At 45.2% G+C, this 144,179-nt stretch overlaps 1 long non-coding RNA gene across 1 annotated transcript; it reads right to left on the reverse strand.

Annotated features, from left to right (window-relative positions):
- Window positions 1-2,986: 2,986 nt before the first annotated feature.
- LOC146860174 (uncharacterized) lies at window positions 2,987-74,624 on the reverse strand. Its single transcript, XR_014979108.1, has 5 exons — window positions 74,532-74,624; window positions 39,704-39,845; window positions 27,201-27,342; window positions 4,088-4,468; window positions 2,987-3,376 (listed from the first exon to the last, which is right to left on the reverse strand). It is a non-coding gene; the product is annotated as an uncharacterized LOC146860174 (long non-coding RNA).
- Between the last annotated feature and the right edge of the window lie 69,555 nt (window positions 74,625-144,179).

Raw genomic sequence — 144,179 nt, forward strand, 5'->3', positions numbered from 1 at the left:
CCCTTCCTGAAAAATAGGAAAGACTTAAGGGCGTTCTTAGGAATTCTTGGTTATTCCCGACCCTTTATCCCTAACTTCTCCCAGATAGCGGATCTCCAAAAGAAAGACGCCAAGACAGAGAAAGAGCTGAACCATCCAACCCCTATGGCGGGTACATGCCTTCCACCAATTGAAACAGGCCATTGCCACCAAACCCATGCTTCTCAGTCCAGACTACACTAAACCCTTTGTATTACAAACAGACGCCTCCGAACATGGGTTGGGGTCAGTGCTATCACAAAACGATTCACAAGGGCAAGAAAGGCCGGTCCTGTATATTAGCAGAAAATTGTTTCCCCAAGAAAAAAAGTATGCAGTAATAGAAAAAGAGGCACTAGCCATTAAATGGGCCAAAAAAATCACTCTGTTATTATCTAGAAGGTTGGGAAAGTATCCTATTTACTGATCATGTTCCATTGGAATGGATGGCAAAGAATTAGGGACAAAATGATAGGGTCCTAAGATGGTTCCAAGCCTTACAACCCTATCGCTTCATATCCCTACACCGAAAAGGAGACTCTTTTCTTGCAGGCAAGACAATTAGGGAAGGGGGATGTGAGAGGGTGGTCCGGTAGGAGGACAGAGACTCACCCTTTTCCGCTCCTGCCAGTCCGGACACAATCATGGGACGGGAAGGGTTAATTACAACACCTCCCTCCTCCCTACAGGAAGAAGCAGTGGATGACGGAGATCCCCACGAATGGGTGAGGAGGGATGAACCAATAGAGACGGGGCCACCGGCCTTAAGGGAGATGACGCCAGAAGAAGAGACGACGTGGAGACGGAACGAGGAAGAAGCCACATCGGGCAAGGAAATGAGGGATCAACGCGTGGAGGAAGGAGAGCTGGAAGATCGGGAAAGCGAGGAGGCAGCTGCAGGAGCGGACTACATTGGGGATGATGCGGCGAGCTGGTCCGAAGACTGGAGGACGCCCCCGGAGGATGCTGTAGAGCCGCCGCAACTCAGGAGAGTTGCGGCAGACGCGGTGAGTGCCACAGATAGGGGAGGGGGGGAAGGTGGTTAAAAGGGGGGGGTGGGGGCCCTTCAACATACCAACCCCTTTAAACCCGTATGGCCTCTCAGGTCTTTGGTGGTCCTTATCTTACTCTCCACGCCAGAATTTCCCTGATAGCTAAAATAAGGCTGATTTCACGTCCGCATGTCTGTAAAGACCATGTAGATAGCATCACGGTTCTTGTGAGAGGGAGAGTCCTTGCATCCCTCCTTTTTCTGTTTAAACGTTTTCATTTTCTTTAGTTCCTCACCTTTTTTCCTCCATTTACGTCCGGGCGGCTGATTTGCCTAGGGGAGAAAGATATCTCTTAATAGGGCTTGTATAAAGAGCCCATGTTGTCCTGGCTAGACTGAGAGAATAAGTCTAGGCCACGTTTTTGTATGTTTCGTGAGTTCCTTTAAACCCTTCACTTTTTGGGTGTGGTGACGGTTAACCACTGTAGATATAGTCCAGTCAACTGACCGCTCTTTTCTTCTTTTGGAGAGACTCCGGGGCGACGTCATTCAAGCTATGATATGTGAAGAACCCCAGTAAGAAAATGATAAGCCAGAAACCGTAACAGGAGAACGTCCATAGAACCATCCATATCATCTGTAATTGAAAGCCCATCACTACCACTTGGTCCATTCAATAAAATTCAAACATTCAACCACCAATCAGGCCTCCTAGCTTCTATTTCCGCCCTTCCCTCCGACATTGACTTTTTGACTGCTTTTGACAGTGTAGATAGATTGACCCTATGAAGAAAAATGGCAAATCTGGGGATACCTAAAGATCTTTTAAAAATAATAATTTCACTTCACACATCTACATGGGGGGAGAAAAGGTCCTTAACCAAACCTTTCGCCACGAAGATTGGGCTGAAACAGGGATGCTTATTAGCTCCCCTATTATTCTCTATTAGGCACATGCATCAAAAAGAGAGTTTGCGAGTCCTTATTTGCGAATTTTAAGGAATCGCAAATAAAGACTCGCAAAACACGATGCAACAAAAACATTGCGAGAATATTGCGAATCGCTAAAAATCGCTAAATAAATTGCGATTTCGGCATTTGCGAACTCGCTATTAGCGATTTCGCAATTAGCGAAATCGCTAATACCGAAGTCGCTTTTTGATGCATCCTGATGACATCACAACCAGGAAGTGAGCAGCACCAGCCTCATTTCCAGTGCACAGTGTCAGGGAGAGGAGGGAGCTGGCTCTGGGAGCAGAACAGGAGTGTGACAGAGACAGAAGAAAAACTTGTGATATCAAATGGAAGCCTCACAAACAGCAGAGGAGAGCCAAACAGGCAGGAAACGCAAAATTAAATTTGCAGAAAAAGAAATTGACACCCTCATTGAGGGAGTAGTCCACAGCCATGACAAGCTGTTTGGAAAGGCATCATTGAAAGTGGCAGAGCAGGAGAAAAGGAAAATCTGGCTCCGGATCCAAAACAGGGTCAATGCCATTGGGGTGACACACCGCACCATTGAAGAACTCAAAAAACGATGGTACGACTTGCGCAGTCGGGCTAAGGTGCGCATAGCTGACCGCCTGAAGGAGGCAAAGAAGACAGGAGGGGGAACACCAACAGACACTGGGAACACTCCCATGGAGGACTTGATTGAATCCACCATCCAGCCAGAAGCTGTTGTTGGTGTGACCCAGCTGGACACGTCCGGAGCAGCAAACACATCTGAAGGTAAGATGAATGTATGTTTTCTTAGTGTTACAAAATGTAAAGGTAGAACTCGACCACAGCACAGCCCAAGTGCAGACCCTGAACATCCAGTACACAATGCATTCAGTAGGTGAGGGGCATTATGGGAGATGTAGTCAGGTCAAGCAGTTAAAATGTCAAATCTCAGAGTAACAACCCAAAAAAGCTTAATAGAGTATAAAATCATTTACAAAGGCAGAAATTTATTACTGTACAATTAATATCACAGACATGAAATAATACAGTGTTGCACTGTTTCACCTCACAGATGCACAACGTGTAGAAGATGTGGATAGCGATTCCCCAGACATGCAGGACACCAGCGCAGGTGAACAGATGGACACACCTGTGGTGCAAATAAATCCCTCACGTCCAACAAAGTCACGCAGGGCTACTGTTCCATCCCTAGTCACCATGGAGTGTGAAGATGATGAGGCTGATGCAACACCAGGTGGCAGCCATGGCCAGACAACTTCCATCACACAAACACAACCACAGGTCCCCAGAACTAATCACAGAGCCCGGCGTAGGAGAGGAAGAGCACTCAGGACACAGCAGGAGGAGCAACCAAGTGATGTCTGGGGTGGTCTTGAGGGACAGATGCTCCGTATGCAGCGCCTGCAGACAAAAAACACACGATTAGTACAATTGCAAGTTGGCAAGATGGCTAGCAACATAGCAGTACTGTCAGAAAGTGTGCAGCAACTGAGCAAGGTGATGCATGAGGGAAATGTATCCCAGAAGAGACAGCATCGTCAACTAATGCTGCAATTGAAAATGTTTGCTAAATCAAACAATAGATTGGCCACGACAACTGCACTGCTGGCACGTAGGTCTGTGACCATGCAAACTGAAATGTGCCATTGGAGCGGCGATGTGGCTAAAGCACTGGACCAGGTCACCAATGCAGTTGATTTGCTAAATGCTTCCACAATTGCGGCCAACAATTCCACGCCCGAAGAGGGTAGTGAGGGTGGCTCAAGCCTAAGTAGTGTGGCAGTTCCAGTCCGCACTGCAGGAAGACGCAACACACGCAGCAGTACCCCCGCCGCTTCCAACATAACGGATGACAATGCTGGGTCTGACAGGCGTCTGGGTGTTCGTGGGAAAAAGCGCTAGACTGGCATGTACAAGTGCATTCCACTATGGTGACGTAACCATTTATTTGGATTTGACTTTTCACAGAGTGACAAGTGAATTGACATTTGCAAACCACTTATGTCCATTGCACTGGTCAGATTACAAGTGTGCTTGAACACTCATGGCAATTTTATTTAATTAAAGAATACTCTGATAGCAATAGTCAGTTTCTGTGTCATCATTACTCACCTCAGAAATAATTTTGTGTGATGTCAAATCTTCTCCTACGCCCTTCTGCTGCGCCTGCCCCTTGTGCTGCATGGTGTTGTGGCACTTGCTGGTTCCCATCCTCCGAATCGCTGTCAGACACCTCGATGTCCATTCCTCCCCTTGTCGCTATGTTGTGCAGCATGGCACATGCCGCTACTATCTTGCAGCATTGTTCAGGGTTGTACTTCAGTGCTCCACCGGTCTTATGTAGACATCTGAATCGGCTCTTCAACAGCCCAAATGTGCGCTCTATGATGTTCCTTGTCGAAATATGTGCTGCATTGTACCTCTGTTGATTGGCAGTTGTGGGATTGAGGTAAGGCGTCATTAGGTAATTACGCAAGGCGTATGCGCTGTCACCTACATGTAATGGAGCAAAGAGTCAGTGGCAGCTTCACATTGACATACGTACAATGACAGTGATAAACTATAACACATATTTACCAAGCAGATGTCCCTCTCCAAATTCTCCCCTGACAAGACGGGTGTGTATGCCACTTTGCCTGAAGATATAAGAGTCATGTGCACTCCCTGGAAATTGCGCAACAATGTCAGTGATAATGTTTTTGGCATTGCAAACAACCTGAATATTGAGGGAATGGTAAGATTTCCTATTTCTATATATATATTCCTGTGTTGCAGGGGGACATATTGCAACGTGCGTGCAATCAATACAACCCAAAACATGTGGGAAACGAGCTATCTGGTAGAACTCCTGTTTGGTTTTTGCAAGGTCAAGCGCGGTGGTAGGGAACTTGATATGAGACCCGATCACGGCCATCATGGCATCAAGGAATGCTTTCAATATTCTTGAAAGTGCGCTTTGTGACACACCTCCCGCAACAGCAATGACCCCCTGAAAACTGCCTGACGCCAGAAGGTGTAGGCAACATAGGACCTGCACATGCGTTGGGATGGCATTGGTCCTACGTGTCTGTCGTTGCATTATGGGGTCCAATTCATTGATTAGGTCATGGATCATTGCTGCATTGAGCCTATACTTGTCGTATATCTCATCCTCTTGCTGGCCTAGCAAAGTTATGCGGACTCTGAAGATGCGCTCATTCATTCGCCTCCGTCTCTGTGCGGCAGCCTGCAGCCTCATCCTCCTCGCCATCAGGTAAATCCCTGCCATTGTGAACAGTGCTGGCTCATTCTGGGTGTGTTTAAATGGGTTTCAGTTGGTTTTCACCTGTCTGTGATTTGCACTCATGATTACCACCTGGTTGTGATCCTTCTAATTTAGCGATCGCTAATTTGCGATTTTCATGGAAATCGCTATTTGCGATTTGTCATGCATACATTTTGCGATTCGTTGTTTGCGATTCGGTAATTGGGACACGCTAATACCGATTCGCTATTTGATTCGCAGAATGTTTTGCGATTCCTTATATTTGCGAAAAAATGGATTTTCGCAAATATACAGTTGATGCATTTCAACACTGACTTTTGCGATCGCAAACGGCCTATTTTTGCGATTCGCACCCTTTGCGATCGCAAAAAGGTTTGATGCATGTGCCTGTATATGTATTAGCGATTTTCCGGGGCGTCTCCCAAATCAAAAATTACCCTCCGAAATTAGCACAAGTTGACATACACTGTTTAATGTATGCCGATGATATTGTTATAATTGATCGTACCCCGATAGGCCTGCGATGAAACCTAAATGAACTAAATCAATACGCAACTGAAAATGTTCTGGTGCCAAATATCACTAAAACTAAAGCACTCCCTTTCAGTGGCAGAAGGAAACCTTTACCCTATATATGGTCATTAGGAGGTGAACCAATCAAGACAGTGAAAGAGTATATCAATTTGGGGCGTATTTTCACTTACAATTTACAAGATGCAGCCCACTTCCAACACTTAAGCCGGAAGGCAGAATCCCATGTTGGGGCTCTACAGAGACTGTATCACTCTACGGGAAATAGACATTTTATACCAATGCTGGAGGTTTACGGCATGAAAATTCCTCAGATTCTATCATATACCATGGAATACACACAAATTAAAACATGACAATCTATAAAAGTAAAGGAGGGAACCATACTTCGAAAATTGGTCAAAGTGTCGCAGTCGGTACCAGTCCAAGCTCTTCGTCTCGAGCTATCTATAACGGGAATTTTTGCTTGAGTAATTTCCAATATCATTAGGTGGGCGTACAACCTATTACATGCAGCGCCAGACACATTAAGGCATCTGTTAAAACTGGAGACCTTTAGAGTAGAAGCGTCTGGGTATACATTTAATAGGAATATGTTAAAAGCCTTTGAGGTTTCACAATGCACTGTTGCACTTTTACAGGAGTGGTCTCCAGCGCTCTTGAAAATGTTTTTAAAACATTTGGCCCCTAGAATTAGCTATGAAATGGATAAAGAGCATTGCATTCAAATGAAGCATTATAAAGCGTTTGCAGAAAACATAGAATTTAAGACCTATGCTCCCTATTTACGATTCCAACTCGAGCACGGGGTAAGGCGCTGTATTCTGCTCCTACGTTTGGGTATACTCTCATTAGCAACATTCTTAGCTAGCTGGGACGGCACAAATAACTCCAAAGGCATTTGTGAATTGTGCAAAGGTGGCCGACAAGATTAGTTTCATGTTTTATTAATCTGTCCTAATGCGAGTATAGTAGAGGCTCGTCGACGTTATATAACTCCAATTCAACTAAAGTATAATGCTATCTTGGCAAAAGATTTATTTATGTTGTGTAACTCTCCTGGCAATGAAACTGTATGTCATAACTATAAGTTTTTTTTTTTATTTATTTTTTTTATAAATTTTTATTAAACAATAAGTCAGTTACAAGCATGGGCCTACAACCACCAGGGCCGGCCGCTAGATTCAGAAAGGATCGTACATTAGTTAAGGCAGTAGGCGACTCCTGGGGCCCAGCCCCGTAAATGGCTCCGGATAGTTCGAAGGAGGCAGGAGACATAAATTTAACATAAATAACAACTAAAAAACAAAAGGCGAGGCATAAGGGCAAAAAAAAAAAAAAACGTGGGTCAGGCTACATCCGGGGGACTCTACTTCGGACCTTCAATTAGCTATCAAGAGGAAGGAGTACTGAAAGATCGGGGGGGGTAACGGGAGAGGAACATCTATATTCGATTATTACAACAAGTTGCAAGGAACTATCAAGGGTCAGGGGGACAAGGCAATATCGGTGTCCACAAGGGGGGGAGTACAGATACCCCCACGATACGCGTTCCATTGCCCCCAAATTCTACCCCATGCCCCGGGTTTACCACGGGCCACATACACAGTCTTCTCCCTGAACATACACCAGTCCATGTTCTCCTTCCATACTGACACGGTGGGAGGCCGCTGGGAGCCCCAAAGCTGCGCTATATCCCTCTTGGCAATCATGTTCCCCAGGGCCGCCCACCGAGTCTGAGCCGCGTTATAATCATTGGGCTCCCACACATTCAGGACACAGCGACGCACCTCCGGAAGCAGCGCAACTCCGGTGACTTGTCCCATGACCCCATGAACCCGACGCCAGTATTCCGCCACCTCGCGGCACTCCCAAAGGATATGGAGAAAGGTGGCACTGAGCCCACATCCCCGCTTACAAAGCCCATCTTCCGAGAATCCCATCGAGACCAAACGGGGACCCGTCACGTACACCCGGTGGAGAATCTTTAACTGGACCAGGCGGAGACGGGCTGGAATGGCTACTTCCTTAGGGGACGACAGTGCGGACTGCCAGTCCTCGTCGTCTAATTCCACCCCATCCCCCGTCCACGTCTCCCGAAGGTGCACCAATAGGTCAGCCCGATTATTAATAAGTTTTTTATAGATTAAAGAGATAGTACTGTCGGGGACATGACCATCGAGTATGCGGTCCTCGAGGGGCGAAGAGGCAGGGATCTTAGTCCCCTCCCCAAAGACGGAGAGCAGGGCGTGCCGAACCTGGGCATATCGGAAGAACTCCCTGTCCGTGAGTTCGTATTCGCTCTGGAGCGCCGCGAAGGTCTTAACCGCGCCCTTCCTCCATAGGTCCCCCACTCTACTAATACCAATCGTGTCCCAACGGTCAAACCCTTTCGTCGTCCAGAGGCTTCCCAGTCGGTCGGAGGCAAATAAAGGAGTAGCACATGTTAGTCGCTCACTCCAGCCCATGGCTACATTGGCCGCCTTCCAGATCCGCACCGCAATCTTAGTAGGGCCCGTCAGGGTCCGTCCAGCCGAGCGGGAGTAAAGCGCCCTGTTATAATTCCCGCCGGGGAGCAAGAATTTATCCATCTCATACGCCGGATTCAAGCCAGGCGCATACGTGGCATGGTTAATGGCCGATAACTGCGAGGCCCAATAATACCTGCGAATGTCGGGAAGCGCGATGCCCCCGTCGTACCAGGGGAGAGTAAGCTTGGCCAGGGCGATACGCGCCCGTCCGTCCCACACCAGTCTCCTCTGCAGGCTCTCCACCTCCCGAAAGTAGGCCACTGGAATGACATCGAAGGAGTTCTGAAGTGCATAGAGGAATCTGGGAAGGGACATCATTTTAAACAGTGCTGCCCGACCCAGCGGGGACAAGGGCAGCCTACACCACCGAGCCGTGTCTTCCCTCAAACGCCGAAGTGGAAGCAGGAGATTTTGCTCATAGCGAGCCACCGGGTCCAACGAGACGTATATCCCCAGGTATTTAAAGCCGGCCAGAGATACTTGGATCGGAAGCCGAGGCGGCAAGAGAGGAGGGCCACCGGAGATAGGATAGACACAGGATTTAGACCAGTTAATCGTGAGACCCGAATTTCTCCCATAGGAAGTCAGAACATCAAAGAGAACGTTAAGCGACTGCCGCGGCGAGGTAAGATACAGGAGAATATCGTCAGCATATAACGAGACCCGATCCTCGAAGCCCGGGGCCCACCGGATCCCCCTGATCGAGGGCTCCCAGCGGAGCCAAGCAGCGAGTGGCTCCAGGGCGAGAGCAAAGAGCAGAGGGGACAACGGGCACCCCTGCCTCGTACCCCGACTGAGCGCGAAGGGCCGAGAGACCCGCCCATTAACCACCACCTGAGCCATGGGTCCCGTGTAGAGAAGCTTCACCCAGCCAAGAAATCCCTCCCCAAAGCCGAATTTGGTCAAGACAGCCCAGAGGAACGGCCACTCGATGGTATCGAAGGCCATCGTGGCGTCTAAAGAAACCAGCACGGCCGGTTCGGAGAGGTACTCCGCCCTGGCGAGGGCGCCATGAAGACGCCGCAAGTTGAGGGCGGTGTTGCGATGCGGGATGAAGCCGCATTGATCAGGATGAATCAGATCGCAGATGACGCTCAACAAACGATTGGTGAGGACTTTAGCCAGGATTTTAGGCTCTGCGTTTAGCAGTGAGATAGGCCTGTAGGAGGCACAGCGGTCCCGCGGCTTACCTTCCTTGGGGATCACGACTATCGTGGCCAGTCGCTGGTCGACAGGAAGGGAACCAGCTTCAAGGGACTCCTGAAACATACGACGGAGGAAGGGCGCTAGTTTATCCGGGCGCAACTTATATAATTCGATAGGTAGACCGTTGGGACCCATAGCCTTGCCCGAGCGAAGGGATCGAATCGCAGTTGCTATCTCATCTACCGACAAGGGGGCGTCCAGCTGCTCACGGTCCTCGACGGACAGGCCGGGCAAAGCAATATCCCTCAGTAGAAGGCAAGAGTCTTCCTCATCCCTATCAGTCACCGGGGAGTACACGGCCCGGAGGTGGTCGGCGAAACATTCCACAATCTCACCAGGCTCAGTCACACACACTCCATCCGAGACACGCAGCTCCGGGACCACACGATTCACTCTCTCCTTCTTGTCCAGCCACGCAATCAACTTACCCGCCTTGTCCCCGGCATCATACAATCGACCCTGCTGCTCCCTATACATAGTTTTGGCAGCGTCAGTGACAAGAGACCTGTATTCAAACTATTTCAGGCTGAGGGCATGGAGCCCGTCCGGAGTGACACCCTCCTCCAAGGCCGACTCCAGCCCCGAGATGTCAGTCTCCAGCTTCACCACTGCCTCACTCTTGAGCTTCTTAGCCACCACTATCTGGGAGAGGGCGTGTCCGCGGATTACGGTTTTAAAGGCTTCCCACAGGGACATTGCAGACAACACCGACCCCTCGTTTTCAAGGAAGTATTGGTCCATAGCCTTTACCAGGCTATCGCGAGTCGTAGGGTCTCGCAGGTACCACGGGTTAATGGGAGCGATCCGCCCCGCAGACCGTGACTCGGTGTCAAAGAGCAGCCACAGCGGGGAATGATCGGAGATACCCCTCGCCAGGTGCCTGACCTCTCGAATTCGACCAGTCTGCGCCGCGGGCATAAGGAAATAGTCTAACCTAGAAAGACTCCCATGTGCCCCAGAGTGAAAGGTGTACTGACATTGGGTCGGATGCATTAATCGCCAACTATCCACCAGGCCGAAGGTCTCCAACAGACCACCTAGCCATGCCTGGGCAGCGGGGAGGGCCCTGGGTGGGTGACGATCCAGGTCACCCGAGACCACCGAATTAAAGTCCCCGCCCATAAGAAAAAGACTGTCCGGAAGTTCAAGCAGCATTCGACCCAAGTCCGCGAAGGTGGAGTTCTGGAGGCCCGGGGGGACGTAAACTGAGACCAGGGCAAGGGGATGCCCCTCCCACCTCCCAGTCAGACACACATAACGCCCTCTGTCATCTGAGACTACCCTGGTGATCTCCAACGGAAGTGAGGATCGCAGGAGAATGCCCACCCCCCTGGAGCCAGTTGTGAAACCAGAATGAGCCACGAGGCGGTATCCCCCCCTATTCATTGCATGGCAGACATTACCAACCAGATGCGTCTCCTGGATAAACACCACATCAGGAGTCAGGCGACGCAAATACTGCAGTACTACACCCCGTTTGATACGGTCCCCCAACCCATTGACGTTCCATGACATCAGCTTCAACCCGTCCCCCCCCATCCCCTCCAATAAATCAAAGGTCCCCCAGTAAGCAGCACAGTTCCCGATGGTGGACAAAAATCAATACCTCGCCCTGCAAACAAAAAACACACAACAAAACAACCCCTCCTTCCCCCCACCCCCCCAACATCCAACTCCCCCCACCCTGCACCCCTGCGGGCCAAAAAACCCCCCCAACTTGCAGTGTGCCTGTCGCCCAACTAACCCCATTCTACGAAAAGACCCCGGAGGAGGAAAGGGACCCGACCCCGCCCGCCCCCCACACAGGTCCTAGCAAGACACAATGAACCAAAGAAGTACAACCCAGCTGAACAGTGCAAAATGGCAAAATCAAGGACCAAAAGTCACTCCAAAGGGGACCCGTCACCGTTGGCACCTGCAGAGGGCCCGGGACGGCCACCTCTGTCTGGCAGCGAGTCCAGCCAGTCACTCACGGCCACAGGAGAGTCAAAAAAGGCAGTCCGATCCTCATGTTCCACTCGGAGTTTTGCAGGGTAGAGCATAGAGTACTTTAGGCCCAGTTCACGAAGACGACGTTTCACTCCCTGGAATCCCATCCGCTGTTTCTGTACAAGTTGGGTAAAGTCCGGATAAAAGTTAATGGATGAGTTCTCATGTCGAACCGGGCCATGGACACGTGAGGCCTGCAGAATCGAGTCCCGGTCTCTGTAGTAAAACAGCTTGGCCACGATAGGCCTCGGGGGGGCCCCCGGCCGTGGTCGACCGCCCGGAACTCGATGGGCCCGCTCCACGGCAAAGAACTTACTCAAGCCAGCAGGGGTCAACTGTTGGAGGATGAGCTCCTCGACCAGGAGGTCAACCGGGCGGTCGTCGGAGGACTCCGGTACGCCTATGACACGGATGTTGTTGCGTCGGGCCCGTCCCTCGAAGTCCTCCAGCCGCCGGGCCATCTGATCGTTGACCACCTTGATGTCACCAAGCGCGGCCTGCAGGCCCGACACATCCGCCCCAAGGGTGGAGGTCCGCGCATCGAGAGCCTGAACCCTCTCGTTTGTTTTGGAGAGATCCGCCCGTATTAAGGTGACATCAATTACCACCGTGTCGATTTTACGGGCCAGGGCCTCGTATTGCGTGGCGATGGTTTCCCTGATGCCATCAATGGCGCCCATGATATCCTGTAGGGAAAGTTCCGAAGAGACGGACGTGCCACCACCGGTGGCGTCCGGGGGGGGACCGGCCGCTCCAGGGGAGCCTCTGCCCTGAGTGTAGCGGTCCATGTTGTTGGTCTGGACCGATCCCCCACGGAGGGAGGCCTTAGTCTTACGCCCCTCGGGGCCCCCCTTGCCCCCCATGTGGTCACGGACACCGAGGGGGACCGCCGATCAAAGTAGCAGAGGCACCGGCACCGAAGACCAGCGCCTCACCCAAGACCACAATATGGCGGTGCGGGGGGACCCAAGGCGATAGGCACTCTAGTGGCAGGTGGAGACAAAGCCTTGTGCAGAGGCCAAGGATACACCCCGCCACCTCAAGCGCTCCACCGGCCAGCCCCCTGAGGTCCGAAAGTGAAACCGAAAGTGGTCTAGCGGCCCCTGGCACCGCGCTGCAGCCGCTGTTGTTCAATTGCGACACGGCTCCACGGTTCACCTTCGCCCCGGGCACCTCCGTCGGGTGGGTCCCAAAAGTTCTAACAACGATAACTCAGGATTCCCAGGTCCGATTCAATTTCTGAAAAGAGATACGTGCTCAGCCGGTCTTCATCTCCCAGATTCCATAAACCACATCAGGATATTATCAGGATAATTCCGAGGAGCAGCGAGGGTCCGGGGAGCCCTGTGCTCACGCGACCATCTTGGATGCGCGCTAGGCTCCTCCTCCAACTATAAGTTTTTTAAAGGTTTTTTGAAGCTGTTCTAAAGGTAAAAATCACAATCTTAAGATTGTATTCTACTTTATTGAATGATGTATAAGTAGGCGATAAAACATTATTACTTTTCAATTTTTATAGTGTGTTTTAAAAGTTTTACCATTTTCATTATTTTAAACTCAATAATAATAATTTTATATCTGTATTTGTTGATCTCAGTTGAGGTCTGAACCAAATAAATAAAATTACTGAATTACTCACCAACACAGCCATATGCACACTCACTCACCCATACAGCCGTTCACAGACACACTCTTGAACCCATACACCCAGTGAATCACCCACTCACACATCTATGCACAAAGTCACACACACCCCACCCACCCACACAAACACTCAGGCACCCATACAGATTCTCAGGCAACCAATCAATAACCCATATAGACACTCATGTCGCTACTAACCAACCCATTCAGCAGCTTACACAGCAACAGGCACACTGATACAGACATTTAAACCGTTTAGTCACTAACCCATGCATTCAATAAGACACATTTAATCACTCACTTATACAGTCACGCACTTACTAAATCCTCCATCCAGACACTTATACTCCCACTCATTCTTCAATACACCTTGGCATATATATAAAACATATTTAAAATTTATAGAAACACACATTCACTGGATGATGTCATCAGTGATTTTATTTGAGATGTCATCAATGATGTCATCAGTGATATCACTGACCATGTCATGAATGAGGTAATATGTGGCATCATCAGCAGTGCATTGCAGGGGCGTGAGTTATAGTTAGCTGAACTAACTATAACGGCCGAATATATATATATATATATATATAGAGAGAGAGAGAGACAGACAGAGAGAGAGAGAGAGAGAGAGAGAGAGAGAGAGAGAGAGAGAGACAACACTGTTACTTAGTTAAAGGGTACTAATTGTATCCACCTCAGGTGAGAGTCTGAAACGGCGTGTGATATTTTCAGGGGCAGCTCCTCCATTTGAGTGGAGGAGTGTCGCCCCACAAGCCCCAGAGCTGAAAAATAAAATGGTAATACATTTTATTTATTAACATTGTATTTTTCAGCAACCCGTCCTGAACTAAGTTCAGAACGGGGCAGGGCCAGTGTTGCTCAGTGGCAGTAGCAGGGAGCTGTGAGCTTTAAAATGCTCAAGTCTATTTTGCCGGCCGTCTTGGGACGGCCAGCCAGACATGTGCAAGTAAGGTAAGTTTAGTTTATGTTTTTTTTGTGCACACTCACCCCCACCCTACCATCCTCGGAACAAGCCAGCCGCTACTGGATATTTTAAAATGATTGATTTTTAAACATATATTTTGCACTTTGCAGCAGGTACTAAACTGTCTAATCATTTTAAGCTTATAAAAATGACCATATACTCAATATGTAGCCATCCAAAGATGCAAATTTTATTGGAAAATCGGAGTAGGACCAGTATTTCGTTATCAGATGACTGACAACTTTAACAGCCTCCGAGGTAATCTTTCTCTAACCCTTACATGGGCATCACTAGCATGACACCACCGCATTTTCACTATACAAAAGCCAAAACTATTTTAACGTCTACTTTTCGCACCGCTCACAAATTTATGCTGTGACTGCTGTCCCCGAAAATATTTATAAAGTAGGTTGTCAAATTGCGTTCACTTGTCGATTGTCAACATTGGACACACTCAGGCCCGGTAGCAGGTGCATATGGCAACAGGTCTTTTACTGCATTCCTGGATAGTAAATCTAGCCTGCGCAGTTCAACGCGTATTTGGCGGCGTGCTTTCTTAGCTATATTTGATGAGGAACGTTTTCCCTCAAGAGAGTGCTAACCGATTTGGACATGTAACTCAAAATGTTTTTCTAAGTGTGTCTGTGTTTTTAATCTGTTTTTAAACTGCAGTTACGGAAACTACTACGACGACTTTTGATAAGCAAACTGTTATTGTAAAATGGTTTAGTGCAAAGAGACGTATGAAACTGCCCTTATGTAAATTGCTTGTATTCTTTTGGATGAATTTCGTTATACAGAAAGCTGCAAAAATAAATATCAGTCTACAGTAACTGCAGATGGCCACTAGAGTGTGCTCTAGTATCAACCTTGGAAAGATGTGTGCAATTGAAAACTAAAGTGACCAGCAAATTTAACGGTTAACTTCAGGGGTTTCAGAAGAAATTTTGTAAATGAAATTGTGACCAGTGTCGGGGCCCAACCCCTGTGGATGGCTAACCCCTCTCTGGGCAATACTATTGGGTGAGCTCGCAGCATCGCGGTTCCACCAGGTGGATCAAAAAGCCACAGAAATTCATCAGTCACATTATTGCCAACATTTGAAAAATAAATTCCAGGGACACTCTGCAGCACAGCTAACAATTACTTACTTGACAATATACCACACCCACTGCCCCAAAGTAGCATAATTTAACTCTGTCTACTTATTATATTACAGATTATAGGGTCTACTCAATATAGAGAGAATTGCAGGGAATTGAGATGAGAATTTCAAAGTTAAGGCCAAAGTAGCTGAGTTGAAAAAATTCTCCCATTCAGCTGCTTGGAGAACCTTTCCGACATGTAGTCATGTATTGTCACTTGTATTATAAAATAAGCAATGTGCTATTAAAGTTCATACATACATGTATGTCAAAACTAATAGTAACACCTTCCCAACTAGACAAAACTATACATCTCAAACAGCACAGTGACCGACATTACTTACTCTCGCAGGACCAGCAGATGGCACCCAGAGCAACAATCTTTTCTGGTGCCCAATGACCTTGCTCTCCAAGGCTTCCCTCACAACCACTGGCCAACAGTACCCCTCCTCTCTCCATAGTCCCTCTGTCACAAACATTTAATTTGTTTTATAGCGCTGCTCATACCAGTACAGGCCATCAGATCACTTAACATCACAAACACATTACACAGATACAATAAATCATACGTGTGTAAATCAGTCTAGGAAATTTAGAATAGAACAATGAGGATTACAAGGTGTAGAAAGGGGTCACATGTCACAGATACTAGGAGGTAGAATATTTTAATACTTATACTTTGATAGCTTTATTTCGGTCGATGACCATAAAAGCACAGATAAAATATATACATACAGGATAAAACATAAATATTTATACATACAAGTAAAAAGTTATTAAACAGAGTTATCAAAGTTGAGATTTACATATTAATAGTTCAGTTGATGAAGGTGGACCTCCTTCGCCACATGCTGTGCAAGAAACGGGAAACAGTAAATACGATAGGGGGCGAAGTGTCATAACGCAATATCCTACATGCTTGTGCGCATTGTTTTAGGCCTAGATTTCTACATAATGGTACAAGCCATGATCTACGAATTTCTTTATAGGCAGGGCAGAAGAATAAGATATGAGCTAAATCTTCTTTGGTTGTGTTGCAAGCCGGACAAAGCCCCTCACTTCTTCCTGGCCATTTGCAAGTAAAGTCCCCGATTGGGAGGCAGCCGTGCCTTAACTGAGTATATAGTTTTTTGGCAAACGGGGGCTGAATTTGATCTAAGAATTCCTCCCTGCTGGGTGCCATCTTGACTTGCAAAAATTCTGTGGTCAACCTACCCATAGTCTGTGAGCGGTACAGCAGAGTTAGCCTGTGCTGCTTTAGTAGCACTAGCAACTCCTTCTTCTGTACCGCTAAGCAGCTCACCCATGGAGAGTCCCAGAGTTGAGGCAAACCTATCTGGTGTATTAATGCTTTAAGGTGAGATAGCCAGGGTATACTTTTGGCCTTCAGTTGGTCCCAAATAGCCAGGAATTCAGCTCTATAGTCATTGAGCTCGGGCACTGTCCATAACCTTCTCCAGTATAGGAGGGGTCGGTTTGACAGAAATTCAGAAATGGGTTCCAGGTCTAGATCTAACCTCAGGGGGACGAGAGGTGTGCTCTGGGGGAGCCCTAGCAAGCTTCTAACAAATGTGTGTTCAGCCTTTGATAGGGGTAATACACGGGTGTGGCCCCAGAGTTCTGCGCCGTATGTAGCGGTAGGTCTTACTTGAACCCTATACATTTCAAGGGCTGGAGACACTGGTTTAAATTGCGTTTTCCTGTGAAACTTGCTAATGCCACCAGCTACCTGTATCAGCTTTAGGGCAGATTTGGTCACCTGGGGGCCCCAACCGAAATCTTCGGTCAGGGTAACACCCAGGTAAACAAAGGTTCTGACCCTTTCGAGCGGAGTGCCATTCAAAGATGGGCAGGGGCGGGTGCGCTTAGGTGGGCCGAAAATCATGTACTTTGTCTTATCTAAGTTCATTTCAAGTCCACGCAGAGCGCAGAATGTTACAAATCCATCCAGGACCCTCTGGATGCCCGTTGATGTCCGCGATAATAATAAAGTATCGTCAGCGAACATCAAAGCAGGCACCCGTCCAGATGACAGGCGAGGGGCGTCATTATTCCTGACCGCGTCCAGGTCACCAACCAGGCCATTTATGTAGAGACTAAAAAGTGTGGGTGCCAAGGCACAGCCCTGGCGAACTCCTCTGGTGACGGGGAAAGGGTCGGATAAATCGCCATTCTTCCCACAGCGTACCTGGGCATAGTTCCCTTTATGGAACCGCTTTAGGAGCTCTAGTAAATATGGGGGGAGCTTTAGATCTTCCAATACCCTCCATAGCTTTTCCCTGGGCACGAGGTCGAAAGCGGCCCGTAGGTCAACAAATACCAGGTATAAGCTACAACCCTCCAGTATTACCGTCTTCCAATACAAAACCTGCAACCTAAAAAGTTGGTCCAGAGTCGAGATCCCGGCTCTGAACCCGGCCTGTAGGGTGGTTAGTATTTTGCTTTCATCTGCCCATTCTAGAATTCTGTCCAAAATGATCCGACCCATAAGTTTCTGTGAGGTGTCCAAGAGACTTATCGGTCTATAGTTTGAGGGCACCAAGGGGGAACCTTTTTTAAATATAGGGACAATTTCGGCCCCGGCCCATGTATCTGGGATGTTAGCTCCCTCGAGTACTGCATTGAACAGTGCCGCTAAATAGGGTGCCCAGATCCTAGGTTGGGAGTGGAAGAGGTCGCCAGGGACTTTGTCAAGGCCGGGTGCTTTATTATGAGGCTGCCTAGCGATGGCATGCTCTACTTCCTTGATTGATATTCTATCAATACTTTCTGAAGCTACCCTGACTCTGGCATCTACGGGGTCCAGGAATTCCACAGGTATCATGGGTCTTTGCGTACTGGGGTCACTCTGGCAATCCAGGTTTGTTAATGTGCCAGTGAAGCCTTCCAGATGAGGTGCCCTCTCACCAAGGGGGGAGCTGTATAGGGTCGCAAAATGGGCTTCCCACACTGCGGGCGCAATATTTGGGAGAAAAGATTCCGCACTATTTCCCCTGGTGTTATTCACTAGGGCCCAAAAAAGTTTGGCGTCCTTGAGGTTCAGGGCATTCTTCAATTTTCCCCATATATCCTCTTCCCAATCCAGCCGGCTCCTACGTAATTCCTCCTTATATGCCTTCCTAAGGGTTCTAATATCTGCCTTGTTTTTTGACTTAATTGCCATTAAAAGTTCCCTGCGTAATCTCCTGCAGTCCGTATTATACCAAGGATGGGTGTTTGGTATATGTTTCTTAGCACGGATTACAGGATGGAAAACATCCGCCAGTGCCACAACTAGTTGTTTATGGGTGCCCAGTATTTGCGCGTGCTCTTTGCCTTCGGCCATCTGAGCTATAAATGGCGTGGCCAGTACATACATTTTGGCAAGTTGTTGGGGTGACTGTGCCAATTGGGGCCATTTCACCCGCCTTCTGTTATTGGTTAGTACAAGGGGGTGAATTGCTAGAGCAGGATTAATCGCAGTATTTTTCAAGCCAAAAGACCCTGGCTTCAGAGTAAGGATCAGTGCATTGTGGTCACTGTCCTGTCTATTCTCGATTCTGAAATCCAGCAGCTTGTCCCAGTTTTTAGCCTCGATCATTACATAGTCAATGAAGGAGGCTTTGTTGGATCTGTTGAATGTTCCAGCTGCTGGGCGATCGGATTCCAATCTACCATTGCATGCCCGCAGAGACATTGCAAGGGAGAAGGATTTTATTTGTAGTGCCAAGGGTGTCCAGGCTCTTACTGGTGCAATATCAAGAGTAGGGATGTGCCACAGCTCATCAACTTCGTCCTGTTCACCCAACTCGGCTTCTCCCAGCGGTTTGAACTGGCAGTTAAAGTCCCCTCCAATCACTAGGGCAAAAGAGGGATCAAGCCCTAGAATAAATGAGGCCAGGTCGCTAATTACGGGTGATTCTTTTCCGCTTTTGGTAGGTCTTGAGTATACATTTATTATTGCCACTGGGGGATTACCTAAGGGTTTTAAAAGGACGCACTGGAAGTCCAGGGATTTTGTTGGTACTTGAGTGGCCTGGACTCCCAGGTGTGTGGCTATCCAGATTGATAGTCCACCAGAAGGCCGACCTTTTCCTGCAAATGATGCCAAGGTGTCGTAAGTGGCAAAGGTTGTACAGGCGCTGTTTTCAAGTGCCCAGGTCTCCTGCATAAGGCAGATGTCGAATTTGGCCATAAATCCTGCCCACTCCGGGGAAGGCAATTTATTTTTAATACCAGCTATATTCCATGAGACCAAATGAATACAGTGTTTGTTCGGATCCTCAGAACCCATATTATCCTCGGTATTGGCATTAAATGCCATTTCCTTAGGTCTTTGTTCAGGTGATAAGGTAGTTCTCAAGTCTTCCTGCAGTATTTTCTCCACCCTTGTCTCTACCCGGGTAGAGATCTCAGCAATGGGATGGAAGTTTAGTTTTACTTCTGGGATAAGTCAATCCACCTCCTCCAACACACTGAATCTATTCCAGTGCGACTGTATCGGGGGAGGAAAAGAACGGGTGAATCCGCATTCCCTATATAGCCCTCTATTTTCAAGGAGTGGCGGACGATAATGCCCTCTTCTTGTTGGTCTGACGCATTGCCAGGGTAGTTCCAAACTGGGGACGGAATAAAAGTGTGAGAGATGTACTGCAGATATTTGAGTATTTTGTATATAGGTCTTAGAGCTGCATATATAATGCACAGCACTGGTATCCCTAAAATTTAAGATTATCACATCTCCTGCTATGGTCTTGGGGTTCCTCCCTATCCATTCCACTCTTCTAGCAAGAAGGATTTCGCCTGAAATATTATTTGGTAAGGGCATATTGGCCGTTAGCCATTGGATACATTTGTTTTTAAGTTCATCATCCCTTTCTCTTTTTCCCTCAGTTAGGGGTGGCACTCCCACAAGTGCTACAACAAATGGCTGGGCTTCTGGGGGTAAGTTTATTGTTGGGAGCTGATAGGAACTCGTTCTCATTATAGTGTCATTTCCCATGGGTATGGTGGTTTTGGGCCCCTGGCTCATTTCCTTCATCCTCATCACAGTTTTATCTGCTGTACCTGTCAAAATTGTTGTCGGACGGGCACTAGTATCTTGGTGGTCGTTTATTGATGGAGCAGAGGTTAAGCTTAATGTGTCTGTGGTTAAATCTATATTACTACTCTGTGTTGGAATTTTCTTACTTCCGCTATTTAAATGGGAAGAGATTTTGGGTGGTTCAGCTTCCGCGGTAATGGGTCCCATATTTTTAGGGGGATTGGCTATCCTTGTTTTATCTCCCCCTTTAGCATTAATTGCAGAGATAAGTTTATCAATTTTTGACACTAATGGCTTTAATTGTGTTATTATTATCCTCTCTAGGGACGTTTGTAACTCCGTAACCATACTGGCAACCCAGCATGGTATCCCTGTGGTGGGGTCAAGGGAGCTATTAGAGGGGGTCACCAGATCATGGTTTGTATGATTGGGTTTACCTGGCCTAATGGTGTTACATTTTTCCTAGTTCTAGAGCAGGATTTTCGTGTGTCTAACTTGTTCCCAGTAACAGCGGGCGGGATTAAAGTATTGGGCCTAGTGTGGGGCTGCTTGTCGTTTTCTACAGGTAGCTGGCTACAAGGCAAGTCTACATATGAAGATGACATGCATAAGCTGGCTCCCAGCATCTCATTCGTGGTAGTAGAAATGTTCATTTCCTGTGTTGGAATACATAGAGATGGAGTGATGGAGAGCCTTCTCTCAGTGTTCTCGATAGCGGTGGCCACAACCCCAATAGTCTGCTGGAGCATTTTATCTATAGCAGTCAGGGTCGGTAAGGGCTGCGAGTCCGTGGTCTGCAATCTGGTATGTGACCGTGTGGCAGGAGATTTGGTGTTAGTCTTTTTCCCCCGTTTCATCATTTCACTCAGTGCTGTGAACTATTATTACAGCACCGGCAGGTGCCTGGTCTTATGGTAGCAGGTAGTAAGCTTAGTCAGACACAAATAGGGGGACTGATAATCACAGTGCGAAGCATACGTGCCAATGCAATATACTAGTTCACAAGGGTCACAGCCTATCACACTTCAGAGTAGAGGTTATAATCCAGCAGAGGAAAATAAATCATTAACAACGGTACTGACCAGGAGATATGGCCCGGCCCGGCCTCATCCAGCCCCGGACGGCCACAGACGGCCCGCCCTTTGCCCGGGCTTAGCCCGGCGCTGCCCGCGCGCGGACCCGCGGGGCAGGGGCTCACGTTGCTTTTAAGCGCCTCCGGGCGCGAGACTACAGGAGGCGGGTTCAAGTTCCGCTTCCCGTCCGCTGCAAAGGGTCCTGGGAAGGGTAGTCCCCCTCCGCACAGCGGCCGCGTTTGAGGATGGCGGCGGCGGGAGGGAGACGACGAAGATGGCGGTACTGCACCCCGGGAGTCTGTCAGGTGGAGAAGAGCGTGTTGGCCTCAGAAACAAGGTAGGATGTTGCCCGCTTTGTCAGGGGCTCACGTTGCTTTTAAGCGCCTCCGGGCGCGAGACTACAGGAGGCGGGTTCAAGTTCCGCTTCCCGTCCGCTGCAAAGGGTCCTGGGAAGGGTAGTCCCCCTCCGCACAGCGGCCGCGTTTGAGGATGGCGGCGGCGGGAGGGAGACGACGAAGATGGCGGTACTGCACCCCGGGAGTCTGTCAGGTGGAGAAGAGCGTGTTGGCCTCAGAAACAAGGTAGGATATTTTAATGGCGTTTAATATGGAGAAGTGCCACAATGGTTGGGGTTAGCTTTAATAATAAGAATGCATTTGTACCCAAACTAACTCCTTTTAGCAACATTTGGTTCTATTATATGCATGATACACAAAACCTTGTAGCAGGCACAATTAACCTACTGCACTACTAGTGAGTCAAAACTTGCACTGGACAAGACTCCGATCTCTCTCCAGCAAAAACATTAAACAACACGTTCTCTTTGACTTACCAACTGAGTCACTGACAGTGCTGGGGAAACACCTCCTCCTGCTCGGCCTAGCGCTGTAGCTCAGCCTCAGTCTGTGGAGACACTGCTGCGTTGCATCTAATCTGTAGCTGAGCTGTAGACTGAAGGGAGGGTGCAGAGGCCATGGCGTGGGGCCTGCTGTCTTCATACCCTGTGCCTTTAGACACTTGACACTGCCAAGCCCCCGGCGACCCCCCCAAGAGCAGGGCAAAGCAGAATGTGTCAAGGAGGTCTCAGAAGGCACTCCTTGACCTTTTATTTAGTTCCGGTAGCGGCAATTCCTGGTGGCCCGGGTTGGCCGCAGCAGGAAATTGATATGAATAATATGATCCTGCCTGTGCTGACTGGAGCCTTTTAGTCACTGTAACTTCACAAATGAGATGACTTCTGAACTTTGTTCATAGGCACTAACCCTGCACTCGCTGCTTGGCAGCAGTAACCCTCGTTGTGGTGGGCAGCAGGCCTTATGGCCGTACGCACATGCGTACTACTAATGCTGACCAAGAGTGCCAGGGGGAGGTACGCAGGTAGCCTGCATGGCGTAATGCAACCAAAAACTGTCCAGTCAGCGTAACCAGCAGCAGCCATTGAAGCCTCACTAAACATCCATTCGCTACTGTGCATCGCCTGCCTATCGTCACTGTAGCTTCACGAAAGACAGCGGATTCTACAATTAAAAGAGGTAATCAACTCAGCTTTTTTAATAAGGTGATTTGCGTACAATCCTTTTACTTGCGGTAATGCGATACCTCACAGTGGCTTAAAATGCATTACTAACGAGAGTTGTGTCACAGCAGTGTCATTTAACAATAGTAATACAACATACACCTAACAGCAGGTCTCCTTCATCCACAGTGTTCCCCTCACCATTCCCGACCTCACCATACCCATAGACAGTGGCTTATGTATACTTCATTCAAGGTTCCTTTCCTCATACCCCACACAGGAATCTCTTCTGCATAGCCATGGGAGGTCTCCCCTCTTTATAACACACTATGGGGTCTCTTAATCATAATATACACTGGGGCCTCTTCATATTCTACAGCAACACCCCCTGTCAAAAATTAACATATACACTGGGGCCTCTTCATATTCTACAGCAACATCCCCTGTCAAAAATTAACATATACACTGGGGCCTCTTCATATTCTACAGCAACACCCCCTGTCAAAAATTAACATAGGATTTCTTCTCAGTATCCCCACTCACGCACCCATAAAATCTCAACATGCAGAAGCCCCCACAATGCTCTCTTCTTCCACCTTACTCTACACAAGAGTGTCTTCTCGCTGCCATAGCCCCATTTGCCCAGTACCCACTTCAAGTTTCTCTTCCCCGTGCTCCTGACAGCAGGCCCATCACCAAGACACCCAGAAGGCCCTAGCTAGCCCCACTAAGGCAAAGCCTTTGTCTTCTTTTCCTTCCTTTTGGGGGCTCCCGAAGGTGAGAAAGGGCCACCCGCAACTCAGAGCCGATCATGAGGAAGTCTCCGCCCTCCTCCAGGTGAAACTTAAGGGGCTTCTGACCAAAAATCTTGCTTAGTGCCATGATCATCCTGGAGGACTCTGTTCTCTTTCAGGACTCATTCTTTACTCCCTGCTGGCCTCCCTACGCACCCACAGCGTATGCGCCGTGCAGAGGTCACGTGCCGAATAGCAACGGAAGGGGCGAATTGAAACCAAAACTATAGATCGATTACAGGAAGTTTCACACCTGGCAGGGCTGGAAGTGCAATTGCCAGGATTGTCCTGGGGTAGTGAATTACCCGGGACAGTCTCCAACTTGCCGGGACCGTCTCGGCAAAAACAGTCGGTTAGCAGCTATGCAGTTATAGTTAGCAGAGTTAACTATAAATTGCCATGCTTGGCTTATATAACCTCACATATTTAATCTCTCATGACATATTCAATGAGATAATTTTTGACATCACTGATGACATCTCAAATGACATCATTGATTACATCAGTGATGTAATATGTGAAGTCATAAACAATGCATGGCGGGGGCGCAAGTTGTAGTTAGCACTCCTAACTCTAACTGGTGAATTTCTTTTTTTTTTTTTAGTTCAAAATATTATGTTGGCATTGACATTCACCTAACTATAACGTTGCTTTAACCTTCGTTTTTTTCCGTGAATTTCCAAGTTTTTTTGTAACCAAAATCAGATCTTTTTATCACACCTTACTATAACGCTACTATAACCTATGTCTTTTTCAGTGAATTTCTAACATAAGGTTATAATTTATTACCATATGTAAAGCCAACTGACTCAGTGCATGGCATTTGGCTGTGCATGGTGAAGGGTCGGTTGCAAGACATGGCCTGCTATCAAAACCTGCAACCAACCACATGCTGTCAAGCAACTCCATGCCATGCACGGTCTTTGGCCTAACCACCCACAAGTAGTCGACCCCCTACCAGGGGAGGGGGTTGTGTAGCCCCCTCGCCAAGACACTATTTGCCCTGGGGAACCCAGGGCCCTTTGTTTTAAAAAAGGGGAGGGAGTCCATGCAGCCCCTTTTCTCAAGCCACTATTGACCCTCTGAACCCCATCCCCCAGGGTCAAAAAGTATAATATTGGGGAGGGGGATGCATGATCCTCCTCCCCGAGCCTTAGGAGGCCCGGTGATGCCATCCCTCAAGGCCAAATACATTAACAGGAGGGGAGAGGCGGTGCAGAGTTCCCCCAAACCCACATGGGTCTGGGGACCCTATCCCCTGAGACCTTTTTTAAATTATAGGGCCACCACTTCCCAAGCCTATTTTGGCCCTGAGGACCACATCTCCCGGTGCCAAATTCTATTTTTAATAAAAGGGGGGCCACATTCCCTGCTCTCTGAGCATTATTTGGTCCTGGGGACAGCATCATACTGGGCTGAATTCCATAATTAATCGAAGGGGGCATGCGGTTCCCCTCCCCAAACCTCTTGGGCTCCAGAGACCCCTTCCCCAGGCCCACAGGTGGATACCATGGTACCCACCTGAGGCACCCAAAAACCACAAGTTGAGGGCTTCAAGGGCCAAGGCAGCTGTGGCTCACTTGGTGCGATAGCCGGCATTGCTCTTGTCTGGTGGGAGCAGCTTTCTTTTCATGCTCACTCCAGGTGGAATCAATATCTGAGCAGGCAGGGAAACAGAAGTCTGCTCCCACCTAAAAATAGCATTATAAATCTCCCGCAGACTTGCCTTCCCAGCCCATGCTGTTGTTGGCAGGTAAGGCAGGTTTTCTCCAACCTGGCAGGAGTTTTTAAAATGCTCCCACCAGGCAGAAGCAAACATATACTTCCATGCACACCTTGATGCAGGTAGGGAAACTACCTTGTCCCAGGCATGAGCTCCAGAGGACAGATTACTTGAGTCAACCCTCGGGGATGGGGTCCTCGTAAAGGCACAGGTTTAGGTGGAAAGCAGCTCCAGTATAGAGCACTCTCAACACCAGCGACACTCTAGGTTTGCTCACCTTCAATGTCTGCTTTTCTATCAAATTCTTGCAGCGTAGGATTAGGACAGTGCCATCCACACCGAGATAGAAAGGGGCAAAGTCTTTTACCATTTCTACAGCAATGCGTCATTTTTGCGCCTACAGGTGCGTCAGAAATAATGAGGTGTCTGTAACTCCTTGCGACATGCTGTGTCATACTGTAAATATGACGCATCATTGGTGTCGCATGGAGAACCAAATGAAAAGTGAGAATTTTTCTTACTATTTAATTTCAATGATACAATGTTATTCGGCCAGCAAGTGTTGTTTTAATAGTTCACCACTCTGTGTTCCCACGCTTTTACTGCCTTTTATTTGATGATTGCAATCTGAATGTTGCTTCTGCATGTTACACCAAACCAACATACAATGTAGTCTATTTGAACATGTTGCTGTGTATCTCCGTTTAGATGGGGGACATTGTTTACAAGTATTGTCTCTTTTTTTATTTGCTTTGCTCAGTTTAAGTTTTGTTTGTATCTATGTTTTATACTCTTTTAAATATTTATCATATTACAGCCCTGAAGAAGTCCACACGCAGATGGACGAAACACGTTAGCTGGTTTTTGACATATATTTATATATATATATATATATCAACAACTTGTTTTCTCGCAGATACCCGAGCCTCTTTCAGCGGTGGGCCATGACGGGGTCGCGAACCCCTACTATCCACAACAATCGTTTGTTTCCTTAGTTCAAAAACAATGCCACAAGCCACAAATCCGTTTAACAGCATGTTTTTTATTCTTTGGTTTCGGCCAAGTCACTCGACGCGTTTCGGAGGAGACCTCCTTTTTCGCGAGTGCAACGTAAAATGAAAGTGTTTATACATTATCAGTGACACACCTCCTCTTAATAAACAGTGAAGACAGATACAATGGCATACATGAGTTACACGGAGCTAGAAAAAGACTTTTTAAATCATTCAAGTCATTTCCGGGATATTCGTGAACAGGTTGTGTTTATAAAATCAAATTGTCATATTGGTGATCATCAATACATTTTGTCGCAATTGCAGACTTAAAATAAATATAAAGAAACATATAATCGCCTAGTGCACATTTGTGATCCTAGACTCGTGTTCGCAATTTTATTGAACAATAAAGTTGAACCTGAATTTTATTGTCCAGACTCGCGCTTAGGTTTTCAACGCAAATGTAGCCCTAGTGGGTATTGCGACAAACTTTAGATGCAAAAATGAATTTATTAACTATGATCAGCATGAAATACAACCTTGTGTCCTGTTTAAATTCACATACAAGTGCTAATGCATTTTTAGAGACACTCTTGGCTTTTGTAGTTTCAAAGTGCTGCTTATTTCTCATAACGTCACATATGAACAAATATAAAATTTAAAAATGTGCAGCCCCAGTGGGCTTGTGAGTAACTTCAAGGCTGTCCATACTCTTGTAACTGGGTTCAGTGTTATGAACTTGTGTAGCCTTCTAAATAATATAGGTAGCACTCATAAAAATTGCCATATTGTCACTCACGTCCAACCCCAGTGGGTATCGCTCCACTTTCAGACTATGGTGCTTAGTGCTCTTAAATTCGTTCATTCCTTGATCCATTTTTGTGAAATAATAATCAAATCAGTCTTGCATTCAACTCTCCTTCTATACCTTGCCATGGGACCTGTAAAATAATTAAAATAATTCAAGGTGAAACACCCATTTGAACTGATCAGACACTATTTACATACACTACAACAGTTATTTACAAAAGGAGCAAGGTTTAAAAGCATTAGTGGATATCGATATTTTTACGGCATTGAAATTGTTCTTACTGCGGCGTCTAACGGAACACCATTAGCCCAGATGTCCTTCATCACAATGGTGTCCCTCAGGTTGCAGTGTATGGTATTTTATGATCATTCTTGATTACAGTCTTCTAAGTTCTTGTACTCTATCCCCCCCTCTTGTTCTAGTTGGGATGTTGTTGAGGACACAAAATGAGAGAAGGGTATTGTTACCATTGTGGTGAGAAGCAAAGTGCCTTGCGACCGGATACTGTTTATCGTGGTTCTTTATTGCCCTTAGGTGTTCCAAATTCCGTTTTTGGCCTTATGTATGGTGCTGCCAATGTAGTGTTTGTCACAGGGACACCTAAGGGCATACACAACAAATTCGGAGTTACATGAATAATGTTTGAGGATTTTGAACAATCTGCAGTGGGGAGACAATTTCACTTCTTTAGTATTCACACTGTATTTGCAGGCCTTGCACTTCCCGCAGGTGAAAAACCCTTGTATGCTACTTTTTCTTGTCGCGGATGGGATGACTACTCTACAGACCATATCTTTTAGGGACTTTACTTTTCGGTATGTTACTTGTGGATATTCTTCTAAACAATAAGTAAGGTCATTGTCGGTTTTCATGACCCCCCAGAATTTGCTCAGGGCCTCTCTGACCTCCCAGGACTGTCGGTTGTAGTTAGTTATAAACCGGACCGCTTCCCTATTTCCTGTTTTCTCTACTGTCTTTTCATCTTTAATCAGGTCAGTCCAGTAGTCCCTTTGATCCACTTCGGAAAGGATTTTTCAATGCTCTTAGAGGTATACCCTCTGTCTTTGAATCTTTCACACATCACCATGCTCTCAGTCTTGTAGTCCTAAACACAAACACATTACACAGATACAATAAATCATACGTGTGTAAATCAGTCTAGGAAATTTAGAATAGAACAATGAGGATTACAAGGTGTAGAAAGGGGTCACATGTCACAGATACTAGGAGGTAGAATATTTTAATACTTATACTTTGATAGCTTTATTTCGGTCGATGACCATAAAAGCACAGATAAAATATATACATACAGGATAAAACATAAATATTTATACATACAAGTAAAAAGTTATTAAACAGAGTTATCAAAGTTGAGATTTACATATTAATAGTTCAGTTGATGAAGGTGGACCTCCTTCGCCACATGCTGTGCAAGAAACGGGAAACAGTAAATACGATAGGGGGCGAAGTGTCATAACGCAATATCCTACATGCTTGTGCGCATTGTTTTAGGCCTAGATTTCTACATAATGGTACAAGCCATGATCTACGAATTTCTTTATAGGCAGGGCAGAAGAATAAGATATGAGCTAAATCTTCTTTGGTTGTGTTGCAAGCCGGACAAAGCCCCTCACTTCTTCCTGGCCATTTGCAAGTAAAGTCCCCGATTGGGAGGCAGCCGTGCCTTAACTGAGTATATAGTTTTTTGGCAAACGGGGGCTGAATTTGATCTAAGAATTCCTCCCTGCTGGGTGCCATCTTGACTTGCAAAAATTCTGTGGTCAACCTACCCATAGTCTGTGAGCGGTACAGCAGAGTTAGCCTGTGCTGCTTTAGTAGCACTAGCAACTCCTTCTTCTGTACCGCTAAGCAGCTCACCCATGGAGAGTCCCAGAGTTGAGGCAAACCTATCTGGTGTATTAATGCTTTAAGGTGAGATAGCCAGGGTATACTTTTGGCCTTCAGTTGGTCCCAAATAGCCAGGAATTCAGCTCTATAGTCATTGAGCTCGGGCACTGTCCATAACCTTCTCCAGTATAGGAGGGGTCGGTTTGACAGAAATTCAGAAATGGGTTCCAGGTCTAGATCTAACCTCAGGGGGACGAGAGGTGTGCTCTGGGGGAGCCCTAGCAAGCTTCTAACAAATGTGTGTTCAGCCTTTGATAGGGGTAATACACGGGTGTGGCCCCAGAGTTCTGCGCCGTATGTAGCGGTAGGTCTTACTTGAACCCTATACATTTCAAGGGCTGGAGACACTGGTTTAAATTGCGTTTTCCTGTGAAACTTGCTAATGCCACCAGCTACCTGTGTCAGCTTTAGGGCAGATTTGGTCACCTGGGGGCCCCAACCGAAATCTTCGGTCAGGGTAACACCCAGGTAAACAAAGGTTCTGACCCTTTCGAGCGGAGTGCCATTCAAAGATGGGCAGGGGCGGGTGCGCTTAGGTGGGCCGAAAATCATGTACTTTGTCTTATCTAAGTTCATTTCAAGTCCACGCAGAGCGCAGAATGTTACAAATCCATCCAGGACCCTCTGGATGCCCGTTGATGTCCGCGATAATAATAAAGTATCGTCAGCGAACATCAAAGCGGGCACCCGTCCAGATGACAGGCGAGGGGCGTCATTATTCCTGACCGCGTCCAGGTCACCAACCAGGCCATTTATGTAGAGACTAAAAAGTGTGGGTGCCAAGGCACAGCCCTGGCGAACTCCTCTGGTGACGGGGAAAGGGTCGGATAAATCGCCATTCTTCCCACAGCGTACCTGGGCATAGTTCCCTTTATGGAACCGCTTTAGGAGCTCTAGTAAATATGGGGGGAGCTTTAGATCTTCCAATACCCTCCATAGCTTTTCCCTGGGCACGAGGTCGAAAGCGGCCCGTAGGTCAACAAATACCAGGTATAAGCTACAACCCTCCAGTATTACCGTCTTCCAATACAAAACCTGCAACCTAAAAAGTTGGTCCAGAGTCGAGATCCCGGCTCTGAACCCGGCCTGTAGGGTGGTTAGTATTTTGCTTTCATCTGCCCATTCTAGAATTCTGTCCAAAATGATCCGACCCATAAGTTTCTGTGAGGTGTCCAAGAGACTTATCGGTCTATAGTTTGAGGGCACCAAGGGGGAACCTTTTTTAAATATAGGGACAATTTCGGCCCCGGCCCATGTATCTGGGATGTTAGCTCCCTCGAGTACTGCATTGAACAGTGCCGCTAAATAGGGTGCCCAGATCCTAGGTTGGGAGTGGAAGAGGTCGCCAGGGACTTTGTCAAGGCCGGGTGCTTTATTATGAGGCTGCCTAGCGATGGCATGCTCTACTTCCTTGATTGATATTCTATCAATACTTTCTGAAGCTACCCTGACTCTGGCATCTACGGGGTCCAGGAATTCCACAGGTATCATGGGTCTTTGCGTACTGGGGTCACTCTGGCAATCCAGGTTTGTTAATGTGCCAGTGAAGCCTTCCAGATGAGGTGCCCTCTCACCAAGGGGGGAGCTGTATAGGGTCGCAAAATGGGCTTCCCACACTGCGGGCGCAATATTTGGGAGAAAAGATTCCGCACTATTTCCCCTGGTGTTATTCACTAGGGCCCAAAAAAGTTTGGCGTCCTTGAGGTTCAGGCCATTCTTCAATTTTCCCCATATATCCTCTTCCCAATCCAGCCGGCTCCTACGTAATTCCTCCTTATATGCCTTCCTAAGGGTTCTAATATCTGCCTTGTTTTTTGACTTAATTGCCATTAAAAGTTCCCTGCGTAATCTCCTGCAGTCCGTATTATACCAAGGATGGGTGTTTGGTATATGTTTCTTAGCACGGATTACAGGATGGAAAACATCCGCCAGTGCCACAACTAGTTGTTTATGGGTGCCCAGTATTTGCGCGTGCTCTTTGCCTTCGGCCATCTGAGCTATAAATGGCGTGGCCAGTACATACATTTTGGCAAGTTGTTGGGGTGACTGTGCCAATTGGGGCCATTTCACCCGCCTTCTGTTATTGGTTAGTACAAGGGGGTGAATTGCTAGAGCAGGATTAATCGCAGTATTTTTCAAGCCAAAAGACCCTGGCTTCAGAGTAAGGATCAGTGCATTGTGGTCACTGTCCTGTCTATTCTCGATTCTGAAATCCAGCAGCTTGTCCCAGTTTTTAGCCTCGATCATTACATAGTCAATGAAGGAGGCTTTGTTGGATCTGTTGAATGTTCCAGCTGCTGGGCGATCGGATTCCAATCTACCATTGCATGCCCGCAGAGACATTGCAAGGGAGAAGGATTTTATTTGTAGTGCCAAGGGTGTCCAGGCTCTTACTGGTGCAATATCAAGAGTAGGGATGTGCCACAGCTCATCAACTTCGTCCTGTTCACCCAACTCGGCTTCTCCCAGCGGTTTGAACTGGCAGTTAAAGTCCCCTCCAATCACTAGGGCAAAAGAGGGATCAAGCCCTAGAATAAATGAGGCCAGGTCGCTAATTACGGGTGATTCTTTTCCGCTTTTGGTAGGTCTTGAGTATACATTTATTATTGCCACTGGGGGATTACCTAAGGGTTTTAAAAGGACGCACTGGAAGTCCAGGGATTTTGTTGGTACTTGAGTGGCCTGGACTCCCAGGTGTGTGGCTATCCAGATTGATAGTCCACCAGAAGGCCGACCTTTTCCTGCAAATGATGCCAAGGTGTCGTAAGTGGCAAAGGTTGTACAGGCGCTGTTTTCAAGTGCCCAGGTCTCCTGCATAAGGCAGATGTCGAATTTGGCCATAAATCCTGCCCACTCCGGGGAAGGCAATTTATTTTTAATACCAGCTATATTCCATGAGACCAAATGAATACAGTGTTTGTTCGGATCCTCAGAACCCATATTATCCTCGGTATTGGCATTAAATGCCATTTCCTTAGGTCTTTGTTCAGGTGATAAGGTAGTTCTCAAGTCTTCCTGCAGTATTTTCTCCACCCTTGTCTCTACCCGGGTAGAGATCTCAGCAATGGGATGGAAGTTTAGTTTTACTTCTGGGATAAGTCAATCCACCTCCTCCAACACACTGAATCTATTCCAGTGCGACTGTATCGGGGGAGGAAAAGAACGGGTGAATCCGCATTCCCTATATAGCCGTCTATTTTCAAGGAGTGGCGGACGATAATGCCCTCTTCTTGTTGGTCTGACGCATTGCCAGGGTAGTTCCAAACTGGGGACGGAATAAAAGTGTGAGAGATGTACTGCAGATATTTGAGTATTTTGTATATAGGTCTTAGAGCTGCATATATAATGCACAGCACTGGTATCCCTAAAATTTAAGATTATCACATCTCCTGCTATGGTCTTGGGGTTCCTCCCTATCCATTCCACTCTTCTAGCAAGAAGGATTTCGCCTGAAATATTATTTGGTAAGGGCATATTGGCCGTTAGCCATTGGATACATTTGTTTTTAAGTTCATCATCCCTTTCTCTTTTTCCCTCAGTTAGGGGTGGCACTCCCACAAGTGCTACAACAAATGGCTGGGCTTCTGGGGGTAAGTTTATTGTTGGGAGCTGATAGGAACTCGTTCTCATTATAGTGTCATTTCCCATGGGTATGGTGGTTTTGGGCCCCTGGCTCATTTCCTTCATCCTCATCACAGTTTTATCTGCTGTACCTGTCAAAATTGTTGTCGGACGGGCACTAGTATCTTGGTGGTCGTTTATTGATGGAGCAGAGGTTAAGCTTAATGTGTCTGTGGTTAAATCTATATTACTACTCTGTGTTGGAATTTTCTTACTTCCGCTATTTAAATGGGAAGAGATTTTGGGTGGTTCAGCTTCCGCGGTAATGGGTCCCATATTTTTAGGGGGATTGGCTATCCTTGTTTTATCTCCCCCTTTAGCATTAATTGCAGAGATAAGTTTATCAATTTTTGACACTAATGGCTTTAATTGTGTTATTATTATCCTCTCTAGGGACGTTTGTAACTCCGTAACCATACTGGCAACCCAGCATGGTATCCCTGTGGTGGGGTCAAGGGAGCTATTAGAGGGGGTCACCAGATCATGGTTTGTATGATTGGGTTTACCTGGCCTAATGGTGTTACATTTTTCCTAGTTCTAGAGCAGGATTTTCGTGTGTCTAACTTGTTCCCAGTAACAGCGGGCGGGATTAAAGTATTGGGCCTAGTGTGGGGCTGCTTGTCGTTTTCTACAGGTAGCTGGCTACAAGGCAAGTCTACATATGAAGATGACATGCATAAGCTGGCTCCCAGCATCTCATTCGTGGTAGTAGAAATGTTCATTTCCTGTGTTGGAATACATAGAGATGGAGTGATGGAGAGCCTTCTCTCAGTGTTCTCGATAGCGGTGGCCACAACCCCAATAGTCTGCTGGAGCATTTTATCTATAGCAGTCAGGGTCGGTAAGGGCTGCGAGTCCGTGGTCTGCAATCTGGTATGTGACCGTGTGGCAGGAGATTTGGTGTTAGTCTTTTTCCCCCGTTTCATCATTTCACTCAGTGCTGTGAACTATTATTACAGCACCGGCAGGTGCCTGGTCTTATGGTAGCAGGTAGTAAGCTTAGTCAGACACAAATAGGGGGACTGATAATCACAGTGCGAAGCATACGTGCCAATGCAATATACTAGTTCACAAGGGTCACAGCCTATCACACTTCAGAGTAGAGGTTATAATCCAGCAGAGGAAAATAAATCATTAACAACGGTACTGACCAGGAGATATGGCCCGGCCCGGCCTCATCCAGCCCCGGACGGCCACAGACGGCCCGCCCTTTGCCCGGGCTTAGCCCGGCGCTGCCCGCGCGCGGACCCGCGGGGCAGGGGCTCACGTTGCTTTTAAGCGCCTCCGGGCGCGAGACTACAGGAGGCGGGTTCAAGTTCCGCTTCCCGTCCGCTGCAAAGGGTCCTGGGAAGGGTAGTCCCCCTCCGCACAGCGGCCGCGTTTGAGGATGGCGGCGGCGGGAGGGAGACGACGAAGATGGCGGTACTGCACCCCGGGAGTCTGTCAGGTGGAGAAGAGCGTGTTGGCCTCAGAAACAAGGTAGGATGTTGCCCGCTTTGTCAGGGGCTCACGTTGCTTTTAAGCGCCTCCGGGCGCGAGACTACAGGAGGCGGGTTCAAGTTCCGCTTCCCGTCCGCTGCAAAGGGTCCTGGGAAGGGTAGTCCCCCTCCGCACAGCGGCCGCGTTTGAGGATGGCGGCGGCGGGAGGGAGACGACGAAGATGGCGGTACTGCACCCCGGGAGTCTGTCAGGTGGAGAAGAGCGTGTTGGCCTCAGAAACAAGGTAGGATATTTTAATGGCGTTTAATATGGAGAAGTGCCACAATGGTTGGGGTTAGCTTTAATAATAAGAATGCATTTGTACCCAAACTAACTCCTTTTAGCAACATTTGGTTCTATTATATGCATGATACACAAAACCTTGTAGCAGGCACAATTAACCTACTGCACTACTAGTGAGTCAAAACTTGCACTGGACAAGACTCCGATCTCTCTCCAGCAAAAACATTAAACAACACGTTCTCTTTGACTTACCAACTGAGTCACTGACAGTGCTGGGGAAACACCTCCTCCTGCTCGGCCTAGCGCTGTAGCTCAGCCTCAGTCTGTGGAGACACTGCTGCGTTGCATCTAATCTGTAGCTGAGCTGTAGACTGAAGGGAGGGTGCAGAGGCCATGGCGTGGGGCCTGCTGTCTTCATACCCTGTGCCTTTAGACACTTGACACTGCCAAGCCCCCGGCGACCCCCCCAAGAGCAGGGCAAAGCAGAATGTGTCAAGGAGGTCTCAGAAGGCACTCCTTGACCTTTTATTTAGTTCCGGTAGCGGCAATTCCTGGTGGCCCGGGTTGGCCGCAGCAGGAAATTGATATGAATAATATGATCCTGCCTGTGCTGACTGGAGCCTTTTAGTCACTGTAACTTCACAAATGAGATGACTTCTGAACTTTGTTCATAGGCACTAACCCTGCACTCGCTGCTTGGCAGCAGTAACCCTCGTTGTGGTGGGCAGCAGGCCTTATGGCCGTACGCACATGCGTACTACTAATGCTGACCAAGAGTGCCAGGGGGAGGTACGCAGGTAGCCTGCATGGCGTAATGCAACCAAAAACTGTCCAGTCAGCGTAACCAGCAGCAGCCATTGAAGCCTCACTAAACATCCATTCGCTACTGTGCATCGCCTGCCTATCGTCACTGTAGCTTCACGAAAGACAGCGGATTCTACAATTAAAAGAGGTAATCAACTCAGCTTTTTTAATAAGGTGATTTGCGTACAATCCTTTTACTTGCGGTAATGCGATACCTCACAGTGGCTTAAAATGCATTACTAACGAGAGTTGTGTCACAGCAGTGTCATTTAACAATAGTAATACAACATACACCTAACAGCAGGTCTCCTTCATCCACAGTGTTCCCCTCACCATTCCCGACCTCACCATACCCATAGACAGTGGCTTATGTATACTTCATTCAAGGTTCCTTTCCTCATACCCCACACAGGAATCTCTTCTGCATAGCCATGGGAGGTCCCCCCTCTTTATAACACACTATGGGGTCTCTTAATCATAATATACACTGGGGCCTCTTCATATTCTACAGCAACACCCCCTGTCAAAAATTAACATATACACTGGGGCCTCTTCATATTCTACAGCAACATCCCCTGTCAAAAATTAACATATACACTGGGGCCTCTTCATATTCTACAGCAACACCCCCTGTCAAAAATTAACATAGGATTTCTTCTCAGTATCCCCACTCACGCACCCATAAAATCTCAACATGCAGAAGCCCCCACAATGCTCTCTTCTTCCACCTTACTCTACACAAGAGTGTCTTCTCGCTGCCATAGCCCCATTTGCCCAGTACCCACTTCAAGTTTCTCTTCCCCGTGCTCCTGACAGCAGGCCCATCACCAAGACACCCAGAAGGCCCTAGCTAGCCCCACTAAGGCAAAGCCTTTGTCTTCTTTTCCTTCCTTTTGGGGGCTCCCGAAGGTGAGAAAGGGCCACCCGCAACTCAGAGCCGATCATGAGGAAGTCTCCGCCCTCCTCCAGGTGAAACTTAAGGGGCTTCTGACCAAAAATCTTGCTTAGTGCCATGATCATCCTGGAGGACTCTGTTCTCTTTCAGGACTCATTCTTTACTCCCTGCTGGCCTCCCTACGCACCCACAGCGTATGCGCCGTGCAGAGGTCACGTGCCGAATAGCAACGGAAGGGGCGAATTGAAACCAAAACTATAGATCGATTACAGGAAGTTTCACACCTGGCAGGGCTGGAAGTGCAATTGCCAGGATTGTCCTGGGGTAGTGAATTACCCGGGACAGTCTCCAACTTGCCGGGACCGTCTCGGCAAAAACAGTCGGTTAGCAGCTATGCAGTTATAGTTAGCAGAGTTAACTATAAATTGCCATGCTTGGCTTATATAACCTCACATATTTAATCTCTCATGACATATTCAATGAGATAATTTTTGACATCACTGATGACATCTCAAATGACATCATTGATTACATCAGTGATGTAATATGTGAAGTCATAAACAATGCATGGCGGGGGCGCAAGTTGTAGTTAGCACTCCTAACTCTAACTGGTGAATTTCTTTTTTTTTTTTTAGTTCAAAATATTATGTTGGCATTGACATTCACCTAACTATAACGTTGCTTTAACCTTCGTTTTTTTCCGTGAATTTCCAAGTTTTTTTGTAACCAAAATCAGATCTTTTTATCACACCTTACTATAACGCTACTATAACCTATGTCTTTTTCAGTGAATTTCTAACATAAGGTTATAATTTATTACCATATGTAAAGCCAACTGACTCAGTGCATGGCATTTGGCTGTGCATGGTGAAGGGTCGGTTGCAAGACATGGCCTGCTATCAAAACCTGCAACCAACCACATGCTGTCAAGCAACTCCATGCCATGCACGGTCTTTGGCCTAACCACCCACAAGTAGTCGACCCCCTACCAGGGGAGGGGGTTGTGTAGCCCCCTCGCCAAGACACTATTTGCCCTGGGGAACCCAGGGCCCTTTGTTTTAAAAAAGGGGAGGGAGTCCATGCAGCCCCTTTTCTCAAGCCACTATTGACCCTCTGAACCCCATCCCCCAGGGTCAAAAAGTATAATATTGGGGAGGGGGATGCATGATCCTCCTCCCTGAGCCTTAGGAGGCCCGGTGATGCCATCCCTCAAGGCCAAATACATTAACAGGAGGGGAGAGGCGGTGCAGAGTTCCCCCAAACCCACATGGGTCTGGGGACCCTATCCCCTGAGACCTTTTTTAAATTATAGGGCCACCACTTCCCAAGCCTATTTTGGCCCTGAGGACCACATCTCCCGGTGCCAAATTCTATTTTTAATAAAAGGGGGGCCACATTCCCTGCTCTCTGAGCATTATTTGGTCCTGGGGACAGCATCATACTGGGCTGAATTCCATAATTAATCGAAGGGGGCATGCGGTTCCCCTCCCCAAACCTCTTGGGCTCCAGAGACCCCTTCCCCAGGCCCACAGGTGGATACCATGGTACCCACCTGAGGCACCCAAAAACCACAAGTTGAGGGCTTCAAGGGCCAAGGCAGCTGTGGCTCACTTGGTGCGATAGCCGGCATTGCTCTTGTCTGGTGGGAGCAGCTTTCTTTTCATGCTCACTCCAGGTGGAATCAATATCTGAGCAGGCAGGGAAACAGAAGTCTGCTCCCACCTAAAAATAGCATTATAAATCTCCCGCAGACTTGCCTTCCCAGCCCATGCTGTTGTTGGCAGGTAAGGCAGGTTTTCTCCAGCCTGGCAGGAGTTTTTAAAATGCTCCCACCAGGCAGAAGCAAACATATACTTCCATGCACACCTTGATGCAGGTAGGGAAACTACCTTGTCCCAGGCATGAGCTCCAGAGGACAGATTACTTGAGTCAACCCTCGGGGATGGGGTCCTCGTAAAGGCACAGGTTTAGGTGGAAAGCAGCTCCAGTATAGAGCACTCTCAACACCAGCGACACTCTAGGTTTGCTCACCTTCAATGTCTGCTTTTCTATCAAATTCTTGCAGCGTAGGATTAGGACAGTGCCATCCACACCGAGATAGAAAGGGGCAAAGTCTTTTACCATTTCTACAGCAATGCGTCATTTTTGCGCCTACAGGTGCGTCAGAAATAATGAGGTGTCTGTAACTCCTTGCGACATGCTGTGTCATACTGTAAATATGACGCATCATTGGTGTCGCATGGAGAACCAAATGAAAAGTGAGAATTTTTCTTACTATTTAATTTCAATGATACAATGTTATTCGGCCAGCAAGTGTTGTTTTAATAGTTCACCACTCTGTGTTCCCACGCTTTTACTGCCTTTTATTTGATGATTGCAATCTGAATGTTGCTTCTGCATGTTACACCAAACCAACATACAATGTAGTCTATTTGAACATGTTGCTGTGTATCTCCGTTTAGATGGGGGACATTGTTTACAAGTATTGTCTCTTTTTTTATTTGCTTTGCTCAGTTTAAGTTTTGTTTGTATCTATGTTTTATACTCTTTTAAATATTTATCATATTACAGCCCTGAAGAAGTCCACACGCAGATGGACGAAACACGTTAGCTGGTTTTTGACATATATTTATATATATATATATATATCAACAACTTGTTTTCTCGCAGATACCCGAGCCTCTTTCAGCGGTGGGCCATGACGGGGTCGCGAACCCCTACTATCCACAACAATCGTTTGTTTCCTTAGTTCAAAAACAATGCCACAAGCCACAAATCCGTTTAACAGCATGTTTTTTATTCTTTGGTTTCGGCCAAGTCACTCGACGCGTTTCGGAGGAGACCTCCTTTTTCGCGAGTGCAACGTAAAATGAAAGTGTTTATACATTATCAGTGACACACCTCCTCTTAATAAACAGTGAAGACAGATACAATGGCATACATGAGTTACACGGAGCTAGAAAAAGACTTTTTAAATCATTCAAGTCATTTCCGGGATATTCGTGAACAGGTTGTGTTTATAAAATCAAATTGTCATATTGGTGATCATCAATACATTTTGTCGCAATTGCAGACTTAAAATAAATATAAAGAAACATATAATCGCCTAGTGCACATTTGTGATCCTAGACTCGTGTTCGCAATTTTATTGAAAAATAAAGTTGAACCTGAATTTTATTGTCCAGACTCGCGCTTAGGTTTTCAACGCAAATGTAGCCCTAGTGGGTATTGCGACAAACTTTAGATGCAAAAATGAATTTATTAACTATGATCAGCATGAAATACAACCTTGTGTCCTGTTTAAATTCACATACAAGTGCTAATGCATTTTTAGAGACACTCTTGTAGTTTCAAAGTGCTGCTTATTTCTCATAACGTCACATATGAACAAATATAAAATTTAAAAATGTGCAGCCCCAGTGGGCTTGTGAGTAACTTCAAGGCTGTCCATACTCTTGTAACTGGGTTCAGTGTTATGAACTTGTGTAGCCTTCTAAATAATATAGGTAGCACTCATAAAAATTGCCATATTGTCACTCACGTCCAACCCCAGTGGGTATCGCTCCACTTTCAGACTATGGTGCTTAGTGCTCTTAAATTCGTTCATTCCTTGATCCATTTTTGTGAAATAATAATCAAATCAGTCTTGCATTCAACTCTCCTTCTATACCTTGCCATGGGACCTGTAAAATAATTAAAATAATTCAAGGTGAAACACCCATTTGAACTGATCAGACACTATTTACATACACTACAACAGTTATTTACAAAAGGAGCAAGGTTTAAAAGCATTAGTGGATATCGATATTTTTACGGCATTGAAATTGTTCTTACTGCGGCGTCTAACGGAACACCATTAGCCCAGATGTCCTTCATCACAATGGTGTCCCTCAGGTTGCAGTGTATGGTATTTTATGATCATTCTTGATTACAGTCTTCTAAGTTCTTGTACTCTATCCCCCCCTCTTGTTCTAGTTGGGATGTTGTTGAGGACACAAAATGAGAGAAGGGTATTGTTACCATTGTGGTGAGAAGCAAAGTGCCTTGCGACCGGATACTGTTTATCGTGGTTCTTTATTGCCCTTAGGTGTTCCAAATTCCGTTTTTGGCCTTATGTATGGTGCTGCCAATGTAGTGTTTGTCACAGGGACACCTAAGGGCATACACAACAAATTCGGAGTTACATGAATAATGTTTGAGGATTTTGAACAATCTGCAGTGGGGAGACAATTTCACTTCTTTAGTATTCACACTGTATTTGCAGGCCTTGCACTTCCCGCAGGTGAAAAACCCTTGTATGCTACTTTTTCTTGTCGCGGATGGGATGACTACTCTACAGACCATATCTTTTAGGGACTTTACTTTTCGGTATGTTACTTGTGGATATTCTTCTAAACAATAAGTAAGGTCATTGTCGGTTTTCATGACCCCCCAGAATTTGCTCAGGGCCTCTCTGACCTCCCAGGACTGTCGGTTGTAGTTAGTTATAAACCGGACCGCTTCCCTATTTCCTGTTTTCTCTACTGTCTTTTCATCTTTAATCAGGTCAGTCCAGTAGTCCCTTTGATCCACTTCGGAAAGGATTTTTCAATGCTCTTAGAGGTATACCCTCTGTCTTTGAATCTTTCACACATCACCATGCTCTCAGTCTTGTAGTCCTCATGGGTGCTGCAATTGAGTTTGGCTCGCAAAAGCTCGCCCATGGGAATATTTTTAATGAGACTGTCAGGGTGACAGTTGTGTGCATGTAGCAGTCTGTTCCCTGCTGTCTCCTTTCTGAACAGATATGTTGTCAGTTTATTTTCTTTGATTTTGACTAAGAGATCCAGAAATTCAATTTTCTCATTATCTACATTGCTGGTGAACTGTAAGTTCAGGCTATTGTATTCAGTGTGCTGACGAATTCATTTGCTTCCTCTACACTCCCCTCCCACACACAGAAAATGTCATCTATGTAACGGGCCCAGGCTTTGACATGTGTTTTTTACTCATCCAGGTTTCTGACCACTTGCTCCTCCCACCAGCCCAGGTAAAGACCTGCGAAGCTGGGGGCGAAGCAAGTGCCCATCGCCATACCAAGGTTTTGACGATAGATAATTCCATCAAAGAGATTTATTTTTTGTGTAAGGCAGATGTAAATAATGTCTAGGATCATCTCTGTGTGGAATAGAAAGGACATTGACCTTATTCCCAAGAAGTGTCTGCATGCTTTATTCCCATGTCGTGTGGGATACTAGTGTACAGGCTGTTTACATCTAAACTCATAAGTAAACAACCTGGGTGCCATTCAATTTTGTCAATCAATCGTAAAAAGTCTCCTGAGTGTTTCATGTACGAGGGGAGTTTTTGGACTAAAGGCTGTAAATTGAAGTCCACGTATCTGGACGTATTTTCTAGGCAACTACCTCTAGATGACACAATGGGTCTTTCAGGGGAATTTGTCATGTCCTTGTGCAGTTTCGGGAGAAGGTACAGGGCTGGCAATTTTGGGTATCTGCTTTTTAGAAAATTAAATTCTTCTGGTTATAGTAGGCCCCTGTCTCTCCATTCTTCTAACTGGTTCTGTAATTTTTTATTCGCAGTTTCATAGTCATTCCTAGTGCTTTTCTCATACCTACTACTGTCATTCATTTGTGTTAGCCCCTCCCTGATATACATTTCTTTGGAGAGCACCACACTATTCCCTCCCTTATCTGATTTCTTTATTACAATATTCTCATCTTTTTGGAGGGTTTGTATGGCTGTCATCTAGGCTTTAGAAAAGTTGCTCCTGGCATGGCTTTTATATCTTGACAGTTTATTAAGTTCCTTAATGACTCCTTTCTCAAAGACATCTATCGCTTTGTTGGCGATTTGGGGTAAAAATATCGATTTGGGCCGGAATCCGCTGTTATGGTTCAGGTCCAATCTAATGTTGTCATTCATCAGGTTTAGAATGGGGTTTTCGTTAATAGATGGGTTGCCATCAAGGTCATGGAGCATGTGAAGAAAATAAATGTCATTAATTACCAGCTCACTAGGTGTATCGCAGTTGGTAGGCATCTGTTCTTTAACTTTAGTGGCAAACCATCTCTTTAACCTGAGTTTTCTGGTAAATTGGAACTAGTCAATGCAGCCTTGTGTATAGTCAAAGTCTGCCGTGGAACAGAAGGAAAGACCCAAAGATAGTACCTCTATTTCCGTGTCGGTGATCTTGCACTTGGAGAGGTTCACCACCGTCTTCTTGTCCATCATTTTGATTGTTTTTATGTCCCCTTGTCCTTGTTCCCACAGAGCTTGTGATTTCCTCTCTCATTGAGGCATTTGATCTTCCATCTCCTCTGCATCCTATTCCATGTCCTCTTTGTCCCCCATTGCCCGGTTTGTTTTGGGTCGCCATTCTGCCCTGGGACATTATGGAGAATTTCTGCAAGGTGGTTGCTTCCCACCATTTGTTCTGTTCTGTTTTTAATAATTTCCACAATTGATTCCACATTGCTTTCTTGGTGGTTGAGCTGTCAGTCTGGCCCGAGGTGCCACCTCTTTCTTCGTTAACTCCAGGTATTTGTTTATCGAACATCCTGCTCGCAGCCTCGCTCCTTTTCTCATTTCTAGACATGGCCATTGTATATTCGTAACCATAAACGTGCTGACTGCACGTGTACACGCTGACAGATTATCCCTAGAGGTTTGAATCCGATATGATCCTCCCTCCGGTGCCCGCTTGCCTCTGATATGTAAACTGAGTGTCTTATGTGGGGAAAGAGAACGCATATATATATATATATATATATATATATATATATATATATATATATATATATATATATATATATATGCAACAATAAAGAGAAGATTTCCAATTACTTCTGCAACTTTGTGGACATATTTGGAATTAGAATTGACATTGTAAAAGTGGTGCACCTCTGATTGCTTTGTATATATATATATATATATATATATATATATATATATATATATATATATATATATCTATCCAACAAACGCTGTTTCTTCTCAGAATATACAGCAACCACGGACAACATAAAGCTTTCAAGCAACAGTTTATTTTAAGCAGAGAACGGCAATTCGACGCGTTTCGGGACCAAGTCCCTTGTTCACGAGTACCGTGGCTTTGTTTACATTGTATTTAAATAAACATGTGACTTACAAAAAATAATAGAACGTGAAGACAGACTGTCATACAAGAAGTTACCTCACTTCTTTCAAACAACTATACTTTCATAATGTTCTCACAATGCTCATTTCACTTTTTTATGACAAGCACTGAATTCTAATCTCAGTTAGCAGTTTTTTGAAAGAACAATCAATGATCGTTGGCTTGTTCAAGCATACTGCACATAAACGCAAAGACAATAATAAAACATTTTTGTTCCCTTATCCATCAATAGATTAACAATACGTGTGAAAAAGGGTTTCTTACACCCGATAATTTAGGAGACAATGATATGTAACCCAAGTGGGTTCTAAAACCCGCTTAATAATTTAAACGGGCTAACGATGGAAATACCATCAAAAATTGTCCTTGCACAGTGCTTAATAACAAAATAGTCACCCATAGGAGAGTGTTTCCATCGTTAATACAACAGCTGATGAAACCATTATTATCAATCTAACCAATATAACACTCACCGAGGATGAGGAAAACATTTTGAAACTTGGCCTCTCCTATACCCCACAAACCAATATGAGTTACACTGATACAAGATTTGATGTATACAAAGCCGTACGCAAGTTGAAACTCCGGAAATTCCATTTAATGAGAAACAAAAATCTGGCAGTGGCAACAGCACCAGAGAGTCCAGATAATGTCATCGTTTCTGGAACATCTATACCCAGCGGGGTTGTTGATCTATGGTTGACTGAAGGTATGGATTCTCTAGCTGCCTTGCCCGCAAGTGTTGGTGGTACAAGTAACAATGAGACTATAAAACAAATATCCCCAACTACACCGTTTAAACCTGTCTCAACCTTCATCCCTATATTGTTACGAGATTCCATAGACATATTTAATGAGAATGTCACCTCTCAGATTAAAGAGTTACACAGAAAAACAGTCACAGGAAACCCAGGTTTGACATGAGGAGCAAACAATATGAGTCACTTATCCTCAAATTGAGTAAGGATATGAAAACCATTGTACGGGGCAGTGACAAAGGTGGAAACATTGTATCAATGACAAGGACAATGTATGACAAGGAGGCCTACTCCCAGCTAAACAATAGGGAGCACTATGAGCGAAGCAATGTGTTAATGGTGAAAACGATGCAAGCAGAATTCCATAAAAAATTAACAAGATGGAGGAACAAGGCAATGTTGACTGACGAGGAATATACATTTTTAAGGAATGATCATCCGAAAATTCCATTCATTTACTTTATTCCAAAAGTCCATAAAGACATGGTGAACCCCCCTGGCAGGCCTATCATCTCTGCCAGGGGTGGCTTGCTGGAAAAAACATCAGTCTATATAGACTACTTTTTGCAGGGAGCTGTAAAATCATTGGAGTCTTATGTCCAGGAGACTGGGGACTTCTTATTTAAACTACAAAGGGTTAAGTGGAAGGAAGGTTTTTGGATGTTAGCATTGGATGTATCATCGTTGTACACAAGCATATTACATGATGACGGCACGGCAGCAGTAGTGTACTATCTATCCAAACAGGAGGAACAGTTTAAGGATCACACTGCCATGCTATTGGAAATGCTTAAAATATGTCTGAATAACAATGTATTCATGTACAACAACTTGTTATACCGTCAGCTGCAGGGAGTCGCTATGGGGGCCAGTTTCTCCCCGAGCTACGCATGTTTGCACATGGGAGCTTGGGAGGAACTGGTCCTCAAAACTGAATACAGCGAAGTGATGAAATCGAACATTATTGCTTGGTATCGTTACATAGATGATCTGTTTATAGTGTGGCAGGGAGAGATTCGGCTGAAGAATTTGTCAGGGCCATAAACATCAACAGACTTAACCTCAAATTTACGGTCACCATGAGTCAAACGAGTGTCACCTTTTTAGACACGGAAGTGTATATTGCAAATGGTGCGATTGAAACTAGATTATTCAGAAAAGAAACGGCCGGCAATACTATCGTACATGCGGCCAGTGCCCATCCACACCATTTGATTGCCAGCATACCGTTTGGGAAGATGCTGCGCTTACGCAGAGTATGCAGCAATGAGGTAGAATTAGGAGAGGCCCAAGCATCTAGCAAGAATAGATTCCTACAGCGTGGGTATTCAGAAGCAGTGATTGACAAAGCTATAATCAAATTCCGATCAAGGATTAGACAGGATTTATTGAACAAATATGATCAAACCATCACCAGTAATCTGGTCTCTGATGGAATCCCTAAATCACGAAATGAGTTCAGAATCATGACGGGTTTCAACAAACAACATTGTGATTTATACCTTATCTTCAATCGCAATTGGCCTACTCTAAAGAGTGATCCCATCTTAGGCCCAACAATTCCACGCAGGGCAACCCTCACCTTTAGTCAAGCTCCCTCAATGAGGGACTGCCTCATTAACACGAATCCCGAAACCATAGAAAAGACCACTTGGTTGCAAACCAATGGTGGATTTTTCAGATGTAAAATATGCAAAGCTTGCACACATGGGGTTAACACCAAAAACTACAAGGATGGGTTCAGTGACAGAAAGCACAAAATAGAAAAGATGTTAACATGCAAAACAGAATATGCCATATATGTGCTTCAATGCCCTTGTGCACTTAGATATGTGGGCAGCACCAAGTTAGAGGTGCATAAACGCATCCTGCAACACCTAAGGGCAATTTCAAACCAGGATAACACCTACCCGGTGGCTCGCCATTTCAAGGAGGTACATCACAGCAATAACAATGAATTAATATTCTTTGTTATTGACGCTGTACCAGCGAGTACGCGTGGAGGTAACAGGGAAGCTATGCTTCGTAGATTAGAGACTAAATATATACTCCGCCTAGATTCTAAATCCCCGGGGGGGCTCAATGTCACAGAAGATCTGCACACTATCTTAGGTTAGGATTGCATACTTGCATGTGTAATGTAAGTTTGAGTTCAATATCGGATGAACACTGCAATTACCTGTACATATATGAATTTGGTTTCTTCAATGATTTTACAAATGGTTTTTATCATTTTGAGATCGATGTTTTAATCATCTTATGTATTATTTATTATTTTATAGTAAGTAATTAGCATTATTATCCAGGTTTATTGCTGTGGGTTCTTATATTTTATACACAAATCCATACATTAAGATGTTACTCAGGAAAGTTTGTAACAAACAGAATCTAGGCAGGGATGCACTTTAACATCATTTGCACTTTTTTCAATTGGACCCCTATTTTGATACCTCATTTTTGTACTCCATGAGCCATAAGTGATTATAAGGTAGTATACTTTTGAAACATGGAAATACCGACCACAGTTGTCAACAATCCATTGTGGGCTCACAATATCAGTTTTTGGGTATGACTGGGTTCAGTCTGCCCATTCCATGCATTTTTGAATTAAGAACTGCTGCTTACCTGTTTTTAAACTTTTGTTTTTAAACTTTTATTATCATATTTAGTGGTGTCACACTATTCACGCACATTGCACTTTATTACACTCCCATTTGTTTGCACAGTTGCAGGGACCTGCAGCAGAATAATGGTACTGTTTGAATGGTATGGAAGACACAGGGATTTATCCCGTTATGTTTAAATTGAGCAATCTGTGTCTTACAATGTGCTTAGATGTAAAACGTCAATACTGTACCCAATATAGATCGCAATGTATAGATAATTATCAATGCCTACAATATATGCAGTGGCTATGTTTGCACTTTTATAGATTCAGCCATATACATGTTTTAACATGAGGATTATCCTGATATTTATTTTAGGATATCAAATCAACACAAAGCCTGAATATTTAACATCTTATTCATGATTCAGTGCAAGCTTCACATAAGATTGCCGTGAACACTATGTATTAGTAGTGTTCGCAGAAACAATGTATCCACTAATAGGTGGGCATATTGGTTATTGTCTCTCTAATTTAATTTTAAACCATTTCGGTTTCATTGTATAACGATAACAGTGCATGTTAAGGCAATTTGATTAATTATGGTACAATGGTTTAAACACTATGACTTGCTACATACATCCAGTGAACACAAAGGCATTGTATATGAAAACGTTTAGTCAGGTACAGTCTTCTTACCATGTCTATGCCAATTCTCCGGTATCACGTGCAGAGTGTATTTCTCCTACATAAGGGTGTGTCTATAGTATTCACGTTGTCATGTGAACAAGGCTCAGGCTGAGCCGAAACGTTATGGCGACTAGCACGCAAGAAAGCTAATAAACATTTGCACTGGAATTGAGGTCCGTGTCTGTACTGTTTGGGGCAGGTGCCGGAAGTGGGCAGCCTCGACGGGGAAACGGAAGCTGTGGATATATATATATATATATATAGGCCGCATGTCTGGAGCCGAAACTCGTCACTTTTGGACATCTTTATGTTGGAATAAAGACACTTGATTCATCATCGCTTGTGGAGTCTGTGCCTTGGAATTTCCAGTTGTGGGCTCCTTCCTTTGCAGCATCTTGTGGTTGATTTATGCGGTCCCGCCTGGATCGCGGTAAAGAGCCCTGCTGTTTACAGACCTGCCTCAGCGTCAACCGGCACTGTGGCCTTAGGAACTGGAAGCTGCTTTTTGGGGGAGATATCTGCTGATGCAGAGAGGACTGATGCACCGCAACCCACAGGGGAACATTGTGCAATTTTGGTTTGGGGGACGGCAGGCTACCCACTGTGGAAAACGAAGACACTGCAAAGACCAGCATGCCACTTGCTGTGGCTACGCCCACTGAGGCGGGGTCTTCATGTACTTAAGTGCTTCTAAATCGCTGAGCCGTTTCACTGAACAACGAACATGCAGCCCATGATTAAGTGCAAGAAGCACGAAACGCGTCGGGAAACAGGACTATTCAGGCTGTGTCATCGCTTTTTCCTGCATGCAGCACCTCCATTAAAGATTAGTCAGCCATTGAAATTTCCAGTTGTGGGCTCCTACCTTTGCAGGCATCTTGTGGTTGAAGCCCTACGCGTTTCAGTGCTCCTGCACCTTGATCACGGGCTGGCAAAACAGGTTTACGGCGGATTCATGGGTAGATCAAGTCTCCATCTTTAAGTAGCAGTTACCTGCCCCCTGGTGGGTGGGCTCTAGTGCCAGTCACAAGGCATGCTGGAACTTGCAGTGTTCTCCCATGTAATTTTTTTCTCCGGTAGAACTCCACCGTATCCTCGTTCACTTAGTGCTTATTTAATACCCTCCAGTGGGTTTTGAAAGGAAAACCGGTTTCCAATATCGCTGAGAACTTGTCATTCTGCTCGTTGCTCAGGTCCTAATACCTTGCAGCAGCCCATCACCTCTCGACGGTGGTGCGATCTCCACGACCAAGGACTGGCCGTTATTTATGTCCTCCAACAGTTTATCCCTTTGCTTGGAGACGCACTCAATGAAACAAGCAGGACGCCATCACTTCTAACGGAGTCCTTTATTAAAGCACAAACCGGCATTTGCTTTCAATAATTCACGAAGCCCTACGCGTTTCAGTGCTCCTGCACCTTGATCACGGGCTGGCAAAACAGGTTTACGGCGGATTCATGGGTAGATCAAGTCTCCATCTTTAAGTAGCAGTTACCTGCCCCCTGGTGGGCGGGCTCTAGTGCCAGTCACAAGGCATGCTGGAACTTGCAGTGTTCTCCCATGTAATTTTTTTCTCCGGTAGAACTCCACCGTATCCTCGTTCACTTAGTGCTTATTTAATACCTTCCAGTGGGTTTTGAAAGGAAAACCGGTTTCCAATATCGCTGAGAACTTGTCATTCTGCTCGTTGCTCAGGTCCTAATACCTTGCAGCAGCCCATCACCTCTCGACGGCGGTGCGATCTCCACGACCAAGGACTGGCCGTTATTTATGTCCTCCAACAGTTTATCCCTTTGCTTGGAGACGCACTCAATGAAACAAGCAGGACGCCATCACTTCTAACGGAGTCCTTTATTAAAGCACAAACCGGCATTTGCTTTCAATAATTCACGAAGCCCTACGCGTTTCAGTGCTCCTGCACCTTGATCACGGGCTGGCAAAACAGGTTTACGGCGGGTTCATGGGTAGATCAAGTCTCCATCTTTAAGTAGCAGTTACCTGCCCCCTGGTGGGCGGGCTCTAGTGCCAGCACCGTACATACACGGGTGGGGGTACGACTCGAACGTACTCGGGTGTACATACACGGGGGGGTTCGACACGTACAGTTCGACACGTACTCGGGTGTACATACACGGGGGGGTTCGACACGTACTCGGGTGTACATGCACGGGGGGGTTCGACACGTACTCGGGTGTACATACACGGGGGGTTCGACACGTACTCGGGTGTACATACACGGGGGGGTTCGACGCGTACATGCGGGGGCTGGGAGGGGGTACGGCGCGTACATGCGGGGGCTGTGGGGGGTACGGCGCGTACATGCGGGGGCCTGGGGGGGGGTACGGCGCTTACCGGGCCACCTACTCTGGTCGTTTCGCGCCGTACTTCGCATTTCCGGCACTTTTTGGGTGCCGTAAAAATATTGCCGTCCGGACTGCTGTCGGTTCGAATCATACTTCCTGGGTCGTGAAACGCTGCCTGGAAGCGTCCCGACGTCACGTCGCAGCATTCCCGGATCACATTTGTATGCATATTTTCGTCGGTCGGTGTTTTTTACGATTCGTACGGAAATGGTGTTTCCGTGCGAATCGTAATTCCATGTTTGTAATGTTTTACAACCGAGTACGAGTCGGACGGAGAATACGCTCCGACCGACGGTTCGTACCCGGTTTTTACCGGATCGTAATCGGCACCTTAGTATCTAATTCCAATATATAGTGGGTATCCAGGCATCTCAATTTAGCTTCCCTGTGTCCCCCTCTTTTCTCTAAGGGAATAGCATCTAACACATAATACCGTAGATGCTTAAGATTGCTTTCATGGCACTCTTTAAAGTGTCTCGCCACAGGGTAGCTTGGGTCGTTGTTGCTAATAGCCCTTGTATGTTGTAGGATCCTTTTGTGTACTGCCAATTTGGTACTGCCAATATATTTTAAGTCACAGCTGCACTCTAGAACGTAGACCGTATATATACACACACATATATATATATATGTATATATATATACATATATATATATATATTCACTGAAAAAACCATAGGTTTCACACACGTTATAGTTACGAATTAGCATTTAAAAAACCTTGCAAATTCACTTAAAAAACCATAGGTTTCACCAATGAAATTCCCCCGTTATAGTTACTGAAGGCAACTATAACTCACGCGACCGCAATCCTCTGCTGATGACGTCAGATATTACATCACTGTATTTAGACACTTATTTACCCATGTCTTCTTCCATTAATCTTTAGCTATACATATATTACAAATATTTATTTTTCAGAAAGACACATATGTCATCAGTGATGTAATATCTGACGTCATCAGCAGAGGATTACGGTCGCGTGAGTTATAGTTGCCTGCAGTAACTATAACGGGGGAATTTCATTGGTTTTTTACGAGTGAAATGTCCAGCTAACTATAACATGTGTGAAACCTATGGTTTTTTAAGTGAATTTGCAAGGTTTTTTAAATGCTAATTCGTAACTATAACGTGTGTGAAACCTATGGTTTTTTCAGTGAATTTGTACGTTTTTTTAAATGCTAAGTTATGTTTTTATTATTTTTTTTTTTTACAGGTTTTACACCGTGCGCGCACCGTGCGCGCTCTGTGGGCTCTCGGAGAGCTTCGCGCACCGAGCGCCCACGGTTCGCAGTGCGCGCAGGGTGCACGCACCTCGCGATTTAAAAAAAAAGAAAAAATTGTTTTTTTCTCCCTTGGGGGTCCTTCTGTGACCCCCTGACCAAGGCTAGGGGGTCAGGAACTGTCCACTCTGCCCCCTTTTCACGTTCTCCACCTTTGTTTTTCACCCCCTCAGACTGCGAGAGACAAAATGGCGGCCGACACTTCCTGGTTTCGACCGATTCGAATGTTTACCGACATCTAACAACCAATCAGAATTGCGCTCGCGCACAGCAGGGTGCGCGCACAGTGCGCGCACGGTGCGCGCGTATAGATATTGATATGCTTTTAAATGCTATTTTCTCAGGAAATACTGAACAGATTTACACCAGACCTGCAAAAGGCACTTCCTTGACCTTATGGCTACCTCTCTGCCAAATTCCACGTAATTCTGTTCAGCCGTTCGGGCTGTAGCTGTGACTAAAGGTCCTATGGAAAAATGCATGGGGAAAATGCGTTTTGGGACCCCCCCTTTTTCTCAGCGCCCGCTTGACGAATCACCCCGAGACTTTCAGGGTAGGAGCTGAACGGAGCGCCCCATTAGTTTTGAAAATTTCGCGAGGATTCGTCAACCGGCGCCAAAGTTATTCAAAATAGAATTTTGAGATTTCCTATGGAAACTAGGTTGTAACTATAACTATCTACTGGCGACCGCCAGTAGATAATATATATATATATACATATATATATATATATATAAATATATATATATATGTATATATATATATATATTCACTGAAAAAACCATAGGTTTCACACATGTTATAGTTAGCTGTACATTTCACTCGTAAAAAACCAATGAAATTCCACGTTATAGTTAGTGCAGGCAACTATAACTCACGCGACCGCAATCCTCTGCTGATGATGTCAGATATTACATCACTGATGACATATGTGTCTTTATGAAAAATAAATATTTGTAATATATGTATAGCTAAAGATACAGTATTAGCATCAACAGAGGATTGCGGTCGCGTGAGTTATAGTTGCCTGCACTAACTATAACGTGGAATTTCATTGGTTTTTTACGAGTGAAATGTACAGCTAACTATAACATGTGTGAAACCTATGGTTTTTTCAGTGAATTTGCAAGGTTTTTTAAATGCTAAGTTATGTATTTATTTTTAATTTTTGCACGCGCTGAGGGTGCTCGGTGCGCTTCGCGCACCGAGCACCCACATTGCACATTTCGTACCGTGCACGCCTCGCCATTTTTTCCAAAATATCAATTGTTTTTTTCTCCCTTGGGGGTCCTTAGATTTATATATTAAATGTGATTTTTAATTTTTTTTTTTTTTTTTTTTTTACCGTACGTGTACGGTAAGCTTACCGTACGCGCACCCCGCGATTTTTTTTAAAAATTATTAAATTTATTTTTCATACTTTTTGGCCCTTCGTGAACCCCCTGACAAACGCTAGGGGGTCTGCAACTCTCTTCGTTGCCCCCTTTTCATGTTATCTACCTTTTTTTTTCAGTGCGACAGACAGAAAATGGCGGCTGATAATTCCTGGTTTCGACCGATTCGAATGTTTACTTTGATCTAACAACCAATCAGAAACGCGCTCGCGCACGGCACCGTACGCGTACGGTAAGCTTACCGTAAGCGCACGGTAAGCGCACGGAGCGCTGCCACAGATATATATATTGATTTAAATGCTATTTTCTCAGGAACTACTGAACAGATTTACACCAGACCTACAAAAGGCACTTCCTTGACCTTATGGCTACCTCTCTGCCAAATTACAAGTAATTCTGTTCAGCCGTTCGGGCTGTAGCTGTGTCTAAAGGTCCTATGGAAAAATGCATGGGGAAAACGCGTTTTGGGACCCCCCTTCTTTCTCAGCCCCCGCTTGACGAATCACCCCGAGACTTCCAGGGTAGGAGCGGAGCGTAGCGCCCCATTAGTTTTGAAAATTTCGCGAGGATTCGTCAACCGGTGCCAAAGTTATTCAAAATAGAATTTTCAGATTTCCTATGGAAACATGGTCCTAACTATAACTATCTACTGGCGACCGCCAGTAGATAATGTATATATATATATATATATATATATATATATATATATATCATAGCTCCATAGTTTTACACCTCCTCCATGCACTCACAGGCGGGTGCTCTCTCGTGGGCAGAGATCCGCTAGTATACACTCTTCCAACCTCGCATTTCTCCCAACGCAAAGAAGAGCACACACAGGGGCGAGTCCAAGAGTTTATTTTGGGGACTCACAGCAACCAGACGCGTTCCGGCTGTCACCTTTTTCGATCGTAATCAGGCGTGCCGGAAACGACCGGTATTTATGTCTTGAAATCTCATATCTCAACATAGATAAACATCGAGAAGGGTCAAACTCCACACGAGTAATGTCGCCATCTTAGAGTGTATAAAACGTCATTGCTTTTCATGAAATTCATTACTGTGCAACATTCCGCAAATGCGATAGTACATACAATATTCCTTTTTCATGTAATATCATGACATTCTCTTGAAAATTCATAGTACTGTTGTTAAATGGGCTAAAGTGCACTTCCAATTACAATTCGTTTACAACTCGCAATCATCAAAGGTTACTACCACAATTTTCTAATGTAGATCTTAACATCTAGCCCTGAATGGGCATCGAAACCTTAGTGCAAAGTTGCAATGATTTAGGTAAAATTCATACATATCCTTTTTCCCTTCTCAACTCGGAACTCCAAAAATTACCATAATTTCAAAATATATATACAGACAAGTTTAAAAAAGAATCCGTATAAACAGTTTTCTACTCATGATTTCTCATGTACGAACATTTTGCTAAATTCCTTCATCTTTCCCTTACGACCTACTATTCAGTCACCTAGATTCACTGCAAGTTCCTCATTACTATTAAGGCCATCCGGCGTTTTTGTTTGAAGGTCAATAATACACCTGGATTCCAGCCTTCTAAGGCTGGTAACCCTATCCCCTCCCCTTGGATGTATTGTAATGTGGTCTAGAGCAAAGAAAATCAATAGGTCCCTATTGCTGTTGTGTTTGGCCTTAAAATGTCGAGCCACCGGGTACGTCATATCACAATTCTTAATTGCCCGCATGTGCTCCAAGATACGCAGCTTGGTTTGATGTATAGTACTTCCTTTGTACTTGAGTCCACAGGGGCAACTAAGACAGTACACTGTATATGGTGTACTGCATGTGATGAATTTATTGATGGCTTACGGATCTTTACTCCCGGCATCAAATATGTTAAGACTCTTTTACTCCCTGTGCAGGCCTTACACCTACCACAGGGGAAGATCCCTCTTAAATCTTTTCCCAATTTATTGGGCACTACTTTCTTCATGCAGCTGTTAGTGAGAGAGTCTCTTAGTGCCCTGGCTTTTCTAAAAGTTAGTAGTGGCTGTGCCGGAATATCCATTCCTATAACTGGATCCAATTACAGCAAGCTTCAATTCTTGCGCAAGCTCGATCTCAGTTCTCCGGCTCCGTCTGAAAATGTAGTGATAATTCTAAATTTGGAATCATCAATTTTCTTCCTCGGTTTCCCCTCAAGTAGTTTGCCCATGGGGACCGAATTCACTTTCTGTAGTGTGACATAAAACTTGTTCCCCAAAACCTCGAGCTCTGAATCTCTCCAAACATTCATTGGCATGTTTCTGAAAATCAATTTCCCCAGTGTCATTCCTCTTTATCCGTAGCAGTTCCCCATAGGGGATACTGCTGATCCGTTTAGGGGGGTCACTGCTGGAGGCATGTTATATCGAATTGCCTGCCGTGGGCTTCCGATATAGTTTGGTGCAGATTTTGCAATCCACCACACACACTTCTAGGTCCAAGAAATTAACTGAAGAAGAATGGATGTCTGCACTGAATTTTAAATTAATGCTATTGTTATTAAGCACTTGCACATATTCTGAAGCTGTCTCGTTTGATCCCCTCCACACCAAGAAGAGATAATCTATATACCTGTACCAGGCAAAATCCGATCTGTCAAGACGCTGTTAGCATCTGCCCAGGCCACATGCTACTCCCACCAGCCCACAAATAAAATTGTGTAGCTGGGGGCGAAGCATGTGCCCATGGCTGTTCCTGATACTTGTCTACAATGTTGCTCCTGGTACAGAAAAATATGGTTCTTTAAACAAAACTCCAAGGGTTCTACTAGCAACTCATTATGTGCACTAAATTTTTAAGAAAGCATCTAACTGCCTGCAATCCATCATCTTGTGCTATACAGGTATATAAGCTAGATATATCCATCACAATCATAGTATCTCCTTCCTGCCACTGCACTTCCTCTATGTGTTGGAGAAAGTCTTTGGTGTCTTTAATATAAGATCTCAATATTATCACAAATTCAGACAGCAAATGATCTGTATACACAGATATATGTTCCAAAAGACTGCCTTGCGAGGAGACAATTGGTCTCCCCGGCGGTGTGATGGCGTTCTTGTGTACTTTAGGCAAATGATAAAAACCAGATTCAAACATCTTAAACATAGACACTCTTCTGTTTCTAACATACCCTTGTCATACCATTTTCTCAATAACACATGGCAATTTGTGATGCTCAAATTGTAGGTATTTTTACTCACTGTTTCATAGTATGTTACATCAGACAATTGAGGTAGAGCTTCCCCATTATAAGCATCATAAGTTTGAAGAACTACATTACCGCCCTTATCAGAGGGCTTGCAGACAATAGATGTATCCTTTCTAATATTGTCAATCGCTGGGTATTGTTCATGAGTAAAATTTTGTTTCTTTGTCTGTGTAGAGTCCTTTGTCCTCATAGTCATCAATTCCTTTGTCACAGCATCAGAGAATGTCTCAATAATGTCATTAGGCATTTGGGGCAGAAAGGTAGAACCTGGTTTAAAAGTCGTTGTTACACCTTGTTGTTCTATACCCAATACCCCTGTTAGTTCATTAGTTTCACATGAACTCATATTCTCATTGCCTAGATCTTCCATAACTTGTAATGCTGGTAAATCATGTCCAACTAAGATGTCGGTCACTGAAGAATACTCTCCCGTTCTCTTAACCTGCTGCATCATCAGTCGTAAATTGAAAAATTTGTGAAGCTTCAATTTTCTTGTGAAGCGAAATAAATCTATCCTTGTCTGTGTGTATTTAAGTTTCTTCCGTGGGCAAAAAGTGAAGCCCAATCTTAATACTTCCTCTTTAGAAGAGCCAGGGCACTAAGAGACTCTCTCACTAACAGCTACATGAAGAAAGTAGTGCCTGAAAAATTGGGAAAAGATTTAAGAGGGTTCTTCCCCTTCGGTAGGTGTAAGGCCTGCACAGGGAGTAAAAGAGTCTTAACATATTTGATACCGGGAGTAAAGAAACCGAAAACCATCAATAAATTCATCACATGCAGTACACCATATACAGTGTACTGTCTTAGTTGCCCCTGTGGACTCAAGTACATTGGAAGTGCTATACATCAAACCAAGATGCGTATTTTGGAGCACATGCAGGCAATTAAGAATTGTGACATGACGTATCAGGTGGCTCGACATTTTAAGGCCAAACACAACAGCAATAGGGACCTTTTGATTTTCTTTGCCTTAGACCACGTTCCGATACATTCAAGTGGAGGGGTTAGGGTTACCAGCCTTAGAAGGCTGGAATCCAGGTATATGATTGACCTTCAAACAAAAACGCCGGATGGCCTTAATAGTAATGAGCAACTTGCAGTGAATCTAGGTGACTGCATAGTAGGTCGTAAGGGAAACATGAAGGAATTCAGCAAAACGTTCGTACTTGAGAAATCATCAGTAGAAAACTGTATATTAGGATTCTTGTTTAAACTTGTCTGTATATATATTTTGAAATTATGGTAATTTTTGGAGTTCCGAGTTGAGAAGGAAAAAAGGATATGTATAAATTTTACCTAAATCATTGCAACTTTGCACTAAGGTTTCGATGCCCATTCAGGGCTAGATGTTAAGATCTACATAATAAAATTGCGGTAGTAACCTTTGATGATTGCGAGTTGTAAACGCATTGTAATTGGAAGTGCACTTTAGCCCATTTGTGGGCAGTATTTTAACAACAGTACTATGAATTTTCAAGAGAATGTCATGATATTACATGAAAAAGGAATATTGTATGTACTATCGCATTTGCGGAATGTTGCACAGTAATGAATTGCATGAAAAGCAATGACGTTTTATACACTCTAAGATGGCGACATTACTTGTGTGGAGTGTGTCCCTTCTCGATGTTTATCTATGTTGAGATACAAGATTTCAAGACATAAATACAGGCCGTTTCCGGCACGCCTGATTACCATCGAAAAAGGCGACATCCGAAACGCGTCTGGTTGCTGTGAGTCCGCAAAATAAACTCTTGGATTCGCCCCTGTGAATGCTCTTCTTTGCGTTGGGAGAAATGCGAGGTTGGAAGAGTGGATATTTATATATATCTATATATATATACTAACAAACAGCACCACTGAAATTCACCAGTTACCTCGCACCCCAACTAGCACAGCGTCATGAGTGATGTAATATGTGAGTTAATTTGCAGTACATGGTGAGAGTTAAAGTTACATTAGGACATGAGTCATAGTTTCTTGAGATAACTATAACTGGTGAATTTCAGTGGTTTTATTCTTTTTAAATTGTATGTTTTAACTGAATATTTCACCTAACTAAAAAGTCCCTTTAACCCCTTCCATGCCGAGAAAATAACCGTTACGTCCTCTGCACACCACACAGAAATCCATCTGCTGTAAACAGTAGAGGGATTTCCTTTTTTATTTCGTAGCCTCGGGAGCTGGGAAGAGCTCCTCCAACCTCCAGAGGCATTTGTTTTTTCAATGTAATGAGCCTATCGACTCATTTCACTTTCACTGCTTCAGTGTGAGGTATCATTGGAAAGGGGAGAATCTCCACTTTCAAATGGTACTTTTCCCTAGGGAATCCCTGCTTGGGGATCGCCACAGGAGGTCGATCCCCAAGCAGGGATCCACCACTGTACACCAGGGAGGGGAGAGCTGTCGCTTAGGCAAGGGCCCATAATGCACCACAAATACATTTGGGCATATTCAGTCTTTCGGCCCCCCCTCCCCTGGGTGGTAGATGAGGTCTATAGCCCACGATATGCCCTCCAGGGGAGCTGAACGCACACTACACACAGGGAGATTTTTGTTTTGAATATATAGGGGTGGGGCTGGCCAAAATGTGCATGCTAATGCTCCAACCCCACCAAACACTAAAGGGACAGTCATTCTGCGCCCCGGGGGCAGAAGGGGGCAATAGCCCCCATCTGCCCCTTGGAGGGGCAGAAAGCACACTAGGAACCAGGGATTACATTTTGTATGTACATTTAGTGGTGGGGGCTGCCCAGAATGTGCATGGCAATACCTCCTCCCCCAATAGAATCAGCCACAGTCTTACTGCCCCCCCGGGGGTCAGATGGGGCAATGTCCCCAATCTGTCCCCCCGGGGGGTAGAAAGATAACTAGGAACCAGGGATTTTTTTAAATGTAAATATTTAGGTGGGGCTGCCCTGAAGAGGCATTGTAATGCCCCCACCCATAAATTGGCACAGTCTTTCTTATTTATTTTAAAAGTTTTATATAGTGCTGGCTAGACCCAGGGGTATCAGAGTGCTTTACAGGAGTGTGAGGAGGTACAGTAATCGGAACATTTGGACAAAAACACTGCAATAAGAACCAATCTAACAAGGAAAGCAGATAAATACGAATGCTATTTACAAAAGTACTATATTAAGCTCATGGGGGTAGAGAGTCATTAGGCCAGGGTGGGTGGGTGGAAGTGAAAAAGAGAAGATAAAGGAGGGGAATAAGGAGAGTGGGAGTTATGGGAATAGGAGATCAGTGGGAGGCCGTGCGTGAGGCTAGATGTCATAATTAAAGACAGAGGCAGGGAGGGAGGTTAGGGGGAGGGGAAGGGGAAGGGGAAGGGGAAGGAGTAGCGTGATGGAGGGGAGTTAGGAGGGAGAATGGGGAGGGGAGAGAATTGGAGGGCAATAGAGGGGAGCCTGAGGTGGAAGCAGAATGGGATTCAATGTCAGAGGTAGGTATTATTGACCCCAATATTTGTTGAGGAGGTACAATTTGAGGTCTTTTTTGAAGTTGAAGTAGGAAGGGTTACAGTGTAGGTCTTTAGGCAGGGAGTTCCAGATGGAAGGAGCGTTTCCAGAGAAGGAACAAGTTTGTGTGCATTTCTTCTTTAACAGAGGGAAAATAAGAATGAGGGCGCTGGTGCTCCTCGTTGGTCGGGTGCAGCCCACTTTGTGGAGTTTGTCTGAGAGGTAACGTGGGGTGTTTCGGTGAAGGGCTTTGTGTGTGATACATGCTATCTTATAGATGGATCTGCCTTCGATGGGTAGCCATTTGAGGGTTTTAAGGGCGGGGTGATGTGGTCGAAACGTTTGTAGTCAGAGATAATTATAGCAACTAGGTTGAGCACAGATTTGAGTGGTGCAAGATGGACTTTAGGTGTTCTAGCGAGGATAGCGTTACCATAGTCAATCCTCGACAGGACCAGCGATTGGACAACAGTTTTGAAGTCATCAGCCGGGATGAAGGGTTTAATTTTCTTGAGATGACGGAGAGTGAAGAGTGCTCATTTGGCTGAGGTTTTTATGAGGGAGGTAAGGGCAAGGCTATTATCAATGGCGATGCCTAGAGATTTAACTGAATTGGAAGTGGTGCGAGAGCAGTTGAGAGCATTAAGGTCGGATATTCAGTCTTGTATGGGGAGTGGGTTGTTTTCAGGGGAGAAGAGAATGATTTTGTTTTTTTTAGGGCTGAGTTTGAGATGATTGTTGTGAAACCATGATTGGATCTTGTTCAGGGTGTCATTGAGATGTAAGACATCAGAGTGGGATTTAATCTTATAGTAAAGTTGAGTGTCGTCGGCATAGAGGTGGTAATTGGTTCCTGCTTGTTTGAGAATGAGAGTGAGGGGTTCCATGAAGAGGTTGAAGAGAGCAGGAGAGAGAATGGATCCCTGGGGGACACTGAGGGAGATTTTAGTGGGGTTGGAAAGGCAGTTCTCAATTTTGATTTGTTGGGTTCTGTGTTGGAGAAAGGAGGTGAACCAGTTGAGGACATGGCCATTGAGGCCAAAGCGGACTGTGGTTAACTGTATCGAAAGCAGCGGAAAGGTCAAGGAGAATGAGTAGGCAAGACTCGTCATTGTCGAGTGAGTGATGTATGTTGTCCACTATATTGAGCATGTCAGATTCTGTGCTGCATCCTTTTCTGAAGCCAGATTGCAGTAAGTCAAAGAGGTCGAAAGTTTTGATGTGATTATCCAGTTGGAGCAGGGCGCATTTGTCAAGGGCTCTGGAGAGAAGAGGGAGGTTAGAGATAGGTTGGAGGTTATTTGGTTCGTTGGGATCTGCGTTGGGGTTTTAGGGGATAGGTGTGATTTGACCCAGTTGGAGGGAAGCGGGAACACACCCCGTGGTCAGGCATGAGTTTATAATGGTGGTCCAGAGTTGGGCAATGATATGTTTTGGACAAGGTTAGAGGGCATAGGGTCTTTGGTGTGAGAGGATGGTTTAAGCTTAGAGATGATGTTATAGACTTCGTGTTCAGTGACAGGGTGAAAATTATGCCAGGAGGCATTATTTTTTTGTTGCTGGGGGAGATAAGGGTTGGATTCAGGTAGGAAGGTAACGGATGAGAAATGGGAAGGGACCTGGGGAGGATTTTATGGGGATGCACACCACCAGTCATGCGCCATCCAAGCATATCGCGAGCCAAGTGACAGTCCAAGCACACCACCAGCCAAGTGACAGTCCAAGTACACCACCAGACATGTGCCATCCATGTAGACCGCTAGCCAAGCAACAGTTCACGCACACTGCCATCCAAGGTAAGATTAAAGGGGCTTACGGTAGCACTGTGAGCTAGCTGGTCTCTAGGCCAACATATCCTGTGAGGGTGCCCGGAATCAGTCTAGGCACCTCACCCAAAGTTTCTGTTGTCCAACAAACGCACAGGTCCTACAGATTTGTGGGAACAGCACAATAAAATCTGCACATTTTTGAAAACTAGACACCTAAGGGTATCCAGGATAGGGTGACCTGTGTGGCGTTCACCAGGTTCTGTTACCCAGAATTCCTTGCAAACATCAACATTTGTCTAATAAAACACATTTTCCTCACATTTCTGTGATGGAAAGCTCTGGAATCTGAGGCGAGCCACAAACATTCTTCCACCCTGCATTCCTCCAAGTATCCTGATAACACTGGTACCTCACTTGTGTGGGTAGGCCTAGTGCCCGCGACAGGATACGGCCCAAAACGCAACGTGGACACACCACATTTTCACTGTGAAAACGGACCCTTTTTTTACAAAGTGCCTAGCTGTAGATTTTGAACCCTAACTCTGCCGGTACCTAGGGAAACCTAGCAAACCTATACATTTTTGAAAGATAGACACCCAAGGGAATTCAGGATGGGGTGACTTTACTGGCTCTCACCAGGTTCTGTTACCCAGATTCCAGTGCTTAAATTGTGCGGGTGCTTTCCGGTGCTAAGCACCGGCACTTAATTATCAGGGCCGGGTCTACAAGCATCTTACTGCACGTCATTCATTGATATATTAAATTTACTTCACTACTGGACTTGGCGCAGAGTGTGGTGTTCAACTCAAGTGAGTTGCGGGCGTGGCTGTGAGACTGAGCCTGCCCTGCCTGAGCCAAGAGGTTCAATCTGATATGTTGATGGCATCTGCGCGGCGCTCAGTGGGCATGGGCGGGAGACTGATTAGGGCTGGATTTTGGTTCTCTGGGAGTTGGGGCTGTGTGGCAGCAGCAGCGTGCGCAGATTACACTGCCATGCCCCAGCATACCTGCACCCCACCACTCGAGTCATCGTTCAACGGTTCAACTGAGTGCTGCCAGCCCGACCCGACGACAACGTTGAGGACTGGCAGGCAGCAGCCAGTACTAGCAACAGCACCAGGTGAGGCAGGCCAAATCAGTTAATTAAGCTAAAGGCAGTGCAGTGTGTCCCGGCCACCCGGCCCACTCCGAACGGTAAATTAAGTACTAATTAATAGCCATGGTGTGTGGGGAGGGGTAATAGTAGTCTGTATTTCAATGGTCTGATTACAAAAGTTCTCGATGTGTATTTGTATTTCAGGGCAGGCACGTTGTACAGACTGGCTTCCTTTTGAATTTGCTCTCTCCAGCTTGGCTAGGCTTTTGCTAACACACGGCTGGGTGGTTTCATATTTATGCTGGATCCTTCGGTAATTGTGCCTCACTGCTCGTTCCGCCATCTTGGAGCCAAGAGAGAAAACATCAGGTCACCACCAATTAAGGAGGCTTGAAATGTGCATCGCATTACCTGAGTAAATCTGTAGATTTTGGAGTCCAACGTCAGCATTTTTTAAATTAATTTTGGCGGTAGTTAGCGTGTACCCACCACATGTAACTGTTTTTAAAAAAAAACAATTAAACTATTTAATGGTGTTTGTAGTCTTATTAGGAGACAATGAAGGTCTGTCAGCACCAAGACATTTTTTTAAATGTTCTCTTTGCACCTATCTTTCTGGCAGTCTCACGCTTTGTATCTGTTGCAATTTCTGTGAGAGTTAAGATGAGACAATTATTTGTAATAATTTAGGCCTGTGCCTCTGAATTGAGGTTGTTTCCCTGAGAATGTCTTATTTATGTGCATGTTTGTATAGCATTCACTGTACAACGTAGTTCCTTCTAGGCGCCACAGCATCGACTTGTACGGCGAGTTTGTCATCTTTAAAATAACTGGTCCAGGGCTTGGGGTTGCAAGAGACCTCCACAGTTGTAATTATATCGGTGAGCGGGTTTTCAAATACTGCAGTTACATACATTTTCCGAGGGGGGAGACAGATTGCGAGAGTGGCAACATAACATGACAATAGAGGAATTAAATTGCATTATTTACAGTGAGTTACAGTACACAGAAAATGCTATGTTTAAAGTTAGTGCAGAGGTTGGCATGAGGCGTGGAGTGGTGCGGATGTCTGAGGGAAGGCTGTCCCAAAAGTGGTGTGCTATGATGTCAGATCTCTTGTCACTAATGTTCGTGTTTCTTGGTGTTACTAAGATTTTTTTTTCTGCAGTTTTATTTTGCGTGAACTCGACCCAAAGTTATTGGAGAGCTTTACATGAGCACCAGTTACATTGCACAAGGACACATTCATTTTTTTGTTTGTTTTTGGTAGGCACGGGGAGACTAAATTATTTATTTGTCCAGAATCACCGCATGTTAAGCCGATGCCGAGACTCCAACCTGGTTCCCCATCTCCAACGTCAGCACCTCTGACCGTTATGCTTCCTTGGAGCAGAGCGGGCCTGTGGAGGTCTTCATTGATTTACTTGCCAACTGACATATAAGTTGTAAACAATACTATAAGATTTACAGTATAGGGTTTTGACATCTTCTCATTAATGGTGGTTGGATATTTTCAAGATGGCAACTTATATTTAGAAATAAACATTAGTTGTTTATTGCTTGGTTTTATAAGTGAACATTTATTATCCATCAGCCACTTTCAGGTATCTCAGAGTTTTACCAGCATTACTGTGCCATGACGTCTTCAAATGGGAATCCTCGTCTGTGGCAGCTGACTCAGTGATGGGTATCTGACCTTAGTTTAACTTGAAAAGGCTTGTACTCAGTGCTTAATTTGGACCAGTGGTTTCCGATGCTCGGTACGGGCACCTAATTGCCATCACCGGAGTTTATGATAGTCTGCCACATGGCCAGAAAGGCTAATTTGGGTATGAGCACAACAGCTGCTTATTAGTTCAGTTTACATTTACATTGTTAGTTTAGTTTACATTTAATACCTGCTTCCCAAGCCATACTTATAGCTGTGGGGGCCTGGAATAGAATGAATTGTCACAGTTGTAAGAGTGTGATGATTAGTAGCTGTGTTTGTACTGTCACTGGCAATGTGTGGTGCACGTTGCAGTGGCGTCCGACGGGAGCCCCGGCACTTATTCTTTTACAAATTAAGCACTGCCAGAATCCCCTGCAAACCTCAAAATTTGTCCAAAAAACACATTTCCCCCACATTTCTGTGGTGGAAAGTTCTGGAATCTGTGTGGATCCACAAAATTCTACCCACCCCACATTCCCCAAAGCCTTCCGAGAACAATAGCACTTCACTTTTGTGGGTGGGTCAAGTACCCGCGAGAGGCAAGGGCCCAAAACCTATTGAAGCGACATTAAAATTACCTTTCACAAAACAACCTAGTTTTAAAAGGGGAATCCCATGAGTTTTTGGCCCCGGGCTCGGCTGCCATCTAGGGAAACCTACCAAACCCGCACATTTTTGAAAACTAGACACCCAGGATAGTCCAGCAAGGTGTGACTTGCGTGGGTCCCCCAAAACTTCCCTACCCAGAATCCCCTGCAAACCTCAACTCTAGCTGAAAAAAATCACTTTTTTCTCAAATTTCTGTGTGGGAAAGTTCTGGAATCTTCGTGGATCCACACATTTCCTACCACCCAGCATTCCCCCAGGTCTCCCAATAAAAATGGTATCTCACTGGCGTGGGTGGGTCAAGGGCACAACACCTTTTGAGGCGACATCAAAATAACCTATCACAAAACAACCTGGTTTTGCAAGGGGGGTCCCATGAGCTTTTGGCCCCGGGCTCGGCTGCCACCTAGGGAAAATTACCAAACCCACATATTTCTGAAAACTAGACACCCGGGGTAGTCCAGCAAGGTATAGCTTGCGTGGGTCTCCCAACATTTCCCTACCCAGAATCCCCTGCAAACCTTACATTTTGTTGAAAAAAATCAATTGTTTCTCACATTTTTGTGTGGGAAAGTTGTAGGATCACTGGGCTGACACAAATGTTCTACCACCCAGCGTTCCCCCAGGTCTCCTGATAAAAATGGTACCTCGCTTGTGTGGGTAGGCATAGTGGCTGCAACAGGAAATGGCCCAAATCGTACTGTGGGGACTTCAAAATTACCTATAACAAAACTACCTGGTTCTGGGGTTGGGGGGGCAGCTGGGGTTTTGGCCTCGGGCTCGCCACCATCTAGGGAAACCTACCAAACCCACATATTTCTGAAAACTAGACACCCTGGGGAGTCAAATGAGGTACGGCTTGCGTGAATCACCAACGTTTCCCTACCCAGAATCCAATGCAAACCTCAAATTTAGCTGAAAACCCCAACATCTTCCACATATTTTTGTGTGGAATCACTTTGGTGGCACAAATGTCCTACCCCACAGCTATCTCCTTCATGTCCCGCGTAAAATGATACCTCACTTGCGTGGGTGTCCAATGCAGAATTGGGTAAACACTTATTTTTAATAAAATGCAGCGCTTATAATTCTTGTTGCTATACTCTTGTTTCCTACGCTTTGGGCTCTTCCCAGTCACAGGCCCTTGCCCCACCCACACAAGTGAGGTATCATTTTACTCGGGAGACTGAGGGGAATGCTGTGACGTAGGACATTTGTGCCGGCACGGTGATTCCACCCAAAAATATGTTGGAAATGTGGCTTTTTCAGCTAAATTTGAGGTTTGCAGGGCATTCTGGAAAGGAAAACATTGGGGGATCCACACAAGCCATACCTCGCTGGACTCCCCCGGGTGTCTAGTTTTCAGAAATGTGTGGGTTTGGTAGTTTTCCAAGATGGCCACTGAGCCCGGGACCAAAAACCCAGGTGAACCCTCTTGCAAAACCACATTGTTTTGTGATAGGTAATTTTTGATGTATCCTCAATATTTTTTGGGCCCTTGCCTGTCGCGGGTACTTTACCCACCCATGCAAGTGAGGTATCAATTGTATCGGGAGACCTGGGGGAACGCTGGGTGGTAGGAAATTTGTGGATCCACGTGGATTCCAGAACTTTCCCACACAGAAGTTTCAGAAAAAAGTGATTTTTTTCAGCTAAATTTGAGGTTTGTAGGGCATTCTGGGTAGGAAAACGTTGGGGGATCCACGCAAGCCATACCTCGCTGGACTCCTCCGGGTGCCTAGTTTTAAGAAATGTGTGGGTTTGGTAGTTTTCCAAGATGGCCGCTGAGCCTGGGGCCAAAAACCCAGGTGACCACCCTTCCAAAACCAGGTTGGTTTGTGATAGGTCAATTTGATGTCTCCTCAATACATTTTGGGCCCTTGCCTGTCGCGGGTACTTGACCCACTCATGCGAGTGAGGTATCATTTTTTTTGGGAGACCTGGGGGAACGCTGGGTGGTAAGAACTTTGTGGATCCACGTAGATTCCAGAACTTTCCCACACAGACATGTAAGAAAAAAGTGATTTTTTCAGCTAAATTTGAGGTTTGCGGGGCATTCTGGGTCAGAAAACATTGGGGGACCCATGCAAGCCATACCTCGCTGGACTCCCCCTCGTGTCTAGTTTTCAGAAATGTGTGGGTTTGGTAGGATTCCCAAGAAGGCCATCAAGCCCGGGGCCAAAAACCCAGGTGACTCCCCTTGCAAAACCAGGTTGTTTTGTGATAGGTCATTTTGATGTCTTCTCAATACGTTTTGGGCCCTTGCCTGTCGTGGGTACTTGACCAAACCATGCAAGTGAGGTATTATTTTGATCGGGAGACCTGAGGGAACGTTGGGTGGTAGGAAATTTGTGGTTCCACATGGATTCCAGAACTTTCCCACACAGAAATTTGAGAAAAAAGTGATTTTTTCAACAAAATTTGAGGTTTGCAGGGCATTCTGGGTAGGAAACCGTTGTGGGAGCCATGTAAGCCATACCTTGCTGGACTCCTCCGGGTGTCTAGTTTTTAGAAATGTGTGGGTTTGCTAGTTTTCCAAGATGGCCGCCAAACCCGGGGCAATAACCCAGGTGACCCCCTTGCAAAACCAGGTTGTTTTGTGATAGATCATTTGGATGTCTCCTCAATACGTTTTGGGCCCTTGCCTGTCGCGGGTACTTGACCCACCCGCACGAGTGAGGTACCATTTTTATCGGGAGACCTGGGGGAACGCTTGGTGTTAGGAAATTTGTGGTTCCACGTAGATTCCAGAACTTACCCACACAGAAATATGAGAAAAAAGTGTTTTTTTCATCACAATTTGAGGTTTTCAGGGGATTCTGGGTAGGAAAGCATTGGGGGACCCACGCAAGCCATACCTCCCTGGACTTCCCTGGGTCTCTAGTTTTCATAAATGTGTGGGTTGGTAGGTTTCCCTAGATGGCCGCCAAGCCCGGGGCCAAAAACGCATGGGACCCCTCTCTCAAAATCAGGTTGTTTTGTGATAGGTCATTTTGAAGCTGCCTATATAGGTTTTGGGCCTTGCCTGTCGCGGGTACTTGACCCACCCACACAAGTGAGGTACTATTTTTCTCGGAAGACTTTGGGAAATGCGGGGTAGAATTTTGTGGATCCACACAGATTCCAGAACTTTCCACCACAGAAATGTGAGGAAAATGTTTTTTTTTACACATTTTGAGGTTTGCAAGAGATTCTGGGTAACAGAACCTGGTGAGAGCCAGACAAGTTACTCCATCCTGGATTCCCCTTGGTGTCTAGTTTTAAAAAATATATAGGTTTGCTAGGTTTCCCTAGGTGCCGGCAGAGCTAGGGTTCAAAATCTACAGCTAGCACTTTGCAAAAAAAGGGTCAGTTTTCACTGTGAAAATATGTTGTGTCCACGTTGCGTTTTGGGCCATTTCCTGTCGCGGGCACTAGACCTACCCACACATGTGAGGTACCATTTTTCTCCGAAGACTTTGGGAAATGCGGGGTGGGTGGAGTTTTATGGATCCACGCAGATTCCAGAACTTTCCACAACAGAAATGTGAGGAAAATGTGTTTTTTTTACAAAGTTTGAGGTTTGCAAGGGATCCTGTGTAACAGAACATGGTGAGAGCCAGACAAGTCACCGCATCCTGGATTTCCCTGGGTGTCCAGTTTAAAAAAATCTATAGGTTTGCTAGGTTTCCCTTGGTGCAGGCAGAGCTTGGGTTCAAAATCTACAGCTAGCACTTTGCAAAATAGTGTCAGTTTTCACTGTAAAATGTGGTGTGTCTACGTTGCGTTTTGGGCCGTTTCCTGTCGCGGGCACTAGGCCTACCCACACATGTGAGGTACCATTTTTCTTGGAAGACTTTGAGAAATGCGGATTGGGTGGAATTTTGTGGATCCACGCAGATTCCAGAACTTTTCACCACAGAAATGTGAGGAAAATTTGTTTTTCTGGGACAAATTTCGAGGTTTGCAGGGGATTCCGGGTAGCAGAACCTGGTGAGAGCCAGTCAAGTCACCCCATCCTGGATTCCCCTGGGTGTCTAGTTTATAAAAATGTACAGGTTTGCTAGGTTTCCCTATGTGCTCATTGCGCTAGGGCCCAAAATCCACAGGTAGGCACAGTGCTAAAAACAAGTCTGTGCCTAGTGGGCTTTCTGCCGCCCTGGGGGGAAATCGGGGGGGTGGGGGGGGGTGAGGGGGTGCCCTGATATGCCCCCTAGGGGGGCAGAAAGACTGTGGCTATTTCTTTGGGTGCTCCGTCATGAGGACCCAAAGGGCTAAAACAGTGTATATATGGAGACATATAAACAAGGCATTAATCAGGCTTACTCCTACGATACAAACATGACTCTGAGTTTACCTAGAGTGTGTGTAGGTGTAAAGCCAAGAATCCCCCCAAGGGATGATCCAACCCCATTACCTGGTGGGAGAGAATGTAGGAGCCAGTCTTGGTTATGAAGTTGACACCCCTCATAGAAGATCTCAGACCCCTGCGTGGTGAAGACTAAGCATGCAGGATTCCGTGGTGTCAGCTAAAGTGTCTCCTCTTCTAATCTTATGGGATGCTCTTTATTTATAATTGAAAGCAGCTTTGCGATGTGCGTATAAAGTAGCGATGTTATGGATATGTAGATAGCCCTGTTGTCCTGTGGATGAAGATAGAGACAACATTTGTACATAGTGCATGGAAGGGTTTTGTACATGATGTGCGAGTCACCGTGATAATGTTGTGTGAAGCTAGATGTGTAAACAAAGTAGTTTCAGGGAAACTAATCTAACATTGTTGTGCACTCAAATATGTGCAAAGGTCAAGGCAGAACTGTTAATGTGAAAAATAGGACAATGTAAGAAATGAGCAGCTTCTCTAAATGGGCCTAGCCCGGGCACATAACAGTTTGCTAGTTCTCCGTAGCAACCGGCTGAGCTATGGCCCAAAATCCACAGTGAGGCACAAAGGGTCAGTTTTCAGTGGAAAAAAGTTATATGTCCACATTACGTTTTGGGCAATTTCCTGTTGCGATCACTAGACGTACCCACACAAGTGTGGTACGAGTTTTTATCAGGAGACTTAGGGAAACACAGAATAGTAGAACAAGTGTTATCGCAATCTGTCTTACTATGCATTTCTACCTTCCAAATGTAAGACAGTGTCTAAAAAAGAAGTCATTTTGAAAACTATCCTTTAATTTACCTGCTAATATGGGTACCCACAAATTCAGAGATGCACAAATGACCACTGCTTCTAAACTCCATATTGTATTCTCATTTCAGAAATACATAGGTTTCCTTGATACCTATTTTTCACTCTTTATATTTTACTAATGAATTGCTGTATACCTGGTACACAATGAAAAGCTATTGCAAGGTTGTGGGTACCTCGGGTTCTTCGTAAACCTACAAGCCCCGTATATCCCTACAATCTACTATATTTCGAAGTTCTTACAGGTGAAAATGTAGGCAGAAATACAGGTAAGCTATACTTGCGCATAACCACTTGATTGATTGATTACCTACGTGGGTTGTTGATGGGTTCACTAACGAATTGATATGAACATCTACTGGTGGTTTTTGAATGGTCTCTTTTCAGGCAGTACACTGCCCAGACGTGGGTCCCATGCTCTCCATGCCACTGGAGTCAAGCTATCTTGGCTGAAGGGGGTGAAACCCCGAAAGCGGTTCTAGGATGCTTGGCAGGGAGGACCTGGCCTGGCAATTTGACTGGACTGCTCCCATTGGGTGCAGGGTGAAGACTGATTTGCATATGGCTGGGTCCAGACCGGAAAGGCATGGTGAGTAAAAAAACGATGGATTTAGGCCCAGATCTCTGTACTGGGGTGAATGTATGACATTGTTCTGCATTCTGTCAATCAATTCATTTTTTTGCGTTTATCACCCTGAGTGGGACCAGTATGCCCAGAAGTGGGTCCCATGCTCTCCCTGCAACTGGAGTCAAGCTATCTTGGCTGAAGAGGGGTGAAACCCGGAAACTAGTCCTAGGATGCTTGTTTCCAGTCCAGGGAGAACCTGTCCTGGCAGTTCGGGCTGTACTGTTCCCATTAGGCGCAGGGTCAAGACTGATTTGCATATGCCTGAGTCCAAATCGGAAAGGCATGGTGAGCAAAAAAACGATGGATTTAGGCCCAGGTCTCTGTACTGGGGTGAATGGATGACATTGTTCTACATTCTGTCCATCAAATCTTCTTTTTGCACTTTTTTTACAGCACAACTCTTTTGACTTTCTCGAATTCATACCTAGCATGGATGTCCCTCCTCTGTTGTAACTTCTACTCGGTTATTCTCTTTGGACTCTGACAGTCCAAGTTCACTTTTTCTTTTTCTCTAACGTTCCTGTCCTACCTTTTTAAATAAGAACAGAAATTTCTCTTATTAGTGGTTTCTAAATATGTTTATGTTGTATGAAATTACAGCACTGAAGAAGCCCTTGTGGTTGGCTGTTTCCATATATGTTCCCAAGGATTTTGAGATATAAAGACTTATAAGAGAAACCCACAATGCCTACTAAATGAACTGTCCTTTTTGTGCACTGTACTTTTGCTGATCCTTTGTATTACCTCTCCTCAGCCTTTTTCTTCTCTATTTATTTGTGGTCATGTGGCAGCTGGCCATTTGAGGTGGGCAATATGAGTGCAATTTACTCTTGTGACTAGCCTAGGTAGTGCAGATGTCATTCACCCTGCTGCCTTTTGCCTTTGTTGATACTAAAGCACCAACACACCTCTCCGGAGGCAGCTGCAGCACTATACAAATGATATTTCATTCATTTCATGTATTAAAGCGTTTCAGAGATCTACTGCTACTTTCCTGGCTTCTTGAGAGTGGGTCCTAAATATCGAGTAGGGAATATCTTTATAAATTAATATCATAGCCAAATATTTAGAACAAAAATATTGATAGGGAAGTAAGTCCAGGTTTTCTACACCTAACTCCACATACATGTATTTTGACAATATACATATCTTCAAAGATGTATGTAGATATATTGTCAAGAATAATCAATCTATACTTGCCTAGCTGCACTTACCTTTTCATTTATCTAGCCTTGCTATTTTGGCTATGATATTAAGTAATAACTGTTAGAAATTATATCTTTGGTCTGCAGAGGTGTGCACCCTGTCCGAGAAGGCCCAGGTAAGTCACAACACTTTCCTACATTATCCTGTGCTCACCCTCTAGTAGCTTAAGACAGAGTAGGAAGGCTTAAATTAAAAGGCAATGTGTAAAGTATTTGTGCAATAACTCATACAGTAACACAGTGAAAACACCACATTATATTGAATTTTGTAGAAATAAATGCAGTAAAGCACTTAGAAACAAGTACAGGTGAAAAGTCAAAGCGATGGAGCACAGGCCAGTTACAGGACCCGCACAGGACCTTTCCGGATCGCAAGACGCGAGATGCGTCGATCTTCTCTACAAAGTGAAGATTATGCACCAGTTCCAAAGACGGGTGCCGGAGTCAATAGATGTCGAGGGATGCACCCGTTTCTGGAATACAGTCAAAGGGATTCATTTGATGCATCGTTCTCTGGAAGCAAAGAGCTGGTGCTGAAGTGATGAGCCCATTATACCCCTCAACCAGGTGAATGCTAGACGCAGACAGGAGATGCAGCAACATCTTTGTTGCAAGTAACTGGGCCACTTCCAGTGAGTCAGGCACAGGATCAGGGGTGCAGACTTTTATTTCCATGAGTGTCAAGCAACAGGAGATAAGTCAACAAGCACTTGGAGATCACCTCGTAGAAGGCAAAGTCCAGCTCTCCTTCAGCAGAGAGCAGCATGCAGCAGGGCAGCATGCAGAAAAGCAGGCCTTCAATATCAGCAGTCGAGTTGAGTTTGAGCAGCACAGCAGTTTTTCTGAGAGAGTTCAGTTGTAGGTCCAGAAGTATCTGATTTGTGTGGGTCAGGGACCCAGTACTTATACCCAAAAGTTCCTTTGAAGTAGAGTTGACATCAAAGACTGGCCTCTGAAGTACACACTATCCCTTTCAGGCTAGTCCTGTTTGCCAGGCTAACCCTAGGGGTAAAGCAATACCAAAGGGGATGATGGACGGAGCGTTTGAGCAAATCAAACTCTCACCCCCAGTCAACTGATCTGGGTTTAATCCATAATCATTCTTTAGCTCACTCCACCACACCAGTTCAGACATGGACATATGCAAATCAGTCTGACCCTGTGCCTCATGGGTACAGTCCAGCCCGAATTGCCAAGTCATGTTTTCCCTGGACCGGAAACAAGCATCCTGGGACCGGTTTCGGGTTCATAACCCTCATCAGCCAGGCTAGCTTGAATCCAGTGGCAAAGTGAGCAAGGAACCCATGTCTGGGCATACCCTGCCAACTTAGGGCGAACAAAGCAATACCAAAGGGGATGATGGACGGAGCGTTTGAGCAAATCAAACACTCACCTCCAGTCAACTGATCTGGTTTTATTCCATCATCCTTCTTAAGCTCACTCCACCACCCCAGTTCAGACATTGACATATGCAAATCAGTCTGACCCTGTGCCTCATGGGAACAGTCCAGCCCTAACTGCCAAGTCATGTCTTCCCTGGACTGGAAACAAGCATCCTGGGACCGGTTCATAACCCTCATCAGCCAGGCTATCTTGAATCCAATGGCAAAGTGAGCAAGGGACCCACGTCTGGGCCTACCCTGCCAACTGGGTCCAAACTGGAATGGCATGATGAGCAAAAAAACGATGGATTTAGGCCCAGATCTCTGTACTGTAGAGGTGTGCACCCTGTCCGAGTAGCCCCGGATAAGTCACAACACATTCCTACATTATCCTGTGCTCACCCTCTAGTAGCTTAACACAGAGTAGGAAGGCTTAAATTAGAAGGCAATGTGTAAAGTATTTGTGCAATAACTCACACAGTAACACAGTGAAAACACCACAATATATTGAATTTTGTAGAAATAAATGCAGTAAAGCACTTAGAAACAAGTACCGGTGAAAAGTCAAAGCGATGGAGCACAGGCCAAGCTACAGTGGAGCCTGGAGAAAACACCCCTACTTCCAAACTCAATGATCATGCCTACCACACTGTAAATAGGTGCCTCCTAAGTTCCAGAAGAGATGCCTTTCCACTGTAATCAATAGTGTTAGGCAAATGGTCTTCCATCAGTACCCAACCAAAGACTCTGATGGCAAACCCCAGCAGAATGAAGTGACTCAAGGAGACAATATAGCTTCAAATCAAATTTAAAACTGTCAATATGGGTACTAAACAGCATTCAGATTCAGCAAATGTAGGAGAAGCTCGAAAAAAAGGAGATAATAGAACTTTGCGAGGAGCTGAAGAACGAAAATGTTTGGAGGCCTGGGTAGAGGTTTGCCATCGGATCGGATAGCAGAAATTACTGATTGTTTGTTAGCTGTTTAACACAGATGGACCTTTTTTCAATCAATAACACAGAAGAAAGCCAATTTACATAAGCTGACGTGACAGCCAAGACCAAGTGTTCTACAATCAATAACTTCCTAAGCTTTTGTTAAGGACTTTGATATTCAAATGTCTGCTTCAACTGATCCGAAAATGGTTGTGGCACCTTAGCCTACAATGATGTACATTGAAACAATCATAACAAAAAAGAATCTTGTAAATTTTACACCCCCAAGTTTTAGACACCAAAGCAATTGAGGACAGGACACTAACAAGATTTTGAAGTTAATACATTTATGCGTCGAAAACAATAGCACGCTCCATGGCAAACCAACATTATCACTTCTAAGGTGAACATACCTACATTTCAAGAACCCTGGAAGGACTTCACAAACAGTCCTATCCTGGCTAAAGGATAAAACAAGAACAGGCATGGTTTGGTGGTGTGGTATTAAAGCGAGTGCACATCCTGAAGTAGGCAGAAAATGACTGCATCATTATTGACTGTGAGACCAGGAATCTACCAGAAAAATTATAGCTAAACAAAAAGCTGGAGAATCAGAACTGAAGCTTGTTTTTGGTCTCTTGTCAGAGCCACAATGTACTTCCTGAAGTGGTATGCAGGAACTAAGCAAGAAGCACTATCCCTGCTAATTTCACTCCCTTCACAAGTTTGATCTTCACCCTCCAGATGGAGGTCCACATTTTTTTCTGCAACTCCCCTTTTCTTACGTCCTTTACTTTTTAGGTTTCATCTGCATAGCGCTTGTGCTGTGCTTGTAAAATCTATCTTATTCAATATAAATCTTAAAAGAGGCTTACTTCCTGCCCTCTTGCTTTTCATTGGTTTCTGTGCTTGCCACTTACTTTTCCTCTGTATCTATTGGCTGCACCATACTATTTCCTGGTGTTCCTCCCGCATGCTTCTCTTGTCAGTATCCCGATGCCAAAGTCCTGTTTTCATCCACCTTGTGGGACTTTTGTTTTGGCTTTTGCCTTCACAGCTCTTGCCCTGTGCTTGTTTCTTCTCTTCTCGCACAGCTCCTCCTTGAGCAAAGTGAGGGGCATGCACCGGCCTGTCCACCCCTGCTCTACTGGAGCACAATGCCCAGAATACCACCAGCCACCAGTGACAATTGCTCCCTGCGCCAAGTGGGGGTGGGGGGTGCACACGCCCATCCGCCCCTGCGCTTCTGGAGTACAATGTCTTCCAAAATACCACCAGCTGCTGCTGACAGCTGCTCCACGCAACACGCCTCATCTGTCACGGGCGGAAGCCATGCTGGGGTCAGGATTTGACAGGTGCGGCTGGTGAATGTGAAACGGATTCCTGTAGCCCAGTGGTCACTCTGCATTAACATGTACACCACAAAAGCTACGAAGAAGATGGACATTTTGTAGACAGGAAAAATAAATATTATTGCTGAATGTAAAGGTGCTGAAATAAAACAAATTATCTTTTCAGTATAAAAAAGTATGAAACCGAATTGCAGTCTCTATAGCAATGCGTCCACTTTTACAGTAAGTAAGCTGTAGTAAGTTGACACTGTTATGTAGAAGAAACAGCATTTACACAAATAGTAATATAAAGTGCTTCTTTTTATTATAAACTTTAAATAGTTTGATTTACCCCAATGTCTGAGAGAGCTCCGACATACATTGAAAGGGAAAAGTGATTTTTACACAGTGATATGGCATTGTCAGGTATTCAGGCTTTGCAGACAGCTAGGACAAGCAACAGGGAAAGCCACTGGAGGCCACTGGTAGTTGCAGGAGCAGAAGTCCAGCAACGCCACTGTGGGCTGGAATTGAGATGCAGATGGAGGCTAGCCCGGAGGATGGGGGAAGCGGAGCCAAAAAAACAGTGGCAACACAGCGGGAGACAGCCCATGTACACAGCAGCCCAGACTTTTAAACCAACACTTGACACTCTGCGGAGGATTGCTTAGAGCCGGAGGCACTGCCGAATCCCGACCAAGTGCTCTCTATGCACATATGGTGAGCAGCAAGACTCGGTGGAGCAAAAGACAAACAGCGGCAAGGGAAGCCAAAACTGCTAGGTTTCTGCAAGAGTGGGACATGTGGCCGCATTGGTGTGCTAGCTAAACAAATTGGTTTCCCACGGGCCGCAACTTAGAACCCTGTGGCTTGATGTGACACCTTGAACTTCAATAGGGACCATCTTTTACAGAAAGCAAACAACAAGGGTAGGGCCCAATGAGCCCATTGAAACATGCACCCAGCAAATAGCCAAGGGAAATTGCGCTGAACATTGTAAGTGGGCGCGTTGTGATACGACAGAGACCCAAACATTGGCAAGCACATCCAGAAGGCACACGCCCTGGAGGTCTAACAGAGGGCCTCTGGGATGATCACAATATGACCAGGATCTCCTCACCCGCTGGGTCAAGGACCCAGGATGGAGCCACCATTATGGACCAGTCGAAATGATACACCAGGCCATCAAAGCTACTCGCTCAGCCCTGGAACAAAAGATGTATGCCATTGCAATAGACGCTGGCCTTCTTCAAGCGGACAATAGGTAGCTTTCAGATAGAGTGGGAGAAAACAATCTACCCTGGCCAAAATGAGACTGACGGTCATGGCGCTACAGTCACAGATCCGAGATATGCGATGAGACAGACTTTACAAGACAGCGTGAAAGACGCAGAAGGGTGGTCTCGCTGTAACAATATGAGTGGCGGACCTTCCAGAGCGAACAGAAGGCCCATCTGTGAAGTTGTTTCTAGAGGACTGACTACTAAAAAAGGTGCTCTAACTTTCTCAATGTAAGGTCGTCACTATTGAATGAGGCCACAGAGTGCCATTGCGATGGCTCTCCTCCTGAGCCCCCCAACCCCGCGCCCAATGGTGGCTAGGTTTGCGAACTACCGAGACCACTCCTGCATCCTGCAGCAGGCCCGAGGGATTTTGAAGGCCTCACAATGCACATTTCTCTGGACTATACTACCCTGATATAGCAGAGGAGACATGGGTTCCTTGAAATCAAAAGGCACTGAAAACTATAGGAATATCATATGGAATGATCTTCGCAGGGAAACCTCGAATAACCACACAAAACAAATGATTTTTCTTCTCACCCCGGACCGAGTATGGACATGGTTAAAGAATGAGGGACACAACCTCACCCTCCTTATGAAGGCCAAAACCAGAATTAATGCAAGCAACAATCTAAACAACAGGGGAGGAAGTTGCCCTTGGGGGCTCCTACAAAGGAATGAGTGGCAGCAGAGCGAGCTGCGTTAGAATCAGACTTCCGCACCCAGAGGGAATCACTCGGAATACAGCGATGCAGAAACGGCCTGGGCCGTCTCAGAGATAACGTATCCGGAGGATTGGGCGATGCCCACGAAAGCTCCATGGTCACACCCAGATCAGCAGATAACCTAATTTAATGCCGCTGGCCCACTATGCCCCCAATGCTAAGGAGTAGCCCCTCTGACTATGACACTCAGGAGGACTCCATGGAGTGCTTCCTGGAATCGAGAGCTCCCTGACTGACGAATGGCTGTGCAATGATTCTTCTCAAACGAAAGGAGAGCCAGTACTACTGTATCAAAACACAGGATCACCCCCCTCAGAAACTTGCAAAGATGCAATTATATATGGAGCACAGTTAAGTTGTTGGGTTTGTTTATGGTTTATTTTAGATTGATTGGTTAACACAGGCTTTGCCTTGACCCGGGAATAGGGAAACTCCCAGGCTTGGATATTTTGATGACACACACATGTGCCCCATACACCATGTTTGCCCTGAAATGCCGACTGAGTCTCCCCGCCCATTACTCCAGCCAAGACTTTGAGACGAACACTTCTCTCTGATAAACAGTTAACATGCCTAATAGATGCAACTAAGGGTCGTATGTACAAGCCCCTATCCCCACTACAATGTCACTTTTACTGATGTTGTGGTGGCGATAGGGGCAGCGCCTTATGTACAAGGCAGCGCTAAGACCCTGCCTGCAGCTGGCATGAAGACTACAACCAGATGCATTGCAGGACCCCCCCCCCCGGCCCCCACTTTAAGACCACAATAGGAGAAGCGATTGAGCAGCATTTCAAAGAAAACAGCGGCTCAGCCTCCCATACAAATGTGGAGTAGGACGCCTTGAAGGTTGGGGAGAGGATATGGTCCGTCGGCTGCGCTGCCGCCTCTGGTGCTGGAAGCCAGGGTTCGAGCCTCGAGGTCGCGTCCGCATCCTGTGATTCTGGGCAAATCACTTAATCTCCCCGTGCCTGAATGTGTAATGTAAATACGGTGCTATGTAAAGCGCTCCAATACCTTCGGGTCGAGTTCGTGCTATATATAAATATGCAACAAACAAAAAACAACAACAAAAAACGTGGTCATCCTGGTGGTAAGTATTCAAACCTCAGATGGTGTTAAAACAATGCAACTGAAAGAGGCCTTAGACGTACATGGGCCCTTTCGAAAACAATAACTATCCATGGTGAAGATCCCAGCGGAAAACCGCACTTTCTAGACCATACAAATATCCAGGGCTTTAAGTGGGGTGAAAAAACTGGGGGGTCTCCCAAAGGGGCGTGGCCCATGTAATTAAGGCGTGGCCAATGTAATTAAGGGTATGGCTTAAAACACCTACAAATCTGTGCTTAGCACAGTGTGCCGCCCAACTTGTATTTGGCTATTTCTGTCATTGCATCCAGATATATGATACAACAAGTAACATCATGCCTACAACAAGTCAGGACTATCGGCTTTGTCAATGGTTGTTGCATAAGATAAATAAGCAGCGACTATGTCTTGTATATAATATTGGAAAAGCTTCCACTTTAAGCCCTAGTGGCACCACAACGATGTTGCTGCTCCGGAGTTTCAAAAAGAGAAGGGAAATCCAGAGAGAAAATGACTCTCTTTAAAGGATTTCCCTTCCTCTACAACGCTCCACTAACGTGACGTCATGCCGTAACTTCTCCACTAGTGAGAAGTGAACAGTGTGAGCACGCGCAAATCGACGTGCCTGCCGACACTGCAGTCCGGTAAAAAATGGACTGCCTGTGCCAGGGTACAAAACAGAGCCCGATAGAGACTCGTTTCGAGGCCCCCTTTAAAAAACTGCTGGTGCTCAGCACTGGTGAGACCCAGCCCACTTAAAGCCCAGAACATATCAATCACTAATGGAGTGACTTAGATGCCTGCGCTCTAAAGAGTAGTTGACGTGACAACACGGGGGGAGGGGAGGGAGGACACAGAGCAGGACTCCTCATCTGGCTAGTTCAGATGCCGATTGGAGCCATACGGACACACACAGACCAATTTGTCACGGTCCATATACACATCAATAGGGAGTTTGCATACTACTATGTCACTCTACACAGCCCTGGTGGCTCCCAAATCAAGCCCAATTGCGCAGTTTTTGACACTAATGCAGATCTCAAACCTCATACCCATCCAGATACAATCTCTGCATATAGGTTTGGAGATTCAAGATGTAACAATAGTAATAGATCAATCGGGCAAAGGAAAACACCGGGTGCAGATGGGCTACCAGCCAGGTTCTACACAGCCTTAATCTCATCTCCATGCCATATACAAAGGAGCACTGAGTAAGGGAGAGCTCCCTGAGTCCACTATGGAAGCTACCATAGTGGTCATGCCCAAGCCTTCTAGACGTCCTATCTTACAGACCGCTCTCACTCCTCCCCACGAAATACAAGCTACTGGTGAAGATCATTGCCAATCGGCTGCTCCCTTATCTGCTTGGGCTGATTAACCCTGAATAGTGTGAGTTTTTACCGGGTTGTAACAAAAATATTAACCTGCGACGACTGTTCCATGTGATGGAATACGTAGGTCATCAAGGCGGGTGCCTGCCTGATTGTGGCCTCCTTGGATATAGTAAAGGCATGTGACAACCTATTGGGGCCCTACCTATTTGAGGTGTTGCGCATCATGGGGATTGAGGGAAGGCTACTGAAATGGACACAACTGTTATACATGAAACCGATTAACAGGGTACACACCAATGGAATGTTTTCAGAGAAATGGCAACTACAAAGAGGAACTAGACAGGGGCACCATCTATCCCCTACATCTTGGCCCATGAGCCCTTTCTGTACTTGTTACCTGACAAGACCCAGATTTGGGTATCAACATAAAGGGCAAGTACCTCATGGCGGTGAGGCACGCTGATGATGCGTTGCTATTCCTGACAGACCCGGAAGACGCGCTGCCGCAATGAGTGACCTTGTTGAATGATTATGGAATAATATTGTGCCTCCAGCAGGCGTGGCCGGTACAGGTAAGAGCGGAGGGGTGGCGGGGGTGAGGGGGAGTCGACATAGGACGGGATAAGTAAAATAAAATAAATAAATAAACAGCCGTGGTCCGTGCAGGTAACATCGGTGGGGCCAGGTAAGGTGGTATTTTGAGCGACGATGCCGAGGGAGAATTACTTATTTATTTAATCTCCCCTCAACATCGTCTGTCGAAATCCACGCTTAAGTGGCCCCACCGCTGTTAGCTGCACGAACTGCGGCTGTAAAAAAATAAAAGCACTTACCTTGCGCTCGCCGCATCGCCGAGTGGATGATGTTGAGTGGATGATGCGCAGAGCGCAAGGTATGTGGTTTTATTTATTTGGGGTCATATTATCAAGGAACGGCGATAACATTATCGCCGCATTAGCGGCAGGAAACTGCCGCTAAAGCGGCGATAATGGGCTTGATAATATACCCTTGTGAATTCCCATAGAAGCCCAGGTTCACACCAGAACCTGGGCTTCTATGGGAATTGACAAGGGCATATTATCAAGCCCATTATCGCTGCTTTAGCGGCAGTTTCCTGCCGCTAAAGCAGCGATAATGTTATCGCCGTTCCTTGATAATATGGCCCCAACTTATTTCCCCTTATAACAGCGGAGCTGAGAGAGCGCCTAAAATGCCCTCAAAATCTTGAACGGCCGGTCTCATTCAGGTAAATTTGCTGATAAGAGTGTAACGGTCTAGTCTTTCACCAAAGTGAGGGTCCCATGGCCCGGAAGGGCATCCACACAATGTAACACTCTCTGGCCAGGCGTGGCCAGAGAGCTTAAATAAACGGGCAGAGGTTGCACGGGACTTCCGGCCCACACAGTGATCTACGAGTGCGTATCTTGTGTTCACGGCTGGTCCCTATGAACCACATACTGTAGGGGCATGACAAAGAACATAACATAAGATGACGAGACAAAAAAAAGAAAGTTGCAGGTTAAGATCAGAGGGTCAAAAAGAACACAAGCTTTAAGAATGAAGTTAATTGACACTATGACAATACACACATGATTCCACCTACGATGTACCAAAATATATTGGTTTGTAGCTTTGCAATGCTGCTATCTTCGGAGGACAAAAATAAATACTTCACACGCGCAACATATCAATCACTGATGTTTAAGCCTTGCGAATGGATATATTATTGCTTTGCGTTGTTGCCACACTTAAAGTTGTTATATTCTCCATGATTGAGCATTTGGAGACAATGCTTTGTGTGTATTTCTATTTGGAAAAATTCTGAAGGTAATCTAGCAAATGTTTTTATATACTGTGTTAAGAACCTTTGACGGAGCCCCCCTAGTCTACTCTTCTTAACTCCTAATCAATTGCCTGTCACTAGGCCCAGGTTGGTTCATACACTTCAAAAGGCCCCCATAACAGCACAGCCTCCAGCCTTTCAGAGCAGCCACCAGCCTCCCACAGCAGCCTCCTGCCTTCCAGAGCAGCTGCAGAACTTGCATTCTGCTGAGTCACAGTATTACTTACCGGTAGTCTTAATTAGCCCAGTAGAGGGAGCTAGAGGTTTTATTATTGCAGAAAGAATTATTGTACGTGAGAACGAATGTGACCATTATTTGCAAGTTATGACTGCTACATATCTTTGCTACAAATATTTCAAATATTGCTACAAATATTTAAAAAATGGACAATGACAGGAGAGTTTAGGTCAATGTTGTTAGATACAAATTCCTTACTCTAAATTATATTATCAATTATTTTCACTGTGTTTTAAGCATTAAGGTCCAGCTGCCACATTGCCTCAGGCGTTAATCTAGGGTTTGAAGTTGTGCTTTCCTCACTATCAGCTTTGCATACAAGTACTGCAGGTTAAAATATAGTCTGCAGCAGCACAAAAAGATGATGAACGAAATGCTGAAAACTGTTCAACAATCACCTCCAGTACAGAAATCTGGGCCTAAATCCATCGTATTTTTTTGCTCAGTATGCCATTCCAGTTTGGACCCAGCCATACGCAAACCAGTCTTGACCCTGTATTTCGTCCATTATCTTTCCCTTAAGTGTGAAGGGTATGTCCAGACGTGGGTCCCTGGCTCTCTGTGCCCTAGGATTCAAGCTATCATGGCTGATGAGGGGTGATGCCCTGAAACCAGTTCCAGGATGCTTATTTACGGTCCAGGAATAACCTGGCCTGGCAGTTCAGGCTGAACTGTTCCCATAAGGAACAGGGTGAAGACTGTTTTGCATATGGCTGGGTCCAAAATGGAGTGGCATGGTGAGCAAAAAAGGAACGATGGATTTAACCCAGATCTATGACTGGGGTGAATATTTGACAATGCTCAGCATTCTGTCCATCATCTTTTTTTGTTAAAATTTTGTCTGTACATTTATAGAAAAACAAATTATTAGAAACCCATTTCTGAGAAACAAATTAAATGATCCATCTAGTGGAAAAAATAAATTAATAGAAATATTGTTCGGTAGATAATATGGCACCCCGCCACTACCCCTCTGTAACAATCTGCTCTAACCACCCACCTAACTACCCCCATAACTGGTAAAAAAAAAAGTATACTAATTTACTTAGACCACATCAGAAAAACGTGTTTAAAAGTAAAAAATTCAATAAACCCCAAAGCGAATCCCGTTCAGGGGACATATCTATAGGAAAAAGGGGTACAGAGACAATGCAGAGCTAGAAAGGGCAGGAAAAGGTTAAGAGGTGGTTGGGGGTACAGAGGGCAATCCCCCCAAAATGGAGTAGCCTGGGGCAAGAGAGAAATAAAATGTATTTAAAAATTAGTCAGTGACGTGGCTTATAGGGGAGTTCATTCCCCCATAAAAAAGACATGAGAAAAGAGAGGTAGGAGGAGTAGATGGGACAGAGGGAGAAAGAGCAAAGAAGGGAAAAGCATTGCGAACTGCAATGTTGTGTGGGGGTTAAAACCCTCACCTTGTCCCGGGGGATCCGGCACTTAAAAAAAAAAAAGTGGACCGACAACAAGACATGGGAAGGGAAAAGTGGACGACAGTTAAAAGAAACTATGCCCCCTGAAGAAAAAACAACAGAGCGAAGAACCCTTTATGAGGACTGTTAGCTTTTAAGTCCTTGAACGAGCACTGCCACAAAAGTTCTCCAGGTCCTGTTTTCAACAGTGGTCCCTCGACATCTGCCCCAGAGTGAGACACTACTCTGCTTCTGAGGGAGGCATAGATTCTTTGCACACATGCCCCCCACCCCCTTCTCCATACCTCCCTTCGTACATGGAGAGACATGTTTTCTAGAGTCAACATGCACCATTCAAGCAACACATGCAATCACTACAATGTGGTTTATGGTCAAGTAAAAGTCTTGGGGGGCATATTCTCAAGGACTCATCACCGATTTAGCGGAACTTTTCCGCGCCCACAAAAGTGGCGATAGATTTATCGCCCTATTCACAAGCCTGCGCTAACAGCCGACATCGTCAGTTTACCGGCGATTGCTGCTGCAAAAAACATCGACCAAGGCTGCAGCAACAACTAACGCTAATCATATGCAGAGTTGGCATTCCCGTCCAAAAACTCACGATAACACCACTTCGCAATGTTCTCAACGACCAGCCAGATCGGCGATGTGGTCCAAAAACAGGCGATAAGGCACGTTAGCAGCAAGGACTTAAGACCTGCCTTTTTCTGGTCTTAAGTAGGACAAAAACCTGCAGTATAAAGGGAGCCCATCCCAGAGCCACATCTGAAGACCAACAGATGTCATGGAGCTACTAATCATGCAGCTTGGAGACCCAAGAGGGCCACAACACCCACCGCTACCACCCCCAGGACCACCCCCTAGACTACCACCGAGGCAGCGCAGAACAAGACAGCAGATCTTCCGAAAACGCACCAGCCTCAGAGACTTAACGCCAGAGGATATCATTGCCCACTACAGGCTCAAAAGGACAACCATCCTCCGCATCCTGACCCACATTGCCCACAGGCTGACGGTACCAACACAGCGGACAACCAACATCCCTCCGAAGACAAAGCTGCTGGCTGTGCTGCACATGTTGGCCTCTGGTACCTTCCAATCAACAACTGCCAGAGTCGGAGGAGTCTCACAGCCAGCCCTATCAAAGTTCCTCACACCTGTCTTGGATGCCATCATCAGCTTGATACCCCAGCACCTTCACTTCCCCCACACTGCACAGAAACAGCTGGAGACCAAGCAAGGCTTCTGCGCCTGACGTGGGAATAGCATGCCTGGCGCTGCTTATTGCTAATATTTTTACCGCTGTTGGGCCCATCGCCACTTTTTTCACGTTTGCGTTTCTTTTATCGGCTTCCCGGTAATTTTAACGTGCACATTTGACACGTTATCGGTAAACTATCGCCTGTTGCCGGCGTGTTGAGAATACGTGTTAGTTTCCCGCGATAGACGGCATTATGTAAAATTGCGTTAACCTAGGTTGGTGATAATTATCGCCCGTTCTTGAGAATATCCCCCTCCAAGCGAGTGCACAGTTTGCGTGCTTGCACATGCAAAGCCGGAAGACAGCTGAGTAAGCATTTAATGCAGAGATGTGAGTATGTGGAGTAAGGATACCTGTTCGAAATCTGACGAGAATAGTCAACCTTTCACCCTTCAGTAAATGATAGGATAAGTACTCCTATGTTGATTGTAGTACAGAACTAGATATGAGTTGCAAAGTACTGTTCTCCTCGTAGTGGGTGCTACATAAATGGCGACCACCATTCCAGCGTTCCGTGGGTACCATATTTTACCCTTGTTGTGAATGCAAACGCACTAAGAAGTAAGAACGTGATTTATGTCATGGCAGCTAAAGGTACTATTATGCCTTTGTGTGGCCCTTCTAGTATATATTCATTCCCGTTTTGCTCTCCCCTCGTGGGTCTCTGCTGCCTATTAAACTTACACTCCCGGATAAATCCCTTCTCCCACTCTCCAGCTCCGGTGTCTGTTGGGTTAAAGGCCAATATAAAGAAAAAAAACAGTATAAATAAAAATGAAAAAAGATGACACCCTGAACGTCCTTATCTTTGCACTCGAGAACTTCCAGCGGCCTACTTGATTAACTAGACATCTTTTCGTTTTTTCCTGACCGTCAACTGCCAAACCTATTAAAATGCTATTGTTTATTTAGCACATGAGACACTGTTTCTTTTCCTTGATTGTAAATAATGTAAATTATAGATACATTTTTTAAGTAAGCATATGGGGAAGTACAAATATTTTTGGGCTCACCAAATATATAATTATGGAAAATGCAATTAAATATTTGAAAATAGCATTACAAATTAGCAATGAAAGTTGCAATTGCAATAAAGTTCCACCATCTTTCAGATCTTTCTCAAAGTCTTATATCTTACTTGGGCTGTGTGCAAACGATGAACCGAACGTATGCAAAGATTTTGATATCTTGATACGGCCAAAGAAAATAAAAACGCACATAAATAACAGCGATTGTAATTTCAAGAACTTCATGAAGCCTGTATTACTTTTAGTAACCACAAGAGGGCACCGTGGCCCTTTCGTCTTTAAAAATTAGTGTTTAATCCACATAAAATCCAGTTTCTCAGAATAAAATGGACACTTTTTAACTAGTCCTTTGACTTTAAGGACACTGACTTAAGGTTACCAAGTGCCCCCATGCCATCAGGACACAAAGCGCCAGTCCTAGGATTTCATTTAACAATCTAATGGAAGCTGTACGCTTCAACTTGAATTCAACACATTGCAACGAAGTTCTAAATTATATTGATTTGCAGAAGTAATAGTATCACCATTGGCAGCCTTCCCCACCCCTTCAACATAACATGCATGCTAATAAATAAACACCCAACACATTTCTTGTTTGGGTAAAGTTGCTGCAGGTTTATTACATGCACATTATGTAATATGGTGGGTTATCTTACGGGAGATCCAAGAGCAGGCAACCAACTGATCCGCCTGCCTGCCTGATGAGCCAAGTAGCACTGGGACGAACTCCATCTGTGCTGCCACTTCTGGTGATCCTCTTCCCCGATCACGTGACACATGGTCCCTTATTACTCACGCCCCTTTCAGGGCGGAGCGTAGCATAGCAAACCCCCGGTTGTTCAGGTCTACAACTGCTCGAAGGACTAACGGGGCACGACACGGTTTTCCAGGAACCTCCCATGAGGCTCCTAGGATTTGGCTCTGGCACCCCCTATGGTGCTGCGCAGAGGTACCCTTCTGTACCCGTCTACTTCCAGATCACCCTGTAACTCCGCCTGCAACGACAAAAGACAACATTACAACATTCTCTGCCTCCTGCCAGCCACGAACCACGCCGGGTAAGCGGTATGGTGGGAGACGGCGTGTCAGGCGCGGGAAAGAGGGTGCCAAGATGGTGGGGAGGCCTATATACTCCTCCCCCAGTCCTAGCGCCCAGGAAGTGATGCTCCCTAGCGCGCCGCGACGAGGCTGGGGGGACTCCACCCTAAGTCACTGCCCCTAAGGGGGGGTGTGGGGTGCCCCGATGATACTAGAGGGCTGCCCTCTTTAGTGGCCCCCAGCGGGGGCCTCGTCAGCTGCATAGTATCACCATTGGCAGCCTTCCCCACCCCTCCAACATAACATGCATGCTAATAAATAAACACACAACACATTTCTTGTTTGGGTAAAGTTGCTGCAGGTTTATTACATACACCGTTATGTAATATGGTGGGTTATCTTACAGGCGATCCAAAGGTAGGCAACCACCTGGGCCGCCTGCCCACCTGATGAGCCAAGCAGCACTGGGGCAAACCCCATCTGTGCTGCCCCTTCTGGTGATCCTCTTCCCGGATCACGTGACACATGGTCCCTTATTACTCATGCCCCTTTCAGGGCAGAGCACACCCCCGGTTGTTCAGGCCCACAACCGCCCGAAGGACTAAAGGGGCGCCGACACGGTTTTCCAGGAACCTCCCATGAGGCTCCTAGGATTTGGCTCTGGCACCCCCTATGGTGCTACGCAGAGGTACCCTTCTGTACCCGTCTGCTTCCAGATCGCCCTGTAACTCCGCCACAGCTCTGGAGGTGGCCACCGTCGCTGCCAGAGCCCCACCAAAACAGCTATAGTCTTACCCACAACCTCTCCTGTCTACAGCCTCCTGCAACTCTAGATGAAAGTGAACCATACCTACTGGTTAAAAATTACCCCATCTATATCCCAATAACCCTTGACATTAGCCTAGTTCAGCTACTGTCTGATTAAATAGAAGGCCCTTTTGGCCTGTGAAGTTGTGCCAAGAACTATTCACCCCCTACGGGAAAGTTCCACTGCGTCACATGACTCAGCCCCGCACCAACTCTGGGCGGGATGGTTTCAGACACCCTGGATAACAATGCCCCATCTATTTGCTGCTCTTATCTAGCTGCCATCCTTCTAGCAGGGTGTGTACCTGAACACCTGTGTCCAACATCTATGGGACTGCAGCCCACTTGCTGGCTGACTACTCCCATAACCCGCCTGCCTACAAGGCAGGAAGGGTTGTCCTTAACATTTGAACAGTTCCTTAGCTTTCGAAATCATGACGTACAGGAATGTTCATAACTAGAAGTATGTGACAATGAGCAAGGCTACCCTCCAGCACTTACCCTGCATTCCTTACTCCTTATGGGAATTTCACCCGCTCAGCTCCCTCTGTGGTGAACCCCCTAGGAATACCCGCTTTGAGAATCTGTCTGATTTGCACAATGCGCACTGTCTGCAATAGTAGCCCATTGTGCTTGACACCTTATTACCCCATTTATTAGGACGGCAGCACACTGTGTTGGCTGACCGCGTCCACACCAAGCATGGTTAATCTAGCTGACTGTGCAGGGTTTTTGAGCTTGACCACAGGAACAGGTCACTTAGTAAGGTGACCTGTCAGTTAGTAAAGTGACTTAGGGAAGTAAGTGCACTGGGGTGCACTTACTTCCCCCCCCCCCCCCGTTGAGCAGACAATTGCACAGACCCCTTTGGGTGCTAACCTTGGTGAATGCCTTATTGTTGTGAAATCTGGTTTCAAATCAAATCAAAGGATATTTATTAAGCGCACATATCACTAAAAAAGTCTCATGGCGCTGGTGGATAACTCAAAAATTAGATGGAACTTGTGCAATTAGATGTCAAACAGGAATGTCTTCAGCTTCATACGAAAGCAATTATGATCCATTGTAGTGCGTAACTGAAGAGGCAATTTATTCCAAAACAAAGGGGCCAAAAAAGAGAAAGATCTACCTCCGTTAGTGGCGGTGCGAATTCTAGGAGATACAAGAAGGGATGAGTTACTGGATCTCAGAGTTCTACCAGGGAGATACCAGCCAAGCTTTTTAGTCCAGAAACCAGGACCTTTTACGTACATGTTCTTATGTGTCAGGCAAAGAATCTTAAATTGGATACGCTTCCTGACAGGCAACCAATGCAAGAGTTTCAGAGTGGGAGCCGATGAGGATCTGGGTGAAAGATTAAGTACCAGCCTGGCCGCAGTATTCTGCACAACCTGAAGCCTTGACAGTAGATTATCATTTATGGCTGCAAGTAAAGCATTACCATAATCCATTCTACTAACAATTAGTCCCTGAACTAAGGGCCTTCTTGCCTCAATCGAAATCCATTTAAAAACTTTGCGCAAGTGGCGCATAACACCAAAACAGGTGCTAACTGTCTTGTTTAGATGGTCTTTCATTGACAATTTATTGTCCATTTGAAAATCAAGATTGCGCACTGTTGTCGTTGGAGTGGGACAAGGGCCAGTTAGAAGGCCACCAATCATGGGACCAAGACTCTTGAGCCCTACCATAGGTATTGGGCTATTGGCTATTGGCGACACCTGACCCTTTCATATCGTGACAAATTACGCAGTGCACCTCGCTTGCTTAACTGCCGTTGGGTCGCAGATGCCAATACCTGCTAACCTTCTCTGACCCTGGATGCTTAAACTCATAAAAGTGTTGGAATCCCAGATTCCCAGATTCATGTTAGCTGCAGTACACTTTCAGTGGATCCGCTGGGAGATACCACAAACCGCATTGGTCATGAGAACATTAAGAAGCACCCAATTTTCACCTGGGCATACCTCTAAATTATACTGGCATCGCACAGCTGTAAGGCCAAAGACACACATCTTAAACCTGATTCCTGGTTTTTGCCACTTGTCACCCTTCTGGTTGCAGCTCTATGTTTGTGAAGTGCATGTGCCCTCGGGGCACGATGTTGCTGAACAGCCGGTGTCGGTTACCCATTTGCTGTTACTTATCTATCGCCAACTGCCCTTACTAGGATTGAAGGAAAGCTGGAGGCTTCCTAAGGACTGTAGAATTAATGCTCCAACCTAGTTTGACCCCAAAACTTAGGAAAAACCCAAGTAGCAATCATGCCCTTCTACCCCAGCGTTGACCATCAACGTATTTGGGACACCGGTAGCAAAAGATGCCCCTTCCAATCTCAGGTTCTAGCCCATAGAAGGATAACCCAGGGGGCAGGCAAGTCTGTGGGATCCAGAGGGGAACATTCTGTGCAACTAGCTGCCCTTTTCCTGAATAAAGGTAATGCCAAGGTCAATAATACCCTGTCGCCATTTGGCTGTAACGCAGCGTTTACCAAACTTTTTATGCACCGCAGCACACTTGTTAAATGACAACTACCACCACCCGCCTGCTGCCCTGGCTAAAGCGTGGGTGAATATGTCTTACTGAAGCGACCTGAAACCTGCCCATGGTTGCAGAGGGATGCCCACCCAGAGTACATGGTACCTGTCTCTATATGGTGCCAGCAGATGTTCCTCATAAAGGCCCTCGTGCCCAATTGCCCAATGCAGCTCAGCATTCTGCAGCACCTCTCATTGCGTTGTAATTTCCAGAGTAAGTGTAAAATTATACTTTCCACCATTGGGCTGGTAACCGGTGGCAAAGGCAGACAGACCCTGGGCATAAGATCAGTTTCCTAGAGTAAGACAATAATTATCCCGCACCATGACCACAGGCAGTGAGTGTGCCCCCTGAGACATACCCCAGTTCTATGTGACACAAACCCGGACGTGCCGTGTGCCAGTTGTGCATATCATTCTAGGGTGACTAAGCCCTAATGTGCCCTCTTCCCAGGATGATCCCCCGTACGAGGGTACAGACTGATGACGAAGCGCTGCGCCAGCCAATATCACCAGAGTCAGTGCAACCACTGCAAGGTGACATGCCGAGGTAAGCCCACCCAGAATTAGCCTGCCAATGCGAGAGGACCAAGCATTCATCGCTTCTTAAGCCCTCACTGTCGATGGTAGGCACGCCCCGCATATGAGACCACTCTACATGGGCAACGGTCTGGCATGCACTGCAATCTGGCATGGCTGACCCATACACTGGCGTTTCGTGCTAAGCTAGGCTGGTGTTTTGCGGCATCCGACATTGCCTCCGGACATATACTACACAACCGCGGTACACCTACAACAAGCCAGTACCATTGGCTTTAACAATGCTTGTTAGATGTGTAAGATAACTGAAGCCACAATTCTGGCTTGCTGCGTAGTATATTGAAAATGCTTCCATTCTGAACTGGTGGGACTGTAACCCTTACGTGTAGAACATTGCAATACATGTCTCCCTTCAACGCATAGCAAGCTCAACCGCAAGTGATAGATACCATTACACTAAGCAACACCACCAATCAATTGAAATCAACCATACCACCCTGTAAACAGGTAAATTGTGTGTAAACCCGGCCATAGCCAGACGAAACCAATAGAGGCAGTTTCTCTGGGGCATTGTAGAGACGTATCAAATACTAGACAACCTGTCCCTTCTATCTGAAACCCGATAATCATTAACAGAATGCCAAGTGACTTAAAGAGGCATATCAAGTGTAACGGCTCCATGCGGTGCAAAGGCTCTTGCCTAAGGGGCAACCTCAAATAAGGTGGATTCTTTACCTGCCTTCGTATAATCTGCAGTCATGTGACTTTGGCTGGTGGCGAGCTATACCTGAACATAACAGAAAATGATAACTCTGGAACTGCAGCCATAAAGGCTAATTAAATGAAGACTACTGAACCGAGGCAACTCCTCAAGAGTTTATCCTCGCAAAGCTAAAGTCATGAGACAATCCACACCTTTCGAGGTAATAGAGCATATTGAAAAAAGATCCCTTAATAGCCTTCTTGAATGCTTTAAACCTATGATGCCTAAGGATGATTTGACCACCTTTGGAATTGCCCCCATTTATGGATGGTCCCTTGATTTTCCGTTAGCCACCCTCCCACAGGTTAGCCAACTCCATGTGCCTGCGAAGACACAGTCCCTTATTAAATTGGTGGCAACCAAGTACAAGTTTCTTTTTATTCTTCTCAACCTGTGAGAGTAAAACTAACACCAACGGTCGCACTACCGACCCATAGCGCTCCGATTACCAACCCCGGTATGCCTCCCTGCAAAGCCTCACCATGTGCCGCTTGAGCCATGTGTTCCACTTACAACATCACTAAAAGGTTTCTTTTGGATCAAAACAGAATCTCCTATATGCTAAGTAGTGAAGTCACCTATTATTTTCAGTAATAATATTGAGCTGCTGCTGTGTTGCCGTATTGAAAACACGTCACCATCCCCGAATATTGTATGCAAACACATTTAGAAATTGGAAGAGTGTGTCCGTGCATGGTCAGTAACTTTTCCCACAGTGGGCATAAAAGAGCTGGACTGTATCAAATTCAAAGCTGTTCCAAACAGGGCCCCCCCAAATAAGTTTCTACCAAGGGCAGCTGATAATACTACTGCATGTGCTGTTGTGCACGAGTATGCACTCTTTACCTCAAACCTTCAAAATGCAGTGTTAAATGCGCCAGAGCCCCCCCATGCACCCTGAAGAAGGCTGTGCATTGCCAACAGAGAGAAGGTATTAATCAATCAATGTGCGCCCAGGCAACATCACGCACATCTTTACTTCCCCAGCCAACCATCAACATTTTCTAAGATACTATAACTAAACATCAAAAATAAAATACCCGACTAGTATGTTGCTGTTTCTGCCCTTGCATTCCAGGTATATGCTACAGTAAGATCATACCAGCAACATGTCAGGGTTCTTGGCTGTCCCAGGTTGTTAGAGCCTAAGGTAAATAAGCAGCACTATGGCTTGTATAGAATATTGAAAAACCTTCCACTTAAAGCCCTGGTGACACCACGACAATGTTGCTGCTCCTGAGTTTCAAAAGGAGAAGGGAAATCCAGACTGGCCTTACAATGACTAAATATGACATCTTAACTGAGCATGTGAGCGCTGAAAAGATTTACAGTTTGATCCGACAGCAGGGAAGTGGCCAGTTCCCATCGTCCTCACTAGAAGGCATTGGTTCTAATTCCGTCTCCCCACATTTTGTGATCTTGGGCAGAAAAAGTTAACAGGTGAGGATATCAACTTCCTTATGTGCAAAAGCAGGGAGTGCTGGTGAACAAGCTCATCTTTGAATATTAGTCACAATGTTAACAGAGTATGTTTAAAACGTTAGAGGGTTTTTTCCTTTTAATAAGATACAAATATGGCTTCTTGTATACCTCTGCAAGTATGAGTCTGCTTACATGTATAACTACATTTCATACATGTACAATGTTAACAGAGTATATTTAAAATGTTAGAGGATATTTCCCCTTTTAATCTGACAAAATTATAGCTTCTTGGATGCCTTTGCAAGTATGAGTGTGCTTACGTGTATAACGACATTTCATACATGTATTGGTGACTTTTATAGTGCTTAGTAGTACATAATTTATTACTCTGTTGGTAGTGTGGGATTAGATAGGACCATTTCCGGTTCCAGTAGTACTACACAGCAGAGACACAAGATTGGCCTGACTACCAAGAGGCATGTCTGTGGTTTACTGTTTGTACACACTTCTGTGATCTGCTGTTTGTTCTCACCCATCTGCAGCAGGGCCAATGACCAGCTGAGCTATCTCATCCGCTTCCTTAAAGAGTTTTCTGTTTGGCAATGCTATGGTGGGCATCCAAATGACTTGCGTGAAGTGCCCTGAGCTGCCACACGAGAGCCTCGAGTTTGCAAACCCCTGCACCATATTTGTCAGAGAGAGAGATGCTGTCAAGTGGTGCTGTCTATCAAAAGAGTGTGTACCACGATATGCGTGGCCTTGGAGCACAGAGTGAGCTTGTTTGACCTTCATTCAAAGCTGCTCTCCATTTCCCCAAGACGTGTTGGTCAGGTGATGCACAATATCTCCACGAAGCATTCTATTTCAAGTTCTCATGTGCATGCATGACCTCTCTAGCTGGTCCTTGTAGGTTTTTGTGAATTTCGGAATTAGGATGTAAAATGACAAAAGTAAAAGAGGACTGAAAGCTGGTCAGATCTGACATGGGAATCCGTACATCGTGAAGCGGGTAAAATATTGCATGAGATAAAATGTCACTTTTCTGCCACTGGAACCACGATGTCAGCATTCCAAGGGACATCACCCCACACAGGAAAAGCGCCGAGCATGGGTAGGTAGGTGTCCCTCCCGGGATCAGAGCGCTCAGCGACCGATCCCAACCCCCCTAATGCTCCCTGCTCATGCCCCCCGTGGCAAAAACACACAGAGACGGACTTGAACCTGTGTCCCAAGGACGCCTGTTATTGGACTGCTGTCCTCCGGTCTACCAACTGCTCACCGGTAGACTTGACTGACTGAGCGCACCCCTCCCCCATGGCGGCACAACTCACCCTGGGCAACAGCAGTTTCCTGGAGTCCCGCTGAGTATTACCGTCTGTTCCTTGGAGTATGCCAGTTCGGCCAGAAATGGCTTACACACCAGCATAATTATTTCATGTTCCGTGTCTGAACTGTCAAACAGCCCCCCCGCGGCCTACACCTTACAGGCTCAAGCTCACGTTCCTACGGGCCGACAAACGAACAACAAGATATTTCTAACAGAGGCTCCAGCAGTGAGCTACTAAAGCTCAGAGACAGGCAGGCAGAGACCCAGAGTCCCAAGCGAACTGCCTAAACCACCATCTTGTCCGAATTTAACCTCAACCACTTTGGTGCTCGCACCACCTGCACGCGCGCACCCCCTTCACTCGTAGAGCCTATCTACCCCCGGTTGGGGGGGGGGGGGGGCTTGCACTAGGGCGGACACCATTAAACGCTCGTGTAAGAGCAATATGAGGCCGGCTTTAAGGTGTTCTCGCCCCTTGTAAACATATTCACCATCGGACCAATTTGTAAAGTGCCGCAAAGCCGCATTCCACCGGCAGCTCTGAGCGCAGGCCCATGTAATGCGGGGGAAACGGAGCGCACAGCAAAACTGGAAAGCGAACCTGTTGCTCCGTTTGCACTCCCCCCATGCCTGCGTTAATATTGCTGCCGGAGAAAGACGCGTGCCCGACCCCAGGGCTTCACCTGGGACATATGCTCCCGTGCTGATGCACCGCCTCGCCCTGGAGCGCATCTACACACATCAGGCACTTCGTGGTGTGCGCGATCCTGGGAAGTACTCTGCACCCAGTACCACTACGTCGGGCCAGGAACCCCCCCGCCCGCGGTGTGCCCAGCAAATGTTTCCTCTGCCAGTCCACAGGGCTCCACCACGCCCGGCAGCAGAGACATCCCATCAGGTAGCCACAGAGGCCTTCCGTCTACAACCCTGCTCCGAGTGGCAGCGCCGCCGCCAAGCTCACGGAAACCATTGGGGCCCTATGCGCCCCCTTGTTCAGTGGTCATGGGGGCATGGAGCGACACGCACAATCCCCAGCGTGGACAAGTGCAAGGTACTGGCTAGGGGAATGCTCCTCCACCCACGGGCATAACCCGTACCCCACTGGCTCGATCGCTGGCCACCACCACTGGCAGCTAGCCGTGCCCACCAAGAGCTCAGCCCTCCCTGTGGCCGCCCACACGGGGCCCAGCTGGACCACCCGGGCCTGTCCTAAAACGTGGGAATGTGGGGTGGGAGGGGTGGCTAGGTGCACTCACCGTGACATGTGCTGCGTGGCACCGAGCACGACCAGAACAGCGCCGAGCCACCTGAAATGCTACACAGCGACGACCTCTAGACGGCATGTCAGGCACGTGGAACTTGTGGGGTACCCCGATGATACTAGAGGGCTACCCTCTTTAGTGGCCCTCCGCGGGGGACTTGGTCAGCCGCACATGTAGGGTGGACTATGGCGCCCCTCAAATAATGAATGCAACTGATACTCTTACCTTTAGTATCCATAAGAGCACTTGTATCTGCTCTGTCACCAGAGCAGATGCTACATTTGACAATTCCATTGACACTACAAATGGCCACAACAGGGTACAAAAATGTAACAAATGGATGTCAGAATGACAGGCAGATGCGGGTAAATTCCCACTAATAGTAGCTCTTCTGAGTTGCCCCTCTTCCTGGCTCGGCATCGGGGCTTCTCCTAGGATGGGCAATAAACTTCTGTAGGGCAGAACATTTCCTCCCCACCCCCTCCTGATGCAGGTGAGGCAGGTTCCCAGGCCACAAGGAGTCACACAGCTCTTCTAGCAAGTGGGCAGACTTCAAGTAAGGTCCCTTCGCCTCTAGGAGATTGGCTGTCTGACATACATCAGCCCTGGATAACAACAGGTCTCCAAATACTATGTGGAGAGCTCCATTCCTTGAGTTTTGAAGAAATTGAAACTAGAACCAAGAGTGGTAGTTTTGGTCCCAGTTATAGACACACTTTCCAGACACAGGATGCTGATAACATTGTCAAGGCACAGGAACTAGTTTGGGGCGCTTCCTTCTCACATTTCATGTTCATGCTCTTATAGCAGGTAGTGATGATGCTGGCTCCTTACTGAAGTACCGAAAACATGATCATAATCACATTTAATTTTCTGCTCCTTGCTGAAGTGGCATGCAGGAAGAGACAAAAGTAGCAGGTACTGTTTAGAAGCTTTCCTGCCTCTAACAACAGACTCACTTGATTCACCCTCATTAACCCAAATGGCAGTGCTCAGGAAGTACATATCAGTAACCCCAGTACATAATTTGTAAAATATGAAGTCCAGGTGCTCAAATATTTGTTGGAGGCCATACCCACTTCCCCCTGGCTCCACCCACTTCCTCCACAGTGGGCCCTTATCTCCCCATAACCCCTCTGTTCCCTCCACCAGACCTGCAAACACCCTTACACCTCCCTCCCTCCTGCTTTCTCCACACACCTGCGCACTTTCCCCTCTTGCGCTCAGCCTCTATCTAGACAAGCTCCAACCCTCCACCCCCTTTTGATGTCTCCAAGGCCTGCACACTCACCCTCTTCTGCTGCCAGTCCCCATATCTTCTGATCTCTCCTTGAGGCCTCCTCTCTTCTCAGCCCTGAGCATGACCCCCCTGCCCATGTCAAGTTCTCGCCCGGCTGTCCCCTACTTTCCTTCGGGTCTTTTGGCTATGCCCGACACCTCCCCCATCCTACACGCCTTTTTGACCCCCTCCTTCTGCAGGCCTGCACACTTGCTCCTCTCTTCTGCTTTCTAAACATAGACTCGCCCCTCTTTCCTGCTCTCTCCTACAGGGCTGCTCCCCCCCTCCCTTCTGGTCTCCAGTCTCCTGTCCCAGACTGACACGACCGACCCCACACACCCTTCTGTACTCTTCGCCAGGCGGATATCACCTGCCCTCCTCAGCCCTCTCTAGGCAGGCCTCCAAACCACTATCTCTTCCGCTCTCTCCTCTGTCCATGCAGGGGGATCTACAGGCTGGCCGCACCCCCGTTTTATAACCTTCTCTAGAAATGCACTGCATACCCCCTGCAGGGATGTGCCCCAATGTGAAGTCAAGTCACCGCCTCACTCTACAGACTAACCACTCACAAGCAAGTACATCATGTAGCAGGGCATGCCTGCCAACAAACCTTTCACCCCCACTGACCCTCAAACTCCCCTGGGAGGCTGCAGTCAGGTCCGTGGACTGAGGCCTCAGGATTCTTGCACTGTTCTTGAGCTTCTTTTTTGTGCCAGGCACATTTTTGCATGGCTAGCCCTCCTGATCTCGTGCACACTATGGATGTATGCTTGTGAAAAGCTCAGTTGGGGGCTATTTGGGTTTATTTCCTCTGCCTTTCTTGCGGCCTGATTGACGCCACTTAGGTTTGTAATTGTACATGTTAGACTGCACATTTCGATATTTTGTGCAAGCAATATTGTTGTTTGAAAATAAATATGAATAAACTGCTTGGGCAAACAAAAGAGTGCAGAGCAATAACATAGATTTTGAAATTTGTCCATGAGATAATCCTACCTCTTCAGAGGAGATGATTTGGAAGAGGTTACACAAAGGCGGTGAAACTACTCTCTACACAAATAAAATAATGAAGGAAACAATACCTTGAAAAGGGTGCTGCTGAAAAAAGAGAACACTTGTGCGTGCAGAAGAATGTCAGTGTGCCAGTCGGTCTGCCTTAATTATAGCGCTGATGGTCATTCTGTACCTTGAATTGAATTCGTAGCAAGACGGTGCTAAAGAAACGAAGTAGGTTCTTTAATGAATGCAGGGACAATGTTGCCGGAAACCAGTGAAGTGTCAATTAGAAGAAGATTCTTTAGTGTGCTTGATGTGGCACAAATGGATTTACAGCCAGTTGCAGGGGGCTGTGCAGAGATTATTCTTATTTTCGAAAGGTCATCTCGACCAGGGAGTGTTGTACATAGAAGAGTGCGTAACTTGGGGACATTGAAAATCAGGGACAAGTAAGACGTGATTTGGCTGCACACTGTTTGTGTCACATGTATGTGACTAGAACGATTCTTTGCGCTGCGTCGTATCAATACACACAGTGCCCCGCCCGACGCCGGTGGCTTGATTGCTGGGGCCTCTCTGACTCAGTTCAAGTGACCATCACCTCGAGCAAGTAAAAGCAGCATTGGATTTTATTATTTACTGACTGTATGCGCACGATTACTGCTCGTGGTTCTTCCCACACCGTGCAAATCACATTTCCTGAAAGATTATCACACCTTTTTTTTCTTATCCCTTTGGCTTTTAAGGATTTTTTCATTTCTTTTGAGCACTGCCAGCCAAGTAAAGGTAAGTATAAACTTTAGTAGACAGGGGTTAAATTAAGGGCAAGGCCCTGCGCTTCCGGCAGCCTCGGAGCCGAGTATAGCACTGCACTCGGTGCCCAACCTGATGCCAGTAAAGCAGCAGTATTGTTTTTTAGGTCTCGCTTAGACAGCGAATGCGCTGCCGCAAGACCTATAGTAAACACAAATATGGAGGGTAATTTCTCCTGTCGCTTGCCATTGGTTGATTCTGGCATTGGTCTTCTTATCTGGCTTATGGTTGGCTTTTCATCCAATACGTCACTTCCGATTTGCCTCCGTTTTGCAGGAAGCAGCACCGACCAACTACAGTTTAGTTCCGCTGCTGGCTGTTAACTATTCATATAGGAACTACTTGTTTGTTTATTGAGCTTCTGCAGGCACGACGACATGCCTTGCTTACAATCGGCACGCCACGTCCACTTTAATTTTCGAAGCAGTTTGGACAATGGCTGCCTTTGTTGTTAAAGAAGGGGCATATCAACAACAACCGGCGATAATTATTGCTAAGCGCACTTAGCGCTAGGATAATTATCGCTGGCTAGCGTGGATTTTTATTCGCTATTAGCAACGCTTTTCTCAAAAGCAATAAAAATCCTAGCGCTAACTGCTTACGTGAGATTATTGCTGGAAACCCAGCGATAATGTCACGAAATGTGACGTTAGCTTGTTGATAGGGACTCACAAACTTAGCCATGATATCCTCCTTCCATAGGATATCATGGCTAAATCAGTCCTGAAGCAGGCATAAGGAAAGTAGCGATAACAGGGGTTATCGCTACTTTTCCTGCCGCTATGCTTTATAGCTTGGGGCTTGATGATAGGAGAAAGGTCGCTTAGCGACATTTCTCTTGTCATGTCAGGTCAGGAATGCTCACTTTGCATCTCATTAGAGATGCAAAGCTGGGCGTTAAGGTTTCCTACGCTACAGCAAGGTTTCACGCGTTAGAGTGACCTTGCTAATTAGGTGATAAAATTATCGACGCTTTTCGGCCGAAAACAGCCGCAAAAGCGGCGATAATTTTCTATCGCCTCGTTGTTGATATGCCCCTATGTTTCTTCCTGGTGAGCCTGGTCCTGCAGCGGTGCGGTAGTAGCCGTCAATACATCTCAGTCCGCACAGGGCTGAGCTGGGCATGCGCAGTCCCGGGCCTCATTGGTATCGTATTCCACTGATGCCTCCTGTGATAAGGCAATCCAGAAGCGGGCATCCATCCTTCCCGACTGCTGCAGCCGTCATGCGCCGGACGGATCTCTGCTGTGCTGCAAGTACTAATGAAGAGCCCGTCCCTTCTTCTTTCCCTTCCTTGAGTTGCTTCCCCCTATCGTCCGCCCTTCATCCTGTGCATCGATGCTGCTCATTTTCCCTGCTCCCACTTCCATTTCTCTTCCCTGGTTCCTCCTATTTCTCTCCCAATTACTCACCCAATACCATCTTGTTTCCTTCCATCTATTCGCTGCTATTTCCTCAGTCCTCTTTTTCTGGATTCCTTCCTCCCTCCCTCATTTTGCTCTCCCTACTTCCTTCCCTGTTTCCGTCCTCGCTCTCGCCCGCAAACCTAGGTTTTGCCCTTGTCAGCCTCCTTTGATACTGTCGACCTCCGAGCCTTTAAACAAACACAGGGGAGGCGGTGTGGGGGGGGGGGGGGGCGGCTTCAATGGCAAAACCATGGAATGTTTCACATTTTTCATAAACAATAGATCACATCTGCCATCGTGGACTGGTAAATGAACACTACCTCGCTCTCTCTAAACGACGCTGCTCTGAGTGTGTTCAGCCGCAGCGCCACTTGTGCACAGTGCACTTGTGGTATTCTCTAGTTTCAGAGACACCTCCCACCTCCCCACACACACTACAGAGCGATATTTACTACCGCAGTGTCTGATTGAATGTGTCATGTTCGTATTTTTTGGGGGTTTCACACACACATATCACGTAGCCTTTGAAAATAGTGTGAGTCTGTGTGCGTGTGTGTGTGTTACTGACTCCCAAGCTTGACTCTAGGGCAGTGTTCTTCAATCTGTGGGGCGCGCCCCCCAGGGGGGGCGCGCCACCATCCCAGGGGGGGGCGCGCACTCCACCCAAAAATCTGATGGCTGATCGCCGTAACGGAGTTTTTGAACACATTGGCCGCCTAAAGCATCCTCGCGCACAGCGCTTTTTCAGAGATGTGTGTGAGAAGTTGGCCTGATGTATGATGTCACTAGTTCTAGTGTACACCTTATATCAGTCCAAATAACCCTTATGGTGATTGGTTGTAAAGTCAACCTTATAGACCAGCTATCCTAGTGATAGCATGGACAAGAGCAGTCTTAGGCTAAACTCTGAATGGCATGTGAAGCCAGCTGTGATACCATATATAATCCCTTGAATACCAAATGAAAGGACACCACAACAGTTATATATATAAAATAAAGTGTATTTATTCTAGTCAAACCCTCAGCACTCTTTATGAGATTAGAGGTGAGTACAACACAGTCTTATTTATGCATACATTAAGTCACACAGGTAAGTAATACAGTTAGGCCCTAGGGGCCACGCAAACCATATACTAAGTAAGTGGTATAAGGACCACTGTCACGGAAATAGGATAGGCCTAGGCCTAGGGAATCGCTGGGGCTACACTGTACTAGCAATAGTTAGGAAGTGGGAGGCCCACGGGATTCAGGTGCAGAGTGGAAACACTCACGCGTAATGCGTAAAAGTCGATAGAAATAGTAGTTGTTAGCAATTAACAGTTTAAGGACACTTCTGAAGCAGCTAGAGAGTCGAGACTCGGAAACTAGACCCTAGGATAGTCACTACCCTTGTGAGCACCGAAGTACCCAAGTTACCTAGCCCACGGACTGCGGGTGCATAGGTGTGAACTTGCGTCGGGTTTCGTCGTGGACTTCTATGGATGCCTGAAGGAAAGTTGCTGACAGAGTGTCCGGTGGATCCCAAGGCTGGGATCAAGAAGAGAGGAGACCTGCAAGCAGAAGGGACAGAGTCAAGGCCACTAGCCAGTGACCACGTGGAACCAGGAAGGAACCAGGCGATGTCGTGAAGATTGCAGGTGAAGGTGAAGCTTGTCGCTGCAGCCACGAGGACCCGGGAACGTCGAGGACAACCAGGACCAGGAGGCGAGCTGTCCCACGAAGGCTCTTGCTGTCGGCGGCGTCGAAGTTGGACTAGGACTCACCAAGCCTTGGCAAGCGGAACCCACGGAGAACGGAGGACTTGCTTCTGGTGCAGACCAGGAAGGTCTGGGGTGCTTCTCTTTTGCAAGGAAGCGGGAGCCAGTCTGGAGGAGCCAAACCAGCAGTGAAGATTTCTGGATGCGTCGTCACAAAGGCCACTAGCCAACGGGCAAGCAACCAGACAGGCGCGGCAAGCAGGAAAATGCAGAAGGGCCCCACGCAGGACTCGTGGAGTGTGGGGGGCTGATCTTCGGTGCAGATGGTGCTTGGGGTTGGGGCTTCTCAATCCCCGGTGCACAACTTCGAGGGTGCCTCAGAAGCTGCGCTGGAAGATACTAGCCACTTTTCCCAGGTAGCCGGTGCCACGTCTCTCGTCGCCTCCACGGATCTCAGCTCGGCTGTGGATGTGGATCAGGGTCGGAGAAGTCTGGAAGTCAAGGCTCTGGTCGGGCTCTGCAGTCGGTCCCTCGTAGAACTTCAGCAAAGCAAAAGGTAGTCTCTTGATGGTGCCTGTTTGCACAGGGTAGCCACTCCTTGGCCACAAGGGAGATTCTTCAGTCTTCTTCTTTCGTCGAATGTCTAAGGTCCAGAGTTTCTGTTCAAGTTGCAGGTTCAGGATAATATAATCTCCTGGGCCCCAGCTACCACTCTTATCCAAATCTGGGGGGCTGGGTTACCTGCTAGGTCACGCCTTTTTCGCGCCAGGACTGGGGCTGGAGAGCCCCAGCACCGGTTTGAACTGGACTATGCACGGGACACCTTGTGTGCCCCAGGCATGTCTCATTCTTTTCATCCCTCCCTGCCCCAATACACTAAGGCCTGTCTGGGGTGGTGCTCGCACCTCCCAAGGCAGGAAACCTATTGTCCAAGCCTCCCTTGCCGGGATCACTCCCAGCAGCAGGAGGTCAGACTCGTGTCTGTGGCAGCAGCATCCATTTTGTGATGCTGGGGCTCTAGTTAACTTTAACCGGGTAAGTAGGTTACAACATGTCTTCTCCCTCTAGAAGGGAGGGATAATATCCTCATCCCCAGAAATGGGATGGGGGTATTATTCCAAAGTGTTAGACACCTTACACGACATGTTTTGATAAAGCCAAACCATAGTTACCATAACCGTTTAAGATTATAAGGCACTTTAAGAGTATATGGTAGGCTCTATCATAGAACAGCTATAAGGACATGGTTCCGAAAGCTGCAGACAGGCTCAGCTCATGCTAGAGCACCATCTCACATGTTACCAAGCACTCTGCCTCCAGGATTGTTAAGGCCTGCCATAGGAGTGGCTGATAGGTACACATGTGTCTATATGTAAGTTAGGTATAGGAATACTACACCTAAGCAAGGGGTGATTACACGACCTTGCCCCAGCTGAGTGATCAGCCAGTTGTGTCATAATGGAAGGCCAGGCCAGGGGTGGCATAATACATGCTGCAGCCCCTGGTAGGCCTAGGGTACACCTATGCCCTGGGTACCTAAGGTACACTGTACAGGGGCCAATAAGGTGACCCTATCCAAATGGGTTATGCACCTAAAGTACATAGTATCAATTTAGAGAGAGAACAGCAGGGCTGTGGGTCTGATTAGCAGGCCCACAGCCACATCTAAGTCGAAAACCAGTAAAGCAAAAGCAAAAAGTGGGGGTGAACATAGAAAGCAGACCCTACTCTCCTACAATGTGGACAGTTTTTCAAGCAGTACTCTGCATCATTTTACATTTCATCATCAGAGGTGAGCCTCTGCTGATGCTGCTGAGGTCAGGTGTAACAGACTCCGATGCAGCACCAAAGCTCAGATACCCAGCAGCACTGGAGAGGCACAGCGGGATGGCAACCCTCACACCTTCAGCCCTTGATGAGCTGTTAAGAGGTGCTTGAGGGTGACTGAGAGGGAGGGGCTGCAGCTTCAGGCGCAGGGGCATCTATTCAGATGCAAACAGCCCTGAATGCCTCATGTCTCTGCAATTTAGAGGGGCCTCACACATTCCCTTTCTGCCCAGGGCCCCAAACATCCTAGAACCGGCCCTGATTACAGGCAGCACGTGGTTCTCTTCACAGAGCTTAATTACTGTCACTAAATTGTAAGCAAACCTCGGTTCTGCAAACATGCAGTCTATATTTGGAATAAAATAAAGAAATGGCACAATGGTACCCACACTGATTAAACAAAGTATGGAGGACAATCAGCTAAATCAGTTCTCTTGGAGTATCTCCTTTAAGTACTGTACATCACAGTGGGGGATGGCAAAACTAACATTTTGGAAAGAGAGCCTGTCTTCTCGTTGTCTTGTCCAGGAGGGGGTGAGGAGCCCTACCCCTCCCTGGAAGAGACCAAGATGATACTTGAAAACTGCATGCCCGCCCTGGTGGATCCTGTTCCCCCTCCTGTGATAGCTCCTGCCCCAACCCCCATGTGGTGGCTCCTGTCCCCCCACCTGTGATGACTCCTGCCCCCCCGTGATGGCTCCTGTTCCCCCCCCCCACCCCCCTACACGTGGTAGATCCTGTCCCAGTCCTGGAATGGCTCCTGCAGCAAGTGTGAAGTTCTTGATGGGCCTCTTCTCAAAAAGGCTCAGCTCAAAAATTAATATGAAAAGGTGGGCAAGTGAGTAAGTGAAGGGATGGGTGGATGGCTGGATGAATTAGTGAAAGGGTGAATGGATGAATGAAAGATTGAATAGATGGAGAATGTGAGAGGATGGATGGTTGATGAGTGAGTGGAAGGATGGATGAGAGAAAAGGTAAATAGCTGAATGTATAGGTGGAAGGGTAGCTGGATGGGTAAAAGGGTGGATGGATGAGTGAAAGGATGGATGAGTGAAAGGATGGATGAGTGAAAGGATGGATGAGTGAAAAGGTGGATGATGAGTGAGTGGGTGGATGGATGAGTGAAATGATGGATGGATTGATGAATTGATAAGTGCAAGGGTGAATGGATGGAAGGATGAGTGAAAGGGTGGATGTAAGGATGGATGAGTAAGTGAAAGGGAGGGTAGATGGACAAAAGGATGAATAGATGAGTGAAGGAGTGAAAGGATAGACACTAACATTAACATTTACCATGAATAAAAGAATAACTGCATTCAAGAAGAAGTTTGAATTATGGAGAAGACTAGTTGAAGATGGCCTGTTTGAGCAGTTTCCATGTTTAGTAGATGCTCTTGCGGAGATCGAGTGTGAACTTCCAAGTGTTGCTGAGATAATAAAAAATCACCTGAGATCTCTCAGGGACAGTTTGCAAAAGTATTTTCCAGAGGACAACGATCACTTCAATGACTGGGTCTTTCAACCATTTCTGGCAGAGGTGGCAGGCCATCTCCCGGTTCGTATGCAGGAGGAACTCATTGATCTCCAAATTGACCGCACTCTGCAGATGCATTTCAGCAAAGTCTCACTGAGAGAGTTTTGGCTGAAAATGTCTGCAGAATATTCAGCTTTGAGAGAAACTGCTATCAAAACTCTCTTGCCTTTCAGCTCGTCGTATTTATGTGAGATTGGGTTCTCAGCACTTGCGGTATTAAAGACTAAGTACCGTTCAAGACTGGATGTGGAGCACAAGCTGAGGATGGCAGTAGCAAAAATCCATCCACAGATTGACCGTCTCTGTGGTGAAAAACAGGCACACCCGTCACATTAATGTTGGTGTTATTATCAATCTGTCATGTGTAAAACAAAGCATCCTAGTAAAAAAGATTTGCACACATTTTATCTTGGAACATTTTGTTTGTTTTGAGCTGTGTAATAAGCCTGTCATTAACCACACCCACTCACAAACCTACAGTTCACTAAACTCCTATTGCGTTGAACATTATTTGCCGGATATGGCCCAGGATATGCGGGTGGTAGTCAATTATGTAGTGTACAAGATTCCAGAAATTTCTGTCAGGTGGTGGGGGGCTCGACATTTCAAAAAATTCAGTTGGGGGGGCTCAACCTACAAAAGTTTGAAGACCTCTGCTCTAGGGTTTAGGTTGAACAGCATTTCCTTGCTAATTGGGAATCTCGAGCACGACATACCATCTCTGTAGCTCCTTGGCTAAGAGTTTGCCCAGTGCACGCTTCACAGCGCTATTGGTCACTAGATAAAAGACGGACATTTCAAGGGATCTAATTTGATGTGCCGTTACTCCTGGAAGGTTATGTGAGTGTGAACTGCTATGGTAGCCCTGCAAACTCGTTTATTACGGCTGCCCCTTTAAAGCACAAAATACCGCTCGTGAAAAATAACCAAGGGCAATGTGCGCCAATGTACGCTTTTGCGCAGAGTGGGGTGGGCCGTTTGTAAAATACATTTGGAAAACACTTGCTATCAACTACTCGAGTGAGCCATCCCTGCCTCCGTTGATAATTTGTCAGGGCGTGGCCCCTGAATGTAGTCGCTGAATGGCTAATAAATTATAAGCATTATTTGCTGCGTGAAAGCCATATTGTTGCGTAATCTACATACTACACAAAAAGGTGTTGTTTTGGTCAACTTGTTTTCCTCTAAATTGTAATACCTTAGTATCAATAATGTAATACATTATCTTCGTTTCCTTTGCGCCTAAGGCTTGGTACTTTTAGGGATTTCGCAAACTGAGGAAAAGCACAGCACGAATTCGCTCTAAATTGTTTACTGCAAACAATAAGACAGAATGTTTTCGATTGTAAGAGGGTGTTTTTAAAATACATTACGGCGAGTTTGTCCAAACCCTTGGCTACTTTCCAGGACTTTAAATTTAGAAAGTTTGCATTAAACAACAGAAAGCACAGACTGCTCTTTCTGTGGCATTCGCAAGCTTGATAATAACAAGCATTTGCAATGCAACAGGTCTCGCATTTACGTGAGTTTGAGCTCTGTAAATGCCAATTCCTTTTATTTATGTTTTGGTTTTTAAAACATAAATAAAAGGCATTGTCATTTACAATGTCAATAGCTTAAACTTGCATAAACGTGAGACCTATTGCATTGCAAATGCTGTATTATTACTTACTGCGGTTACTGGTGGTGGCGCTGACTCATTCAGATGCCTGCTGCTGCTTCAAAGTGCCCGCCTCGATGTCGCGCTAACTGGTGCTAGTGACTCACTCATCCAGTGCGTGTGTGCTAGGGTGTGGTCCACCGTCCCTGGAATTAAAAAAGTTTATGCACGGTACGCTCCCACAGCCCCCTACCCTATAGAACCAAATATAGCCCAATCAGTGGCCCGCCCACCACCAGCAACACTGAAAGCAAATTAATTTACATCATGGATATGGATTTATCGGGCTCGCTCTCTAAGCAGCCCTGCAGAGCAACACTCTCTTCACCGACGGAGAATTCTGGTGAACAACACCATGACGTGCAGACTGCAGTGCAGTCGTGTCGTTGATGTAACTTGACAGTGGCAGTATAGACCAGGCCCTGTTAAAAAGGTGCCGGTGCTGAGCACCGGAAAGCACCGGCACAAATTAAGCACTGTAACCCCGTGCTAAAAAGATTACCATAAAACGTCTAAAGGCAAGCCTATCTCTGTATTCCCTACACCCTTTGGTTCTGAAGTGCAGACAATATACTTCCACTGTTTGGGGAGGATGTACCACAACCTCCATATTCTGCCATGTAAAACTAAGAGAAGTCCAAAATGGATCCCATTGGTCTCAGCAATCTTACGCTAACATACACTCGGAAAACTACTACCATGGTTGCTTTACACCGCACACATTAACATGTGCATAGGATGCTAGTGCAAAGGTTTGTGTGTCTCATACCAGTGGAACTTTACATGAGTGGGACCAGTAAGTCCCAGGTTCCTTCTGAATCAGAGAAAAGAGTTTGTTCATTGTAAAAAAAAAAAACAAAAAAAATAGTACACTGCCACTACCGTCTGATGTCAACAAAACATAACATGGACATCACTCCCATGCCAGCTACATGGCATGCCTGGAGTACCCCTCCAAATCTCAGAATCCTTTCTGGACATCAGATTCAAAGCACACTGTATTAGTATTGAGTTGTTGCACAAAAATTCTGAATACCAGATGTCACATGCATTTGGTTCACATAGAACAGAAGTACATGCTTGTTTACAGTAGGGGTGGGCGGAATTTGCGTAGTAGGGTTACGCAAAGTTATGCGAAATGGTAAAAAAAATCTCCGAGCTCGCGGAATCGCTTTTTCCGTCCGTTCACGATGCGTTTTACATGTTCGGGGACTCTGTTTGCATACTCGGGGGGAAATATCTAGCGAACTTGCCCAATGCGGTTGCCAATTGGAGCAGCCATCTTGTTTTACTTGTCCCGCTCGCGATGCGTGTTTCCTGTTCGCGAACGTGGATGTCCGATGGTGTGTCCGAATTACGTGTTCACGATCGCACACTCTCGCGGGATCTCGTGGCGTATGCGAACGGATAGGAAAACTCGTCGGCGAATGCATTGATCCTGGTAAGTCGCTCCCGCGTGCGCGAACACGCATTTTGAAACCACGAACAAGAAAAAAATTCCGCTATGCCGCAGATTGCGGAATTTTCGGCAATTCCATGTTCTCCATGGAACACGGAATTGCTAAAATTCTGTAAATTCCGCAAGCGGAGCGGATTTTACCATCCAGGCCAAACTAGGCAGTGCAGTGGACATTCCTGTCCCAATACACCCCATATGACATGTGGCTCCGGAGTGTTTTTACAGCTCAACTGGCCCAGTCCCTGGATTCCTCTGCTTCTCTTTTGACTTCTCATGTGTTCATCGCTGGACATGCACCTTAACGCGTTTACCGCGGCAGATTTTCTGCCGCGGTACGGGCGTTCTAAATGGTGGGCGGGGCTGCGTCGGCCAACGGTCGTGCGCAGCACCTGGAAGGTAGTGCTCGCATCGGCCGTTGGCCGACGCGAGCACGGAATGGGTTAATATTTAACTCCACATTCAAGGTCACAAATATTCAAGTGAGAACACATATCACATTACCATGAACCCTAATAATGAACGACCATGGATACAGTATAATTTGTTTATTTGTATTGATTAAACAATGTGCTGGTATTTAATGATGTAGTGCTTCTAGATGTAGTTATGTATTGATATTAATTTGGTGAGGTCATAAGTATTGCATTTGGTTTCATTGCATTTGTGCGAGTTATGGTGGTGGAGCTAACCATAATTGGTGAGTTAAAGGGTTTTTTCATTTGTAACCATTGCTGAACTTTAACAGAAATGTTTGTGAATGTCAGAGTTGCTTTTTTAAAACATTCATTAGAGTTCTATAGCCAATCTTAACCTTAACTTCACTTTCACTTTTTTTTCTGTGAATTTCTGCTTTTTGAAGATATACTTCATCTACTTCCAACTCCTGTTGAGCGTAGCAAGTGATAGTGTGCAGACAGGGTTGTCCACAGGGCGACTGCTTATGAGTTGAAGGGTGTCCACACTCACAGTTGCTACTAGAAGCAAAGTTTGCTACCACAATGAGGTTTTCATGGCAGTGCTCATACCAATGCATTTAGGCTGCAGGCTTGTCTCAGGGTCTTTAAGCTGGGGCTCAGGCTCAGCAGCTCATGGTGTACATAATAGAAATCGCAAGCCGGATGAGTTGTGTTTATAATTAGAAATAGCTTTTTGCAGCTTGCTTTACTGCTGACTTCATATTCTTAGCTGAAGGAGCTTTAAAAAGTAACATTAGTAACCTTTTTAAGTTTAAATGTGTTCTATTCAATGTTTTAACCTGCCAATTGACAATACCAACTTATCACCAGTCCCTCCCTGCATCCCCCACCCTGACAGACTTTATACCATGGGCCTAACCAAGCGTAACTCACCTGTATCCAATATCTTTATTATAAAAAGATGTTTTCTAGTTTAAAGCATCCTTTTACAAGGTACCCCATTCCTGTGCCCTGACTAGAAAGGCACTTTTCATCTTATAGAAGTAATCTGGTTTAGTGTCTTCTAGGATATGTAACACTTGCTGTCCTTTGGAGCATTGCAATTCTCTGATGTCTTTGCTGAACTATTCTATGGTCATTTCCCACAGTTTTCTGAACTTCTTCCCCTCTGCTCCTTTAACCATCAGTACATTTTCTGAAAAAAATCAGTACTAGTTGCCATGATTGGCATTTACTACAAGAGCAATCAGCAGAGACAAAGTCAATTGTTTAATTCAGTATGCTTTCTTCTTCCCTTCTAATAACCATAACAATAGTAGGGGCCTATTGATCTATAAGAAGATAGTGGAGTTTACAGAATGATTTTAAAATTCAACTTCAGGGCATTATTTTTTGCTATAGCCAGTGGCATCCACGTACCCCAGATTCACACAAGTGAATAAGTTCAATTTTAGCTCCACTCTCGTAGTCTAAGATATCACTCAAACTCCTTGTTGGAAAGTAGTGGCCTTCTGTAGCTTTCCATATTCTCTCCAAGAAATCAGATGTAGACTTTGTTGTGTCACAGTCACAGTCAATGGGGAGGCTGAGACGAGTGGGTTGAAAAGGGATATACCGTCTTGACCATCTTCATACAGAGTAAGGCTCGAGAATGCATGGAATCAAAATGAGCAGGGTTTCCCTCTACCATCTGTGTTTATCTGCTACCTTTTTCATCATTAGAAATATCTGTGGATGATAACACTGATTCCCTCTTATCCTGTAGCACAGTCTGTGTGAAAGACCAACATGATAATGCATGGAAAGGACTAACAGGATTTTTGAGAAGATAGCTGGCTTAGTGCATGAATGTCTATGTTAAAGCAATGAGAGCAAATATGCCTCACTGACACCCTCCACGCCACCGGAGGAGGATAGCAGACTTGTGCTGACTCTACCTTCCGAGACCTGCATGAAGAGAAGGACGTGGGGCTGCCTGGCCAAGTTGCTGCACCCATGAGTATGTCTGCTCGTCTGTGCAACAGGTGCCCGACATCATGGGTAAAACTTTTGCTTCAACTAAACATTGGCTGAGAAACTTACTATAGATTATGTGAGATTCATGTGCTAGCAAAAACCCTGTTTAAAGAAAACTGTCTAGTAAAGAGAATACGGACCTATGGGTCACAGGGATATATGAGGGAACCACGCATGCTATTACCACGCTTGCCTTTACCATGCATGTGCCTTTAAACCACATACCATTACCACGCAAGCCATTACCACATATATGCCTTTACCACGTATACCTTCACAACAAAAATCGAAGTGTTTCACAGGTAAGTGAAAAGCCTTGTCATATATAAATAAATATAAATATATATAAATATATATATATACATATATATATATATATATATATATATACATATCCACACACACACATATTATCTACTGGCGGTCGCCAGTAGATAGTTATAGTTAGGACCGTGTTTCCATAGGAAATCCGCAACATTCTATTTGGAATAACTTTGGCGCCGGTTGACGAATCCTCGCGAAATTTTCAAAACTAATGGGGCGCTACGCTCCGCTCCTACCCTGAAAGTCTCGGGGGGATTCGTCAAGCGGGGGCTGAGAAAAAAGGGGGGTCCCAAAACGCGTTTTCCCCATGCATTTTTCCATAGGACCTTTAGACACAGCTACAGCCCGAACGGCTGAACAGAATTACTTGAAATTTGGCAGAGAGGTAGTCCTTTTGTAGGTCTGGTGTAAATCTGTTCAGTAGGTCCTGAGAAAATAGCATTTAAATCAATATATATATCTGTAAGCGCGCACCGTGCGCCCACAGCGCGCGCACGGTGCGTGAAGAGCACCGTGCGCGCAGGGTGTGCGCATAGTGAAAAACCAGAAAAAAAATTAAAAAATAAATACATAACTTAGCATTTAAAAAACCGTACAAATTCACTGAAAAAACCATAGGTTTCACACACGTTATAGTTAGGAATTATCATTTACAAAACCTTGCAAATTCACTTAAAAAACCATAGGTTTCACACATGTTATAGTTAGCTGTACATTTCACTCGTAAAAAAACAATGAAATTCCACGTTATAGTTAGATCAGGTAACTATAACTTGCGCGACCGCAATCCACAATGTGTAATTTCAGATGTCATCATTGATGTCATGAGTGATGTCACTGACCATGTCATGAGTGATGTACTATGTGACGTCATCAGCAGTTTATTGTGGGCGCACAAGTTATAGTTACCTGATCTAACTATAACGTGGAATTTCATTGGTTTTTTACGAGTGAACTGTACAGCTAACTATAACATGTGTGAAACCTATGGTTTTTTAAGTGAATTTGCAAGGTTTTGTAAATGATAATTCCTAACTATAACGTGTGTGAAACCTATGGTTTTTTCAGTGAATAGATAGATAGATAGATAGATAGATAGATAGATAGATAGATAGATAGATAGATAGATAGATAGATAGATATAGCTAAAGGCATGTATAAACTGTGTTGGCAATTTGAGAGGTGGCTGACAGTGGGTTACCAGGAGAATAGGAGTCAACATAATGCTCTGATATATATAAAACGCAATACTGGTTTGTCAATTAAATATGTGGGTGGTTATGGTGTAACATCCTATGGAGTACATTTAATCATGGAATTAATTCCTCTAGCAAACAACAAAAAACAACAAAAAACAGAAAAAGAAATTCTAGCCAAAATGTTTTTCTAGCAATGTTTTTTAGGTAGTTGCTTAAATGTATCAAAGTATGCAGATCATTTCTTGCATGAGTTTGTTCAAAGTCTCCCATCCTATTTACAGGACACTGGGAACTTTCTGCAAAGGGTGTATGATCTTCCATGGGAATAAGACTATATTTTAGTAACAGTCCATGTGACATCGCTATATACAAGCATCCCCCCATGTGAATAGTATGAGGGCTGTTAGTCACTTCCTAGGAACTAGAATGCTGCTTGACATGATAGAGGTGGGCTCTGACTAGCAATTTTTTCCTCTTTAATGGAGTTTTCCAACAGAAAGGCGGTACCACGATGGGGACCTGCTTCTCCCCCAGTTATGAGAATTTGCAAACGGGCTGGTGGGAGGAGCAGGTGGTCCGTGTGGATCATCTAACAGATTGGGAAGAGCATGTGGTATTTTGGTGCTGCTTCATTGACGATTTACTAATTGTCTGGAAGGGCACAGAGGAAAGTGTTGCTAGGTTTCTGGAAAAGATAAAATGCAACAACTTAAATTTACATTTCACAAGCAATATGAGTAGGTCAGAGATGAACTTTCTTGATGTAACTGTCTATGTAGAGGGAGACCGTCTGGAGACTAAGGGGGTCATTCCAATAGCAGGCGGATCGCCACCACCAATATGGCGGTGGCGATCCGCCCACTAAACTCCTCCGCCCGCATGACTTTTCCCTCCGCCACATTATGATGGCAGGGGGACCCCGGCAGACGGGAAGACCGTCTGCCAGTTTTCTGCCGGTAGGCAATCCGCCCGATTGCCTACCGGGCAGAAAAGCCCAGGAATATGGTGGTGGTGCCTTGCAGGCATGGCGGGGAATTGCCTTTCCATGGCGGAGACTCTACCATGGAAAGGCAGGCGGTTTTGGCCTTAGGGGCCTGTATCGGGCCCCCAGGGTGTTTGGGGGGTTGGGGGGTGCACAGAGGGGTACCTATGGTACCCCCTGCATTGTCATGGACATGGTGGCAGGCACCTCGCGGTGCCTGTCACCTTGTGCATGACAATGCACACAGTGCATTCCCAGCATTGTGGCGGGTGGTGCTCACAATGCTGGGAATGGAGGATGCCACTGCCACGGTGGCGGTGGCATCCTAATTGCAGGTGTAGGACCGCCGCACCACTGGTGGCCGGTCTCAGCATCGCTAGGGTGGCGGGCGGACTAAAGTCCGCCCGCCATCCTAATGGACCTGCAGATTGTTCAGAAAACTAACTGCGGGGAACACTCTTTTGCATGCTTCGAGTTTTCACCCCCGGAATTTAAAAGAGAATATCTCATATGGTGAATGTCTGAGAGTAAGACGGAATAGCAGTAAGATAGAGCGCTAGAAGATCTGAAAGCCAGATTTCAGGAGAGGGGATATACAGAAGGGTACTTGCAAAAAGCCATTTCTAAAATAAAATCCAAGCCTAGAGAACAGATTGCGTTTAATAGAAAAGCAAAAAGTAGAGGAATAAGTTTGATCCCCATTTTAGATTCATCACCATAGATAACGCACAGGAGGGTCGTTTTAGAAACATCATCAATAAATACGGGCACCTCATCATAAATGATACTATTTTAAGGGAGGTAGCCCCGCGGAGGCCGTGCATCACATTCAGAAGAGCGAGGTCAATGAGACAGGATCTGGTGACTTGCAGTCCTGAGACTAGAAAAGTGGTGAAGAAGACATAGTTAACGGTTACGAAAGGCTTCCACAAATGTGGGAAGTGTAAGGTGTGTAGACATGGAAAGAACATGACACAATAAATCTCTCCCTTGATTTCCTGTATAAACTACATTAAGGGACAATTCAACTAAACGACAGAGGGGCATATTTACAAGCCCCATGCACCACTTTTGCATCACTTTTCCCATGTTAAAAGTGACGCAAAACAGGCGCAAGGGGCTTGTAAATATGCCCCAGAGTTTGCAAAATACAGGCTAAAGTGCCCTTGTTGTTTGATGTACATAGGGAGTACCATTTTACCGATGCATCAAAGGATCCTCCAACAATTAAGGGCAATCAAGAATCATGATCAGGCATACCCAGTGGCAAGACATTTTGAAGAGGTACAAAAGGGAAATTCGGAGGGTCCTACATACTGTGTAATAGATGCAATCCCCAAAAAGATTGGGGAGGAAACAGGGAAAAAGATTACTACAATTAGAGTCAAGGTACATCATTAAACACAACACGAAAATACCGGGAGGCGTTAAAATTGAGGAAGACCTCCATACACATTTAGAGTCCATCTATAAGTGCTCGGTGGTTCAGGGCTGGACTGAAGGGTGGCAACATAATCCAGTTGTGAAACCACATATTTAGATGAGAAGGAATGAAAGTAGACTCCAGTTTCAAATATGAAGTTCGATGCCACAGCAATGTCATAGATGGTTATATTAAATGTAGTAGTAGTTAGTACACATTAGGTGATAGATGGCAGGACAACACTAAGAGCATGAAGCACTTTATGAAGAATGAAGTGAGAACATTAGTAGGACGCTAGTAAGGTGGGAGAAGATCTAACCACCTAGGCTCACTTGGGGAAAATGGAGGATAAAGACATGAATAAACTGTGTTGGCAATTTGTGAGGTGGCTGACATAAGGGGATACCAGATGAATAGGAGTCAAAATAATGCTGTGATATATATACAACGCAACACTGGTTTGTCAATTAAATATATGGGTGGTTATGGTGTTACATCCTATGGAGTAAGTTTAATCATGGAATTAATTCCTACAGCAAACAACAAAAAACAGAAAAATTAATTCTAGCAAAATTTGTTTTCTAGCATTGTTTTTAGCCATCTCTAACTAGTGATTTTTGGACAATTGTAAGTTAAATTGGGTCACTGAGACCATATTAATATGATATAATTATGATTGGTTCTTACAATTTTTAATATGTAAAGTGTGTATCTTTTTAGTATTTTTTAGTATTTTTACACTATCTATTATCATGTGGTATTGTTAATGTTTTAAATGTGTAACATGAAAGTGTTTCATCATCATTGAGGAAAGCTCGGACTAGCCGAGACGCATTTGATGTCTAGTCCCAAAACTGAATAAAATGGCAAAAAAAATGATTTCAGTCGCATGTGGTTTCATCCATCCTTGGAGGTTTTCAAGGCGGAAAGAAAGATATATATATATATATATATATATATATATATATATATATATATATATATATATATATATATATATATATATATATATATATATATATATATATATATTATCTACTGGCGGTCGCCAGTAGATAGTTATAGTTAGGATCGTGTTTCCATAGGAAATCTCAAAATTCTCTTTTGAATAACTTTGGCGCCGGTTGACGAATCCTCGCGAAATTTTCAAAACTAATGGGGCGCTCCGCTCAGCTCCTACTCTGAAAGTCTCGGGGTGATTCGTCAAGGGGGGGCTGAGAAAAAAGGGGGGGCCCAAAATGCGTTTTCCCCATGCATTTTTCCATAGAACCTTTAGTCGAAGGTACAGCCCGAACAGCTGAACAGAATTACTTGAAATTTGGCAGAGAGGTAGTCCTCAGGTCAGGGAAGTGCCTTTTGCAGGTCTGGTGTCAATCTGTTAAGTATTTCCTGAGAAAACAGCATTTAAAAGCATATAAATATCTATACGCGCGCACCGTGCGCGAGCGAATTTCTGATTGGTTGATAGATGTCAGTAAACATTCGAATTGGTCGAAATCAGGAAGTGTCGGCCGCCATTTTGTCTGTCGCACTGAAAAGGAAAGGTGGAAAAAAGGTGGAAAACATGAAAAGTGGGCAGGGAAGAGAGTTCCTGACCCCCTAGCCTTTGTCAGGGGGTCACAGAAGGACCCCCAAGGGTGAAAAAAACATTTTATAATTTTTGAAAAAAATCGCGGGTGTGCGCACGGTGCACGCAGCGCACCGGCGCACAAAGCGCTCGCACGGTGCGCGCACGCTGAAAAACCTTGAAAAAAAAATAATTAATAAATACATAACTTAGCATTTAAAAAACCATACAAATTCACTTAAAAAACCATAGGTTTCACACACGTTGTAGTTAGGAATTAGCATTTAAAAAACCTTGCAAATTCACTTAAAAAACCATAGGTTTCACACATGTTATAGTTAGCTGGACATTTCACTCGTAAAAAACCAATGAAATTCCCCTGTTATAGTTAGTTCAGATAACTATAACTCGCGCGACCGCCACTCTATCACAAGGATGATGTCATCAGTGATGTCATGAGTGATGCCACTGACCATGTCATGAGTGATGTAATATGTGACGTCATGAGCAGTGGATTGCGGGCGTGCGAGTTATAGTTATCTGAACTAACTATAACGGGGGAATTTCACTGGTTTTTTACGAGTGAAATGTCCAGCTAACTATAATTCAATTCAATTCAAATCACTTTATTCGATCAATAAAAAATATCAAGGGAAATGTCCAGCTAACTATAACATGTGTGAAACCTATGGTTTTTTAAGTGAATATAAATATATATATATATATATATATATATATATATATATATATATATATATATATATATATATATATATATGTATATTACCTACTGGCAGTTGCCAGTAGGTAGTTATAGTTACAACCTAGTTTCCATAGGAAAGCATTTTTTGATTTGCTAATAACTTTGGTGTCGTTTGACAAATCTTTGCAAAAAGATTTATCCAGGTCAGCTCCTATCCTGAAACTTTGGGGGTGATTCTTCAAGCGGGGGCTTAGAAAAAAGGGGGGGTTCCAAAACGCGTATTCCCCATGTTAATTTCCATAGGAAATTTTGCGACGACCTACAGCCCCAACTGCTGAACTGAATTACCCAAAATTCGGAAGAAAGGTAGAGATTAGTTTAGAAAGCGACCTTTTTTTTAAATGGTGTAAATCCGTTCAGTGGGTGCTGAGAAATTACAAAAATAAAAGTTTTGATACCTGGGCGTAGCCTAAGTCCCGTGCACGAGTTTCACTGTGATTGGCTATCAACACTCCAAACCAGGAAGTGTTGGCAGCCATCTTGTGACTCTGTAGAAGCGAGTCACCACAAAACAGAGAAACAAAGGTATAAAACAAGAGAAGGGGGCAGGGTAGAAACACCCTGACCCCCTAGACCTGGTCTAAGAAAGCATTTTAAAAAATTCGCGCCGGGGGATTTCTTAAAAAATAATAACGGGGGCTCGGTGGAGCTGCGGGGGCCCGCTGGGGTCCCTGCAGACCCTGGGCTTCACTTATGTTGGGAGGGGGGTTTCGTGGCCCCCCTCCTGGAGCCCTCCATGTGTTTATAACTTTGGCGTCGTTTGACGAATCTTTACTAAATTTTCCAGAAAGTTTCTCTTTTTTGATCTTGAAAGTTTAGGGGTCTGAAAAAGTGTTTTTGCAATGCATTTTCCATAGGAAATTTTAGACAAGGCTACAGGTCAAACTGCTGAATGGAATTACGCCAAATTTGACAGGGAGAAAGGTCTTGGTCCAGAAAGCGTGGTTTTGTTAAAATGGTGTAAATCCGTTCAGTAGTTTTTGAGATGTTAAAGGGAATAAAATGTATATATCTGGACGGTGCCTAACTCCCGAGCACGAGCTTGCCTCTGATTGGCTGCTAACACTTCAAACCAGGAAGTGTTAGCAGCCATCTTGTGCCTCGCATTGAGTGAAAATATAAAAGAAAGGTCCTGGGGGCAATTTAATATACCGGAGCTCTGTCTGTGCGAGATACCACTTTCACACTGCGTCTCCCTACATCATCAGGTAACGCACCCTTTTCCACCATCAACAGCATACCTCCAACAACATTCTTGGGCCTGCGAGTCTCCCTCTGCGAACCACTTGTCGGCTCACAGCTCTTCGGGTGCGAGTTCTCGGGCCCGCAGTTGTATCTGTGAAGCCAAGACTGGAAATATACCGCAGGTCTCTCTCTGCGAGATACGCTCTTCACGCTCTCTCTCCCCACATCACTGTTCCACAGCTATCCCTTTGCAAGCCGACGGCCCGAACCTTTCCCTATACCAGTTGGCCTGCAGCTGTTCCCCTGCGAGCCGGCCCGCAGCTCTCCCTCTGCAAACCGACGGGCCGCAGCTCTCCCTCTACGAGCCTGCCAGTCGGCTCGCAGCTCTTCATCTACGAGCCAGCCCGCCGGCTCGCAAGTCTCTGACAACAGATGCAATGGACAAATAACAAGGAGCTGCAGAGGGAAACAGACCACAAGTCACTGTCCTCTCAATCAATAATCATACACAATACACTGGGTCTAGGAAGGTATCACCACCATGTATCAAAATAAGCTGCGGTCCAAATGCCTATATCTTTTGGTATTTTGAACTCCCCTCTTTTCTTAGCTTGAGGTAGTCACCAACAGCCTTTCACCTTCAGTTTTTTAAAAAAACTTACAAAATGTTTTACTTATGGCAATCCCCACTTATAATGCTCTCAGTAAAGATACAAAAAGAGAATATCAAGTCCCAAATCAGATACACCAAGTGTTTTGAATTTTTTAAACAAAATGTTTGAAAAAAATGTGAAAAAACAGATGTGAAAAAACTGTGAAAAAACAAGATGACACCTCACGTGTGCAACACCAATTGAGCCTGCTGATTGGTACTCACCAGCTGTGCCCACTTTTATCATCACTGGTTGTCATCTTGCTTACAAAATATATATAAAGTGTCATCTTGTTTTTTCACATTTTTTTCAAACATTTTGTTTCAAAAATTCAAAACACTTGGTGTATTTGATTTGGGACTTGATATTCTCATTTGGTATCTTTACTGAGAGAATTATAAGTGGGGATTGCCATAAGTAAAACATTTTGTAAGTTTTGTTTAAAAACTGAAGGTGAAAGGCTGTTGATGTCTACCTCAAGCTAAGAAAAGAGGGGAGTTCAAAATACCAAAAGATATAGGCATTTGGACCGCAGCTTATTTTGATACATGGTGGTGATACCTTCGTAGACCCATTCTATTGTGTATGATTAACAGATGCAATGGAGCCAACGATCATGCAGGTTGGACATTCAACACTGCTCCAACACCCCCTGCCAGCTGCTGCTTGTCCACCACCCCCCACAAATTGGGTAATGTTCTAAAAATTTTAATATGAAGATGCTTGTGAGGTTGGACAAATAGAATCTTAGTCATGTATGGATTTACATATAAAAAAAATATTTTAAAAAACAACAACAAATAAAAACTATGTACAGCCATGTCGTGTCATCGCTGGACCATTTGTGAATCACAGCCTGCAAGATAAAAAGAAAGACATGCGTCCAGCAAAGGAGAAAGAGAGAAAGATTGAGGGAGAAAGAGAGAAACAAAGAAAGAGTGAGAGAGAGAGGAAGACAAAGAAAGAGAGAAAGAGAGAGAGTGAGAGAGAGAAAGAGTGAGATACAAGGAAGAGAGAAAGAGAAACAGTGTGAGAGAGAGGAAGAGAAAGAGAGAAAGAGTGAGAGAGAGAGAAAGAGTGAGAGAGAAGAAGAGAGACAGAAATAGTGAGAGAGAGGAGAAAAAGAGTAAGAGAGAGGAAGACAGAGAAAGAGTGAGAGAGAGAGGAAGACAGAGAAAGAGAAAGAGTGAGAGAGAGAAAGAAAGAGAGAAAGAGTAAGATACAAGGAAAAAGAGAGAGATAGAAACAGTGGGAGAGAGAGGAAGAGAGAGAGAGAAAAGTGAGAGAGAGGAAGAGAAAAAGAAAGAATGAGAGAGAGAGGAAGAGACAGAGAAAGAGAGAAAGAGTGTGAGGGAGAGAATGGAAGAGATAGAGAGTGAGAGAGAGAGAAAGAGTGTGAGTGACAGAAAGAAAGAGATGGAGAGGGAGAGTGAGTGTTGACACTGTGGAGAAAAACCTCAAAGCGTACCTTTCTGCCACCGGAGTGTCTCCAACCACGTGCCGGGATACAGCAGCCCTCAAGCGTAGTCATTTGAAACATAGTATGGAATCAGTAATGGATGAGTACATATAAGTGCACAATTTGTGGATTGCAGCCTGCAAGACAAAAAGAAAGATAAGATGGTGCGTCATGTGTCCAGCAAAGGAGAGAGAGAGAGAGAGGGAGAAAGAGAGAAAGAGTGAGAGAGAGAGAAAGAAAGAAAGAGTGAGAGAGAGAGAGAGGAAGACAGAGAAAGAGAAAAAGAATGCAAAAGAGAGAAAGAGAGAAAGAGTGAGATACAAGGAAGAGAGAAAGAGAAAAACAGTGTGAAAGAGAGGAAGAGAGAGAGAGAAAGAGTGAGAGAGAGGAATAGAGAGAAAGACAGAATGAGAGAGAGGAAGAGACAGAGAAAGAGTGAGAGAGAGAAAGGAAGAGATAGAGAATGAGAGAGAGAGAAAGAGTGTGAGTGACAGAAAGGAAGAGATGGGGCGGGAAAGTGAGTGTTGACACTGTGGAGAAAATCCTCACAGCTCACCTTTCTGCCACCGGTGTGTCTCTAACCGCATGTCGGGATATAGGGCAGCCCTCAAGCTTAGTCATCTTAAACTTAGGGGGCTATTACGATGTCCGCCCGCTACAGTATCGGGAAACGGGACCACCCACTATTGTTGCGGCGGTCCCGCAAGTGGCATTAGGATGCGCCCACCAGACTGGCGGGCGCATCCTGCATTTTGAACATTGCGGTGGGTGGTACTGCAAGCAGCACCTGCCGCAATGTGAAAAATGCATGTTGTGCATTTGAATGCACAATGTGACAGGCACCACGTGCATGCACATGCAGGGTGGTACTATAGGTACCCCCATGTACACCCCCCACACTCCCAAACACCCTGGGGGCCCGCAACGGGCCCCCATAAAAAAAACACGCATGCCTTTCCATGGCGGAGTCTCCGCCATGGAAAGGCAATTCACTGCCATGATGATAATATGGATGGCGGTGCCTGCTGGGCTTGTCCGGCCTGTAGGCAATCGGGAGGATTGCCTACCAGCGGAAAACCGGCGGACGGTCTTCCCGTCCACCGGGGTCCCCCCCACCATCGCAATGTGGCGGGGGAAAAGTTATGCATGTGGTAGATTTTGGAGGGCGGATCGCCACACCATACAGGTGGTGGCGATCCTCCTGCTATCATAATGACCCCCATAGTATGGAATCAGTAATGGATGAGTACATACAACTGCGCATGCCTAAATCGCTGTGCTGCCTTTGTGAATCCAGGCTAGTGTACCTCATCCACTTCCACTGCTGAGAGGTGTCTACTCACTGCTGTACACCCAGGCTGCTGCACCCCATCCACTCCCACTGCCCAGAGGTGTATGACAGCCACTGCGCACCCAGGCTGCTGCATCCCATGCACTCCCACTGCCGGAGGTGACTGCGTGTCGCTACGCACCCATACTGCTGCAGCCCATCCACTCCCACTGCCCGGAGGTGACTGCCCGCCGCTGTGCAAACAAGCCTCTCTGCTCACCTTACACCACCGGCGTGTGTCGAAGAGGGCCCACCACGTGCTGAAGAAACCTCCTCACCCATTGTGTACATGCAGCGAAGCAGAGCTCACAATTTAGGTTGAGTGTTGATTGCAGGATGGCCACGCATCATCGCAGGCCTGTAAGACAAAAAACAAGATAAGATTGTGTGTCATGCATCCATCAAAGGAGAGAGAAAGAGAGAGAGAGAGAAAGAGAGAGAGAGAGAGAAAGAAAGAGTGAGAGTAAGACAGAGAGAAAAAGAAAGAAGGAATGAGAGGAAGACCGAGAAAAAGAGAAAAAGTGGGAGTGACAGGCAGGGAGAGAGAAAAAGAAAGAAAGAGTGAGAGGAAGACAGAGAGAAAGAGTGAGAGAGACGAAGAGAGAGAGAAAGAGTGAGAGAGAGAAAGAGAGAGAAAGAGTGAGAGAGAGGAAGAGAGAGAGAGAAAGAGTGAGAGAAAGGAAGAAAAAGAAAGAAAGAGTGACAGTGAAGAAGAGAGAGAGAGAGAAAGAGTCAGAGAAAGGGAGAATGAGTGAGATACAAGGAAGAGAGAAAGAGAAAAACAGTTTGAGAGAGAGGAAGAGAGAGAGAAACAGTGTGAGAGTGAGGAAGAGAGAGAGAGAAAGAGTGAGAGAGAGGAAGACAGAGAAAGAGAGAAAGAGAGAGATACAAGGAAGAGAGAAAGAGAAAAACAGTGTGAGAGGGAGGAAGAGAGTGAGACACAGTGTGAGAGAGAGGAAGAAAGAGAGACAGAGTTAGAGAGAGGAAGAGAGACAAACAATGAGAGAGAGAGGAAAAGACAGAGAAAGAGTATGAGAGAGAGAAAGGAAGAGATAGAGAGTGAGAGAGAGAGAAAGAGTGTGAGTGACAGAAAGGAAGAGATGGAGAGGGAGAGTGAGTGTTGACACTGTGGAGAAAATCCTCACAGCTCACCTTTCTGCCACCGGTGTGTCTCCAACCACGTGCCAGGATATAGGGCAGCCCTCAAGCTTAGTCATCTGAAACATAGTATGGAATCAGTAATGGATGAGCACATACAATTGAGCATACCTAAATCGCTGTCCCGTCTTTGTGTATCCAGGCTAGTGTAACCCATCCACTTCCACTGCCCAGAGGTGTGTTCTTTGCTGCTGAACACCCAGGCTGCTGCACCCCATCCACTCCCACTGCACAGAGGTGTATGACAGCCGCTGCGCATCCAGGCTGCTGCACTCTATGTACTCCCACTGCCCGGACGTGACAGCGTGCTGCTGCGCACCCAGGCTGCTGCACCCCATCGACTCCCACTACCCGGAGGTGACTGCCCGCCGTTCCGCAAACAAGCCTCTCTGCTCACCTTACACCACCGGCTTGTGTCGAAGAGGGTCCACCACTTGCCGAAGAAATCTTCTCACCCGTTGTGTACACGCGGCGAAGCAGAGCTCACAATTCAGGTTGAGTGTTGATTGCAGGATGGCCACGCATCATCGCAGACCTGTAAGACAAAAAGCAAGATAAGATTGTGCGTCATGCGTCCATCAAATGAGAGAGAAAGAGAGATAGAGAGAGAAAGAAAGAGTGAGAGGAAGACAGAGGAAGACAGAGAGAAAAAGAAAGAAAGAGTGAGAGGAGTACAGAGAGAAAGAGAAACAGTGAGAGTGAGAGGAAGAGTGAGAGAAAAAGAAAGAAAGAGTGAGAGGAAGACAAAGAGAAAGAGAGAAAGAGTGAGAGAGACATAGAGAGAGAGAAACAGTGAGAGAGAGGAAGAGAGAGAGATAAAGAGTGTGAGAAACAGGAAAAGAGAGAGAAAGAGAGAAACAATGTGAGAAGAAGAGAGAGAGAAAGAGTGTGAAGGAGAGAAAGGAAGAGATGAAGAGGGACAGTGAGTGCCCATACTGTTGACAAAACCCTCACAGCTCACCTCTACGCCACCGCTGTGTCTCCAACCACGTGCAGGACGTAGTGGAGCCCTCAAGCTCCCACATCTGAAATATAGCACAGAATTTGTAATGGGAGAGTATATACAACTGTGTATGCCTAAATCGCTGTGACGCCTTTGTGTATCCACTCCCGCCGCCCAGACATATTTGCCCAGCACTGCGCACCCAGGCCTCACTGCTCACTTTTTCGCGGACAGGGCAACCTCCACATCATGCAGTCCTGCTCCGCAGGCCAACAGGTCTTACATTTGGTGCTGCATATTGATTTTGCCATGGCAGAGGACGTACTAGTGCACCTATCATCATCGCAGGTTGCACACCCGCTCAGTCCTTGCAGTGCTACTAACTCAGTGACCAGTGAGGCCACACACATGGTGGTAGGCCTCCCTGTTCGGTGGCTCAGGCCTACATGAGGTATCTGGACCACCGGGACGGGCCATCACAGTGCATGCAGTGTGGGCAACTCTAAAATGGCGTAGAGCATGTGTGCCCGGTCTTTTTAGGTCTCGCCTAGCGATGCAGCACGAATGTGCTGCCATCGCTTTGCGAGGCATGCAGTATACACTGTAGTGTGGAAGCTTTGTGGAAGCTCCGCCCACTCTCTGCCCATTGGCTTTTGTCTTAAATGCTGCCTTCTGATTGGTTTGAGGCTTGTTAGTTCCTCCTCAGTCATCATTTGTATCCTTACACGGCTATCAGCCCCTTTACTGCACAGACTACTTTCTTCCATTCTCTCCCCCTCCCTCCATGACTTCTTGGTGGCCCCACCCCCCGTTCAGGCACTCCCGGTTGTACTTGTGCCACTACGGGGCCCAGCCTTTGCCCCTGTCTGCAGGAGGGAAGCGGAAGCCCACCCCGCTGTTGTGGTGAACCTTTGTTTTTCAGTTTCAGGGGACCGTATAGGTTATTCCCTGATGACTCGTAGAGAACACTGTGGAAGCCGGGCAATGGAGCGCAAGGGTACAGGATATAGGCCGGAAGTACTGGTAACAACGCGAGTACAGAACCCTACGGATAGCTCTACTGCAACCGGCCCAGGTACAGACCAACTTTGCCCACTATACCTCACAGTACGCACACTTACACCTGCTGAACATACTTTGTGTGGTGTGCGAACTGCTCAGGAATTGTTACACTGCAGACAACGTGTACATACAATGGACAGAGCCCACACTGTAAACGTTGGTCAGGCAGATTTCCCCCTGAATACATGCTGTGCAGTTCGTAGCCACCCACGTGCTCTACATTGTTTTGTGCAGCCCGACCCATGTATCCCTGCTATCTGTATCCTGGCTTCTGTGCCCACTTCGCTCTATAGTTTAATCCACGAACACGCTGCTCAGTGCTACCTGTCTCTAATTGGTCACATACAAACTCCGTACACACTACCGCTTGCCTCATCCACAAAACTTTAGACATAGTGACCACACAAGCATGACCAGTGCAGCCATTACCGTTCTTAGTTTAACTTATTTGTAGACACTGCCCTGTTTAGCTCTCCAAATCTATATACTCGCTTGCCTGTGCAGCTTCATTCATGTGTGTATTGCACTCCGTGGTCTAATCCATATGCTCCCCACCCATCACCGGTTGCTTCACCTCCTGAACACAGTGCCCGGTGTATTTATGAATTCGACACATTGACTGCTTCTGGCTTGTTTAATACTTCTTAGGTCAGCCTACCTTATGCCCCATATCATATGCACAGTTTCATCTTCAGCCTTTCTGCCCTAGGTGTACACTGCCCTTTACATTTTGGCCTTTCTACTTAGATTCGTATACAGTGTGACCAATGTACAGGGCTTATCCTGTACAGCTTATTTTAATAAAGCCAGCCTGCTAAAAACACACGTTGGCCTGAGCAGTGTTTGCTTTTCGTGGCTCCTTACCCTCCCCCAGCTGCATACCCCACATTCCTACAAAACAAAAGTTCCCATGTTGCTAATCAACAGGCCCCATAATTGTGTCTTACCGGGCGACTATGTACTGTGTGACGGTATTGTAAATATGCAAGCATAGCTGTTTATTTATTCAAGGCTTTACAGCAACTCCATGGCACTGCTTCCAAGTCAGTTAATTTCCCTCTGTCTCTCCCCAACAACACCTCCCTCCCTTTACAGCATGTTATATTACCAGTATGACTGTTTGTAATCGTGCCACTACACCCATTTTCTGAAAAACCCAGACTCCCTTACATAAAGAACAGAATGCTGTGCTGCAGGAGATAAATCAACTTATTACACGCTCAGGACGTTGAGCTGTGAATTCATATGAAGTCCAGAGTGAAACATATTACAGCGATCACGAGCAGAACAGCAGCGAGCTTTCCCACTCTACCTCCATGTGGTGACACGATTAACCAGGCTCTTATTTGGCAGCTAACAGGTGCTCCATACTGCACTGGCATAGCAATGGAAGCTTTCCATGCACTGGTACCTGTCCTGGTTTCAGTGACAACAAAGTGACAACTGCCTTAGCTGTACTGTACTCACACTGAGCTCCTTGCACTAAATGACCTCACATGGGCGCTACTCTCACTGCAATAAGAACCATCACTTCTCCCCATTCATATGCTCTCTTTTCTCTCACTTTAACTTGTCCACTCTTTCTCTTGTTGTATTTCTCCTCCCGCTGTTTAACCCCTCCTATTACACATCTGTTTCCCAAAGCATGCCATCCTGCTCTAACAATGTCTGCCTTTCTCTTCCTGTGTGCACCCTAAACACTACATAGCATACCTGTTGATTTCCACAAAAGTCTTTGTAGGCTCCACTTATATATACATTTATTTAAAGTGTATCAATAATTTAATGTATTCTTCAAACCACTCTTAAGAACTCAAATACAATGTTCACTGCCAAAACTACTGCCACAGTTATAATCACTGCCACACAGTCCATTGCAGAAATATGCAATAATATACTGCATGGCTATACACTTATGAGGTCCCAGAAGATCACTACAATGAAAATCTGGGCCATGTAGCGTTGTCGTCCTTCCCTGTAAGCGTAAGCAGAGTGGGCTGGCTTGGCGTATGCCAGTCCTGCATGAGGCTGTGAAGAATGACTCTGGAGCTATGGGCGTGGCTCCATCGTGACCTGTATGAGGAATCAACTGATGCGGCACTGTTGCCAGATTGGGCTAGATCACGCACAATTGGGCGGTTGTGCGGTAAAAGTTTGGTTTGTGGTAGTTACCAGATTATAAATATATATACAGCGCTCCAGCAAACTGGTATGTTAAAGCGCTCTATTAGACAAATATTTACTTGGCAGCCTGCTGAAACATCAATTCCAATGCATTCACCGCCTGCTTGATGATGTCCCTGCCCCTCCTTCCTTAAAGTAGCAATATTGGGCTACTTTTTGGTTGTCTTTGGGCTAGAGAATGCTTTAAAAATCTGGCAACACTGGCATGCGGGTGTTTTTGTTGTAGTGCTGCCGTCACCTGGGTCACAAGCGCCAATGTGTGACTCTGTGGGCCAAGTCCCACAAATGGCCAACATGGAAGGTACGGGGAATCACTGACCCTACATTCATCCATAGTTCCACACAAGAATGATGGTGGGCATGACACTTCTGTGTGGATATGAATGTTTATTGCACATTCAGTGGAGTATTGCAGCTGTAGCAATACTGGTCCATGCAAAGTCCAAAATTCAGTTTTTGGGACATGGAGGGCAGCCAATTAGAGACAAGCTCGTTGTCGTAGTTAGGCTGCGCCAACATATGTACTTATACAATCACTCCGCCAATCCCCATGCAAATTAACTATACACTCTCCTTGCAGTACTCTAATCATCCAGTCTCTACGTACGTACTTGTATAATGACCGAGACAAAGTTACATAACCAAAGTTTTCTCCCACTGTCAAAGGTAAGTTGGTTGCATTAGCTGCCTGCAGCACAATGTAATGTGGTTGGGCCTAGGGGCAGCATGTTGCATACATAATGAACACACAGACACAGATAGATAGTGGAACTGGGTATGGGCACGTGCGCTCGACTCCTTTTTATTACCAGGGTCACATGTCCAGTGACGTCTGTGCTGGATGCGTGTGGGGTGAGTGTAAGCCAGCCCTCTGGGAATGGTTGGTGCTGGCAACAAGTAGAACAGTAATCATTGGATCAGACACAGAGATTCAATCATAAAGGGTCAATGATTTGTGCTGCACTAAGGTATGGGCACCAGATGTGAAATAATACACAAAAGATTCTATTGTAAAGGGTTCATGACTTGTGGTACACTGGGGTAGGGGCACCAGATGTGAAATTATACACAAAATATTGTATCATAAAGGGTCCATGAGTTGTGTTGCACTGAGATAGGGGCATTAGAAGCATTCAGTGTGTGCGCAGCCAGCGATGATGCATGGTCTGGGCGGGCCGCACTGGGAGTAATGTCTCTTGCCTACTGGACTGCGTCATCTGCAATTGTGACTCGATGTGAATTGTGAGCCCTGCTATCCGCAATGTAGATGGAAGGCAGTAGTCAGCACAGACATCGAGGAATGATTTTTGTCACTTCCTCTTGACAAAATCCGAGGACATAGAGTACAATTTTGTCTGCAATTAATAAATCATGTCTCAATGTAAATTGTGAGCTCTGCTGGCCGCAGTGTAGGTAACAAAAGATGAAATATGTATGGAATACATTGTTGGAATGTGTAGGTTTCGGGGACGTTATAGTTAGTTGCATACTGGACTCTAAAATTAATGAATCAAGACTGAATTCGAACTGTGAGCTCTGCTGGCCCCAGTGTAGACTGCCATTCAGTGTTACTTTGGACTTGCAAGATTAATTTTCTGATTGTAGTAAAGCTATAATTGGTATCAAAAAAGTTCTTGAAGCAAGGATACTAAAAGGATATTATTTAGGTTTCAAAGACGTTGTAGTTAGTTGCCTACTTGACTCTGTAATTAATTAATAAACACTCAATTGTGAACCGTGCTGACTGCAGGGTAGGCCAGAGGCTGTGGTCAGCAAGGGCCCACAGCCATGTAGCGTTCAGTAGAGCTGCAGAGTTATTCGCAATTCTGCCTCAGTAAGGTGACGTGGCGGTGACTTGTGGTGCACTGAGTTAGTGGCATCAGAAGCATTCAGCGTGTGCGCACCCTGTGGTGATGCATGGTCCGGGTGGGTCGCACTGGTAGCAATGTCTTTTGTCTAATTAATTCTGCCTTAGTAAGGCTACGTGGCAATGACTTGTGGTGCAGTGAGTTAGTGGCACCTGAAGCCCTCAGCGTGTGCGCACCCTGCGATGACACGTGGTCGGGGCGGGCCGCACTGGTAGCAATGTCTTTTGTCTAATGAATTCTGCCTTAATAAGGCCACGTGGCATTGAGTTGTGGTGCACTGAGTTAGTGGTACCTCCGGCGCTAAGCGTGTACACAGCCTTTGATGATGTGTCTTGCCTACTGGACTGCGTCATCTGCAATCGCCACTCCATCTGAATTGTGAGCCCTGCTGTCCGCAGTGTAGTTTGAAGGCAGTAGCCTGGACAGACATAAGTCTGAGGTGCTGTGCCGCTGTGTTCGCAGGGGGCGTGTGTCAAGGAGGCTGGCAGATATGGCGGCAGTTACATGGCAGGGTGAGGACTGCTGCTCTGGCAGACGCGTTGGCTATCACACAAGTGAACCACGCCCAGAGTCCCGGCCTATTTATACACACTTCTACGCTGGAGTGGCGTATGTTGGACCAGCCTACTGCGCTTCCGTTTACAGGGGACGACGATACAGGTACATGACCAAGATCTTCCCCACTGCCTGAGGTAACATGGTTGCGTCCACTGTCCACAACACTACAAGTACCAGCAGTATATGTACACATGGAGAGGTTTGTGCTCTGCATAGTGAGGTCTGTCCAGCACATCACCGCTACACTTGGTATTGTGGGCATTATTATTGGTGGGTGTCTTGCGTCCTTCACACGTTTGGTTGCCACATCTTGCAACATTCAGCTATTGTGTGGCTGAGGGACCATGCCGTTTTTGGAAGGCGCACTGTCCTGTTGTGCGCTACCTTGGTGGTAGTAGCGGGGTGTGGTCTGGGGGGGAGGGTCTGAGGGTGGTGGCAGTGGGTTTTGTGGCCTTCCTGGGTGTCAGAGGTGCATGATAAGTACCTCTATGACATGTGTTGGTCTTCAGATGTGATTCTTGGGTGGGCTCCCTTTCACACTGTAGGTAGACGTCCTACTTTACACCAGTAAAAGGCAGATGGTACATTCCTACTGCTTACGCAGCTTATCACCTGTTTTTGAATCGCACCGCAGATTTAGCAGCTCGTTGAAAATATCGGTAAGTGGTGTTTTCATGTTATTTTTGTACAGCAATGACTACTCTGCATATTATTTGCGTTAGTTGTTGCTCTCATTTGTGGCAATTTTTTTTTGTGAAAGCTATTGCTGGAAAACTGGCCATATCACCTGTTTTCACCAGGTTCAAAATGAAATGATAATTTAAAATCACTGAAAAAGCCATAGGTCTAATGAACATTATAATTAGAAATCAGCATTTGAAAAACCTTTGAAATTCACTAAAAAAAACATAGGTTTCAGGGACGTTATAGTTACAAATTATCATATTAAAAACCTTTGAAATTCACTAAAAAAAAACATAGGCTTCAGGGAAGTTATAGTTACAAATTAGCATTTAAAAAACCTTTGAAATTCACTGAAAAAACCATAGGTTTCAGGGACGTTATAGTTATCATACAAAACCATAGAAATTCAGCCGTTATAGTTAGTAGAGCTTACTTTAACTCGCGCCCCCATAATGCACTGCTGATGACATCACATATTACATCACTCATGACATGGTCAGTGACATCACTCATGACATTTCAAATGACATCACTGATGACATCATGCTTGTGTTAGAGTGGCAGACCTCCTCTCACCCTAATATACCCTTTGATACACACATTCAAAAATAGAAACTAAAATTTCCAAAAAAATGGACATACCAATACCAGTTACAACAACCTATTCAGTAATTCTAAGATACACATACACATCCACTCATTCACCAACAGTCCTAAACAGTCACTCATACATGTACTCACTCATCATATGTACTCATACACCTATACATCCTGTTACACAACACCACTTATCCATAGTTACTCACACACATAGTCACTCATGCTAATAAAGAATCAAACATCCATTTACTTGCATATACAGTTATACACACACCACCACACTTACTTCTACAGAAACTTACACATACTTAGTCTTTTAAACAATCACTTATAGATACACATACTTATTCATACAGGAACTCTTCCAATCTCTCACTCTCACATATACTCACTTATATACACCAATAGTCACATATACTAGTTTAAAACATATGTAGTTACTCATAAAGACACTATTGAGACAGTCATTCACTCACTAACACACCCATACACACACTCATCCACCCATACAGTCCTGTACACATGCTGTCTTCAACACATACAAACAGTGAGTCACTCATTCATGCATCTATGCACTACGTAATACTCCCCACTGAACCATACAGACACTCAGACACTCATACTGATACTCAAAAAAACAACTAATAACCTATATAGACACTCATGTAGCTACTCACCAACCCATGCAGCCACTTATACACAAAGTGAGAGACTGATACAGATATTTACATATTTAAACATTACTCCCTAAGCCATGTATTCACTAAGTTACACTTAATCAGTCAGTTATACAATCAGTTTTTCCCAAAAAAATCATCCATTTAGACACTTATATACCCATTTATTCTTCCATCGACCTTGAGATATACATATATAAAACATATTTAATTTTCAGAAAAACACACATTCACTGGATGATGTCATCAGTGATGTCATTGGAGATGTCATCAGTGATGGCATGAGTGATGTCACTGACCATGTCATGAGTGATGTAATATGTGACGTCATCAGCAGTGCATTGCGGGCGCGCGAGTTATAGTTAGCTGAACTAACTATAACGGGGGAATTTCAATGGTTTTGTACGAGTGAAAAGTCCAGCTAACTATAACGCCCCTGAAACCTATGGTTTTTTCAGTGAATATATATATATACATATATATATATATCCTAAACTCATGTCCTTCGAAAATAATCTAAGAAAATGATCACGCTTAACAAAATTGTGCCCTGATCATCTTGGATTATTTTTGAAGGACGTGTGTTGAGGATTGTTAGGGGTAGCTCCCCCGTTAGGGCTGACGTCGCAAGTAGGTGAGGGAATCGAAATGCAAAAAGGAAACATGTATATATATATATATATTTTTTCTCGGCCCCCGCTTGATGAATCACCCCGAGACTTTCAGGGTAGGAGCGGAGCGCCCCAACTATTTTGAAAATTTTGCGAGGATTCATCAACCGGCGCCAAAGTTATTCCAAATAGAATGTTGCGGATTTCCTATGGAAACACGGTCCTAACTATAACTATCTACTGGCGACCGCCAGTAGATAATATATATATATTACCTACTGGCGGTCGCCAGTAGGTAGTTATAGTTAGGACCCCTTTTCCATAGGAAATCCGCAACATTCTATTTTGAATAACTTTTGCGCCGGTCGACGAATCCTCGCGAATTTCTCAAAATAGGTGGGGCGCTACGCTCCGCTCCTACCCTGAAAGTCTCGGGGGGATTCGTCAAGCGGGGGCTGAGATAAAAGGGGGGTCCCAAAACGCGTTTTTCCCATGCATTTTTCCATAGGACGTTTAGACAGGGCTACAGCCCGAACGGCTGAACAGAATTACTAGAAATTTGGCAGAGAGGTAGTCCCTAGGTCAAGGAAGTGCCTTTTGTAGGTTTGGTGTAAATCTGTTCAGTAGATTCTGAGAAAATAGCCTTTAAATCAATAGATATATCTGAGCCAGCTTACGGTACGCTTACCGTAAGCTTACCGTACGCGTACGGTGGCGTGCGCGAGCGCGATTCTGATTGGCTCTTAGATCTTAGTAAACATTCGAATCGGCCGAAACCAGGAAGGGGCGGCCGCCATTTTGTGTGTTTCACTCAGAAAAAAAAGAGTGAAAACAAGAAAAGGGGGCAAGGAGGAGAGTTACAGACCCCCTTACATTTGTGAGGGGGTCAAAGAAGGACAGAAAAGTACAAAGAAAACATTTATTGATTTTTAAAAAAAATCACGGGGTACGCGTACGGTAAGCTTACGGTAAGCGTACGGTAGAAAAAAAAAATTAAAAAAGAAATGAAATGCAGATTTAAGAGTTTAGATATTAGGGGGCTCTAAAAAGAGCCGTTGTGTTTATGAAGTGATTTTTTAAGTGGTACCTACAAGTAAGTACCGATGCAGAGTCTAAGGTTCAAGAGGAAGACTCTGTTCCCTTCATCATTGAAGTGCACACCATCTCCTCTATAAATGTCTTGCATGTCATAACGCAAGTTGTTGTGGTAAATGGCACCCATACCATAGTCACGGAGGAAAGCAGAAACAGATTTGTTGACGTGCTTCCTTGCTTTGTCAATTTGCGGACAGAAATGATTGGACCAGTTCCATTTTTGCCTTTGGCATATGTTGGAAAACACAAAGGCAGTATTAGGGAAAAGAGAAAACAGTTGTGCAAAGGTGTCCTTCATAAGCATTTCCAGACCTACCCCAGTCAAAGTGCCTAGGTCATTGCCACCACAGTGCACTATTATGAGGTCAGGGTGTTGGTTTTGCATGAAGGATTTCACCAATGGCATCAATTGGTGCCACTTTAACCCTCTCTGACCAATCCATTTAATGTCTACATTTGGCAAAGCAAGGTCTCTCACCATACCTGTTTTCTCTGCAAACTTTTCACTCCAGAAGACATAGCTGTGCCCTACAATCCACACTGTGAACATCTTCAAAGGAGATCTGGATGCACTCAGGAGGTGTAATTCAGTAGAATGGGAAAAAGAAATGAAAAACAGTTTGGAAATGGAGGCATACATATTTTTTTTTTTTTTAAAAGAACTGATTGGCTGTTTCATACCATTCTACACTAAAAACTAGGCTGTATGTGTAAATTGATAGAAGCATGTTTTGTATTGGTACAGAAAAATGTGTTACCAAAGAACAGTACTATGGATTTGCCGTAAGGTTTGAAAAGTCAAGCACTCTTGCTCTGTGGAATTGAAACATTGTTTGGCGAACTTCTGACCTAACTCCACACACCAGTGTTCCATGAGGTGTTGCTATGGTAGCAGGCAGAAGTCAAGTTGGGGGAAGGGTACTTTAAGAAAAGGGTTGGTTTTCAACCAATAGAAATGTGTGATTACATTTGAAAAAAAGGGGGAAGCACTGAGATTTGAAACTTACATGTATATGTGTGGAAAAATAGAGGGAAACTTTGCCATTTTCTGGTTCTGCTGAGAGGAGAGAGGTGTAGAGAACAGAGATCCTGGCTCTGATAATCTGCTGTTTGAGTGCCACATTTCTTTCACAACTAACGAATTTTAAAGGTGAGTTATGAGTTTGAGAGGGGATGTATATGGTAAATTAAGAAATGAATAATAGAATTGGAATTCCTTTTGTAGAAGTTGTGTTTATTATTTTCTGTTTTGGGAGAAATTTAAATGTGAGGAACATGTAAAATAATATGGACTATTTTTTCATGATAAATTAAGGTGTACTGGTAAAAATAAGGAATACTTTAAGGGTTTGAGGTTGCAGTCAGTAATGCAAATACATTCAGCATCACTAAGGCTGGTTGCCCTTGCTGGAGTGTAGGCAGTCACCGAGGATACACATGGTGGTGGTCTGAAAAAGCAGTTTGGACATGGGCTTTTTAAAAAAATCTAAAAAGTGGATTCATAATGTGTCAGTCTGTAAAAGTGATTTTCACTTGCCAAAAAAAAAGAGCAGTAAGTGTGCATTTAAATTGGCAAAGAAATTTCGTTTTGTGACTAATGTGAAAACATGACTCTGTGTGCAAATAGGAATTACAGGCAGAGATTTATTGCGTTTTGCTCTGGTGATTTCACAGTTGCATTAGTAGGAAAAAGGGGGAGCGATTTTTTGGGGGAAGAAGCAGACTCTTAGCACACACCCAGCTCCTTTCCATGTATAATCATGCACAGTATTTAGAAGCAAGTGGGGTTTTGAGGTTTCAGTCTGTAATGCAAATACATTCAGCATCACTAAGGCTGGTTGCCCTTGCTGGAGTGTAGGCAGTCACCGAGGATACACATGGTGGTGGTCTGAAAAAGCAGTCTGGACATGGGCTTTTTAAAAAATCTAAAAAGTGGATTCATAATGTGTCAGTCTGTAAAAGTGATTTTCACTTGCCAAAAAAAAAGAGCAGTAAGTGTGCATTTAAATTGGCAAAGAAATTTCGTTTTGGGACTAATGTGAAAACATGACTCTGTGTGCAAATAGGAATTACAGGCAGAGATTTATTGCGTTTTGCTCTGGTGATTTCACAGTTGCATTAGTAGGAAAAAGGGGGAGCGATTTTTTGGGGGAAGAAGCAGACTCTTAGCACACACCCAGCTCCTTTCTATGTATAATCATGCACAGTATTTAGAAGCGAGTGGGGTTTTGAGGTTTCAGTCTGTAATGCAAATACATTCAGCATCACTAAGGCTGGTTGCCCTTGCTGGAGTGAAGGCAGTCACCGAGGATACACATGGTGGTGGTCTGAAAAAGCAGTCTGGACATGGGCTTTTTTAAAAAAATCTGAAAAGTGGTTTCATAATGTGTCAGTCTGTAAAAGTGATTTTCACTTGCCAAAAAAAAAGAGCAGTAAGTGTGCATTCAAATTGGCAAAGAAATTTCGTTTTGGGACTAATGTGAAAACATGACTCTGTGTGCAAATAGGAATTACAGGCAGAGATTTATTGCGTTTTTGCTCTGGTGATTTCACAGTTGCATTAGTAGGAAAAAGGGGGAGCGATTTTTTGGGGGAAGAAGCAGACTCTTAGCACACACCCAGCTGCTTACCATGTGGAATCATGCACAGTATTTAGAAGCGAGTGGGGTTTTGAGGTTTCAGTCTGTAATGCAAATACATTCAGCATCACTAAGGCTGGTTGCCCTTGCTGGAGTGAAGGCAGTCACCGAGGATACACATGGTGGTGGTCTGAAAAAGCAGTCTGGACATGTGCTTTTTTAAAAAAATCTGAAAAGTGGTTTCATAATGTGTCAGTCTGTAAAAGTGATTTTCACTTGCCAAAAAAAAAGAGCAGTAAGTGTGCATTTAAATTGGCAAAGAAATTTCGTTTTGGGACTAATGTGAAAACATGACTCTGTGTGCAAATAGGAATTACAGGCAGAGATTTATTGCGTTTTGCTCTGGTGATTTCACAGTTGCATTAGTAGGAAAAAGGGGGAGCGATTTTTTGGGGGTAGAAGCAGACTCTTAGCACACACCCAGCTGCTTACCATGTGGAATCATGCACAGTATTTAGAAGCGAGTGGGGTTTTGAGGTTTCAGTCTGTAATGCAAATACATTCAGCATCACTAAGGCTGGTTGCCCTTGCTGGAGTGTAGGCAGTCACCGAGGATACACATGGTGGTGGTCTGAAAAAGCAGTCTGGACATGGGCTTTTTAAAAAAATCTAAAAAGTGGATTCATAATGTGTCAGTCTGTAAAAGTGATTTTCACTTGCCAAAAAAAAAGAGCAGTAAGTGTGCATTCAAATTGGCAAAGAAATTTCGTTTTGTGACTAATGTGAAAACATGACTCTGTGTGCAAATAGGAATTACAGGCAGAGATTTATTGCGTTTTGCTCTGGTGATTTCACAGTTGCATTAGTAGGAAAAAGGGGGAGCAATTTTTTGGGGGAAGAAGCAGACTCTTAGCACACACCCAGCTCCTTTCCATGTATAATCATGCACAGTATTTACAAGCGAGTGGGGTTTTCAGGTTTCAGTCTGTAATGCAAATACATTCAGCATCACTAAGGCTGGTTGCCCTTGCTGGAGTGTAGGCAGTCACCGAGGATACACATGGTGGTGGTCTGAAAAAGCAGTCTGGACATGGGCTTTTTTAAAAAAATCTGAAAAGTGGTTTCATAATGTGTCAGTCTGTAAAAGTGATTTTCACTTGCCAAAAAAAAAGAGCAGTAAGTGTGCATTCAAATTGGCAAAGAAATTTCGTTTTGGGACTAATGTGAAAACATGACTCTGTGTGCAAATAGGAATTACAGGCAGAGATTTATTGTGTTTTGCTCTGGTGATTTCACAGTTGCATTAGTAGGAAAAAGGGGGAGCGATTTTTTGGGGGAAGAAGCAGACTCTTAGCACACACCCAGCTGCTTACCATGTGGAATCATGCACAGTATTTAGAAGCGAGTGGGGTTTTGAGGTTTCAGTCTGTAATGCAAATACATTCAGCATCACTAAGGCTGGTTGCCCTTGCTGGAGTGTAGGCAGTCACCGAGGATACACATGGTGGTGGTCTGAAAAAGCAGTCTGGACATGGGCTTTTTAAAAAATCTAAAAAGTGGATTCATAATGTGTCAGTCTGTAAAAGTGATTTTCACTTGCCAAAAAAAAAGAGCAGTAAGTGTGCATTTAAATTGGCAAAGAAATTTCGTTTTGGGACTAATGTGAAAACATGACTCTGTGTGCAAATAGGAATTACAGGCAGAGATTTATTGCGTTTTGCTCTGGTGATTTCACAGTTGCATTAGTAGGAAAAAGGGGGAGCGATTTTTTGGGGGAAGAAGCAGACTCTTAGCACACACCCAGCTCCTTTCTATGTATAATCATGCACAGTATTTAGAAGCGAGTGGGGTTTTGAGGTTTCAGTCTGTAATGCAAATACATTCAGCATCACTAAGGCTGGTTGCCCTTGCTGGAGTGTAGGCAGTCACCGAGGATACACATGGTGGTGGTCTGAAAAAGCAGTCTGGACATGGGCTTTTTAAAAAAACTGAAAAGTGGTTTCATAATGTGTCAGTCTGTAAAAGTGATTTTCACTTGCCCAAAAAAAAGAGCAGTAAGTGTGCTTTCAAATTGGCAAAGAAATTTCGTTTTGGGACTAATGTGAAAACATGACTCTGTGTGCAAATAGGATTTACAGGCAGAGATTTATTGCGTTTTGCTCTGGTGATTTCACAGTTGCATTAGTAGGAAAAAGGGGGAGCGATTTTTTGGGGGAAGAAGCAGACTCTTAGCACACACCCAGCTCCTTTCCATGTATAATCATGCACAGTATTTACAAGCGAGTGGGGTTTTCAGGTTTCAGTCTGTAATGCAAATACATTCAGCATCACTAAGGCTGGTTGCCCTTGCTGGAGTGTAGGCAGTCACCGAGGATACACATGGTGGTGGTCTGAAAAAGCAGTTTGGACATGGGCTTTTTAAAAAAATCTAAAAAGTGGATTCATAATGTGTCAGTCTGTAAAAGTGATTTTCACTTGCCAAAAAAAAAGAGCAGTAAGTGTGCATTTAAATTGGCAAAGAAATTTCGTTTTGTGACTAATGTGAAAACATGACTCTGTGTGCAAATAGGAATTACAGGCAGAGATTTATTGCGTTTTGCTCTGGTGATTTCACAGTTGCATTAGTAGGAAAAAGGGGGAGCGATTTTTTGGGGGAAGAAGCAGACTCTTAGCACACACCCAGCTCCTTTCCATGTATAATCATGCACAGTATTTAGAAGCAAGTGGGGTTTTGAGGTTTCAGTCTGTAATGCAAATACATTCAGCATCACTAAGGCTGGTTGCCCTTGCTGGAGTGTAGGCAGTCACCGAGGATACACATGGTGGTGGTCTGAAAAAGCAGTCTGGACATGGGCTTTTTAAAAAACTCTAAAAAGTGGATTCATAATGTGTCAGTCTGTAAAAGTGATTTTCACTTGCCAAAAAAAAAGAGCAGTAAGTGTGCATTTAAATTGGCAAAGAAATTTCGTTTTGGGACTAATGTGAAAACATGACTCTGTGTGCAAATAGGAATTACAGGCAGAGATTTATTGCGTTTTGCTCTGGTGATTTCACAGTTGCATTAGTAGGAAAAAGGGGGAGCGATTTTTTGGGGGAAGAAGCAGACTCTTAGCACACACCCAGCTCCTTTCTATGTATAATCATGCACAGTATTTAGAAGCGAGTGGGGTTTTGAGGTTTCAGTCTGTAATGCAAATACATTCAGCATCACTAAGGCTGGTTGCCCTTGCTGGAGTGAAGGCAGTCACCGAGGATACACATGGTGGTGGTCTGAAAAAGCAGTCTGGACATGGGCTTTTTTAAAAAAATCTGAAAAGTGGTTTCATAATGTGTCAGTCTGTAAAAGTGATTTTCACTTGCCAAAAAAAAAGAGCAGTAAGTGTGCATTCAAATTGGCAAAGAAATTTCGTTTTGGGACTAATGTGAAAACATGACTCTGTGTGCAAATAGGAATTACAGGCAGAGATTTATTGCGTTTTTGCTCTGGTGATTTCACAGTTGCATTAGTAGGAAAAAGGGGGAGCGATTTTTTGGGGGAAGAAGCAGACTCTTAGCACACACCCAGCTGCTTACCATGTGGAATCATGCACAGTATTTAGAAGCGAGTGGGGTTTTGAGGTTTCAGTCTGTAATGCAAATACATTCAGCATCACTAAGGCTGGTTGCCCTTGCTGGAGTGAAGGCAGTCACCGAGGATACACATGGTGGTGGTCTGAAAAAGCAGTCTGGACATGGGCTTTTTTAAAAAAATCTGAAAAGTGGTTTCATAATGTGTCAGTCTGTAAAAGTGATTTTCACTTGCCAAAAAAAAAGAGCAGTAAGTGTGCATTTAAATTGGCAAAGAAATTTCGTTTTGGGACTAATGTGAAAACATGACTCTGTGTGCAAATAGGAATTACAGGCAGAGATTTATTGCGTTTTGCTCTGGTGATTTCACAGTTGCATTAGTAGGAAAAAGGGGGAGCGATTTTTTGGGGGAAGAAGCAGACTCTTAGCACACACCCAGCTGCTTACCATGTGGAATCATGCACAGTATTTAGAAGCGAGTGGGGTTTTGAGGTTTCAGTCTGTAATGCAAATACATTCAGCATCACTAAGGCTGGTTGCCCTTGCTGGAGTGTAGGCAGTCACCGAGGATACACATGGTGGTGGTCTGAAAAAGCAGTCTGGACATGGGCTTTTTAAAAAAATCTAAAAAGTGGATTCATAATGTGTCAGTCTGTAAAAGTGATTTTCACTTGCCAAAAAAAAAGAGCAGTAAGTGTGCATTCAAATTGGCAAAGAAATTTCGTTTTGTGACTAATGTGAAAACATGACTCTGTGTGCAAATAGGAATTACAGGCAGAGATTTATTGCGTTTTGCTCTGGTGATTTCACAGTTGCATTAGTAGGAAAAAGGGGGAGCAATTTTTTGGGGGAAGAAGCAGACTCTTAGCACACACCCAGCTCCTTTCCATGTATAATCATGCACAGTATTTACAAGCGAGTGGGGTTTTCAGGTTTCAGTCTGTAATGCAAATACATTCAGCATCACTAAGGCTGGTTGCCCTTGCTGGAGTGTAGGCAGTCACCGAGGATACACATGGTGGTGGTCTGAAAAAGCAGTCTGGACATGGGCTTTTTTAAAAAAATCTGAAAAGTGGTTTCATAATGTGTCAGTCTGTAAAAGTGATTTTCACTTGCCAAAAAAAAAGAGCAGTAAGTGTGCATTCAAATTGGCAAAGAAATTTCGTTTTGGGACTAATGTGAAAACATGACTCTGTGTGCAAATAGGAATTACAGGCAGAGATTTATTGTGTTTTGCTCTGGTGATTTCACAGTTGCATTAGTAGGAAAAAGGGGGAGCGATTTTTTGGGGGAAGAAGCAGACTCTTAGCACACACCCAGCTGCTTACCATGTGGAATCATGCACAGTATTTAGAAGCGAGTGGGGTTTTGAGGTTTCAGTCTGTAATGCAAATACATTCAGCATCACTAAGGCTGGTTGCCCTTGCTGGAGTGTAGGCAGTCACCGAGGATACACATGGTGGTGGTCTGAAAAAGCAGTCTGGACATGGGCTTTTTAAAAAATCTAAAAAGTGGATTCATAATGTGTCAGTCTGTAAAAGTGATTTTCACTTGCCAAAAAAAAAGAGCAGTAAGTGTGCATTTAAATTGGCAAAGAAATTTCGTTTTGGGACTAATGTGAAAACATGACTCTGTGTGCAAATAGGAATTACAGGCAGCGATTTATTGCGTTTTGCTCTGGTGATTTCACAGTTGCATTAGTAGGAAAAAGGGGGAGCGATTTTTTGGGGGAAGAAGCAGACTCTTAGCACACACCCAGCTCCTTTCTATGTATAATCATGCACAGTATTTAGAAGCGAGTGGGGTTTTGAGGTTTCAGTCTGTAATGCAAATACATTCAGCATCACTAAGGCTGGTTGCCCTTGCTGGAGTGTAGGCAGTCACCGAGGATACACATGGTGGTGGTCTGAAAAAGCAGTCTGGACATGGGCTTTTTAAAAAAACTGAAAAGTGGTTTCATAATGTGTCAGTCTGTAAAAGTGATTTTCACTTGCCCAAAAAAAAGAGCAGTAAGTGTGCTTTCAAATTGGCAAAGAAATTTCGTTTTGGGACTAATGTGAAAACATGACTCTGTGTGCAAATAGGAATTACAGGCAGAGATTTATTGCGTTTTGCTCTGGTGATTTCACAGTTGCATTAGTAGGAAAAAGGGGGAGCGATTTTTTGGGGGAAGAAGCAGACTCTTAGCACACACCCAGCTGCTTACCATGTGGAATCATGCACAGTATTTAGAAGCGATTGGGGTTTTGAGGTTTCAGTCTGTAATGCAAATACATTCAGCATCACTAAGGCTGGTTGCCCTTGCTGGAGTGTAGACAGTCACCGAGGATACACATGGTGGTGGTCTGAAAAAGCAGTCTGGACATGGGCTTTTTTAAAAAAATCTGAAAAGTGGTTTCATAATGTGTCAGTCTGTAAAAGTGATTTTCACTTGCCAAAAAAAAAGAGCAGTAAGTGTGCATTCAAATTGGCAAAGAAATTTCGTTTTGTGACTAATGTGAAAACATGACTCTGTGTGCAAATAGGATTTACAGGCAGAGATTTATTGCGTTTTGCTCTGGTGATTTCACAGTTGCATTAGTAGGAAAAAGGGGGAGCGATTTTTTGGGGGAAGAAGCAGACTCTTAGCACACACCCAGCTCCTTTCCATGTATAATCATGCACAGTATTTACAAGCGAGTGGGGTTTTGAGGTTTCAGTCTGTAATGCAAATACATTCAGCATCACTAAGGCTGGTTGCCCTTGCTGGAGTGTAGGCAGTCACCGAGGATACACATGGTGGTGGTCTGAAAAAGCAGTCTGGACATGGGCTTTTTAAAAAAGCTGAAAAGTGGTTTTATAATGTGTCAGTCTGTAAAAGTGATTTTCACTTGCCCAAAAAAAAGAGCAGTAAGTGTGCTTTCAAATTGGCAAAGAAATTTCGTTTTGGGACTAATGTGAAAACATGACTCTGTGTGGAAATAGGAATTACAGGCAGAGATTTATTGCGTTTTGCTCTGGTGATTTCACAGTTGCATTAGTAGGAAAAAGGGGGAGCGATTTTTTGGGGGAAGAAGCAGACTCTTAGCACACACCCAGCTCCTTTCCATGTATAATCATGCACAGTATTTAGAAGCGAGTGGGGTTTTGAGGTTTCAGTCTGTAATGCAAATACATTCAGCATCACTAAGGCTGGTTGCCCTTGCTGGAGTGTAGGCAGTCACCGAGGATACACATGGTGGTGGTCTGAAAAAGCAGTCTGGACATGGGCTTTTTAAAAAAACTGAAAAGTGGTTTCATAATGTGTCAGTCTGTAAAAGTGATTTTCACTTGCCCCAAAAAAAGAGCAGTAAGTGTGCATTCAAATTGGCAAAGAAATTACGTTTTGTGACTATTGTGAAAAGAAATGTAGTAATATATTTAAATAAAATAAAGGAATTTTTTTTTAGTTTTTTTCAGGTATTGCTGAAGAGCAGTGGACAAAATTTAAGATGCCTACAAAATCCAGAGTTCAAAAAACGCACAAAAAAAACCTATATTTGAAGACAACTAGAGGACCAAAGTTAGTAGAAGATGCTCATGTTGGGAAAAAGAAAAAATCTTCTGGTAAGCAGAAAAAACAATTTCTAAAAAATATATTCAAAAGAATGAAAAATGTACAAAATGTCTGTACTCGAAAGGATGTTTTGAAAAAAAAAGGAGAGGAAAAAATTGACAATTTAGTTAATGCAAATATACCTTCAGCAACTGAAAAGATTTATATAAATAGAAAAACAGCGTTTAAAGAGATACGTAGAAAAATGTTTCAGAGAAGAGTTATGTCCAATTTGATGAAGGATGTGAAGAAATATAAGAAAAAGACAAAGTTTTATAAAAGAAAAAAAGAAATAGAAGCCATTGCAGCAAAGGCATTAGAATTAAAAAGGAAACTATTCATTTTAATTTTGAATAGGATGCGTACATTAGACAAAATGGTAAATGTACTGAAATCACATAGCAAAAGGAAAAGAGTAGTGAACAGAACAAACTTTTGTAAAGTGTTTTTAGGAAAGTGGATGCATAGTTCAAGTAGTGAACCTTTTTTTAATGAAGAGAGCTATTTTCAAAGTAATAGTTTGCTGCATGCAGTTGACACCAGAGGTCGTTCTTACGAAGTAAAAAATGGTTGCATAATGGAGAAGGAGATAATGGTTCCAAGAGATGAGGTACAAGTGATGGCAGATGAGGCTATGGGGAGACGTCCTAAAGCCCCAGTGTACACTTGGAATTGTAGTAGTATTTGCACTGTGCGTCAGGAATCTATTGACAAATTTCGAGAGTTTCTAAGAGAATATAGTAAAAAAAGTATAAAACAGAAGATTAAGGTGCTTCAAAGTCTGGATCCATGCAGAGTGAGAGAGAATACTGGTTTGCAGGGTCATTCTCTGGCTTGTCTATCTAGAAAAGTGTGCAATAGTGTTTTCCATCATTTTAGGATGCTGGCTGTTCATCATACTGAAATGAGAAAGTTTGTGAGACGGTTGTATTTTGCCAAAAGTCCAGCAATAAAGTTAAATGAATTGAATAGGGCTCTGTTCCGAGGAACGGTATCAGATGTAGAGAAGGTTGTTGATGAAATTCAGTTTTGTTACTTTGGTCCTGAACAAAACAGTGCAGAGAAGGACACAGTAAATGAGGAAGAAGTGGAAGAGAATGTAGAACCCTCTGTAAGTAACACATTTAATGATCACATAACAAAATTTGCAATAGTCTTTAATGAAAGACCAAATTTTACTTGTATTTGTTGCCGCAGAACTCATTATAGAAAACAAACTAGGAATGTTGATCTCTACAGAAAGAGTGAAAATGAAGATAATTATAAGTGGAAGGATTTTGCCACATATATATTTCTAGAAAATTGTTTTGATTTGGGTGAAGATCAGCGTATTTGTAAATACTGTTACAACAAGTTAGAGGAAAATAGAATGCCGACCAGAGCTGTACATAATAATTTAGAATTGGATGCTATTCCTGCGGAACTTTCTGAATTAAATACATATGAGTCTATACTCATTCAATGTGTTCATCCGTTCCAGACCATAGTACGTATGGAGCCCAAAACTGGTAAATTACCTCCTTCTGATTTACTGAGAGGTTTAAAAGGAAGAGTGGTGTATTTGCCCTTGGATTTGAAAACAAATATGGAAACTATTGATGCGGATACTTTGGAAACTGAACCATTAGTTATTCTGGTTAATGGTGTACCTACAAAGAATAAGAAGATTTGGCAGGAGCTGGTAGATGTGCGGAAAGTACAAAGAGCAAATTTGTATTTGAAAAGGAATAACAAATGGTATGAATCAATTTATATAGAAGAAGAAGAAGAAGAAGATTTACAAGAAGACACAGAAACACCAACTGGACAAATTGAAAAAGTGGACAAGTCAAAGGAAGAAGAAATTTATGAACATTTTAGCATACATCCTCTTCATTCAAAAGAAGTTATGGGAGATAATATTGATCTCTTTCAGATGAAGAAAGCAAAAGGAACTCCCGTGAGTGTATGGGAGGAGAGCTTGGAAGCTCGATGTTTTCCCCAGCTGTTTCCTAAAGGAAAAGGAGGACGATACGATGAACGTCCAGAACAGATTCCAGCTTCTGAGTATCGGACTACAAGACTATATGCTGAAGATCCCAGATTTCGACAAAGTATTCCTTATTTGTTCCATCTTTTATTTGAAAGCGACTTGTCTGCACTGTCTTATGCAGTAAATC

This window comes from Triturus cristatus, chromosome 3_1 (assembly GCF_964204655.1).
Source record: "Triturus cristatus chromosome 3_1, aTriCri1.1, whole genome shotgun sequence".
Taxonomy (NCBI): Eukaryota; Metazoa; Chordata; class Amphibia; order Caudata; family Salamandridae; genus Triturus; species Triturus cristatus.